The sequence below is a fragment of the Paramisgurnus dabryanus genome, chromosome 10 (genome assembly GCF_030506205.2).
Source record: "Paramisgurnus dabryanus chromosome 10, PD_genome_1.1, whole genome shotgun sequence".
In the NCBI taxonomy this organism is placed as follows: domain Eukaryota; kingdom Metazoa; phylum Chordata; class Actinopteri; order Cypriniformes; family Cobitidae; genus Paramisgurnus; species Paramisgurnus dabryanus.
In genome coordinates this window covers 5,537,669-5,675,911 of record NC_133346.1, presented here as the reverse complement: position 1 = coordinate 5,675,911, position 138,243 = coordinate 5,537,669, and the positions used below count along the sequence as shown (strand labels likewise).

Here is a 138,243-nt window from a genome sequence, read left to right as displayed (position 1 = left end):
TGTCAGTAGTGTACATCCGTGCAGTCGTAGTATGCTTTTGTACAGGTTGGTGGAATATGTACACATATGTGGTTTTATAGATTAGTTATTTGAGAATGGCCTTCTTGTACGAAGAATTTTTGCCATACCATAGCCTAGGTTTTCATGAAACGCCACCACTGATTAGTAGAGATTTCTAGATTCATCTTCTTGGCACAACGCCAAAGTTCGCAAGAGTTCACGGGTGCGCGGAATCACACATGTTCACATATAAGGTCAAATTTAATGCAAAAATCCGTTCCTCTAATAATTGTATCTGAACATATTTTTTTAAATCATTATTGAACATTAAAATCAATCACGTGGCTATAGCTTATTGCATACATTATTTCATAGGATAATGCAGTTGTGCAAAATGCATTAATGACAGAATTAAACAAGTCGTTAAACAAAACGTAAATAGAACACATGCCGTTTCAGATGTAAATATGATGCCAATATGTCATTAATCCGATTGAATAGTATTTGAAATGAAAGTTAGTCAACACTTTTATTTTGGAGGTTTTTGCACTATGGCAGGGGCGTTTAGAATGTTAGAAATGTAAGTGCCATGGAAAAGACTGAAAGCTCTATAATATAATTCGTTTGATGTATGTGTATGCGCAAATTTCTGTGAGCTTTGTACACTGTGCCCCCTTAAAAAAAATTGGTGCATGACGCCCCTGCTCTAAATGATCTAACTGAGAGGTAAGACTTGAACCATAGTAGTGCCGTACTAGAGAAATACAGGTCTGTAGTTTTCTGATGTTGCAGGGTAAGTGTGGGTTTCTTCAGCAGCTGAGTTTTTCGGGCATGCAGTGGAAAGAGATGAGTTGATAATGAGGCTGAGGCCAGGGATAACCAATGGAGAGATGGCCTAAAGGAGATGGGTTGGGATGGGATTTAACAGGCAGGTAGTCAGGTGGTTAGAAGCAAAGACTTTGCTGTGAACAATGAAATTCGCTTCAATGATTTCTCGATTGTTGTGCACGTCAAGCAGTGCTGCACACAGTTTCTCTCTGACGATCGGTAATAGTTGATAAATTAAACTTTTCCCAAAACCTGTCAGGAGTGGGGCAACAGCATTATCTCCATTCAAAATGTTTAACAAACACTCTTCTTGTTCGAGCTTAAGTTGGCAAGTGCCGGTTCTCCACAACAAAGTGAATAGCTTTCTGTGCCTCCATGTCCACAACCGTACATTCGGCACTGCCGCTTAGCGTCTACGTCATGGCTCTCAGCCCACCCTCTGTTCGTTGATTTAACAGCCGTCTCGATGCCAGAGGAAAAGGGTTTGAATGGGAGGTATCTCAGACTGAGTACAGTAGCGTAATGAAATTTAGCGGAAGTACGAAGTCTGACATAGTAAGGCTAGAAAGGGACAGCTTACATGGCACTTTCGTAGAATTCCCAATAAGCCTGACTAAAAGGAAACATCACAGTTATGTATGTAACCCTCCTTGCATAAAGGAACTGAATGGAGATGTTGGTTAATGTTGGCTGTACCCCTGCATTTGGATCCAATGCTTGGGTCTGCTTCTCTTCAACATTACAGATTATGGAATGTTTACATACATTGTTTGAAAGAGATCAGACCCCAATCTCCTTTTGTGATCAAAAAAGCAAGAAAAAGTTGTATACGTTATAGAATTTTAACATCGACACCTTTATAGGTTGATTTTTTCAGCTGTATAAGTCATCTGTTTCTCCTTTTTAGAAAAAAAACATTTATACCCCATAAAACAAAATTGCATTAATTTTATTCTTTGCATTGCGAAATAGCATTTATTTCTGAAATTAAACCCAAAATAACAAACCTTAATCACCTATGCAGTTTATAAATGAGAGCTCGGTAGGATGTAATGTAGGCTTTGAATTGAGATGCAACCAAATGATTTTCTTATACCATCATAGATCTAGAAGTGGTTACAATCAAACGTGACTTATCGATTCCAAAATACACTTAAAATATGAATTTTATTAATTCTCCCCAACTTTTTGTTTGCTTCAGAAGACATATATGAATCTAGGAGTCTTTTGACAAACAGACAACCACTATTTTTGCCATTACAAAGCTAGGAAGAGCCAGGATATTATTTAATAAATCTCTAAATGTGTAACACAAGAAACTCAATTCCATACAGGTAGGTGTATTTGTCTAAGTTGAGCAAATTAATGACTCATTTTAATTTTGGGGTGAACTATTCCTTTAACTACATGTTTCATTTGAAAGGAAACATACTGTAACACAAACCAGATTCTTAAATTTTTTTTAAAGATATTTAAATTAATACATCAAAAAATATCCAAAGATTATATCGTTATGCAGCATCAGAGTAGGTGGTAAAGGGGTTGAGTCAGTCTGATTCAGATTCTGTATAAATGACAGAACAGAACGGAGATCAAATCAAACTCCTATCAGGAGGAGACTTTACTCATGTCCTATGAGACAGAAGATCATGAGACTCAATACTGCTTTCCTGCCATTAACTCATCATGCATCAAGACAAAACGCTCCACACATGAATACAATATCATGTATGTGTTTTTTTCAGCGCTGTCAGTATGGACTGTGTTTATGAATCTGCTGGTGATCATCTCCATCTGTCACTTCAAGAAGCTTCACACTCCAACCAACATGCTCATTCTCTCTCTGGCTGTGGCCGACCTGCTCGTAGGACTTATTGTCATGCCCTTGGAGGCAATTAAGTTGATTGAAACATGTTGGTACTATGGAGACACTATCTGTAGACTGTTTTTAATAATATTGGGATTGCTGCTTTCTACATCTCTGAGTAATTTAGTTTTAATAGCTGTTGACCGTTATGTGGCTGTGTGTCACCCTCTGCTGTACCCACAGAAAATAACAACGGCTAGAACAATAATTATTATCTGTGTTTGGTGGTTTTTGTCTTCTGTTTATAACATTGCAATTATAAGTATCTCACATAGAAATAACACATGTTATGGGGAATGTATAGCTATGCTTACATTTGTCTGGTCAATTGCTGATTTATTCCTGTCTTTCCTGTTTCCTTGTACCGTCATTATAACTTTATATCTGAGAATCTTTTATGTTGCACATCAGCAAGTGCAAGTTATAAACTCTCTGATGAGGAGTGGAAAACATCTAACAGAAGGTTCAATGAGGAGGAAATCTGAGAGAAAAGCCGCTCTGACATTAGGAATCATTGTGACGGTTTATCTGTTTTGCTGGATCCCCTTTTTTATTTTATCTCTAACACCAAACACAAGCATGACTTCTGCTGTAGCCTATTTTATGTTATGGATGTTGTATATTAATTCAGGTCTGAATCCTCTCATCTATGCTATATTTTACCCCTGGTTTAGGAAGTCAGTTAAACACATCCTAAATCTATCCATTATATTTAAACCAGTATAACTTCTTGTTCATTATAATAATATTTACGGTTCTGGGTTTACTGGAATTATTCTCTCATGAACCGGTCAGTGGTGTTCAACACAATGTATTATATCAAAACCTGAAAAAAAGTTTTTAAAAAGGCAAAATTTGGCAATTGAGTGTTTGTTATAAAACTAATAAACCAACCAGGATGCCTAGAAGGTTTATGAAAACTGCAGGCCAAACATATAAATTATAGGTGACATATGTAAAAGAGTATACTGTTTATTATTCACTAATTTCTTTGTTACAGTTAATTAAACTCATAAAAACAAGTACTCAGGTTTAAGTCTTAAATGCATCAGATTATGCAGTACAGAACAAACAAGCAAATAAAAACATGCACAGAGTTGTAATTAGTACTTGATTAGTTTTTCGGGACAGATGTTCCAAAAAGAACTGATTTTAATGTAAAATATGAATTATTTTACAGTATGTATATAAATTACTGTTGGGTTACTGAACATGTTTCACATGAGCACACAAGAACTGCATCATCAAGAGCAACTATTGCATCAGTCTGTTAATCTACTTGCATATGAGTTTGTTTTTCACTTTTAATGATGCTTTGATGGATCATCTGTGGATGCAGCATATAGGTGTTAACATGATCCATCCTGAAGACCTTGCACACATTTTGAAAAGCAAAATATTGTCATTGACAAATCAACACATATTACCTAATATGTAAATGCACAAAAGAGTAAATTCACAATATTTGCATATATTAATCAATGCTGTGGTTGCCAATGCTGACACTACAAGCTAATATCTATTATTTGCTCTTTTACAGCATCAATCTCGCCCATTTGAAAAGCATTGGAGACATTTTAAAATAGATTGTATGCAGACAATTACAGTATTAATATTTTAAAACCTATTTGTTTTACACAAAGCAGAAAGTTAAGGCCAGTTTCATCGGACGCACATGCGTTGCAGCAGTGAAGCACCTGAACCTTAGTTAACTATCAGCCTGGTGCTGGCAAGCCGTCCAAGACTCCTGGAGGTCCTGTCATAGTTTATTATGTCTCTTTTTCAGTTGCATTTGTTTCTTTTGCAAACCTTTTTTTCTCTCTGGCTGTGTCAAAAGGCAGGGTAGTATGTAATTCCCTTCCCATTAGCATCTCAGCTGGAGATAAACCATTTTTCAGTGGTGAAGCACTGTAATTTAACAATGCTAGATACGGGTCAGACTTGTTGCTTTCTTCAGTAGCATTTTAACTATATGTTACCCCTTCTCCGCTTTCCCGTTAGATTGTGGATATAACGGGCTTGATGTCACATGTTTGAAATCATACTCCACTGCAAATTTCTGAAATTATTTGCTACTATTACACGGTCCATAGTCACTGCAGACCACTTGATGGACCCCATGCCTTGCAAAGATTGATTTCATGTGTGTGATTACACTGGCAGTAGATGTATTCGGAAGCAGAGCCATCTCTGTATAGTTAGACAGGTAGTCCAAAACTAGTAGATAGTTTTTTCCATCTAAGACAAACAATATTTGATCAATATTTGATGACACTTGACCATGCGTCAATATGTTGACGCGGAGGGTATACCTTTCGCGTCATTTTTTGACGAACTGGGGACTTCAATACTATTACGTCCGTTGCATTCTCTTTCCTATTTTCTTACCATTTTCGCGTCGGTTTAGGGTTAGATTACGCAAAATTAAACAGTGTACGCGAAATTAAACAGTTGTCACCTGGCGTTGGGGTTAGAGTTAGGTACGCGAAATTAAACAGTTGTCACCTGGCGTTGGGGTTAGAGTTAGGTTTGGGTAGGGATGTCATTATGTAAATCTAACCCTAAACCGATGCGAAAATGGTAAGAAAATAGGAAAGAGAATGCAACGGACTTAATAGTATTGAAGTCCCCAGTTCGTCAAAAAATGACGCGAAAGGTATACCCTCCGCGTCAACATATTGACGCATGGTCAAGTGTCGTCAAATATTGACGCCATGGGGTGAGACTGGGTTGAATATTCTGTCACGGCTCACTAGGAATGCCAGTGATGATCATCGGTTCTTTTTGCAGTTTTGCTTGATGCCTTAAGCAGGTATCACAGGTTGACACCATTCTGTCAATGTCAGCGTTTATTCCTGGTCAATATATGGCTGTCCTGGATCTCCTTTTGCATTTTTCTGCTCCCAGATGTCCCTCATGCAATCTTTTCAAAAGTTCCTTTCTCAGTGATTGAGGTATTACTATTCTGTCTCAGAAGTCGTCATTTTACCACACTCAACTATGTCCTTATATTGTAGTACTGTGAACAGGCTTCCTTTTATCCAGTCTTCATTCAGAAGTTTGTTGACAATCTGTAGCTCTCTGTCTTTTGCTGTTTCAGCTGCAATCTGTTTTGACTTTGCATAGGTCACTGGAAGAGCATTGGCTATTATATTCACATGAAGAGTCACTTCAGCTTCTGTAGAACTCTTGTGATGTGTCTTACTGTCTGAGGTAGCTCTGGACAGGGCATCTGCCAGCACTATGTACTTTCCAGCCATATACACTCACCTTAAGAATTATTAGGAACACCTGTTCAATTTCTCAGTAATGCAATGTAGCAAATGGCTCGGAGTCAGATTGGGGCCATTTGGCATCTGGATTTCAACAGCCCTAAAATTGTGATAATTAGATAACCCTGTCTCCTCTATCACCTATCAAGGCTGTAAAGTGGGCGACAATTAAAACAAATGCCGTCTTCAAAGGAAGTTCAAAGGAATTCCACCAGAGTCCACAGTCGCCAGAGACACAGCAGGGGGGGCACGGACTATATGTCTCTGATGAAACCACATTTAAAGATCACAATGAGCTGTTTAAATGTGTATATATTTTATATCCCTTTACTGCATGATCGTGTATGTGTGATGTAACTGTGTGTTAACACTCTAGTTAGATTTTGTTCACTGTAGCATGGTTCATATCTTAGGTATGAAATTATTATTCAATGTGATCTTAAACCCATGTCTTGTCTAGTATCAAATTAATCCACTCTTTATTTCCTAATCATTTCTATGTATCATATTACCATAAGCCGCATCAATGTCATTTAATATCGATTTGAAGAGTTATGGAAACAAACTTTTATCATTTGGCATTTACGCAAATGTGATGTCTGAAAGAACAAAGGCTTGTTTCCCGCGCGATCGAACACTTCGCACATTGGTCATTTCACCTAAAATGGGCTGGGCGCGTGAAAGGTCAAAACGGCCTATCGTCCAAGCCATCGTTGCTCAGTTGCTCAGTTGCTCAGCGCTCAATCGCTCAATTCGCCAGCGCAGTTTGGAAACTCGCTGAGACTCACCCAGAGTCCCTCGGATTCATCATCTTTTCTCTGAGCCCTGTCCTACTCTTCGGGACAGTAATTTCCTGGCTTGCACTTTGCACTTCGAGTTCGGACAATTTACGCGGAACACTCCGCCATACGGAACAACCAAACGGACTTACGAGCACACCTGGATTATCTCTCTCTCTCTCTCTCTCTGCTCGCACCCGCGCGCACAAGAAACTTCGTATTACATCACAAAGAGCCAAATGCAAGTATTAACCTTGTTCTACTCGCTGATGTTTAAGCTTTACCCCTTATGAAAATTAAGGCGATCCTTAGAGATTTTCCGATGGTTTGTGCAGATGTTAAGCAATAGTGTTTTTGCCAATCTTTTACTCTCTCTCTAGCTTTTCAGTCTTTTCTTTCTCATCTATGTTTTATGTTATTGTATATGTGTATGTTTAGTTAGTCATTGTGTGTACTTCGTTTTGTAGTTAATAAACCGGTTTTGCATTTTCACAATTGAACTGTTTCTGTGTTCAATGCTCACGAAATTAAAGTCACTATTTCTGCCTTTTGATCCAGCTACACGCTGCGAGTAGCACTGTATATCAGTAAGAAGGTTAATTTTAAAGGCCATGAAATTAACATTTCTTAGACGTTAATATACGATTATGGATATATGTCTTCGGTGGACGAACATATTAATTAATTGTTATTATTAATTCTGCTACGCCAGGTAAAACCTGATAAACTTGTATAATTAATTACAGTTAGTTATACATAATATTCCCTTTTGAGCTAAAATCTAAGATTCCCTTGGGAATCCCCGTAGTATTACAGTCGGAGGTTTATATTGTTTCAAATAACTTTATTCCCCTCCTCCCGCTGAATCGCTACATATTAATGGTGGAGAACGCGCGGGCAGATTTAAACATTATTTTCTGAGCAAACCAGTTACAAGTCAAATGTGTTTTGCATTGTGTGAATGAAAAAGAACTATCAGCTATAACTGATTTCGTTCTTTATTTGTATGAATGAAAATGTATTTTCCTGTATCATTTTCAGGACGTAACAGACTCGCGCCCCTGTTATGTATAGCTAACTGCAGTCTTTAAGGTAACCGTATTAAAAACACTTTGATACGCTGCATTACTGTCTGATTCCGCCTAATAAAGAGTAGAATTCCTTTATGTAGAGCGAAGCGGTGGTCGAGTGAGTACTCCCATCTGATAAGGTCTTTTTGTTTAATCTCCAGGAAATGATTTGCAATTAGAGAAGCTGTCTATTGTATTTTTCCATTTTATTCACGTACGTGGATTTTTTAAATTGAAAGCACCGAGGGTAAGACTTCAATTTTTTTAAGGAGATGAAAACTTGATCAAGTATTTATAGTCACAACGTACGGTAAAGCACGTTGGACTCTTTGTTTATTGCGTGTCCCGGTAACTAAGCCAAAATTAAAATAGGCAGCGCAAACATGAGCAAATTACATCCGTCGTCTTAGCAACGGAGCGGCCGCCGATGTAATTGTTGAATAGAAGCGAATCTTTGTCAGTTTAAAGCGTACTACCTAGTTCTAACACTAGATGTCAGTCTTGAGTGTCTAACACTTCTCCTTCTTCTCTACTTTACGCCTGACTTCCGCTTTCTTTGTTTGTTGGGCGAAATATCGCCATCTGGTGGGGAAAGTTCGTTTGGCCCTCTCATAAACTCTTTTGGGAAGTGTATGACAGGAGTCAAACTTGGAATTTTGGCCTTACTTCAATAACTGGGTTATTCTACTACTTTGTAGTTTTATTTCCTACGTATTGAATGTTATGGTCTTAAATTTATAAATAATAATTAATATTGCTGTGGCTTTATTAATTTATTGTTTCTTTATTTAATTTTTATTTTTTTTTTTTTTTTTTTTTTTATTTCATTTTTGCTGTTCTCTCTCGCTCCTTACTTTCCTGTTCTCTTTTCTATTGTAGAGATTGTATTTTAATTAAGTTTAAATTTAAATTTAATGCAGTTTGATTTATTTTAAATTTTAATTGAATCAATTCTTTACTGTGAATAGAATTCAGCCCCATAAGTCCCATTCTCAGTGAATTCATTTATGTTTTAACTGGTGCAATAGGATAAGCCCCTGTGCATCTCTTTAAAGCTAACACTTGATAGATGAATCAGGACTTCGCCAGCGGTGAGTTCTACAAGAGACCGGTCCCGCGGAACTGACTCGAGTGTGTACAGTCAGGGTGCTGCGGTAGCTCCCTCCTTTAGCACCTTAGGCAGCAAGACACAGTGCGACCTCTGCCACCGGGCACTCCAATCGCTAACCGTGCCAGCTGACACACAAAGCCCTAGCGGCAGTGCCAGTTGGTGGGTGACACCTTTGAGTGCGGCCTGGCGGTGTGAAGGGCGTGACTGTTGAGCGGTCGAGGTGGGGAGGGCAGAAGGCCCGGCATTCTTGGCTGCGTGCTCAGGGAAGCGCCTTGTCTCTGTGTTCCACCCTGGGTTGTCTTAAATAGTCAACAGGTGTTAGTGTAAAAGAGATGCATTTTTCTCCCCTCTGTAGCCACTAGAGGCACCAGATCCCTCTCACATTGGGTCTAGCCCAGCCACTCTAGCTAAGCCACTCCCCTAGCTCGCATGACTCCATAGTGCCCTCTCCCTGTAAGGCCCTGTCATCAAATCTAGGGTAGAGAACCTGCTAAGCTGAAACAGGAAACCCCTTTTCCACCTCCTATCCTCTTCATTTTCCCAGCCTTAGGACTTAGTCTGTTGGCTGTCTCATTTCCCATTTTCAGATTATTTTTTATTTTTATTATTATTATTTTATTTGTTTTTTTTTTATTATTTATTTGTTTATTTTTCCTCTCTACTCCGTTCCTATTTCATTTCCAGCAACCTACCCTCTCCTCATTCTTTATTTTATTTTGTTTTAGTTTATTTCTATCATTATAATTAATTAATTTTAATTATTTTGATTCACTTTATTTTGGGCTGAAAGAGCAAAACTGCACAAACCATTAGGAGAATTCATTAGTAATACGCTCGATTAACCAAATGTCCAAGGCGACCTATAGGTTTTAACAAAGTGACAAATTACTAGAATTTTTCCCTTATTTCCCCACACTGATTATCTGTGCCGCTGGAGAAAGGCACTGATAATAAGCTCATAGCCCACATATATATATATATATATATTTTATTGCCGTAGCTCACTGAACTGTGCGGACTCGCATTTGGCTCTTTGTGTTTTCTCTTCTATCAGTGTATCAACATGTCCAGATCACCAAGCCCTGTCAACCACTGGGACCAGCTAGAGGCCTGGCTCAGCGCTGTGACATCTGAACTCCTGCCCAACCTCGCCAATGAACTGCAACACTTGGAAAGAGAGCAACTCGACGGCACCCTGAACAAGTTCATAGCCCTCGACCCAACGAGGAGCTACAGTCACAAGGATATAGCCAAGATCACAGGTGCCATCGCTCACAACCTCATCATCCAGCGTAAACTGGGCGAAAGGAACATCGCCCAACTGGAACAGGATGCAGCAGCTCTACAGCTCCAAGCGGCAGAGGCACGGAGGAATCAGGAGGAGGCGCAGAATCGTCTAGATCAGCTGACACAGGGATTAGAGGATCAACACCCATCGACGGAGGAGGAACACTGGAGGCTAAAGGACGAGATTGGACAACTCCAAGAGGCCTTGTCAAAACTCCGCACAGACACAGAGCACAAGGAGCAACAGGAAAAGACAGCCAGAGAAGAGCTGTCTGGAAAGCTTCAGCAGGCTGAACATCTTCTGGTGAGAGCAAAGGCAGAACTGAAGGAACGTGATGCCAAGCTGAAGGCCTGTGAGAATCACCTGCGAGCGTCTCGAGATGAAGGTCGAGCTCTGGCTCAGCAACGAGACCAGGCGAGGGACGACCTTGACTCCGCCCAAAGAGAACTCATTTATGCATATAAACTGCAAGCTGAACAAGTAAGGGAAAAAGCAACCTTTCCCTTTCATTCAACCAGTGAGCCTGCACCCCCCCACCAAAGCTTTTCTGTTGAAAAGGGGGGCGGGAGCCCACTGTTAAAGACATCAGAAGGCATCCCAGAACCTCTCACTACCACAGAGGGGTGGGAACAAACAAATTTCCCGAGGTCACCTGCAGACATGCCCGGCGTGGCACCCAAAGACCTCGACAAGCTTGCTAGAAATATCCCAACATTTACCCCAGAGCCTGCAGGTGGCCATGATATCCACTCTTACCTGCAGGACATTGACTTTTATGTGCAAACACTGCCAAATGTAACCACAAGAGACAAACTGTATCTGCTACGGGTTACTTCCAGTCGTGAGGTGAGGAGTTTCCTTGACCGGCAGCCAGAAAACGTCAAGATGGATTACAAGCAGCTGCAAAAGGCTTTAATAGAAGAGTTTTCGGATCCAGAGTCAGAACATGGACTAGTTACAGCAATGGACCTCAAACAGAGCAGAAACGAAACTCCACGGGCCTACTACAACAGATTCAGGCGAGCTTACTTTGGCTCACGGAATGAGCCAGGAATGGAGGAGGACTTTAACTTCAGGACCCTTTTTCTGCGAAATCTTCATTTCACAGTAAGCCAACACTTAGGGGTTATGGCCTGCCCTCGCACGATGACAACCAGGCAGCTGCGGGACTTGGCCCATAAAGCTTATGGTAAACAAAGAGCGGCCTCTGAAAAGACTGTTAAAAACCCTGTCATTCTCCCTGTCTCTGAACTGTACCCTGAACTACCACTGGAGGGCGCACGACCGCGCCACAGTGAAAGACCTTTCAACAGAGGGTCAAGAGACTTTACAGCCAGCCAGGAATGGTACGGCCATGAAGGGGCTCGTCCCAAGCACCAAATGGGACGCGCCGAGAGGTCATGGAGCCGGCCAAACTCATCAGACAACCAGAAGGGTGGCGGCTCGTGGGAACCTGGCCGACGACCTAGAGGTAACCGTCCTGCACCTGGCAGATCAAAACCTGGTAACAGTCAACATAGATACACACAGAGCAAGGTTAAGCCTGGACTACCCCAGAAACAGAGTGACACAGACACGTCTGAATCAGCAGAGATTCTGAGAATATTGAAGGAGTTAATCCGAAAGAGGCCCCACAAGCAGGACCACGAAGACAAACCCGACTCCTTATTCATTTCACAAACCAAAGACTTTGGCGTACAAACAATATCTCAGACACCAACCAACCAAAGCCTGCAAGTACCAGAGAGTGCTGTGTTAACTGTCTCCTTCCCTACAGAGTCACAGGAAACCAGCCTTAACTGCCTGCCTATTAATACAACAGCCCCAGTACCAAGCCTCCTGGGAAACCTGATCGAAAGAGGAGAAGCCAAAAAGCTATATCTATCCATCACCTTGGAAAATGAGGTCGAACTAGAAGCCCTCGTCGACACCGGAGCTGACCTAACGCTGATGTCATCCCAGCTTTTCACCAGACTCCAGAACAGAGCTAAGGCCCAAAATTTGACCCTTAAACCCCAAAGGTGTATGCTGAATGTGCAGTCTTACAGCCAAACTGAAGTTCAACTGCAACAGGTGATTCCCATCCACCTGACAATCGGTCCTATGAGCATCATACACCCTGTGTACATCTCACCAATGGACTCATATCCTCTCCTCATTGGCAAAGACCTGCTAGACCGCTTTGAACCCTTAATGGACTTTAAACAGTTAAAAATTTGGGCTCAAGTGCGAGAACCTTTACCCTTTCAATCAGCCAGATCATCTGAGGTAAACTGCCAGGTCACACAGGTCATGGACGACCCCCCAGCCAGCCGCGGGAACTTCGTCTCAGACCTAAACTCCAAAAGTTCACCGCTCTGCACTCTGCACCCAGCCAAAGACTCAGAGCCATACCCAGGACTTGACGCACAAATTCAACAAAATGTAAAAGATGCAGATGCCATGCAGGATGATGCAGATCATCAGAAACTACAAGCCTTTAACATCGCTACCCAAGCTATGTTAAACCACCTCTCAGACCCCTCCACCTACCCTATCACAAACTCTGACATGTCTGCTGCTCCAACCCCCAAACGTCTCAACGATGTCAGGCACCTGCTGTGCATACAACACAACATCCTCTGGTATGTCCCTGATGACCGCACTACACCTGCGCTTGTGGTTCCTCAGGCCCATAGGGGGGTCCTACTGATGCATGCGCATGACACAGCATGTGCTGGACACCATCGCACAAAAGCCACGTATGAAACACTGAAACAGGTGGCATACTGGCCTGAAATGCAGCAGGATGTAGCACAATACATCAAGGGATGTCTGGTTTGCTGCCAGTTCCATCCGGCTAACCCAAACCAATGGGCACCACTGCAAAAAAGAGGTGTCAACTTCCCATTGTCAGACCTCCAGATAGACCGGGTTGGACCATTACCCAGGTCAACGAGGGGCAACGAACACTTTCTCACGGTCATCTGCCAATTCATAAAGTTGGTAGAATGCTTTCCAGCACCCAATGACACCACCCAGACCACAGCATACACCACTCACCAGTATCTGGATGAACTTCATCTGGGAACGACCTTCGCTTTTCAAACAACCAAGATCTGGTACTACAGTTTCGCCCCGCCAATTCAGACAGCTCACCAGCAGCTGTCAAAGAAATTTCTGCCACACTGGGCAGGACCTCATGAGATTGTGGACAAACTCTCTCCCGTCGCATACCGAATCAAGATGGGCAGGAGTCAGAAGGAACCAATTTTCAGAGGGGTCCACCGGAACCAAGTCAAGAGACACTCAACATTGTGGCATGACAGTAAAGGGGGGACTAGCACTAACCAGGCCAAACTCCCACCACACTGCCTCATCACTAAAACTCTGCCACCTAGGGAACAGCCGCTAATGAAAAGAAAGAGAGCTGTCCTGACCAAACAAGGACCTGTAGCGCTCACCTATTGTTCTTTCTCTCTCTCTCTCTCTGTCACCAGGATGCTGCTGTGGATCACTGTCCTGTACATCAGCCTACAAGGGGGGTGGTCACAACCTGAAATCGTGTCGCCGGGTCCAGCCTCAGGCATCGTCCTAAAAGAGCAACCTGGACTCCTGATCACAAACTGCAGAACACATAGCCAAAAGGTCTATGTCCGACTCAACCCCCGTGATGTCTACAGAGCACACTACACAGCATCAGCACCAGAAACCAGTTGGGCAGGAGAACGATGGGCGCAGAACGCTATGTTTCACGCAGAGGCCGACATCACACACATGCTGTACCAACTTCAGAAGATGACTGTCACACAAGCAGATCTCAGCGGACAAACCAAGCGTCCCAAGCGGTTCCTGGGAGCCCTACTCGGAGCCGCCGCAGCAGTCGGAACTTTGTTCAACATTGGAGTCACCAGTGTCAATGCAGTCAGCATAGCCACGGTGAGACGACATGTGAATGAGATCCAGGAGGAAATACCTCAACTGAGAGAACAACTGACAGCTCAAAGCAAATCACTGCAAACCATGGGAAAATCCTTAAAAGATACTGTCGTAATTCTTAACACACACAGTGTCGCACTGAAACAAACAGTGAACTCTTTGAAACAGATTTTCTCAGTACTGCAGGTGGATCATGCCTATTCTCAACTGGTCACAGCTCTGATGTCAGACATGCTGCGCGAGGTGAGCTCCTCTGTGGACAGTCTAGCCATGGGTAGAATTCCACCCTACCTGGTACCCCTAAGCCTGGTACAGACCATTTTATCCTCTGCCACTGCAGGGCCAACAAACACTCTGCAGGCGCATCTGGCCTACTCCCTAGGTAGCGCAATTCCCTTAAGCATAGCCCCTGAACAAGGCGAACTTGCTTTTCTGATAAACCTGCCAATCATTGAGTCACACAACATCTACAGACTCAAAGACATTGTCAATGTTGGCTTTTGGCAGGGAAACACCCACATCAGAATAAGCACCCCCGACGTTGTGGCTTACCATGACAGCAATGAACAGCTGTACCTTGCACCAAACCTGCGCATGTGCAGCCTCACGAAAGACATTCATTATCTCTGCCCCAGCAAACCTTTCCTTCGGGACAACACTGACGGCATCTGTGGGCTGCGGCCCATGAAGATTGACTCTCGTTGTCCTGCCTCAGCTAAACCACGAGCCGAGGTCACTAACACCCAAGCAGAAATCGTAGGTGACCGATGGCTGGTCAACACCCCAGCCAGCACAGCCATTTTGACCTACGACCAACACGACACAGCCACCCGCATCAGTCTACCAAACCAGACGATGTGGATTCAAGTTCCAAAGGATGCGATTCTTCACATCGACGAACTCGCACTCTATCACCTTCCCAGTGAGGAGTACCACACCGAACTGGAAATTTCAACTTTCTTCAGGGACCACAACTTCACTTTAGACCCTGAACTGGAGATGAGGATTGCAGAAGGGGGGACCCAACTAATTGATGTCACGCCCATCGACACTGCCCTCCAGGCACTTGCTCGGATGCCAGCTATGCACAGCCTCCCTGTTGTCCGAGCCTGGACCGCCGCTGACACGGTACTGTGCCTCTCCACAGGAGTAGGATATGCCCTTACTCTTGGCCTCGCTTTCATCCTGTACCGAAGAGTCAGCGGGATGCAGGAAACAGTGAACAAGTGCACAGCTGCCCTCCCTCGAGCCTTCAAGCGGAACCGTGGGAAGCAAGACACACAAGCCGAGCAAGAGCCCAACCTCATCGAAATCACCCCTCTGCAGGCATGCAGAAGCGCTGCAGAAAATTAAGATACACCTGCCATCCAGACCAAATGACCTGTCCAACCATCGCCTATTGAACCATCGCCCACCAAAGTCTCTCAAGACCCTGGTGGCCATGAAGGGGGGATATGTAGCAAATGGCTCGGAGTCAGATTGGGGCCATTTGGCATCTGGATTTCAACAGCCCTAAAATTGTGATAATTAGATAACCCTGTCTCCTCTATCACCTATCAAGGCTGTAAAGTGGGCGACAATTAAAACAAATGCCGTCTTCAAAGGAAGTTCAAAGGAATTCCACCAGAGTCCACAGTCGCCAGAGACACAGCAGGGGGGGCACGGACTATATGTCTCTGATGAAACCACATTTAAAGATCACAATGAGCTGTTTAAATGTGTATATATTTTATATCCCTTTACTGCATGATCGTGTATGTGTGATGTAACTGTGTGTTAACACTCTAGTTAGATTTTGTTCACTGTAGCATGGTTCATATCTTAGGTATGAAATTATTATTCAATGTGATCTTAAACCCATGTCTTGTCTAGTATCAAATTAATCCACTCTTTATTTCCTAATCATTTCTATGTATCATATTACCATAAGCCGCATCAATGTCATTTAATATCGATTTGAAGAGTTATGGAAACAAACTTTTATCATTTGGCATTTACGCAAATGTGATGTCTGAAAGAACAAAGGCTTGTTTCCCGCGCGATCGAACACTTCGCACATTGGTCATTTCACCTAAAATGGGCTGGGCGCGTGAAAGGTCAAAACGGCCTATCGTCCAAGCCATCGTTGCTCAGTTGCTCAGTTGCTCAGCGCTCAATCGCTCAATTCGCCAGCGCAGTTTGGAAACTCGCTGAGACTCACCCAGAGTCCCTCGGATTCATCATCTTTTCTCTGAGCCCTGTCCTACTCTTCGGGACAGTAATTTCCTGGCTTGCACTTTGCACTTCGAGTTCGGACAATTTACGCGGAACACTCCGCCATACGGAACAACCAAACGGACTTACGAGCACACCTGGATTATCTCTCTCTCTCTCTCTCTCTGCTCGCACCCGCGCGCACAAGAAACTTCGTATTACATCACAAAGAGCCAAATGCAAGTATTAACCTTGTTCTACTCGCTGATGTTTAAGCTTTACCCCTTATGAAAATTAAGGCGATCCTTAGAGATTTTCCGATGGTTTGTGCAGATGTTAAGCAATAGTGTTTTTGCCAATCTTTTACTCTCTCTCTAGCTTTTCAGTCTTTTCTTTCTCATCTATGTTTTATGTTATTGTATATGTGTATGTTTAGTTAGTCATTGTGTGTACTTCGTTTTGTAGTTAATAAACCGGTTTTGCATTTTCACAATTGAACTGTTTCTGTGTTCAATGCTCACGAAATTAAAGTCACTATTTCTGCCTTTTGATCCAGCTACACGCTGCGAGTAGCACTGTATATCAGTAAGAAGGTTAATTTTAAAGGCCATGAAATTAACATTTCTTAGACGTTAATATACGATTATGGATATATGTCTTCGGTGGACGAACATATTAATTAATTGTTATTATTAATTCTGCTACGCCAGGTAAAACCTGATAAACTTGTATAATTAATTACAGTTAGTTATACATAATATTCCCTTTTGAGCTAAAATCTAAGATTCCCTTGGGAATCCCCGTAGTATTACAGTCGGAGGTTTATATTGTTTCAAATAACTTTATTCCCCTCCTCCCGCTGAATCGCTACAGCAATTATGTAATCAACCAATCACATGTCAGTTGCTTCAATGCATTTAGGGATGTGATCCTGATCAAGACAATCTCCTGAACTCCAAACTGAATTTCAGAATGGGAAAGAAAGGTGATTTAAGCGATTTTGAGCGTGGCATGGTTGTTGGCGCCAGATGGGCCGGTCTGAGTATTTCACAATCTGCTCAGTTACTGGGATTTTCACGAACAACCATTTCTAGGGTTTACAAAGAATGTTGTGAAAAGGGAAAAACATCTAGTATGCGGCAGTCCTGTGAGCGAAAATGCCTTGTTGATGCTAGAGGTCAGAGCAGAATGGGTCGACTGATTCAAGCTCTGATAGAAGAGCAACTTTGACTGAAATAACCACTCGTTACAACCGAGGTATGCAGCAAAGCATTTGTGAAGCCACAACACGCACAACCTTGAGGCGGATGGGCTACAAAAACAGAAGACCCCACAGGGTACCACCCATCTCCACGACAAAATGGAAAAAGAGGCTACAATTTGCACGAGCTCACCAAAATTGAACAGGGGAAGACTGGAAAATTATTGCTGGTCTGATGAGTCTCGATTTCTGTTGAGACATTCAGATGGTAGAGTCAGAATTTGACATAAACAAAATGTGAACATGGATCCATCATGCCTTGTTACCACTGTGCAGGCTAGTGGTGGTGGTGTAATGGTATGGGGGATGTTTTCTTGGCACACTTTAGGCCCCTTAGTGCCAATTGGGCTTGTTTAAATGCCACGGCCTAACTGAGCATTGTTTATGACCATGTCCTTCCCTTTATGACCACCATGTACCCATCCTCTGATGGCTACTTCAAGCAGGATAATGCACCATGTCACAAAGCTTGAATCATTTCAAATTGGCTTTTTTGACATGACAGTGAGTTCACTGTACTAAAATGGCCCCCACAGTCACCAGATCTCAACCTAATAGAGCATCTTTGGGATGTGGTGGAACGGGAGCTTTGTGCTATCCTAACAAAATGTGCCAACATTTCTAAAGAATGCTTTCAGCACCTTGTTGAATAAATGCCACGAAGAATTAAAGCAGTTCTGAAGGCGAAAGGGGGTCTAACACATTTTTTTTTGATGATGGCAATTAGTGGCTTGTGTTCTGTCTCCGCCACAAATTTTGGAAGTCTGTGAAACAGACATAATTGTGAAATCTCTGCACTCCATACACCAGTCCAAGGCACTCTTTCTTGATCTGGGTATAATGACGCTTAGGTCAGTTCAAGCTACTTCCCGACTTCTACAATATTCGACCCAGCCATTTTCGCAAATATCGGACTTATATCGATACAGAATATCGGATCGGCCCACCTCTAAGTAAAATATGAATTTTATTAATTCTCCCCAACCTTTTGTTTGCTTGGAGTCTTATGGATTCCTTTTGACAAACAGACAGCCACTATTTTTGCCATTACAAAGCTAGGAAGAGCCAGGATATTATTTAATAAAACTCTAAATGTATAACAAAAGAAACTCAGACATAAACACCTATGGAATTAAGTTTAGCAAATTACTGGCTCATTTTAATTTTGGTGTGAACTATTTTTTAATAACATGTTTCATTTGAGAAACAAGTCACTTATATAAAAATGAAGAGTTTGGTTCCATAACGCAATAAATCCATTTTGACTAATTTCGGTAAAAACATGTTTTCTATACCAACCAAGTGACAAGATGAAAGCCACTATTTTCTGTTACAAATTATTGTAACAAAAAAATAAACATTAATGGCATTAACCAAAACACTTACTTTGTCATATAGTATTTGCTGCGGTTATACTTGGGGCGTTGCCTAACATTTTTCACAGCGATCAGCTGTAAAATGTTTAAGTCCTGATCAATTTTTGTTGACATTGAGTAAAATTTTGGAAAGTTTTTTATAAGATCCCCTGGGGTCAATGTGTTAGCATGACAGAAGCTTGATGCTGTCGGGAGAACAAGCAACTGGCTCCCGAGTGCCTCCCGTGTAAATTATTAGATGTTGATGGTGTACGTTTCTTTCCCATCACAGAAACCACAACAGGGTTATTATTAATGCCATTAAAGTATTATTTTGTTTTGTTTGTTTGTTGATCACGAAGTACAAAGTAGATGAGGAAAACTAGGATTCCATGTACTCAACACGCCGCCATTGTTTGTTTACATTGCGTGGAATGGTGCGCTGTAATTTGTGGAGTGGATTAATTGCATTCTGTAGAAAAGGAGGACTGGCGTTTATCGCGTTTTGGGAAAAAAGGGAGAAAAGATGACAAAAAAACACAGTGGATATTGGATTTTGCGTAAAAATTAAGAATTTACTTTTAAAAACTGACCTGATATAATACTGATTTTGGCAGTAACTCATTTTTTTTAAATGCCGTTTATCGCGTTTTGGAACCAAACTCTTCAAATTTACTTTTTAACAACTGTTTTCAGGAAAGGAAACATACCGTACCACAAACCAAATTTGTAAATTTTTAAAAAAATATTTAAAAGAATAAATTACAAAAATATCAAAAGATTATATCATTATGCAGCATCAGAGTGGGTGGTGAATGGGTTGAGTCACTCTGATTCAGATACTTTATAAATGAAAGAACAGTAAGGAGATCAGATCAAACTCTTAACAGGAGGAGACTTTACTCATGGCCTATGAGACAGAAGATCCTGAGACTCAATACTGCTTTCCTGCCATTAACTCATCATGCATCAAAACAAAACGCTCCACACATGAATACAATATCATGTATGTGTTTTTTTCATTGCTGTCAGTATGGACTGTGTTTATGAATCTGCTGGTGATCATCTCCATCTCTCACTTCAAGAAGCTTCACACTCCAACCAACATGCTCATTCTGTCTCTGGCTGTGGCCGACCTGCTCGTAGGACTTATTGTGATACCCTTGGAGGCGATTAAGTTGATTGAAACATGTTGGTACTTTGGAGAGATTATCTGTAGACTGTTTTTAATAACCATGGGATTGCTCCTCTCTGCATCTCTGAGTAATTTATTTTTAATAGCTGTTGACCGCTATGTGGCTGTGTGTCACCCTCTGCTGTACCCACAGAAAATAACAATGACTAGAACAATAATTATTATCTGTGTTTGCTGGTTTTTCTCTTCTGTTTATAACATTTCAATTATAAGTATCTCACATAGAAAAAACACGTTATGGAGAATGTATAGCAATGCTTACGTTTGTCTGGTCAATTGTTGATTTGTTGCTGACTTTCCTGTTTCCTTGTACCATCATTATAAGTTTATATTTGAGAATCTTCTATGTCGCACATCAGCAAGTGAAAGTTATAAACTCTCTGATGAGGAGTGGAAAACATCTAACAGAAGGTTCAGTGAGGAGGAAATCTGAGAGCAAAGCCGCTCTGACATTAGAAAAACATTGTGACGGTTTATCTGTTTTGCTGGATTCCCTTTTTTATTTTAACTCTAATACCAAACACAAGCATGACTTCTGTTATAGCTTATATTATGTTATGGATGGTGTATTTTAATTCAGGTCTGAATCCTCTCATCTATGCTATATTTTACCCCTGGTTTAGAACGTCAGTTAAAAACATCCTAAATCTATCCAAAATATTTAAGTCAGCATAACTTCTACTGGTCTTGTGCCTTATAATAATAATTTTGGTTCTGGATTTACTGGCAGTGTTCTCTCAAGAACTTGACAACACAAGATATTATATTAAAAACTAAGAATATGTTAAAATAAACCTTTAGTTTGGCAGAGCTTAATAGAGTGGTGTGCCATAAATCACATCAGGGTACCCAAGCGGGTTTATGGAAACTGCAGGCCAAAAATATAAATTATACAGATAGGCTACATGTGTAAATGTGTATAATGTTTAATTCACTCTTTTCTTTGTTACAAATTAAACTAATAAAAAAGTAATCCGGCTTTTAGTCTTAAATACATCAGAATCTGCAGCACAGAACAAACAAGCAAAATAAAACATGCATACAGTAATACTTAGGCACAACAACACTATTTGTATAAAAAAATATTTAGCTTGATTAGTTTTTCAGGACAGATGTCCCAATAAGAGAAAACTGATTTTAATGTTGAATTTAATGAACACTATGAATTATTTTATGTGCATAAATTAATGTTGGGTAACTGAACAAGTTTGACATGAGCACACAATACACTGACCTGCATCATCAAGAGCAACTATTGCATCAGTCTGTCAATCTACTTTCATGTGAGTTTGTTTCCATCTTTTAACAATGCTATGGTCGATAATCTTTGTATGCAACATACAGGTGTTAACATAACCCACCCTGTAGACCCTGCACAAATAAAGTATAAAGTTGTTCTTTTTTCTGTCGCTGGGGTGGTACCTTAAAAGGTAACTTTTGTACCTTTATGGTTATACAACACATTAAAATGTTGTACCTTATGGGGTACAATATTATACCCTAAGGACAAATTGTGTAAGGAACAATTTTGTACCAGTTAAATTTTAGGGGTACAAAACAGTTAACTGTACCTTTAAAGGTACAAAATAGATCCTTAAGGAACAGTAATGCACCCCAAAAGGTACAACATTGTATTATGTTTATATACCTGTAAAGGTGCAAAATGGTACCTTGGGGTACCGCCACAGCGACAAAAAAGGTACAGTTTTGTACCTTTTTTTTCTGACAGTGTGTAAGACAATAAGAATTAAACATAAAGATTAAATATACAAAATTAATCATTATTTTCTAAAATGGGTCACAGAAAAGTTTGCAAGTCTAAAGCAGGGGCAAATAAAAGCAATGTCAATCTGGTGCCAGTAAAATGCTTTTTTATTCTTGCTGTATGAAATGATCCAAAATAATCTGTTTGTTAAGGCACTTAAGGATCATGCATTCATGTGCAGAACATGGACTGGACCTGTATTTACACTGGCCTAAAGTAAATACATAAAGAAACGTATACAAAAGAGTAAATTCACAATGTCTGCATAAATTAATCAATGCTGTAGTGGCCAAAGCTGACACTACAGGCTAATTTCTATTATTTGTTCTTCTGCTTCACCTCACACTTTTGAAAGCATTGGAGTCATTTTAAAATATAGACAGAACATTTAAAGTAATTTAATTTGTAGAATTTTTTTTGTTTTACACAAAGCAGAAAATGAATCATGGTGGGACAAAATCTGAACACACTGATATAGACAGTTTCTGGCTAGAGGCAAAACTTATCCCAGAAACAAATGCCTTGTCAATTTTTTATTTACTAAAGATGAGAAAAGATGCCAGGCATGGATCAACACTTTGTGGAGAAGTTTGGCAGCCAGGCAAGAATTAGCTAATATTGCATGCATTCATTTTGCACAATAATAATTCAGTCAGTCACTACGACGTCACGTTGTGACCGTCGAATTGGGAGACCAATCTACTTCGAGAAACTATTAAAACGCTATTGAACTTGGTATGCAGGTATTTGCATTTGTCGGCGCCGTGCAAGTATTTAACATTTGAGTGTGTGCGTTGCACTTTCCTGTGTGCTTCATCAATCCAGCGCAGCATGGATTTCTTTCTAAAGATGAAATTTTGTCTGTGCAGTTCTGGATGTGGGAAATGTATGGGTCCGCAGGATGGCCATGGTAGTCTCTCGTGGCTAAGAGTGCACACTGAGGTTGCGTTCTTGGAGGGTTAATACTCCTAATGAGAGCGTGAGCCTCTTGGATTTGCAGAGATGGTTTTGTACCTCCGGGAATGTCACCCCCTTCCTGTTGCTAAGCCCCGTTAAAAGTGCAGCAGCAAAGCTCTGGAAGGTCGGTCTCTGTATAACAGTGCTGAATCAGTCGGCTCTCACTGTAGCTCTTAGCACCCTGATCCACAGCCGGAGGTTCCAATAGAGACGAGGTAGTGCATGTTCTACGCTGCGCTTGAGATTTGTCTGTCCGGACGAGGATTCTATGTCTGTCGCAACATCTGAGAGGGGGCTGTCTATTTTGGACGCCGAGTCTGACCCTCTCCCTACTTCAGGTGGGGTTGCAGAGCCCGTGTTCAACCCCAAGATTGCGACCATGTTCGCTCTGGCTGCGGAAATGGTTGGATGGAGTGCAGAGCTCCCGCCCCACCACAATGATTGGTACTACGGGGCTGCAAGAACAGCACAGTCCGAACCACCTGTACTTTTCTTTCCCTGAGGTTCATGATGGTCAGCTCTTTTGATGGAGCCACTAAAGGGTTATGCTGGCATCCCAACAACTAGCCACCTTTCACTCATTAGCCCACTGGGCTTGTAGTGAGGCAGCCTCTGCCGTGCACACCATGGCGTTGCTGCAGGTCGACCAGGCTAAAGCACTGAGGAATCTGCAAGGGGAGGTCACCATCCGGCAGCCTTCAAAGAACACTGTGGAGCCACTGACCTGGTGTTAAGAATGACCATGTTCATTGGAGCTGATAGTGTAGTGGACGGAGCTCCGACACATGGTGCAGACGCACTTCTGGCGACCTGAGTTCGAATCCCGGCTCGATGTCCACTCTGGTCGTCCAGGAATGCCATCTCTGTCTGTGTGACATGATGGAGGTAGAAAAGAATCATCTCCCGAATGCTCCGGTTTCCCAGACCAGCCATTTCGGTGGCGCGGCCAAGAGCTTTATCCAACAGTTCTCGGCAACCCCAAGAGCAAACTGAGGCAATCGCGCCACATCTGAGACTAGCTGCCCTCTGCTGCATCAGTGTCTCGGCCTGCTCCTCACCGTGGGCATCCTGCTACGGCCTTTTCATTCCTCCATCTTGGCAGCACTGAGGAACCTGCCATAAGCAGTTCGCCCTGTCCGCTCAGACTGCTAAAAGAAGTGGAAAACGCAAATCTAAGCGGCTCTGAGTCACGGGACCAAGATATGGAGGGGATTGCTCTTCGGAGATGGTCAAGGCACCTCTCCCCCCTGGAAGTGAGTCGGGCAGGGATCCTTTATTTTCATTAATCTCTGTCCTGCCAGTTTCTCAGCCAGCACCCACGAAAAGCACACAAAGAGTGTAATTCCACCTCTGTCTCCAGGTCTCCAGAGAAACACAGGAGCTACAGACGGGTGCAAAACCAAACGTCCTTCCTTTCTCTATCACCAGCGGGTGTGTCACAGCAACCAGGACTCTTACAATGGACTTTCTCCAGCTTAGCCACCCATCAGTGGAGTCAAGTGAGTGTTAGTTTACACAAGACTACTGTTGGTGTACTCACACAGAGCGCATCAACAACCATCATCACTCTGAATGCCGCGAGTACACCAATCATGCCTTAATCCATCTCGTTCAGTGTCTGGGAGCTTGGAAAGAGCTCACATTGGATCTTACCCACGGTTCTGGGTCTGGGTTTTACAGCCCTTACTTCTTTGTACCCAAGAAAAGCAGCAGGTTGCGACCGATCCTGGACCTGCGTTTGCTGAATCAAGCACTTCACAAGTTGCCATTCACAAAGCTGACGCACAAAAGCATATTTCATTGCATTCGTCCACATGATTGGTTCGCAGCCATTGACCTGAAGGATGCGTACTTTCATGTCTTGATTCTCCAACAACACAAGCCGTTTCTCCGCTTTGGGGATATGAGTACAAGTCTTACCGTTTAGGCTTTCTCTCTCTCTTCGTGTCTTCACCAAAGTTGTCGAAGGGGCATATAAACCCCTGAGAGAGGGAGCGGTGTGGGCATTCTGGCATATCTCGACAATTGGATCATAATAGTGCAGTCTCGTCAGATGCTTTGCGAACACACAGAGCATGTACTCAAAACCTTGCCCTTCTAGATCTTCAGGTCAACTGGGTAAAGAGCAAACTTTGCCCTAGGCAGAGGATCTCTTTTCTCGATATGGAACTGGACTCGTCGATTGAACCACGAGTCTAACAGAAGTGCATGTACAGTCAATCCTGACTTGCCTGAAGACATTCAAAGGCAAGAGCGTGGTCTCACTTAAACAATTTCAGAAGCTTCCTGGGGAATATGGCTGCAGCAGCGGTTGTGACACCACTCCATAGTTAGCCCAGATGGACGGCAGTCCTGATGTTCCAAAGTCAGATTTGTCTTCTCAGTTTGTCATGTCTTCATTTCCCATGGTGATGATATGACAGCATCATTGCTAGTTTGTGTTATTTGCATTTAAGGAACGAATGTTTGAAACATTGCAGGCTAAAACACCAATCAAGATAACGTCACCTGTGTTTTTAATTTGCACATGGAAATATTTTGCCTGAGATTAGATAAGAGATAGCAAAGTTAATTCATGATTATCAAGCTTATTAAGATTGTTAGGCGATTTAATAGTGAAAGTCGAATGTGTATCGGCATATCACAGGCAATAATATAGGTGTCCGTAATAAATAAATGAAAAGGAGCAGGAAATCATTCACAATAAGGTATAGTGTGGAGCCTCCCGAAGAAATTTAAGTCCTCCCCCAAGTTATGCCAACCTGGCGCCAGGCCTGCTTGAGCCCCACGTACATTTATCAAATTTGATGTAACTGTGTTTGACCATCTGAAACAGAGTGGCATCCGCAAATTAAGTTTCCTCAACGATTGACTTGTTATAGCATAGTCAAAAGAGGACCTGGAGAATTTGGGGTTCAACATCAACCTCAAAAAGAGCTTGCTTACCCCGACACAACGGATTGCAATTTTAAGCATGGAACTTGACCCCAACAGGGCTCGAGCCTGGCTCACACCAGACCGCATGCTTACGGTCAGGCACGCATCGATTTTGTTCAAGCAGATTCACTTGTTCCCCTTAAACTATTTCAAAGGATAGTAAAATAAACACTATAGAATGATTATAATATTATATGACTCATGTTAGCAAGACAAGTAAACTGTAGTTGTCTTTTGGCTTATTAGCTGTAAAGCTGAGGCACTGGTAGTTTAGTCATTTGATCTCCACTCACCTCCACACAGCTGGAATACGACCTGTGTGAGGAGCTCCTGCCTACCTGGCAATTTGTGCCAACACCTGCCGCACATAGTATTCAGAGGGATGAATGTCATCAGAATTCAACAAAATTTCCACGGCAGTCTGTGTCCACGCAGCTTCCAAAGCATATGTCACGGAGTGACTTTGTAAGGGCGGAACTAAAAGTGATGAAGATTGGTTCCGCCCGGACCGAAATCCTCAAACACCGGTTACTTCCGGGAACTTAGGGCTTCATTGATTGCAGGTGTGTCGACGAGCGTGGCGATCGCGGGTTGGACGATGTGGAGAGGAGGAGGAGTATAAAGAGAACCTCAGAAACATCAGATGGTGGAGTTTATTCTAGCCGATACGGCGTGTGAGTTGGAGTGTTCGGGCGAGTGCAGTGGACAGAAGGCGAAGGATATTGTTGGCTGGGCGAAGAAGGATTAAGTGTTTGGCAGGAACAGAGATCGGGATGAGTATATTTAGATAAATGCCTATGGGTGAAACGATCTATGGAAATGTGTAACCAACTCTGAGTGATTGCAAACAGGAAGACTCACCGGAAAGTACTGCTGAAAGAGGCCGTTCAGAGACAGTGATACGGCAGCAGGGCAATTATCCAGTAGCTGGAAAAGAAGAGGAAAAGAGACCTCGTGTTACCAACAGTGTGAGTACCCCAAATTACTGTTCAGCAGCATAATCCTCAAGAGTAATTACCTGTGAGCCTTTTGTGAGTGGTAGCATAGCATGTAGTGGCCTCACCGTGGAGAAGAATTGTGGGTGAGCCGGGAAACAGTGAGCTAAGAGAGACGCTGGGGTGTAGCGGCGGTGACGTTTTCATCTGATTACTCGCTGTATCAGTGTCTCGACGATTTCCAGGACGAGTCCCCAGTCAGACGTGGTTTTGACCCTAATTCACCAAGAGTGTGTGGAGTGCAGTGGGTGAGTCTTTGTCCTTTGCTGTGAGTGTATACACTTGAAAATTGCAGTGCTGTGCTGTGTCTGTGTCGTCAACAACCACCTTTCAGACCAGACGAAATCCTGTGAAGGAAGTGAGCGTTGAGGCTGGCGAAGTAACCATCTCCATTTATATGCCGTTGGTGACATCCTGACTCTTGTTCCCCCACGTGTCGGTGGTGCGACAATAACCTCAAGTAAGAATAGTGTGGATACATTGGGAGATGTTAACGGTGAGAAGTTGGCTGCTGTAGGAGAAAATCAGCTGTGTGTGTGTATAATTACCTGTTGTGGAGCATCTTCAAAGGTTCGCCCCTGTCTAGATCTCTTGTCCTGTCGGTTGGAGGAGAGGAGAGGGAAGCGTTCGATCCACCCAGTGTAGCCCACCCTTGGTGAGACATCTTACCTGAACTTATCTGTGTGGTGATACCAGCGGAGGCCGTGTTCAGCCCAACGCAGCAGCAGTTTTCGAACCGCATCGCTACCAGCCTTTGTTGAAGCCTTAGAAAAGGTTAAATCCTGACGTCCATCTCCTCAAAGGTCTGTGAGTTACATCCACTTTCTGTTTTCCCCGTATATTCACTGTAAGCCACCGCCAAAGCTAAAGCCAGCATACTGTGTTGTACACCCGCCTGTAAGCCCAAGTGAAGCCCCACTTACCTTTGAAGTACTTACATTGTGTCCAAAGCTAGAGCCAGCAAGTACACCCGCCTGTATGCCACAGTGAAGCCCCAGTTACCTTTGATGTACTTACCTTATGCCCAAAGCTAAAGCCAACATACTGTGTTGTACACCCGCCTGTAAGCCCAAGTGAAGCCCCAGTTTCCTTTGATGTACTTACCTTATGCCCAAAGCTAAAGCCAGCATACTGTGTTGTACACCCGCCTGTAAGCCCAAGTGAAGCCCCAGTTACCTTTGATGTACTTACCTGATGCCCAAAGCTAAAGCCAGCATACTGTGTTGTACACCTACCTATAGGCCCAAAGGATCCCCCGTTGCCCTTTCGATATACTAACTGTGTTGCATACTTACCTGTGACCCAAGGGAAGATCCAGTGGCCTCTCTGTCTACCATTAGTACACGGTCTTGTTATATTTACCTGTCTGCTCCAGTTTAGATCTAGCGGATTCTTCCTGAAGCGCCTACCTGTACCTCTACCTGTTGGCCAGCGACACATCAACAGCGGAAACCCTCCATACACTTACAGGACGGTTCGAGTTAGATCCCGGCAGCCGACGTACAGCCCCACCTGTATCTGAACGGTCAGGAGTGCAACCCGCTGGACCGTCTCGGAGCTCGCCACGTGTGGCCACAGGTACCCATCTTACATTCAAACCCTCAATACTTACCATCTGTATCCCTTGCGTCCAGGAAAGGAGAGGGCCCCAAACAGTCTCCCTGCAAGCCAGAACAAAGGGGCACTTTGTGAATAAGCTGATTATGTCGCATAGCTAGAAGTCAAGAATAGGAAGGACCCACCTGAGATTTCCCATGACGGAGTCTAAGAGACTCTCCAACCAGAGAGTTGGATTTTAGCCTTCCTTTCCCCTTCCCCACACTTTTTTTAAGTAATTTAATAAAGTTTGTTTTAATTATACTTACGCGCTCTGTGTGTCTGGTCATTGGGGTGCTCTTGGGACCTCCTCGAGGTGGAAACTAGGGAGGGGCGAGACTCATGACATCTGTGGTCCGCTCCGACCTGTGACACATACTCAACCACGGACAAGGGCGGATGGTTGTGTTCAACACATATACAGTACAAATGATTTCTTGAAAAAATGATTACTCTACGTCTCTCACTGATTCCCGTAATTTACAGGACATTTACAAATTCAGGATAGATGAAGAAAAGTAGTGGACATCTAATAAGCTGATTTTCTTACTTGTTTTAAACTATGACTACCACTGTCACCCATAGTTCATTGATTTAGTGCTGGGATATTTGCTCTTGAACATTTACACAATTGTGTTTTACACAACATGGATGGAACTTTCTTGGCAATGAGGATTGTGCATAGGTAAAATATTTGTAACAGCTTAATTAAGTAGCTTAATATTTGCCGGTCAGGTCTGTGTCTTCCCGAACGGGTTCGGGTCCAGCTTTTAAATAATAGACGGGCTCGGGTCGGTTCACTGTAGCACATTTACGGGTCTCTTTGGGTTCAGATAGGAATTTTTGGACGCCTGTAGACCTCTAATGTCTATAAATTAAAGCATCTAAAACATGCATTTTATTCTGGGATAAGCCCTGTCTGGGAAACTGCCCCATAGTGTATTTAAATTATTACATTACAGAGCAACATCACAAGATGATATCATTATGCAGCATCAGAGTGGGTGGTGAATGGGTTGAGTCAGTCTGATCTAGACATAATATAATGACAGAACAGTAAGGAGATCAGATCAAACTCCTATCAGGATGAGACTTCACTCATGGCCTATGAGACAGAAGATCATGAGACTCAATACTGCTTTCCTGCCATTAACTCATCATGCATCAAGACAAAACGCTCCACACATGAATACAATATCACGTATGTGTTTTTTTCATTGCTGTCAGTATGGACTGTGTTTCTGAATCTGCTGGTGATCATCTCCATCTCTCACTTCAAGAAGCTTCACACTCCTACCAACATGCTCATTCTCTCTCTGGCTGTGGCCGACCTGCTCGTAGGACTTATTACCATGCCCTTGGAGGCAATTAAGTTGATTGAAACATGTTGGTACTTTGGAGACACTTTCTGTATACTGTTTATAATAATGACAGGGCTGCTTTTCTCTGCATCTCTGAGTAATTTAGTTTTAATAGCTGTTGACCGTTATGTGGCCGTTTGTCACCCTCTGCTGTACCCACAGAAAATAACAATGATAACAACAATAATTATTATCTGTGTTTGCTGGTTTTTCTCTTCAGCTTATAGCATTGCAATTGGTATGAGTATCTCACATAGAAAATACACATGTTATGGAGAATGTGTAATTATCATTACTTTTGCCTGGACAATCGCTGACCTGTTCCTGTCTTTCGTGCTTCCTTGTACCATCATTATAACTTTATATTTGAGAATCTTTTATGTCGCACATCAGCAAGTGAAAGTTATAAACTCTCTGATGAGGAGTGGAAAACATCTAACAGAAGGTTCAGTGAGGAGGAAATCTGAGAGTAAAGCCGCTCTGACATTAGGAATCATTGTGACGGTTTATCTGTTTTGCTGGATTCCCTATTATAGTTGATCTCTAACACCAAACACAAGAATGACTTCTGTTACAGCCTATATTATGTTATGGATGTTGTATATTAATTCAGGTCTGAATCCTCTCATCTATGCTATATTTTACCCCTGGTTTAGAGCGTCAGTTAAACACATCCTAAATCTATCCAAAATATTTAAGGCAGCATAACTTCTATTGTTCTTGTTATAATAATAATTATGATTCTGAATTTACTGACATTGTTCTCTCATAAACTGATTAATGGGTTTCAACACAAGATATTACATAAAAAACTGAGAATATGTTGTGTTTTTTTTTTTTTTTTTAAAAAGGCTTATTTTGCAGAGATTAATAAAGTGGTTTGTCATACAACTGATAAATCCATCAGGGTGCCAAGCTGGTTTATGAAAACTGCACGCCAAACATATAAATTATAGTTGCATATGTTAAGGAGTATACAGTTTAAAGTACTAATTTATTTGTTACAATTAATTAAACAAATAAAAAATAAAAAAGTAATAACGTTTTTAGCCTTAAATACATCCGAATATGCAGTACCGACAAGCAAAAAAAAACATGCACACGGTAGTGCTTAGGCACAAATTTGAAAATGTTTTTCAGGACAGATGTCTCCAAAAGACAAAACTCTCATTTAAAATATGATTTATTTTATATGCATAAACGAGTACACAAGACACTAACCTGCATCATCAAGAGCAACTATTGCATCAGTCTGTCAATCGACTTGCATGTGATTTTGTTTCCCACTTGTAACAATGCTTTGGTGGATCATTTTTGGATGCAGCATACAGGTGTTAACATGACCCACCATGAAGACCCTGCACACATTTTGAATAACAAAATATTGTTATTGACAAATCAGCCCATGATACCTTTGTTTCTGAGAGGCCAATGCTGTTGAAAAGCCTCTTTTATATCATATATTATTGCTTGCTGGTAAAGACTTCATCAGCAAACAGAAGAGTTAGTACCGTCAGGGAAGTAATGAGATCAAAATCCTTCTGCATTGCTCTCATAAAACTAAGAAAATCATTTAACACCAGATTTATTTTACACATTTATTTTACATTTTGATCAGTTCTTAATTTTCTGTTGGTTGTATTTTGCTCTAATATTAATTAATATTAATATTTTGTTCAGTATTAAAAAAAACTGAATCAGGAAGTGCCTCTGGACCAGTGTTGTTTACAGTCTTTATAGTCTATGGCTTCCTTTCACTGATGACGGGCTTCAACCACACAACCACTATTTAGTGCCATTACAAAGAGAAGCTAGGATATTTAGTAAAACTCTAAATGCAGGCAATGGTCAAAACAAAACACAAGACAAAGTGGCAGGGTGTGTTGATAAATCCGAGACGGACCTGGACCGTGGAGAACAGACGGTCCTGGGTAGTGAGGTTCAAATGGGCCAGGGACGTGAGGACAGCATAGGACCATGATCACGGGGCAGCAGTAAACCTGGATCGTGAAGCAGACATGGACCTGGATTGTGGGGCAGACGTGGACCAGGATCGTGCGGCAGACGTGGACCAGGATCGTGGGGCAGACGTGGACCAGGATCGTGGGGCAGACGTGGACCAGGATCGTGGGGCAGACGTGGACCAGGATCGTGGGGCAGACGTGGACCAGGATCGTGGGGCAGACGTGGACCAGGATCGTGGGGCAGATATGGACCAGGATCGTGGGGCAGACGTGGAAGATTAGTCACCTCGGCTTCGCACTCAGTGTCATCTTCCATGCGCCCGGGTACTACCCCCCCCCCCCAAAAAAAAAACTAAGGGGAGCTTCAGCCATCATGGGAACAGGCACAGAAGACATTGGAAACCAGGGTGGCGCTGGTGGTGCTCTGGACCTGACGACAGAGATAGCAGAGAGAGAGGCTGGCATAGCAAAGATATTTGACAAAATGGATATAAATACAATTAATTCCATTAGTACATAAATGTCTATCTTGGGCCAGGCAAAGAGCTCATAGAGTTCATGATCGGACATTTTAGAAAGTGCAAAGAGTTCAGAGTCTGCCATCTTTGGCAGGGCAAAAAGTTCAGAGTCAGCCATCTTAGGTAGGGCAAAGAGTCCATGGAGCTTAGGAGTGACCATTTTAGCTGACATACAGGACACAGGGAACTCAGAAGTAACCAGGGAAACTCAGGGAACTTAGAAACAGGCCTTATGGTCATGACAGGAAATTCAGGAAACTTAGGCTCAGCAGACATGGTCGAGACAAGAAGCTCAGGGGACTTAGATTCAAACTTTTCAGCCATAAAAGAAAGTGCAGTGGACTTGGATGAATCAGATGAACCAGGTGAAACAGGCGACTCAGGTGAACCAGGCGATTCAGGTAAGCCAGGCGATTCAGGTAAGCAAGGCGATTCATGTAAGCCAGGCGATTCAGGTAAGCCAGGCAATTCAGGTAAGCCAGGCGATTCATGTAAGCCAGGCGATTTAGGTAAGCCAGGCAATTCAGGTAAGCCAGGCGATTCATGTAAGCCAGGCGATTTAGGTAAGCCAGGCAATTCAGGTAAGCCAGGACATGTTTGAGGCTCATGTTCGGACCTTCTAGTTGTGGTAGCAAGTGCAGGAGACACAGATTCGAACCTTCTAGCCGTGATAGGAGGTGTATCAGATGATTCAGATTCATGGGCTTGAGAATCTTCACATGAAACAGAAGGGCAGAAAACAGACCACGTACACCACAGAGCCATGACAAATACAGAAAGCACGGAATTCAAAGGACATACCTCCGTCGTCATAGGGACCATAGAACTGGACATAACAGGACTTAAGAATCTTAGTCACCCATTCCGACATCTTCTGTGTATCTAGCAGACTTGACATCAATCGCCTGATCTTGGCATAAACTGGAGAGGTTGGTGAGGCAGCCACTTTGTGAAGTGGCTTGGGTTTAGGCACGGCGGCCTTCTTGATAGCAAGTGCAGGGATGATAGTGGCCTTCTGGAACACAGGTGTGGTCGTGGTGACGGCTCTTTGGACAACAGGTGCAGGTATGGTGGTAGCCATGTTAAAAACAGGTGCAGGCATGGCGACAGCCACCTTGGGCACAGACACAGGAATTCACAAACCTCTGCTGGATTCTGGTAAGGCGAAGTATTCTGTAACAACGGGCGCTGCTTACACAACACGAGAGAGAGAGCAAGAGAATCCAAATGCAGAAAATTGATTAAAATCCACGTAGGCAGGCAAACACATCCAAAGGGTAATCCACAAACATAATCCAAAAATGCAGGCAAGGGTCAAAACCATGAACATGAAAACAGAAAACCATGAAACAAGACAAGAACACTCGGTATTACAGCTGGTAATACTTTGCAGGGTGTGATGGTGAATGAACAGGCTTTATACAATACAAACAGGAAGTGAATGGTGAACTGAGAAATGGCATGATATCAAATTAAAAGACCAGAAACAAGACTTCAAAATAAAAGTCCCAAACAAAAAAACACAAGATATACATCATGTTACCATAACTGGTATCAAACTCGTTTAATATTAATCCAAATTATTATTGAAACAAAATCTCGGCATTAAACAAACTATGCAGATTAAGTCTGTCAAGAACAAAGAGTTCTTCTCACATTGGTTATCTCAACTTTAATGGGTTGGACTTATCGAAAGTCGAAAAGGTCCTCCCCCAGCTCATCATCCTTCATAGTTAGACATGCAGACGCGGAAGTCGCTGGATGAATGCATTAACGAATTAATTGTTATTATTAATTCTGCTAAATCAGGTAAAACCTTATGAATTTGTATAGTTAATTACAGTTAATTATACTTATTATCCCATTTGAGCTAAAATCTGGGATTCCTTTAGTGTATTTCGGTATGAGGTTCAATAGTTACAACATCAATATACAGCATCAGAGTGGGTGGTGAATGGGTTGAGTCAGTCTGACCCTGACAGTGTATAAATGACAGAACAGAGATCAGATCAAACTCTTAACAGGATGAGACTTTACTCATGGCCTATGAGACGGAAGATCATGAGACTCAATACTGCTTTCCTGGCACTAACTCATCATGCATCAAGACAAAACGCTCCACACATGAATACAATATCATGTATGTGTTTTTTTCTTTGCTGTCAGTATGGACTGTGTTTCTGAATCTGCTGGTGATCATCTCCATCTCTCACTTCAAGAAGCTTAACACTCCAACCAACATGCTCATTCTCTCTCTGGCTGTAACTGACCTGCTCATAGGACTTATTACCATGCCCCTGGAGGCGATTAAGTTGATTGAAACATGTTGGTACTTTGGAGACACTTTCTGTACAGTGGTTTTAACAACCACAGGCCTGCTTTTCTCTACATCTCTGAGTAATTTAGTTTTAATAGCTATTGACCGTTATGTGGCTGTGTGTCACCCTCTGCTGTACCCACAGAAAATAACAACGACTAGAACAATATTTATTATCTGTCTTTTCTGGTTTTTCTCTTCAGCTTATACCATTGCAATTGGTATAAATATTTCACATAGAAAATACACATGTTATGGAGAATGTGTAATTATCATTACTTTTGCCTGGACAATTACTGACCTGTTTCTGTCTTTCCTGTTTCCTTGTACCATCATTATAACTTTATATTTGAGAATCTTCTATGTGGCACATCAGCAAGTGAAAGTTATAAACTCTCTGATGAGGAGTGGAAAACATCTAACAGAAGGTTCAGTGAGGAGGAAATCTGAGAGCAAAGCCGCTCTGACATTAGGAATCATTGTGATGGTTTATCTGTTTTGCTGGATTCCCTATTATAGTTTATCTCTAACACCAAACACAAAAATGACTTCTGTTTCAGCCTATTTTATGTTATGGATGTTGTATATTAATTCAGGTCTGAATCCTCTCATCTATGCCATATTTTACCCCTGGTTTAGGAAGTCAGTTAAACACATTCTAAATCTATCCAAAATATTTAAACCAGCATAACTTCTTGTTCATAATAATAATAATTACGATTCTGGATTTACTGGCATTGTTCACATGTTATTGGAGTTCAACACACGATATTACATCAACAATTGAGAATATGTTTTTAAAAATACTAAATTTTATAGAGATTAATAAAGTGGTCTGCCATTAAACTAATAAACCCATTAGGGTGCGGAGCGGGTTTATGGAATCTGTAGGCCAAAAATATAAATTAGAGGTGACATATGTAAAGAAGTACAGTTTATTACCAATTTCTTTGTTACAGTTAATTAAACTGATAAAAAATATAAGTTTTTAGTCTTAATACATCAGAATCTGCAGTACTGAACAAATAAGCAAATAAAAACATGCATACAGTAGCATTCAATGTTACTATTCTATAAAAATGTTTTTCAGGACAGATGTCCCAATAAAATAAAACTTATTTTAATATTGAATTTAATAAAAAATATGAAGATTTTGTGTGGATAAACTACTGTTGGGTAACTGAATAACTTGCATCAGTATGTTAATCTATTTGTTTCCCACTTTTAATGATGCTTTGATGAATCATCTTTGAATGCAGGATATAGGTGTTAACAGGACTCATTGATATAACACCAGACTGTATACGACAATAAGAATTAAACATGAAAATTAGAAATACAAAATTAATCATTATGTTCTAGAATGGGACACAGAAAAGTTTACAAGCCTAAACCAGAGGCAAATGAAAGCAATGTCATAATGCTGTCAGTAAATTAAAGTCAGCTCTTTTATCCCTGCTGTATGAAATGATCCAAAATAATCTATTGTTGAGGCACTCAAGGATTATGCATTCATGTGCAGAACATGGATTGGACTTGTATTAACGCTGGCCTAAAGTAAATACCTGTACGAAAAGAAATGTAAACAAAAGAGTAAATTCACAATATTTGTATATATTAAGCAATGCTTTAGTGGCCAAAGCTGACACTACAGGCTAATGTCGATTATTTGCTCTTCTACAGCATCGACCTCACCAATCTGAAAGGCATTGGAGACATTTTACTATTTACAGAACCTATCAGCCTGTGTTTACCTATCGGTCTGGCTAGTGGCTAAACTGATCTCGGAAACAAATACCTTTATTGAAAATAAAATGTTTTGGTTTGCTTAAGACAAGGGGAGATGCCAAGCATGGATCATCACTTTGAGAAGAAGTTTGGCAGCCAGGCAAGAATTCTGAACGAAGGTAATTTACTTTTCATATACTTGCCATTTTTTACTTGTTATAAGAAATAAACTACTCTAATCGACTCTGTTGTTTATTGATTTTAGTTGCATTTGGTCTACAAAAGCGGTTTATGTTGTTGCTGCTGAACCGTCTAAACCTACTTAAGTTACAAGCAAATAATCTTCTTATGCACGTTTTCCACTTTCATTGTGTAAAAAGATAAGAAAAAATAGCTTCTACCAAATGTATTAAATTATGCATGGATTAAACATACTAAAATAAAAAAGTACACTGAAGATATTTTATTTAAAATGTTCTATATATTTATATAGTGCTTTTCAAAATTGTTTAATTGTTTCAAAGCAGCTTTACATTGATAAATACATGAGAAAACACAGAAAAATCGTAAACATAAGCAGCAGAATACAGCGGTTGAGATCAACCGTACTAGCGAGCAAAGTTATAATGTTAAGTATATAAGAGGGTGCTAAGTTAAGCCAATGTCAGCAGACGCCACAGGGGCTGAAGAAACATCCTAGGAGGGAAAAATAACATTTGGAGAGAGCAAGACATAGCTGATTCTATAGAGGATATATTAAATAATATATATATATATATATATGTATGTATGTATGTATGTATGTATGTATGTATGTATTTTTCACTCTGTCACTTCGACGACCAACGTATTGGAAACTCGCTTAGAGGGATCAATCAACTTTAAGTGTTTTTAAAAGAGCTTCTAAATGTTAAATTAAGTGGAGACAACACATCCTGTCACCATGGATGGCTGTATCACTGCTGAGACGGCTGAGTCTCATAGGCTCGGCTCCTCAGCAAAAAAGCTAATAGTGCATTTCACCTGCTGCCTATTTATACCCACACGGCACGGCGGTGTCAGTAGATGTAAATACTGCATGACAACATTTATTGCTGTTACACTCGAAGTTGATTGGCCCCAATAAGTGAGTGAGTTCCCAATACGTCAGTCTTTAATGTGATGTCTCTGTTCCCTTCCTTCAGAGAACGAGGGTTACTGTCAGGAATCATGAGGCATACAGTAGAACCCAATTGCAGACGTTTCAGACACAAAACTTTATGGACAATAAGATAAAAGCCAACGAGGGGGCAAAATAACAAACAAACTCAGGAAAGATGACAACAAGACAGGCCATGGAAGCAAAACAAACCAGCACAAGACAGCAAAAACAAGGTCACTAAATAGGAGAGCATATAATGAGGGTACAGGTGACATGAATGAAACAATAATATGATAATAGAGGGTATGTATTGACATCACTTTTCCACGTGACCACGCCGGAACTCGCCCTGTCGAGTGGCAAACCTTCAACAAAATGGCTGGCTTTCATAGCAGCTGTAGTGCAAATTCTAGTAAAACTGACTATTATCAGCTTAAATTGGATTTAGTTGGACTTGATAGCAGAGATGGACAATACTTAGTTACATTAGTTACATTTTCAAAGCATCTGTACTTTAGTAAGATGTTTGTATTGGGAAAAATTTTACTTCTAAAGCATAGAATCATACTGTGTATTCTTTAATATTGCATATTAAAATTTATTTAATACCTAATTACATTAAAATTGTGTACATTTACTTGAGTAAAAGTACGTTAATGTAAATTACTTAAATATTAAATGTAAAACAAACACGTGTATTTATGTAATAGAATAAAAATTATGATAATATGCTTTGCTTTGGAATGTATGTTTTCCAAAGAAAAACATGGATAAAATACAAATACTTGAAAAAAACTTTTAAGTAGAAAGTAAAACCCTAGCAACTTCAGCCCACCTGTGGTCTCTGGACGTTGGAATGAACGATCAATTTTCTTCTCCTTTCTGTGTTACGATAGCTCAGAATTCTTGTTAACTCTTTCACCGCCAGCGTTTTTAAAAAAAGTTGCCATCCAGCGCCAGAGTTTTTCATGATTTTCACCAAAGTTTAATGCCTTCCAGAAAATGTTCTTCTTTAAATATATAAACATACAATATACCAAATAAAAGAACAGACCCTCTGCTTTCAAAAAAAAAAAAAAACGTTTCATCCTACCTTAAGTGGTTCTTTTGCAATCAGCTTTTGAATATGGGTAGGTTTTTGCAAAAACACCACATTTTGAGCAAAAAGCAGAAATAATTCAATTTTTGTGACGGACTTTTCATAGAGATCCCATTCAGAGCGATCTTTAAAACAGACATGCAGCAGCTTGCCATAGGGCAATACTTCCGGGTTTAAAAAGTTGCGGAAAGACGGAAAATCTTGTCATTGGCGGGGAAGCGTTTTCTCTTAATTGACGAGATATCTCGTCAATGGCGGGGAAAGAGTTAATCTGTTAGTACAGTCTATGCACAACAGCTTTTTCCCATTTTGACGCGTTTTCACTGTTTTTTAGCCAATGTCATGCTGTACTCAAATGCTGCACTCTGTCTTTTGGCCACTCAGTGAGCGTAACCGCAGTCCCTCTCGCTGACGGTGACGTCATATACATACCATCTACTAACAAGGAGACGTGGGGGCGGGGCGGGAGACGAGACAAGGAAGCACACAGCACAAAGAAAGGCCATGTGCTACCACACAAAACACGTGGGTCATTATCCTGCCACAAAGAGCAAAATATATGATAAGAAGGCATCCCACACACAACCTACAAGACAAAATGACATATCAAGGACACAATACATTTAACAAATCAGGGGCAAGGATAATTCTTCTTCTTCTTCTTCCTTTATTTCTTAACGCCATTCCAGCATCTACGGCTATATTCATGGCGAGAACCAGGTAATCCATACAGAAGTTAATTCAGACAAGTTGATTTATACACAAATTGGGGAAGGCAAAATTTGGTATCTCCAATTTGCCTAACTTGCGTGTTTTACGAACCGGGAACCTTCTTGCTGTGAGGCAACAGTGCTACCCACTGAGCCACTGTGCCGGCCCCGCAAGGATAATTTCAACATACTGGGCCCTATTTTAACGAACTGAAATGCAAGTGCGAAGCGCAAAGCTCAAGTGAGTTTGTGGGCGGATCTTGGGCACTGTTGCTATTTTCCTGGCGTGAGAAATAACTCTTGCGCCGGGCGCAAATCAATAAGGGGTTGGTCTAAAGTAGGTTCATTATTCATAGGTGTGGTTTGGGCGTAAAGTCAAATAAACCAATCAGAACGGTATCCAACATTCCCTTTAAATGCAAGTTCCATGGCGGGTTGCTATTATTATGCGGTTTACAGCCAAGGAGACCCACTTTCTTGTAAGAGCAGTCAAAGTCAGAGAAGTTGTTTTGTATGGGGATAGGAGAAACCCGCCCAAATCAGCGTAGGTTAAACAGGCGTGAGAGGAAATAGCCACAGTCTCATCAGCTGGCATCCCCATCGTTGCGCCAATCGCTATAATGATGTCAGGAGACGGGGGAATCCCAAGCTTGCCAGCAGAAATCAGGCACGCCATGTAACAGGAGGTGGATCTGCCTCTACACATGACCTGACGCCAGCAGAGGACATCACTGCATCCACCCTCCATGTGAAAGGGTTTGGGGGCTTTGAAATCGGACCCAAGAAACGCAAGCAAGGTCCAACCCCAAAGTACTCTTACAAATCAAGTTCATATACATTAAAGAGGCCCTTCCACATAAAACCGTTTTTACTTGTATATTTTGATATGTGTTAGGTCCATATGTGTTTGTGTTGTGTCGTGAATGTGAAAATTAACTTCCACCTCCTCTGTCAGCTCTAGCCACTGAAAAGAAATAAGCGGAGAAATTAGGTCAGTTTAAAAAGCTTATCAGTGTGACGTGGAACTGATCGAGGTCATTAATATTCATGAGCTCTTCAACTTGAGACCGCGCCCACATATTACGTGTAGTTGAGTTAGTTTTCATAACAAGTTACTGCAAGGATGGCTAAACGTTAACCGTACCATATTCGGGCCATTGTTTTTCGTCAAGAGACATCATTCCTATTAAACGAGGTAATCATAACAGTTGCTACATGTTTGGATGTTCAGAAGAAAGCTGGATTTGAAGAGAGACTGCGATTAAAAAGCAATGCTCCTCTATCAATATTGGATCCGGACGTAATGGTGGCGCAGCTTATGTGAGTAAAACGCTTTAGTACTATGTGTCACTGTGGCGGCCGGTGTTTTCTCTTCCGAGGGACGCGAATTCATGCTGCACACTCTTTGAAAGGGTTTATGATAAAAGTCACGCGTGTTTGTGGGAGTAAAACACTTTAGTACTATGTGTCACTGTGGCGGCCGGTGTTTTCTCTTCCGAGGGACGCGAATTCATGCTGCACACTCTTTGAAAGGGTTTATGATAAAAGACACGCGTGTTTGTGGGAGTAAAACACTTTAGTACTATGTGTCACTGTGGTGGCCGGTGTTTTCTCTTCCGAGGGACGCGAATTCATGCTGCACACTCTTTGAAAGGGTTTATGATAAAAGACAGTCGTGTTTGTGTGAGTTATTAAATGTGATAAAAAAACACATGTGTGTGTTTGTGCATTCGTTACACACGCGTCGAAGGGTTTATGTAAAAGGGTGTGTGTGTGTGTGTGTGTGTGTGTGTGTGTGTGTGTGTGTGTGTGTGTGCTGCTACACGCACAACGAAAGGGTTTACGATAAAAGACACGTGTACGTTTGTGTTTGTGTGTGTGTGTTTTTGTGCGTGGGTTTACGATAAAAGACAGGCGTGTGTGTGTCAAAAGGGTTTATGATAAAATATGCGCGTGTAAGAAAGACACTGTGTCTTAAGACACTCACTTAACATTAAACTGATTACACATGAGATTAAAATGAAAGTGAGTTTGAACGAAAAACTGTTATCCAATCATAGCAGTGGGCGTTTACTTCCAAGTCGTCAATGCAGCCCGCCCATTAAAACGGATCACTTCTCTAACCAGCCTCAAAATCAGGGTACAAAATAGCCTATTACTTATTGCTTTTGATGTTTTTGGATGTAAAAACCATGCAAACGTCATGAGTAGACCTCAGACAACAGTCTAAAACAATAAAAACGCCAGAGGAAGGGCACCTTTAAGGTTTCTTATGAAAACATTTTAATTATTATTTACATAAAATAAACGTAATACAGCCACACAACAAACTTATGAAAATATTTTAATCGTTATTTGCATGAGAATTTTTTAACGCAGCCACACAATAAATAAAAACTATCACCACAATGCTCACCACTATGATTTCCCTTATCTCATGTGTTAATATTTTTTAGTGTAACAATTTATGATTTGCAAAAATAACTGTTGCATCTGTGTAGATTAGATAAGCAAAGTGTATGCGCATTGTGCACGCTATACATTATGGTCAAGCATGCGCCCTTAAAATAGCATAATGAACAACGCGCAACGCGCCACTGACTTTAAGGGGTTGTGTACACCAAAACTTTTACGCCCACGGCCGGCACATGTTTTCAATTGTTTCCAATGGAAGCTCGGCGTTTTTCAAATAAGCCAGCAGCTAGCGGGTTTTTTCCGCGCTGAAAACCGGCACTCTGCGGTTTTTCCGCGCTCGGTGCTGAGCGTCGAGAGTTGAAAGAGATTCAACTTTGGGAGAAAAGCTCCGCTCGTCAATGTCAGTTCTCACACGGCCGCCCAATCACAGTGGAGGAGGGGCGGGACATTACCACAGCAACCAACCGGCTCGCAGCTGAAGTATCACAGCTACCAAAGCGCTCAGCTGAAGAAAGCTGGCACTCAGCTGAAAAACAGCTGGCATTCGGCGTCCTCAAGGCGTTTTCAGCCGCGTTTAAAAGTTTTGGTGTCTCCAGCCCCTAAACTATTTTTGTTCTGGTCAGTGGCGCAATTATTTTTTTAAACTGCAAAATAGCATCAGGGATGGTTTGCGCCAGAACACGCCTCTTTTTTTGCGCTGAACAGCCCAGGGAGCGCAAGTTAATTCCCTAGTTTGCCGACGTGCGTCTGTGGAGGGAAAAACCCGCTGTGGGCCGGTGCAAAATACGAATGATACATGCGTCACTGACAAAGTCAATTGTGCTGGGTGCAAGATAGGGCCCAATGAGTCAGGGGCAACAATAAAGACAACAAACATGAATGTATAGTTCAAGAGGGACGAGCAAGGTAGGGAAGGAGTCCTTGATCAGGGGATAAAATAAATGCTCATCTACAAGAAAATATGTCAGATGCACTTACAGGGTTTTGCATCTGGGCTCAATATTTACAAACATCTAAAAATGAAAATGTTAAAAAAATAACATCCACTGAAAACAATGTTGCATCAGAGTGGGCGGTGAATGGGTTGAGTCAGTCTGATCTAGACATACTATAAATTAAAGAACAGTAAGGAGATCAGATCAAACTCTTAACAGGAGGACACTTTACTCATGGCTTATAAGACAGAAGATCATGAGACTCAATACTGCTTTCCTGCCATTAACTCATCGTGCATCAAGACAAAACGCCCCACACATGAATACAATATCATGTATTTGTTTTTTTCAGTGCTGTCAGTATGGACTGTGATTCTGAATCTGCTGGTGATCATCTCCATCTCTCACTTCAAGAAGCTTCACACTCCAACCAACATGCTCATTCTCTCTCTGGCTTTGGCAGATCTGCTCGTAGGACTTACTGTCATGCCCCTGGAGGGGATTAGGTTGATTGAAACATGTTGGTACTTTGGAGAGACTATCTGTAGAGCGTTTTCAGTAATCATGGGGCTGCTTTTCTCTACATCTCTAAGTAATTTAGTTTTAATAGCTGTTGACCGTTACGTGGCTGTGTGTCACCCTCTGCTGTACCCACAGAAAATAACAATGCCTAGAACAATAATTATTATCTGTGTTTCCTGGTTCTGCTCTTCAGCTTATAACATTTTAGCTGATATAAGTTCCTCACATAGAAACTACAGATGTTATGGAGAATGTACATTTATCATTTCTTTCGCCTGGACAATCATTGACCTGTTTCTGTCTTTCCTGCTTCCTTGTATCATCATTATAACTTTATATTTGAGAATCTTCTATGTTGCACATCATCAAGTAAAAGTTATAAACTCTCTGATGAGGAGTGGAAAACATCTAACAGAAGGTTCAGTGAGGAGGAAATCTGAGAGCAAAGCCGCTCTGACATTAGGAATCATTGTGATGGTTTATCTGTTTTGTTGGATTCCCTTTTACAGCTTATCTCTAACACCAAACACAAGAATGACTTCTGCAATAGCCTGTTTTATTTTATGGATGGTGTATATTAGTTCAGCTGTGAATCCTCTCATCTATGCTATATTTTACCCCTGGTTTAGAACGTCAGTTAAATATATCCTAAATCTATCCAAACTATTTAAGCCATCTTAACTTCTACTGGTATTGTTCTTTATAATAACAACTACGGTTCTGGATTTAAACAGTTTTTTTAAGAACTGGTGAATGGGGTTCAACACAAGATTACACCAAAAACTGAGAATATGTTTTTAAAAAAGGCCACATTTTGCAGATTTTAATAGAGTGGTTTGCCATAAAATAAAAAAACCCATCAGGGTGCCCAGTGAAGTGGCGTGCACAGACCTTCTTAGGGACAGGGGCGGACGGACTAAAAAGGGCCTAAAATAAATATTACATCAAATAACAATCAAATGTATTTTTTACAGAATGTAAATGCAATTATTTATTAAATAAATCATCTGTATTTAAAGCAGTTCCCGTCTGTCTGTTATGTTTAAAAAAAAAGAAATGGGAATAAAAATGGAATAAATTTTACTCCTCTCTTAAGAAATTTGAAGTAACCCTAAAATCAATTAATATTTTTCCAAACATGCACACTTTTTAACCAAAAGCCGAGAGGAATGTTGTTTTGTGATGTGCTTTCATGATGACCATGCATGAAATTTTTCTCAATGACTGCAACTGAGGGTCATATTTAATTTATTATGGTTTGGACATTACTGTCACTAAAAGGTAAAATACAAACACTTGTCTAAAGACCTCTCTTATGATGTGTTTTTTGTTAAGTTCAATCTTTTACATTAAATTAGTAATCAACAAGAATCAGATCTTTGAGGTTTCTAAGGTTGAGAGGCTTTTAACTATGTAAATGATACACATAACTGCACTCATACAGCATTTATTAGTTCATATTAATTTCAAACCTTCATGTAAAGCATTACCGTGAAACCAAACATATAAATTCTTACAATTTAGAGTTGGATGTGGTCTTAGATTTCAATTCATTAGATACATTTCCCAAACTAATAACACCCCCCACCCATGGACCCCTCACACATTTTGAATAGCAAAACACTGTTATTGACAAATGAGCCAATTTTACATTTGTTTCTGAAAGGTAAATGCTGTTCAAAGGCTCTTTTTATATGGTATGTAATTACTTGATGGTAAAGACTTCACCAGCTAACAGAAAAGTTCTAAGTTTACCCTCAGGGAATTACTGAAATCAAAATCCTGCTTCATTACAATCACAAAAGAAATAAATTTAACACCAGATTTAATACATCTACTGTATAAGACATTGTAGAATGGGAGACAGAAAAGTTTGCAAGCCTAAATCAGGGGCAAATGAAAGCAATGTCATACTGCTGTCAACAAAATAAATTGTCTTAAAGTCTGCTGTTTTTATTCCTGCTGTATGAAATGATCCAAATGAATATGTTGTAAACGGGACTTAAAGGTACAATTTGTAAGATATATTAGCAGTAAAATATCCAAATTTTATGGCTCGAAGGGCGGACCGCGCAGCGCTTTCAGGACCGTGGATGGATCCCAGGACGGGGCCGCGTGGCGGGTTCGGTCTGCGTGCGCCTCTGAGGAATTTAATGACAAGATCATGTTTCCCAACAAAGAGAGACCGGCTATAGGAGCGTGTTTCGCTGCAATCGCTGCAACGTAAACTTTAAGCGTTGAGGATGCTCGACCGCCGTACATCTCCTGCAGGAAGGAGAGAATATATTCCACGTTACAAATCTCTGGGTTTAAGCTTTTCGCTTTGCACCAGTCAGAGAAAATAGACCATTTTTGATCGTAAAGGTGGCTAGTAGATGGGGCCCTAGCTTCCGTCAATGTGTCTAACACTCGTTCTGAAAGGCGTTGAGGTTGCCGTTCAGATACCATACGTGGAGGTTCCATAACTCCGGCTGCGGATGCCAAATCGTCCCTCTCGCTTGAGAGAGGGGGTGTTTCCTCAGCGGTATCGGCCATGGAGCTGAAGTATTCAGCCGCCAAAGGTCAGGGAGCCACGATTCATTGTGCCAGAGCGGTGCAACAAGAATTACTGTGCGCTTTTCCTCTCTGATCCTCTGAAGGACCTGTAGTAACAATGCCACCGAAGGAAAAGCATACAGGAGATGTGATGGCCATGTTAGAGACAGGGCATCGTGGTGTTTTGAGAAGAACGTCGGCCACTGCTCGTGCTCGTCTGAGGCAAATAAATTGATTTCCGCTCGGCTGAAGACAGTCCAAATTCTCCCGACCAGCAGCTCGTTTTGGCACAAAATAACGCATGGCTTGCGACGATTTCTGTGCTTCTGTGAAGCGCTGAGTGAAGCCTTCCACTGCAGAGCCAAAAGCCTTCCATCTACCCGACGGTGACACAGGAGAGTCAAGGAGGGCAACTCGATCCGTGTCCTTGATGTCAGTCAGCGTGAGCCACAGATGTCTCGCCAAAACGACCTGGCTGGCCATGGCTCATCCTACAGCCTGGGTAGCGACCTTGGTGGCGCGAAGGGCCAGGTCAGTCGCGCTGCGCAGGTCCTTGAAGGATGCCGGGTCCAGACCCGCCTCGCCCATGTCTCGAAGGAGCTTTGCCTGTTAGACCTGCAGCACTTCCATCATGTGGAGAGCAGATGCGGCCTGGCCATCAGCGGTGGGTGTAAGACTTCAACGCCAGTGAAGACGTCAGGCGGCAAAGCTTGAACAGGTGGTTAAGTTTCGATCTCCAACCGCCGGCCGAGGACGACAGAGGTGGAAAGCAACAGACTCTTCGAGTGGCAGCAGCTTGGAATATCCGTTTTCATCAGCCCGTCCATGACTGAAATGACCTATGTGACGGCGCTCTGAGCTCGAGTGGAGTGAGGGGCAAGCCAAGATTTTGTGAGGTCCTGGTGTACCTCCGGGAAAACAGGGAGTTTGCTGTTGGTGAGCTGGTTGATGGCGCTCAGGTTAAAGATACCATTCACCCGAAGCCGCCTATTCCTCCAACTCGTCAGAGGATGACATCATCTCGACCGTGTCACCGGACCCAAAGGAAACCATGCTGCTAGCACTCGGTAGGGGGCATTTCTTCCTTTGGACAAAGTCATGGGTTGACGGCAAGGAGATAGCATCGCTGATGCTTAAGCGGGGGAGCACGGGCAGCTTTCCTCTTGAAAGCGGAGAGGCGAGTGTGCAGCACCGTGAGGGGAAGAAGCTATCAGTGGGCGCATCTCGCCTCGTTGAGCCCGGCTTCAGCGTGGGCGGGACCCAGGCAGAGGACGCACTCATCGTGGAGATCCTCCAGGGGCAGAGGGGCTCAGCATATGAGCCACAGTGCTGAAGCGACATTATCTCAACGCCCTTCTGCTCTTTTAGATAAATTTGGAGTCTCAACCAGAAAGCGGCAGGGGAATACGCCAGGCGTTGAATCCACTGCAAGGTTTGTGTCGACGGCGAGTAAGGCTTCTTCTTCTTCGGAGCAGCAAGAGATTTGCGCTGAAGGAGAATGCAAGAGAGCTCATGGCGCTCTCTCCCAGACTATAAAGGGCGTAACCGTATTGAAAGGGAACTTAAAGTTAAAGACAACAAATCCCATAATTCCACGCTGCTTTAGAGCATCATTAATCTACGTCTTTGTTATTATTTTCATTGTAAGCCCTCTAGCGGCGGATTGTATAAATTGTATCTTTGAGGAACATGCATTCATTTGCAGAGCATGGACTGGACCTGTATTGATAAAATGAATCACAATGGAAAAAATCATGCCCTGACAAAGACGGTTTTATTGCCATTGCAGTGTTGTTTCGGGGAAACCAAAGTTAACTTCCGGCCTGTTTAATTATAATGGATGTTTTACAGAAAAATGATATACACCCTCCCCTTGATCAAAGGATAAAATAAATACTTATTAAAAGAAAATATGTCAGATGCACTAACAGGGTTTTGCATCTGGGCTCAATATTTACAAACATCTAAAAATGAAAATGTTAAAAAAATAACATCCACTGAAAATAATGTTGCATCAGAGTGGGCGGTGAATGGGTTGAGTCAGTCTGATCTAGACATAATATAAATGAAAGAACAGTAAGGAGATCAGATCAAACTGTTAACAGGAGGAGACTTTACTCATGGCCTATAAGACAGAAGATCATAAGACTCAATACTGCTTTCCTGCTATTAACTCATCATGCATCAAGACAAAACGCTCCACACATGTATACAATATCATGTATGTGTTTTTTTCATTGCTGTCAATATGGACTGTGTTTCTGAATCTGCTGGTTATCATCTCCATCTCTCACTTCAAGAAGCTTCACACTCCAACCAACATGCTCATTCTCTCTCTGGCTTTGGCAGACCTGCTCATAGGACTTATTGTCATGCCCTTGGAGGCGATTAGGTTAATTGAAACATGTTGGTACTTTGGAGAGACAATCTGTAGAGTGTTTTCAGTAATCATGGGGCTGCTTTTCTCAGCATCTCTAAGTAATTTAGTTTTAATAGCTGTTGACCGTTATGTGGCTGTGTGTCACCCTCTGCTGTACCCACAGAAAATTACAGTGACTAGAATAATAACTATTATCTGTGTTTCCTGGTTCTGCTATTCAGCTTATAACATTTCAGCTTTAACTACCTCACAAACAAATTCCACATGTAAAGGAGAATGTATATTTATGCTTACTTTTGACTGGAAAATCACTGACCTGTTTGTGTCTTTTCTGTTTCCTTGTACCATTATTATAACTTTATATCTGAGAATTTTCTATGTCGCACATCATCAAGTGAAAGTTATAAACTCTCTGATGAGGAGTGGAAAACATCTAACAGAAGGTTCAGTAAGGAGGAAATCTGAGAGCAAAGCCGCTCTGACATTAGGAATCATTGTGATGGTTTATCTGTTTTGCTGGATTCCCTTTTACAGCTTATCTCTAACACCAAACACAAGAATGACTTCTGTTATAGCCTGTTTTACTTTATGGATGGTGTACATTAGTTCAGCTCTGAATCCTCTCATCTATGCTATATTTTACCCCTGGTTTAGAACGTCAGTTAAATATATCTTAAATTTATCCAAACTATTTAAGCCATCTTAACTTCTACTGGTCTTGTTCATTATAATAATAACTACGGTTCTGGATTTAAATAGTTTTTTAAGAACTGGTCAATGGGGTTCAACAAAAGATTACATCAAAAACTGAGAATATTTTTTTAAAAAGGCCACATTTAGCAGATTTTAATAGAGTAGACGGACTAAAAAGGGCATAAAAATAAATATTACACCAAATAACAATCAAATGTATTTTTTACAGAATGTAAATGCAATTATTTATTAAATAAATAATCTGTATTTAAAGCAGTTCCCGTCTGTCTGTTGTGTTTTTAAAAAATGGGAATAAAAATGGAATACATTTTACTCCTGTCTTTGAAGTAAATTTGAAGTAAACCTAAAATCAATTAATATTTTCCAAACATGCACAATTTTTAACCAAAAGCCGAGAGGAATGTTGTTTTGTGATGTGCTTTCATGATGACCATGCATGATATTTTTCTCAATGACTGCAACTGAGGGTCATATTTAATTTTACAGGTACATTACTGTCACTAAAAGGTCAAAATTTAAAACACTTCTCTAAAGACCTCTCTTATGATGTGTATTTTGTTAAGTTCAATCTTTTACATTAAATTAGGGGTAAAATAACAAGAATCAGATCTTTGAGGTTTCTAAGGTTAAGAGGTTTTTAACTATGTAAATGATACACATAACTACATACATTATGTTAACAGGAACCTAATACTAAACTGCACTCATACAGCATTTATGTCACGGTGGAATCCGTGTCATGTTTTGTGTCTGTTCCGATTGTCTATTGTCGTCACCTGGACTCTTGTTAATTAATTACCTGCCTCATCACACCTGTGTATCGTTAGTCTGTTTGTATATACCCCTGCCTGTTGTATGTGCACTTGCCGGATGATTGTCACTGATGTCATGTTTGTTTCCAGTGTTTCAGTCATTGTTCTTACCTGCCCGTGTTGTTCCTCCTGTTTGATTTAATGTTATTTATATTAAATGTTACCCTTTCGAGTGAACCCTGCGTTTGTGTCCTTACTCGTGTTCCCGATCGTGACAATTTATTAGTTCATATTAATTTCAAACCTTCATGTAAAGCATTACCGTGAAACCAAACATATTAATTCTTACAATTTAGAGTTGGATGTGGTCTTAGATTTCAATTCATTAGATAAATTTCCCAAACTAATACCCCCCCCCATGGACCCCTCACACATTTTAAATAGCAAAACACTGTTATTGACAAATGAGCCAATTTTACATTTGTTTCTGAAAGGTAAATGCTGTTCAAAAGCTCATTTTATATGATATGTAATTACTTGATGGTAAAGACTTTACCAACTAACAGAAAAGTTTTAAGTTTACCCTCAGGGAATTACTGAAATCAAAATCCTGCTTCATTACAAGCACAAATGAAATTCATTTAGCACCAGATTGAATACATCTACTCTATAAGACAATAAGAATTAAACATGAAAGTTTAGAAGAAAGAAGTACAAAATGAATCACTATGTTGTAGAATGGAAGACAGAAAAGTTTGCAAGCCTAAATCAGGGGCAAATGAAAGCAATGTCATACTGCTGTCAATAAAATAAATTATCTTAAATTCAGCTGTTTTTATTCCTGCTGTATGAAATGATCCAAATGCATATGTTGTAAAGGCACTTAAAGGCACAATTTGTAAGATATATTCGCAGTAAAATATCCAAAAACCACTAGGCCAGTGTTATATATTTTGTTAAGCTGGTTATTATCAATATCTGTAATGTTTTCAACTAATTGTAAATTGTGAGAAAATTGCCATTCTAAACAGAGGCCCAGGGCAGTGCAGTCACCTGTCAATGACGTTAATATCCACGTTACCTTTTGTTACCGCCTTTACTGATGTAGAAACCACATGACAACAGTGTCATGGACAATTGCGGAAGTATGCTTTATTGTATAGCATCTGTCGGGCTACTGGCTTGTTTAATTCTGTGCTGTGTTAACACACCATCGAATTGGACTAATACTGCAACATCTATGACTAACAATTTAGTTTTTAACATAACATGAAACATTGCATAATAAAATAATACGATGTCATCAAACGCAACATTTATAAAAGGATAAGGTTACTCACGTAACCCTGGTTCCCTGAAATAATGGGAACGAGCATTGCATCAGATGCTGACGCTATGGGGGAAACTCCTGTTTACTCCGCGATTGAAGCCTATTACAGACCTATGGCGATCAAGCCCGCGAAAGGGGCAGGGCTACGCCCTTCATAGTCCGGGAGAGAGCGCCATGAGCTCACTTTCATTAGACTGAAGCGCATAGCCAAATAAAGCTTGCTGCGTAGGCGTTTGTAGCACAACCAGCTACGCAATGCTTGTTCCCGTTATTTCAGGGAACCAGGGTTACATGAGTAACCTTATCGTTCCCTTTCAATACGGTTAACTTCGCATTGCGTCAGTTACTGACGCTATGGGGGAAAGTAATCCCATCACGCCGTGCATACACAACGGACTGAAGTGCCTTACCGTAGAGACACTGCATGTGGCCCTATATCCAGCATATGGTAAAACGATAGAATCACGCACATCCAAGTTAAATGTGGGGGCAGGATCAAATCAATGAATAAGTAACAAAAAAGAGAAGGATCCGAACACCAAACAGCTCCCTTTCATAAATTTATTAGGAGTGACGTTTCGGGTCTCTACAACCCTTCCTCAGACTCAGAGTCTGAGGAAGGGTTGTAGAGACCCGAAACGTCACTCCTAATAAATTTATGAAAGGGAGCTGTTTGGTGTGCGGATCCTTCTCTTTTTTGTTACTATATCCAGCATATTCATCATTTAATAAGCAAAAGTGAAAGCACCATATAGAATGGGGTTTTTAAACGCACTGGGAAGCACATAACATAGCACAGGACGGCGAGATCACAGAGCAGGCCGCGGGTGTGCGAGAATTAAGTAAGTTCAGAGTCACGTTGGTGAGCTCGCTGAGCGCACCGCGATGTACACATAAAACGCATGAGCGTGCATGAATAAGCCAAGAGAACCTGCGCTTGAAGGGCAGGGACGTCTAAGCTGTAAAATCTGACAAACGTAGACCGTGAAGAACAGCCGGCCATGTTGCAAATATCAAGAATAGATACCCCTGTAGACCAAGCCCATGATGAAGCCATACCTCGCGTAGAGTGGGCTCTAACACCAACAGGACATTGCTCATTGAGGGAGGCCGTAGTTTGGTGACCGGCATACCTACCTGTAATGAATGATCCGCAAAGCTCACAAACAGCTGATCTGACTTGCGATTTGTGGCGGAGTGGGTTGTATAAATTCGCAATGCTCTGACGGGGCAGAGCACGTTCGGGGGTCGTTTGCCGTCCGCCGATGGGAGAGCGAGTAAAGAAACCACCTGAACTCTGAATGGTGTGGATAAAACTTTAGGAATGTATCCCGAACATGCATTCATTTGCAGAGCATGGACTGGACCTGTATTGATAAAATGAATCACGATGGAAAAAATCTGAATGCCCTGACAAAGACGGTTTTATTGCCATTGCAGCGGTGATGTTTCCGGGAAACCAAAGTTAACTTCCGGCCTGTTTAATTATAATGGGTGTTTTACAGAAAAATGATATACACCCTCCCCTTGATCAGGGGATAAAATAAATACTTATTAAAAGAAAATATGTCAGATGCACTTACAGGGTTTTGCATCTGGGCTCAATATTTACAAACATCTAAAAATGAAAATGTTAAAAAAAATAACATCCACTGAAAATAATGTTGCATCAGAGTGGGTGGTGAATGGGTTGAGTCAGTCTGATCTAGACATAATATAAATGAAAGAACAGTAAGGAGATCAGATCAAACTCTTAACAGGAGGAGACTTTACTCATGGCCTATAAGACAGAAGATCATAAGACTCAATACTGCTTTCCTGCTATTAACTCATCATGCATCAAGACAAAACGCTCCACATATGAATACAATGTCATGTATGTGTTATTTTCATTGCTGTCAATATGGACTGTGTTTCTGAATCTGCTGGTTATCATCTCCATCTCTCACTTCAAGAAGCTTCACACTCCAACCAACATGCTCATTCTCTCTCTGGCTTTGGCAGATCTGCTCATAGGACTTATTGTCATGCCCCTGGAAGGGATTCGGTTGATTGAAACATGTTGGTACTTTGGAAAGACAATCTGTAGAGTGTTTTCAGTAATCATGGGGCTGCTTTTCTCAGCATCTCTGAGTAATTTAGTTTTAATAGCTGTTGACCGTTATGTGGCTGTGTGTCACCCTCTGCTGTACCCACAGAAAATTACAATGACTAGAACAATAACTATTATCTGTGTTTCCTGGTTCTGCTCTTCAGTTTGTAACATTTTAGGTGATATAAGTTCCTCACATAGAGACTACACATGTTATGGAGAATGTAGATTTATTATTACTTTTGCCTGGACAATCATTGACCTGTTTCTGTCTTTTCTGCTTCCTTGTATCATCATTATTACTTTATATATGAGAATCTTCTATGTCGCACATCATCAAGTGAAAGTTATAAACTCTCTGCTGAGGAGTGGAAAACATCTAACAGAAGGTTCAGTGAGGAGCAAATCTGAGAGCAAAGCCGCTCTGACATTAGGAATCATTGTGATGGTTTATCTGTTTTGTTGGATTCCCTTTTACAGCTTATCACTAACACCAATTACAAGAATGACTTCTGTTATAGCCTATTTTACTTTATGGATGGTGTATATTAGTTCAGCTCTGAATCCTCTCATCTATGCTATATTTTACCCCTGGTTTAGAACGTCAGTTAAACACATCCTAAATTTATCCAAACTATTTAAGCCATCTTAACTTCTACTGGTATTGTTCTTTATAATAACAACTACGGATCTGGATTTAAACAGTTTTTTAAGAACTGGTCAATGGGGTTCAACTCAAGATTACATCAAAAACTGAGAATATGTTTTTAAGAAAGGCCACATTTTGCAGATTTTAATAGAGTGGTTTGTCATAAAACTAAAAAAAAAACATCAGGGTGCCCAGTGAAGTAGCGTGCACAGACCTTCTTAGGGACAGGGGCGGACAGACTAAAAAGGGCATAAAAACAAATATTACATCAAATAACAATCAAATGTATTTTTTACAGAATGTAAATGCAATTATTTATTAAATAAATCATCTGTATTTAAAGCAGTTCCCATCTGTCTGTTGTGTTTTTAAAAAATGGGAATAAAAATTGAATAAATTGCACACTTTTTAACCAAAAGCCGAGAGGAATGATGTGTGATGTGCTTTCATGATGACCATGCATGAGACTTTTCTCAATGACTACAACTGAGGGTCATATTTAATTTATTATGGTTTGGACATTACTGTCACTAAAAGGTCAAATACAAACACTTGTCTAAAGACCTCTCTTATGATGTGTATTTTGTACAATCTTTTACATTAAATTAGTAAACAACAAGAATCAGATCTTTCAGGTTTCTAAGGTTAAGAGTTTTTTTTACTATGTAAATGATACACATAACTACGTACATTATGTTAACAGGAACCTAATACTATATAAACTGCACTCATACAGCATTTATTAGTTATTATTAATTTCAAACCTTCATGTAAAGCATTACCGTGAAACAAAACATATAAATTCTTACAATTTAGAGTTGGATGTGGTCTTAGATTTCAATTCATTAGATACATTTCCCAAACTAATAACCCCCCCCCCCCCATGGACCCCTCACACATTTTGAATAGCAAACACTGTTATTGACAAATGAGCCAATTTTACATTTGTTTCTGAAAGGTAAATGCTGTTCAAAAGCTCATTTTATATGGTATGTAATTACTTGATGGTAAAGACTTCACCAGCTAACATAACAATTCTAAGTTTACCCTAGAACACTAGATTTAATACATCTACTGTATAAGACAATAAGAATTAAACATGAAAATTAGAAGTACAAAATGAATCATTATGATGTAGAATGAGAGACAGAAAAGTTTGCAAGCTTAAATCAGGGGCAAATGAAAGCAATGTCATACTGCTGTCAATTAAATAAATTGTCTTAAAGTCAGCTGTTTTTATTCCTGCTATATGAAATGATCCAAATTAATATGTTGTAATGGCACTTAAAGGTATAATTTGTAAGATTTTTTTGCAGTAAAATATCCAAAAACCACTAGGCCAGTGTTATATATTTTGTTAAGCTGATTATTATCAATATCTGTAATGTTTTTAACTTCTTGTAAATTATGAGAAAATTGCCATTCTAAACAGAGACACAGGGAGTGCAGTCACCTGTCATTGTCAATGATGTTAATATCCACGTTACCATTTGTTACCGCCTTTACTGATGTAGAAACCACATGACAACAGTGTCATGGACCATTGCGGAGGTATGCTTTATTGTATAGCATCTGTCGGGCTACTGGTTTGTTTATGGTACACTTAATTCTGTGCAGAATTGGAATAATACTGCAACATCTATTACTAACAATTTAGTTTTGAACATAACATGAAACCTTACATAATGAAATAAAATGATGTCATCAAACGCAACATTTATAAAACTTAAAGTTAAAGACAACAAATCCCATAATTCCATGCTGCTTCAGAGCATCATTAATCTACTTCATTGTTATTATTTTAATGGTGCGCCCTCAAGATGGTCTGCCGCCATGCCTGAAGCCACAGCCAACATAGCCATGCTTGAAGCCACAGCCAAGATGGCCGTCGCAATGCCTGGAGTCAGAGCCGAGATGGCCCTCCGTGCTCCACAACCCAGGCCCACCGCTGCTCCACAGCCCGGACCCGCCACTGCTCCACAGTCGAGACCCAGCCCACCCCTTCATGTTATGTACTATTTTTTTGGGTTCAGGAACACTGGGAGGTGTTCTTAGAGAGGAGGGTACTGTAATGAATTGGTGTGTACCATTTCTCCTACCACCAGGTGGCACCCTCTCCCCCATCTGGACTATGGACACACACACTCTACTTCTACATTCACTTACTTTTCTGTGTATATTTAAACCATGCCATTTCCTTTTTCATATTGCAAAGTATTGTCAGTTTATCCGCACATCAAGTGTATTCATTGATCATTGCCATTGTTCCATGTCCATGTTTCATGTTACGACCTTTGTGCTTTAAAGTAGGGTAGAGTGGGGCACAACCTTGTGCTTTTTGGTTTGGTATCTTTGAATAAATCTCTCATCTGCAGCTTCACAAAAAGGCCAAAGATCGAGGGAAACAATGGCTGTTTTCAATCCGAAGGCTGCAGCCTCCGGAGGCCGCATTTGTAGGCTGCAAATGTCATCAAAACTATCCGTCTTATTTCAGAAAATAAAAAATTATAAAGTTGACTATTATTCTAGGTTAATCGTAAATTGTTGTGATATGCTTTTGACTTGATTAAAAAAAAAGGAGGCATGATGACGTATTTAACCTGCATATGTGACGTCCGGAGGCTGCAGCCTTCAGTTTGAGAAACGGACAAAATAATTAAGTATTACAAGTTGTTTTTTTGTCCTTGTAATAAGTTTTCCTGGTCCTGTACTTTTATTTTGAAATATGTTTCTGTCCCTTCCCCAATGTGTTGGTACGTTGTCATGGTGGGGAGGCTTGTGTGCGTCTGTGATCCTGAGGGCTATACCGACAGGGGCAAGGCCCCTGGCAGGTTCAACTAAGCTGGTCAGGACTCATGGTAGAGGACAGACAAAGAGCAACACCTTGTCCGACAGGTTGGGGGTTGGGCGTGGGGCCAACAACCCCACCCCAGAAAAGAACAAGGTTACAGATTCGCAAACAAGAAATTCAAAAGTAACTAAGGCCCTGGGGGAGGATGGACCCACAACTGGAAAAAGTATGACACCTAGTAGGGAAAGCCTTTTAGAAGCTACTAGGCCGACAACCATCAACTATACCAGGACCACCACTAACATTGGAACATGGAATGTCAAAACAATGTTTGAAACCGGCAAAACAGCTCAAGTGGCAACCAAGATAAGTGAGTCTAGGTGGACAGGTGCCGGTCAAAAAAAGCTAGCCACAGGGGAGCTGCTGCTGTTCTCGGGCCACAAGGAAGCAAACACACCCCACAGCCAGGGAGTGGCCCTGATGTTGATAAAGATGGCGCAGAGAGCTCTCATTGGATGGGAGGCACATAGCCCACGGATCCTTACTGCTTGCTTCCACACAACAAACAGGAGGATTGACATGGATATCATCCAATGCTATGCCCCAACCAATGAAAGCGAAGATGTCAAAGAGGATTTCTATAACAGGCTACTGACCATCATCCAGGCATGCTCAAGACGAAACATCATCATCACAATGGGTGACTACAACGCCAAGATCGGCAGTAACAACCAGGGGTACGAGGAAATGATGGGAGATGAATGAGAATGGGGAGAGATTTGCCAACCTATGTGCCACAACCAAACTAGTCTAGGAGCTTCTTCCAACACAAAAGAATACATAAGGCTACCTGGGTGTCACCAGACCTTATGACGGAAAACCAGATCAACCATGTCTGCATCAGGAAAAGTTCAGAAGATCTCTTGAAGATGTACGGGTCAGAAGGGGAGCAGATGTTGCATCTGGGCGCCTGCATGAAGCTCAAGCTAAGGTGGGACTGGACAGGGCAATCCAGTCAACGCCAGAGGTACAACATCAGTGCTTTGAAAGAAACAGACAGGCTAAAAGTGTTTCGAAGCACACTCTCTAAAAAGGCCCAGATCCTACAACAGCAGATTGAGAGAGAGACCATGGATGAAAAATGGCAGAGCATTAAAGAGGCAATAAAATCAACATGTCAGGAAGTGCTAACAAGAAGCAGGGGCAAAAAGAATGGATCTCAGTGGGGACCTTAGAAAAGATCCAGGAGAGGAAAAGGAAGAAGGCAGAAATAAACAGCATTCGCCCATGTACTACACAAGCCAAGACCCAAGAGCGTTATTCAGAAGTAAATAGAATAGTTAGTGGAGTATAAGGGCAGACAAGAGAAATTACATGGAGGCACTGGCAGCAGAGGCAGATAAGGCAGCTCAAAATGGTAACATGAGAGAGCTATATATCAACATCAAGAAGCTCTCAGGTCAATTCAGCCAACCAGAGAGGCCAAGTTAGGGACAGAAAAGGAAACAGGAATAGAACAGCAAAAGCATAGATAGGCAGAGCATTTCAATGATCTCTTGAGCAGACCTTCTCTATCGAACCCAGTAAATATCCAGCTAGCTTATCGTTTGTGACGTTCCATTGAAGAAAGAAATGTATAAAGCCATTAAGCAACTGAGAAATGGGAAGTCAGCCAGGCCAGACACCATTCCTGCAGAAATTTTTAAAGTAGATAAAGTGACCACTGTGGAAATGCTCTATTCTCTATTCCAAAACATCTGGGAGGAGGAAGACATCCCAATATAGTGGAAGGAGGGCTATCTAATCAAGCTCCCAAAGAAGGGTGTCCTTAGCTCCTGCTAAAACTACAGGGGGATAACACTGCTGTCAACCCCAGGCAAGATATTCAATAGAGTCCTCCTAAACAGGATAAAGGATGCGGTTAACCCACATCTCCTAGACCAACAAGCTGGCTTTAGGAGATCTTGCACTGACCAGATAACAACCCTGAGGATTATCCTGGAACAGTCCTTGGAGTGGAACTCACCTCTCTATGTCAATTTTATTGACTATGAGAAGACATTTGACAGTGTGGATGGGCAGACCACCTGGAGTCTGTTGAGACACTATAGGATACCAGCAAAGATCACTAACATCAGCAGGAACTCATATGAGGGAATGACCTATAGAGTGGTACGTGGCCAGCAGCTTACAGAGTCTTCAGAGTGCGAACAGGGGTGAGACAAGGATGTCTGCTGTCACCCTTTTCCTGTTGGGAATAGATTGGGTAATGAAGACATCAACTGCCCAGAGGAGTGGCATCCAATGGACACCTTGAACAAAATTGGATGACCTTGACTTTGATGACCTGGCACTTCTTTCCAACACCCAGCAAAAATGCAGGAGAAGACCAATATTGCAACTCATTGAGCAAGCCTTGGACTCATTATACACAAAGGGAATAGCAAGATCCTCAAAGTCAACAACATCACGGCCCCCATCAGGCTAGAAGGAGAAGCACTAGAGGAAGTGGAAAAATTTACCAATCTTGGCAGTGTAGTCGACAAGCTGGGAGGGACAGTTGTGGATGTGAAGGTGCGGATTGGAAAGGTAGGGCAGCGTTTCACCAGCTGAAGAAAGTCTGGGGATCCTCTGAGCTGCATAGGAACACCAAGATCAGGATCTTTAACTCCGTGATAAAGCCTGTTCTACTGTACGGTCCAGAGACCTGGAGAACAAGAGTCACTATTGTGAAGAAAATCCAGTCATTTATTAACACCTGTCTCAGACGAATCCTAAGGGTACGAACATAATCAGTAACCTGGAGCTGTGGCAGTGAACAGGACAGCAGCCTGTTGAGGAAGAGATACTTCAAAGACACTGGAGATGGGTTGGCCATACTCTTCACAAGCCTGCATCCAATACAGCAAGACACACCCTCTTTTGGAACCAACAAGGGAAAAGGAAGAAATGCAGGCCAAGGAACAGCTGCCGCCTAGACCTGGATGCAGATGTGAAGAGGTCTGGCCATACATGGGGACAGTTAGAGAAGTTGTCCCAGGACCATACATAGTTCATGGCCTATGCCCAAAGTTGGGCGGTAGGCGTAAGTAAAGATAGTAAGTATGTCTCTGTCTGCCACATTCAAAGTTCTTTGTAATTCTATTAGTGGTCCTGGTGTTGATTGTTTCCCATGTGTGTCCAGTTCTGTCAGTGTCTCTCTGTCTCTCTCTGGTCCTTTTTCGGTTATTGCTGGTGTTATGGTTTGGTTCCCATCTTCTGTTGTGTATATAGTTCATAGATTATCTTGTTTTCTGTTTTGCCTTCCTTGTTATGTGTTTTTTTACACCTGTCTCTGCCTTTATCTCTCCAACATTACAGATTTTATACTTTTTTACTTGCACTGTATGAAAAAGATCTGATCTCCTTTAGTGTTCAAAAAAGCAAGAATTTTTTTATACATTATGTAATGAATAACTGCCGATGGGCCATTGAATTATAAGAAAAGAATGCACACCCAAGGTAACACAGTCTCACCCCATGTCGTCAATATTTGACGACACTTGACCATTCGTCAATATGTGACGCGGAGGGTATACCTTTCGCGTCATTTTTTGACGAACTGGGGACTTCAATACTATTACGTCCGTTGCATTCTCTTCTCCTATTTTCTTACCAATTTCGCATCGGTTTAGGGTTAGATTACGCAAAATTAAACAGTGTACGCGAAATTAAACAGTGTACGCGAAATTAAACAGTTGTCACCTGGCGTTGGGGTTAGAAACAGTTGTCACCTGGCGTTGGGGTTAGAGTTAGGTTTGGGTAGGGATATCATTATGTTAATCTAACCCTAAACCGACGCGAAATTGGTAAGAAAATAGGAAAGAGAATGCAACGGACGTAATAGTATTGAAGTCCCCAGTTCGTCAAAAAATGACGCGAAAGGTATACCCTCCGCGTCACATATTGACGAATGGTCAAGTGTCGTCAAATATTGACGACATGGGGTGAGACTGGGTTGCCCAAGGTGGTAATGTGGCATGACACAAAGCAAAAAACCAATCAATTATTTCAATTATAAGTTATAGTCAACTATTTTGCTTATACCACAGTTACTACAGACATTGCTCTGATGGTTATTTTAAGAAATTTGGTGGGTTAGGTGTGTGTTTTACCGAAAAATGATTTACACCCGTGGATCATTTATCAATCAGAATAAAGCATTCAACTGGCCTGTGGTATAAAGAATTTTAATATTGACACCTTTAAAGGTCACATTTTTCGGCTGCATACATCATCAATGTTTCTCATTCTAGAAAAATACAAGTTGTATTCTTTGCATTCCAACGGTTGCTTTTCTGAAATAAAATCTAAAATTAAAAGCCTTAGTTAGATATGCGGTTAACATATGACAGCTCAGAACACACAACCACTATTTAGTGCCTTTACAAAGCTAGGAAGAGCCATGAAATTATTAAATAAAACTCTATTTAAATTTAGGCTCAATAAAAAAGCAAGAAAAAGCCAATACATATACACTTACCTGTAGTATGGCATTTTAATTTTGGTGGCAAACATAGTCCTTTATCTACGTTTCATATGAACAAGTCACGTTACATTAAAGAAACATGACATGATATCCTTATGCAGCAGAGTGGGTGGTAAATGGGTTGGACTGTCTGATCTAGACATAATATAAATGAAAGAAAAGTAAGGAGATCAGATCAAACTCCTATCAGGAGGAGACTTTACTCATGGACTATGAGACAGAAGATCGTGAGACTCAATACTGCTTTCCTGCCATTAACTCATCATGCATCAAGACAAAACGCTCCACACATGAATACAATATCATGTATGTGTTTTTTTCAGTGCTGTCAGTATGGACTGTGTTTCTGAATCTGCTGGTGATCATCTCCATCTCTCACTACAAGAAGCTTCACACTCCAACCAACATGCTCATTCTCTCTCTGGCTGTGGCCGACCTGCTCGTAGGACTTATTGTCATGCCCTTGGAGGCAATTAAGTTGATTGAAACATGTTGGTACTTTGGAGACACTTTCTGTAGACTGTTTATAATAATGACAGGGCTGCTTTTCTCTACATCTCTGAGTAATTTAGTTTTAATAGCTGTTGACCGTTGTGTGGCTGTGTGTCAACCTTTACTGTACCCACAGAAAATAACAATGACTAGAACAATAATTATTATCTGTGTTTGCTGGTTTTCCTCTTCAGCGTATAACATTGCAATTGGTATGAGTATTTCACAAAGAAGATACACATGTTATGGAGAATGTACGATTATCATTACTTTTGCCTGGTCAATAGCTGACCTATTGCTGTCTTTCCTGTTTCCTTGTACCATCATTATGACTTTATATCTGAGAATCTTCTATGTCGTACATCATCAAGTGAAAGTTATAAACTCTCTGATGAGGAGTGGAAAACATCTAACAGAAGGTTCAGTGAGGAGGAAATCTGAGAGCAAAGCCGCTCTGACATTAGGAATCATTGTGACGGTTTATCTGTTTTCCTGGATTCCTTATTATATCTTAACTCTAACACAAAACACAAGCATGACTTCTGCTACAGCCTATTTTATGTTATGGATGATGTATATTAATTCAGGTCTGAATCCTCTAATCTATGCTATATTTTACCCATGGTTTAGAACATCAGTTAAACACATCCTAAATATATACAAAATATTTAAGGCAGCATAACTTCAACTGGTCTTGTTTATTATAATAATAATTAAGATTCTGAATTTACTGATATTGTTCTCTCAATAACTGCTCAATGGGGTTCAACACAAGATATTACATCAAAACCTGAGAATATGTTTAAAAATATCTAAATTTGGCAGAGCTTAATAAATCCATCAGGGTGCCCAGCAGGTCTATGAAAACTGCAGGCCAAACATATAAATTATAGGTGACATATGTAAAGGAGTATACTGTTTACAATGTAACTTTGTTACAATTAATAAAACTAATAAAAAAACAAGTACTCAGGCTTTTAGTCTTAAATATTAAACTATTCTATAAAAATGTTTTTCAGATGTTACAAAAAGACAAAACTGATTTAATTGTAAAATTTAATTTAAAATATAAATTATTTTATGTGCATAAATTACTGTTGGGTAACTGAACATGTTTGACATGAGTACACAAGACACTGACCTGCATCATCAAGAGCAACTATTGCATCAGTCTGTCAATCTACTTTCATGTGAGTTTGTTTCCCACTTCTAACAATTTGGTTGATCATTGTTGTATGCAGCGTACAAGTGTTAACATGACCCACCCTGAAGACCCTGCACACATTTTGAATAACAAATATTATTATTGACAAATCAGCCCATTATACCTTTGTTTCTGAGAGCTCAATGCTGTTTTAAAAGGCCATTTTATATCATATTTGCTTCACCAGCTTACAGAAGAGTTCTAAGTAACATCAGAGAAGTAATGAGGTCAAAATCCTGCTTCATTACCCTCACTAAGTACAGTAACTCATTTCACACCATATTGAATACATCTACTGTATAAGACAACAAGAATTAAACATGAAAAGCAGAAGTACAAAATGAATCATTATGTTATAGAATGGGACACAGAAAAGTTTGCAAGCCTAAAGCAGAGCAAATAAAAGCAATGACATACTGCTGTCAGTAAAATAAATTATCTTAAAGTCAGCAATTGTTATTATCCAAAAGAATCTATTGTTAAGGCACTTAAGGATCATGCATTCATGTACAGAACATGGACTGAACCTGTATTTACACTGGGTTAAAGTAAAACGTAAATGCACAAAAGAGTAAATTCACAATATCTGTATATATTAATTTACCCTTTAGGCGCCAGAGTTTTTTCCTAAAACGTTTAATTTTGACATGTTACTTTCAAAAGGCTATATCTTAAACGTGATAAGAGATAGAGACTTTATGTAAATTAGAGAAATATTAAGGATGACACACTTTATGGAGGGGAATAAAATGTCCCATTAAATTTGCATATTATGACGTCATATGTGGCAGCCATCTTGAATTTTAATGAAAAGTCACATGTTTGAATGATAAAATGCAGCACTTCTATCCCCCCAAAATGTCCCTAGCCTTCTGTATGCTATATTGCACAATACTGAATGCTCAGGTAAATAGTAAGTAGTAAACAAACTGATCTGCGTGTCGATAGACTAACGTAATGCATAATGGCTCCTCTGCCCCGTGTAACACCGCCTCTGCTCCTGCTACGAGCCGCATGGCCAGATCTGCCTCGCATGCGCCCCGAGTGGAGAGAATTTGCACAGCTGGGACTATTGCCTTTACTGTCGCCGTGATTGTGATGAGGTGCACGGGACGGAGCACTGGAAGTCGGCCGCTCGCCCGACAGACTCCCAGGGCCCGCTCGGGAAGACGCAGCTCGCTCTACATTGCTTGCACGGTAAAAAGACTGGACGCGCATATTACCTCCAGCCTCATTCCCCACACCTGTAACACGCTTGCTAACCCGATGAATTCCCCGACCCCTTGTAACATTCCCACCACTGACATTGGGCGAAGGATTCATCATGTGCTTGGTGTATAGCTACACTTTCACTTTGCCAGCTGCACGATTGCAAAGCAGGGGCGCGTCTGAATCGTGGTCACTAAATGAATCACCAGCATCTTCTGAAGGCAGATATTCCCCTTCAGAATCATTGTCAGCGAATATAAGACCCAACACTTCATTGCAGGTAAGCTTTTTTGATGCCATTATATGATCATGTATTGAAAAAACTCGCTGAGGTTATCGCTCTGATAAAATGACTCACTTGCACACTAGCTATGCTGTTGCGCACTTCATTGGGCACTTGCTCTAAGAGTTTGTATAGAAGCATGATGTTTTTCTGAGGTATAAAGTATGACATGTCTGCCATCTAGTGGAGGGGGCGGATGAACGAAATTTGACACCCTATGTGAAAAAATCGGCAGTTACATTCAGTGACGCATCTTGTCGACAAAAGTCGACCGTGGCGCCTAGAGGGTTAATGCTTTGAGTTTACTCGCTTCATTCGTGCGAGAAAGCCATGCATGAAATTCTAGTCATCAAGACATTCACACCGAAAATCACATCATGGGAGGGGCTTCTGCGACTCTGCTTGCTTTCTGTTATCACGTCACTATTAGAGCAAGCTCTTGATTGGTTAACGTGGCCCTTTGTTCGCCAAAGTTCAAATTTTTCAACTCGCATGTTTCCTGTGGCAGCGCGAACTAGACGTGCAAATGAGGCAGAATCGCGTCTTCCGCCTTGCGCTTAACGCCTCATTCGCGCTGCGATACCTCCAGGCGCGCGTCAACGCATCTTCACATTGACTTAACATTAAAGATCACATAACACACACCATTTTTGCCAATCTAATGTTAATCTTGGTTACCTATTTCATCCTTCATATCTCCAAAGAGTTTTTCGTGTTGGCAGATTATTAAAAGACAGAGCGGCCATTCCGTTTTTTGCCAGAAAAAGATGAACACTTGAAGGCGTACGGTGGGCAGAGCTTAAGAGTTACGAGTATGCACAGCATTTGGATACTAACAGTTGTGACATAGATGGACATCAAACTTCAATAAAACCTTTTTTTAAATAACTATGGCTTACAGTCAGATACAGCCTTACACATATGATCCAGAATCGGATACTGAGTGAGTAATTGATCAACAGGAACAACTGCAGCAACTATTACAGCAGGACGTCTCTATCTGGTAATTAATCCTTGTTTGTTTATATGCTATTTTCATTTTAAAAAACAACGTAAATCTTGATGTGTTTTTTTTTGCATTTTCCTGTTTAAAATGTGTAAATGTCGTAAGTGCAGTACAGTGCCAACTGAGGCGGAAAATGTTTGCTGTTGTTCGTGTTGTTTACCTTACATGCACGTATGCGCCGGATGCAAACAAAACATGTGAGATTATGATTTACTTACACCTGCGGTTGCGACTTCTAAACAGAATTTTTTAAAGTTGGGACCGTTCCATCAGTTGTAAACAAGTGGTAAATCCGGCATCAAACTGAGCCTTGTTTTAAAGCAATCGTCTCCGAAACTCAGCCAGGGAACAAACATAAACCCATCCGCAATTACGTTGCTGTCCAGGAAAAACAAACCTAGATAAGGTTTTCTTTTCCTTATGTCACAGGCCGGAGCGGACCACAGGCTTGGTGTGTCACGCTCCTCCCTAAGTTCCACCTCGAGGAGGTCCCAAGAACACCCCAATGACCAAACAAATGAGAGATAAGTATAATAAAATGTAAACTTTATTTAAATTATTTAAAATATAAAGGGAAGGGGGGATAGGGAAGGGAAATCTAAAATGTGGGCTCTTCTCTCCCTCAGGGGGAGCTGGGGGGTTAGAGGATGATGGAAAGGGGGTTCAACTGGCAATGATGGGGGACGACAGGGAAAGGCCGGACGGAGCTCCTTCGTCCACGGCCCACCTCCTGTGTTGCGGTTATCCTGTGGCGCGCCTCCGTCCTCCTGAGGGCAAATCAAACACACTGTAAGTATCAGGGGAGGGCGAGACCAACTACCTGCTCCAATCCTCCGTATGTCCGTATGGCCGGGCTCCCGTGCCCATGATTTTCGTGGGGCCAATTTGACTGCAGCTTGGTACCAGGTAAGTGTTTCTCTCCTACAGGTGGTTTCTCTGAGCCTGCGTATCCGAAAAAGGTAAGTTTAGCTATCGCTTAATTCAAGGTAAGTATCTCTCTCCTATAGGTTCTACTCTGGGTCGACGAAGCGGGATAGAGCAGCTTTAGCTTCAACTCGTTACAGGGTGAGTATTTCTTCCTACAGGTTTTTCTCTGGGTCTACAAGTTGGCGTAAGGCAGCTTTAGCTTCAACTCGTTACAGGGTGAGTATATCTTCCTACAGGCTTTGCTCTGGGTCTACGAGTCGGCGTAGAGTGGAGTTAGCTTTAGCTCGTTCAGGGTGAGTATTTCTTTCTACAGGCTTTTCTCTGGGTCTACGAGTCGGCGCAGAATGGGGTTAGCTTTAGCTCGTTCAGGGTGAGTATTTCTTTCTGCAGGCTTTGCTCTGGGTCTACGAGTCGGCGTAGAATGGGGTTAGCTTTAGCTCGTTCAGGGTGAGTATTTCTTTCTGCAGGCTTGGCTCTGGGTTTGAGTCGGCGTAGAGTAGGGTTAGCTTTAGCTCGTTCATGGTGAGTATTTCTTTCTACAGGCTTTTCTCTGGGTCGACGGGTCTTCGTGAGGTAAATTTAACATTAACTGGGTACCGGGGTTCAACAAGAACAAGAACCATACGTCACCTCCAGTGTCTACCACGGGCAGAGAGACGGGGGCTTTTACTGGCGTCCAACTGTGACCGATGAGACAACGTCCCGTCGGGGGTGGAATCCAGAGTGGCACAATGAGCACACGTCCGTCTTCCCGAACCAACACGTCCTCTTCCCTTCCTCCTGCGGATTGGCGAAGATCTAGACGATAAGGTAAGTATTCAACATGCACCACCACACACACAGCGTATATACAGCCGCCAAGTACTTCTAATGCTCCCAAGACCTCTTCTGACGTTACGTGTTCGAGTCTGGCTACAATGTTCCCCACAGTACCTCACTCAAATGCATCCATAGGACTCCCGCTGGATATAGTCGTGTCGCGTAGTTATTTGATTGGACGCCCTCCATCTCGGCGGCTCCCGGTGATCTCCACAGAGGCCTGATCCTTTCTGGGGAAAGTACAAACAACAAGGACACGGCACAACACTGCAAAAGCTTCAGGTGTACTTACATCAGATAAATCACTCACACGCTGCACTGCACACACTCCAGTGAATATTTAGGGTCCGTACTCCTCTCCTGGCTAGACCGGCTCTGGGGGGGATCAAAATCGCTACGCCACGCGATGTTCGAACCTGTTTGTAGTAGCTTCGCCACACAGCGTCAGCACAGTACACGGCTCGCCCACCCGTCACGTACACCTGGTGGGGCCGCTATGAACAGACAACACTCTTCTTTAGTTATTTAAGTATGTATCACACACTTGTGGTTAAATGCTACTCACAACTTGTATATCATTAATCACTCTATCTTCTGTTTCCTCCTCTTCCAGGAAATGGATTCATTGGATTTTTTGATACACTCGAAGTGGATTGGTCCCTCTAAGCGAGTTCACAATATGTCAGGGGCAACAATAAAGACAACAAACATGAATGTACAAGAAAGTTCAAGAGGGATGGGAAAGGCAGGGAAGGAGTCCTTAATCAGGGGATAAAATAAATGCTAATTTACAACAAAATATGTCAGATGCACATCATAAAAAAAAATGGCGAAATAAAATCCACCGAAAACATTGCATCAGAGTGGGTGGTGAATGGGTTGGTCAGTCTGATCTAGACATAATATAAATGAGAGAACAGTAAGGAGATCAGATCAAACTCTTAACAGGAGGAGACTTTACTCATGGCCTATGAGACAGAAGATCATGAGACTCAATACTGCTTTCCTGCCATTAACTCATCATGCATCAAGACAAAACGCTCCACACATGAATACAATATCATGTATGTGTTTTTTTCAGTGCTGTCAGTATGGACTGTGTTTATGAATCTGCTGGTGATCATCTCCATCTCTCACTTCAAGAAGCTTCACACCCCAACCAACATGTTCATTCTCTCTCTGGCTGTGTCTGACCTGCTCATAGGACTTATTGTCATGCCCTTGGAGGCGATTAAGTTGATTGAAAAATGTTGGTACTTTGGAGACATTTTCTGTAGACTGTTTTTAACAATCCTGGGGATACTTTTCACTGCATCTCTGAGTATTTTAGTTTTAATAGCTGTTGACCGTTATGTGGCTGTGTGTCACCCTCTGCTGTACCCACAGAAAATAACAACAACGAAAACATTAATTATTATCTGTGTTTGCTGGTTTACCTCTTTAGCTTATATCTTTTCAATTACTATAAGTCTCTCACATAGAAAATACACATGCTATGGAGAATGTACATTTATAATTACTTTTCCCTGGATAATCACTGACCTGTTCCTGTGTTTCCTGTTTCCTTGTATCATTATTATAAGTTTATATTTGAGAATCTTCTATGTCGCATATCAACAAGTGAAAGTTATAAACTCTCTGATGAGGAGTGGAAAACATCTAACAGAAGGTTCAGTGAGGAGGAAATCTGAGAGCAAAGCCGCTCTGACATTAGGAATCATTGTGACGGTTTATCTGTTTTGCTGGATTCCCTATTATATTTTATCTCTAACACCAAACACAAGCTTTACTTCTGCTACAGCCTATGTTATGTTATGGATGTTGTATTTTAATTCAGCTCTGAATCCTCTCATTTATGCTATATTTTACCCCTGGTTTAGAACATCAGTTAAACACATCCTAAATCTATCGAAAATATTTAAACCAGCATGACTTCTGCTGGTCTTTTTTATTATAATAATAGTTACGGTTCTGGATTTACTGGCATTGTTCTCACAATAACTCGTCAATGTGCAGTACAGAACAAGCAAATAAAAACATTCACACAGTAACACTTAGGCACAAGATACCATTCTATAAAAATTTTTAATTCAGCTTGATTAGATGTCCCAATAAAAGAAAACTGATTTAATATTAAATTTAATGAACATAATAAATTATTTTATCTGGAAAATTACTGTTGGGTAACTGAACATGTTTGTCATGAGTACACAAGACACTGACCTGCATCATCAAGAGCAACTATTGCATCAGTCTGTCAATCTACTTTCATGTGAGTTTGTTTCCCACTTTTAACAATGCTTTGATGGATCATCTTTGGATGCAGTAAACGGGTGTTAACATGACCCACCCTGTAGACCCTGCACAACTTTTAAATATCAATTTTATTGACGAATCATCCCATGTTTCCTTTGTTCTGAGAGGCCAATCCTGTTAAAAAGCCCCTTTTATATCATATATTATTGCTTGATGGTAAAGAACAGAAGAGTTCTGGGAAGTAATGAGATCAAAATCCTGCTTCATTAGCCTCACTAAACTAAGAAAGTAATTTAACACCAGATTGAATACATCTACTGTAAAAGACAATAATAATTAAACATGAAAAGCAGAAGTACAAAATGAATCATTATGTTATAGAATGGGACACAGAAAAGTTTGCAAGCCTAAAGCAGAGGTAAATGAAAGCAATGACATACTGCTGTCAGTAAAATAAATCATCTGAAAGTCAGCTGTTTTATTGTATGAAATGATCCAAAATAATCTATTGCCAAGGCACTTAAGGATCATGCATTCATGTGGAGAACATGGACTGGATCTGTATTTACACTGGCTTAAAATAAATACATAAGAACCGTACACAAAAGAGTACAGTCACAATATCTGCATAAATTAATCAATACTGTAGTGGCCAAAGCTGAATTTCTATTATATGTTTTTCTACAGCACCTCGCCCATTTTAAAGCATTGGAGACATTTTAAAATATTGGCAGAGAATGTAAAGTATGTGGATAATTTTTTTTTACACAAAGCAGAAAATGAATCACAGTGGAAAAAAATCTGAACATGCTGATATAGGTGCTTTCATTGTGCCAAATTAAAGAGCACCTATTTCATTGTTAAAAAACAATGCTATTTGGTGTATTTGGTATAAAATAATGTGTTTGCATGGTTTATGGTTAAAAAACACATTATTTTTCACATACCGTACATTTTTGTAGCTCCAGATTTCACTCTCTTCCTGAAATGCACGGATCTGAACAGCTCTGTGTCCCTGATTGGCCAGCTAATCTGTACATTGTGATTGGCCTGAATAAGATAAGCCTGTAAGATAAAAGACGTTTGTTTATGTTGTTGCTGCTAAAACCATCTATACAGTCCTCCAGAAAAACGCAATTATGCGATCATATGATTCCATGCATAATCAGCCAAAGTTCGCACATTTATGCGGGGGCCGCATTTTTTCATATATGCCACATTTTTGCCGCATACAGTAAATTGCAGATTTTCATGAGCAAAATATGCGGGACTTCATGAGCATTTTCGTAGCACATATACCTTGGCAGAAAGTTGAAAAATTTTGCATTTACTTCACACAAGAGCAACCATGTCCCTGTTGCCATGGGAACATTATGAAGTGACATAATTACGCGACAAGGAAAGGAAGCGGCAGCATTGCTGATACTTTTTAGCTAAAAACAGACAAAATTGGCAGAAATGACATGCATTGTGAACGTCAGACTTATAATAATTTTCGTCCTGTCTCGTCTTGTCAACGAAAAGAGACATTTAAAGAGCACCAATTATGCTAATAAATTGGCACGTTAGCACGTTATTGCAATATCCCATAGTACATACATGTTATTAAAAATTGAACTAATGCATTGTGAGTCTTATAAATTGCTTACATACCTCACCGATTTCCCACTGTCTGGAAAACGCTCAGTTAAGTTCCTGTCTCCGCCTCCCAAAATGTCTAGTGTAATCGGATTGGTCAGATGACTACTCAACTGTTATTGGTCAGCTGGGTTCGGCGTGTGTTTGAAGGGTTACGCCCCTGACTACGCGTGGGTTGACACAGATTCTGACTGAGAGTCACAGCCTCAGAGGCAACGTAAACAAGCGCTATATTTCTCTATAAACGATGGTGTCTGTACTGCCTTACCACTTCGAGCTCGATCCAGAGAGTTCAGACGGCCGTTACGATATAAACGATCTCCGTCAATGAATGCGATTGGATTTAACTTTTTTAGGTGTCCTTAGCTCTGCCAGAATGCTAAACGAAGACGAAAATGTGACCAGTCACGGAAAGTAGGGACACAAGTCGGATCTGGGCATTTTGAGTTATTCACAGATTCTGAAAGTGCAGTTTCTAAGCTTTCCAACGATGTGTAACACATGGAAATCTGATAAGATTTGGAGAAGTTGTGGCCATTTGAATATAGGAACTCAGAAATACTCAAACCGAGAAAATCGAGACGAAAGGGACTCTTCTTTTCAGCTGGGGGAGACAATAGGGCTCATTTACATCTCATTTAGCTAAGCCATGCCCCCTGTAAAACCCTTTTTGAGATGTTCTAGCATCATATGTAGTATTTTATGACCAAATGACAACCCGCAAAAATAAACATGACTCTTTTACCTTTGTGGGGATCACAAGTCGAATCCAGTCTGTTTCAGATTATCCAATTACCATATTTGTCCACAAATGCGTATAATCCGTGAAATATAGATTGTTTACATCAGATTTCGCATGAATGTCTGGTAATACAATATAATATATAATCTGAAGACTATTTAAATCGTAACATGTAAGGGTATATGAGCTTACACTACGTTAAACACATGAACCCGCCTTCAAAGTTTGTATTTAAAATAGGGAAGTAGTATAATAGATCATCCAAACAGCGCCGTCGAAAACGTGACATCCTTTAGAGAGGTTACCAATGGCTCGCTCGTTCCTCCATCAGCCAATGACTTCATGGAAAATATTGATAGACAAAACATGTAGCCAATTAAATGAAGAATACAACTATATCTGTGTAACTTCTGTGTGTTTGGACTCATGCTGCGCTGCAAGAACTGACATACAGATGACGTCAAAGTACCGCGAGAGCGAGTCGAAATTAAACTACTCCGTAAGATTTCTTGAAGAGCTCTCGCGGTACTTTGACGTCATCCGACTGCGGCGCCGCATAAAGTCAGTGACGCGGCTGACGTACTGACTGTTATTTGTTCCGCCCCAGCTTCTTTTATTTTTCTTTTGTTTTGTGCGCCCGAGCTTTACAGTCTGGGGAGACGCAGGCTATAAGTTTGAAAAAAAAAAAACTTAGCAAACATATCTGAGGAACAGGGCAGCGCGTCACTACAGTCACGTGACTTCACGCTCGAGCCGGAAGAGAAGACAATGCTGAATAAAGTCGTAATTCTGCTATTTTTGGACCAAACTGTATTTTCGATGCATCAACACAATCTTACTGACCCACTGATGTCACATGGACTACTTTGATGATGTTTTTATTAACTTTCTGGACATGGAAACCATACATAGATTTTCAATGAAGGGGAAAGCTAGCTCTCGGACTAAATCTAACGATAAAACATCTTAAACTGTGTTCCGAAGATGAACGGAGGTCTTCCGAGTTTAGAACGCCATAAGGGTGAGTCATTAATTACATTCTTTTCATTTTTGGGCGAACTATCCTTATTTTATAGTCACGCTGTTCCCTTTGGGGGCGGAGGCGAAAACACAAGCTTATACAGTATGTAAATATACACACAGACAATGACGCCCCCCGCTGCACGCTAGAATCTCCGGAAAAACAAGCCTATGCGCAAAATGTACACTTTTAAATATACAAAAACTGCTATCTCAAACATGGAGAGGCTTCTTCGTGATCTCAACTAACAGATTCTGCAATAAAACGAAAATCACAAATTTCGAAAAAAAAACTTTGTTTCTCATTTTCTCGAAACTTGTGCTGCCGACTTGAGTCCCTGGTTTCCGTGACGGGTCACAAATGTGTTGCAAAGACATCCAAAAGGTAATTATAACGTACTACATAACTATATTGAAACACCAAATGTAGCACATAGAAAGTATTTGTTGAAATGATTATAAAACGATTTCACTTGGTAATTTCTACATTATTTTACTCTAGTAAAATTTATTATAAAAGACTGCTTACATACTCTATTACTGTGCAAACTATATGGAAACACCAAATGTAGCACATATAAAGTATTTGTTGAAATGATTATAAAACGATTTCACTTGGTCATTTCTACATTATTTTACTCTAGTAAACTTAATTATAAAATACTGCTTACATACTATTTTACTGTGCAAACTATATGGAAACACCAAATGTAGCACAAAGAAAGTATTAATTGAAATGAATGTTCTACATTATTTTACTATGGTAAACTTTATTATGAAAGACTGTGCTATGTTTTTACTTACTAGGTTTTAAAGAGAATGCAACAGGTTCCAGGGCCTCTTACCTGCGTGATTCATCATCCAGGTTTTGCACAAATTGTCTAAATCCCTACACACAGAACATTTATTGTACCGACTATAAGCCTTTGAGGTGCAGGACTAGAGTAAGTTTTGTTACATTTTTAAACCAATAACACTAAAGTATTATTATAGTAACAAAGTACCCAAAAGAACAAAAGATGTAACTTTAAAGAAAATATAGTAGTCAGTCAAAAGTTTATTTATTACAAATATATATTTAAATGTTAAACAATATACAAATAAACATACTTAAGTAACCATATTGTGCTCTTCTTTCAAAAATTGTTCAATTCACTTCTTACAGCTATCTATTCAGATAAATGGCATATCAAAGCTTTGTCAGCTGATGCTATCTAAGATGACACTTTAGGGTTATCATCCTGTCGTGTGTTGTTCTCCAGATATGCTTGGAGCTTCCTGATCGGAATGTTGGCTTCCGACGACCCCTGCACTGAAGATGGCATGCAATCACGTCCTCCTTTGAAGGTCTCTCAAACTGTGATGCCAGGTCCATTGGAATTGGGGTTTCCTTCAGCTTATCTTCAAATACCTCATCAAACACAAGCCTGATCACATCATCCACATAACTGTAGAAATATTGCAGTCAATAAATATTTTGTCTTGATCATTTATTTCCCTGCTTCATACATTAAGTTTTTAATTATGAATGTATTTGAAATAAAACATTACTGCTTACGGTATGTCACTTGTGTGTTTTGGGAACATAGCCTTGTACTTTCCCTCTCCTGCTTTTGTTACGGCTTGGTGACATTGTAATGGATGGCTGCAAGGTACAACCTGTAAAAATATAAATAAGCAATACATTTATTTTAAAAGTAAATACTACCGTACTTTATTTAACACAGTTACTAAAATACTTAAATACCTGCACAGCATTCCAATAAATGGGAAAGTCACATTTTTTGCTGCAAATCTGAAATCTCAGGGTACGGACGGCAAAGGCATCCACTGATGATGGTGATGGAAACATTGTGAAACGATGCTACTGCCTGGGTTCCTATGATTATGCAGAGAAAAAAACTTTGTCATCATCAGTTATACATTTAAGACTGGTAGTGGTTTCACTAGCTAAAAACATCATATGTGTTACACACCTTTGCTCCTCATATGCCAGTCTAACTCCTTGTACTGTGTGTAATGATGTTGCATGTTTGCATACAGTGTAGAAGGATGTGTCCAGCTGCGAATCTAGGATATAGACAAATAAAACAAACATGTATTCAGTCAAAAAGATATATTATAACAATAGAGTACAACGACTATAAATCGTTAGACTATTCATTAAAACGTAAATGTATTACATATTACATGGCCCCACATTAACAACACACATTACGTGTTTACTTCGTTTCAAAATCTAAGAAAGCTTCAAGTAAATACAACAGTAAAATACATATAACGTTAAACAAATCATCTGTACTTAGAGTTTCTTGACTTGAGTTTGATCATGAGAACAAACTTTACCGGTAACAGTTTAGCTGGAACAGCTTAGCAAGTTTGTAAACACGTCTAAATAAACATCGATAAAAACGATAGTCTGCATAATTCAACATACACGTGTGTAAATATGGTACGTTGTTTATGAAATACAGTATTACAACACAACACAATTAGCTTGCAAGCTTAGCTCTACACATAGATATATATCTGAGCTCTACACATAATGTTAAGCTCCGGTTACCGGTAATGTAACTTACAGTAAAGGCAAATAATAAACATGAATACTTACAGCCTGTGATCCAGAAGTGCACAGTAATCCAACTTTCAGGAGGAGACGTCGCGCAGCTTCGGTTCATGAGAAGCAGTTATTGTGAAAACTCCGTGAACAACTTCTGACTGGATTTTTCCGGAATCGTATTAAACATGATGTCCTCTGTGTAAGTCCATAAAGTGCTATTTTGCCCTCGCATCTAAAGAGACAGCGTCTACTCGAGAGATTTAATCGCTTAAACGATGAAACAAGAGTTTGCAAACAGGGTCAAAGCAGGGACTCCCAACCTCCGCCATTTTAGCTCTCTTCTGACTCAGGGCTCTCCACCCCCGTCTTTGAGGGCGTACCCAAGCAAAGCAGAGAGGGCTGAACTATGATAATGTTGGTCTTCTCTACGTCACCAATCCCAGGAAGTAAACTGTTGCCTACAATCCGAGTGTTTTTTGTAGTCCTCGAACGTTAGAGACGATAACTTGCGTCATCGTTTTCTTTGAGGTATGTACTTTTTGAATATCGTTAGCATGTACTAATACAAACTTACACACAAAAGGATGTTTAAAAACGTGTATCTCATAATAGGTGCTCTTTAAAGACATTTTTAGCTAGTCATCGTCGTGTTAGCGTCGTAAAAAATTGGTGCGTCAACAAAATAATTTCGTTATCGTCATCGTTGGCGAAAACAACACTGCTAGTTTTATCCACTTTTTCGCACATCCGCTATACTAGCTCACAGTCTGTTCTCACAAAACTTGAAATTTAACACACAAAAAATATGCTTGACAGTTATGCACTTTTCTCACTTTCATTATGTTAAAAAGATCAGACTGCAATCCCCTTTTTGTTTAAAAAAAACCCTTGGTCTTGTTTTTTTTAAAGACAAAATTACAGACAAATGAGACAGCCAAAAGCGGGAGGGCCCAAGCCCTATATAAGTCTGGGTCGAATGCCATAGAGCGGCCATTCCCAAACTGTGGTCCGCGGACCACTAGTGGTCCGTGAGGGTACTGCAGGTGGTCCGTGTAAAGGCAAAATAAGAATATGTATATTTTGAGAATATTCTGTGTTGTGCTTGAACGAGTTCATTGAACAAAAGTTGAACGTGATCTGAACGTACTGTATTACTGCCTGATGAATGTTACTCTAAACTCGTTGATTCTAGTGCCTGTGAACAGCACGCTTTCTGTTTAACGTCGTTCAATAGGGTGCCAGATTTCTATATTCTTCCAGGCGAAAACCCAACTAAAACACACTGTAAACAGGCCTTAATGTGAAGCGGAAAAAACACCCAATCTGGCAACACCGCCACCAGTGTTCACCAGTCACGCTGCATGCGTAATCAAAACAACACAGACGCTGCTGATATTCCTGCCGCGCCACTCATAGTTTAACATTAAATAACATCATATTTGTCTTAAATTGTTAACGATTAACATAGGCTGCTAACACATATTCTGGATCTTGAAATAGACTCTGACTAAGCTCACGCTATTTAACGTGCACGTGCGGTGTGCGATACCTGCGAGTTGTCATACACGCTTCTCGCCCGGGTTGCGACCCCCACCCGGCTAGCCTTTCAAGGTATGTGCAAGCAAATACAAAAATTAAAAGACAGTCAATGCTTATGTAAACCTTGGTTGGATAAGGATTTAAAGTTGGATATTAAGATTAAATCTGACGCATTTAGCTTCAGTGTTAAAACTGATGAAATAATTGCTGTCTGTGGTTCTATATGGGCTAATGGCAATCTTTTTTTTTATAATATGGGAAAAAAGAACTATAAATTAGTTCATTTTTGGAACTGTGAACTAGTTCAAAATTTTGAAATATGAACTGAACTAGTTCATTTTAAAATTTGTAAACTGTGAACTGAAGTAGTTCATGTAGAAAGTGAACTTTCCCAACACTGAGAATATGTATATAAATAATGTTGATATAAGAATATTGATATACATTTTTAATTAAATTGTCAAGTTATTGTGTGATTACTAAAATAGGCCAGTGGTGCTCGGCCGTGACATTCAAGTTCAGTGCCATACAAAATGGATTGCTGTATGAATATGTGGCAGCTGTTATGTGCAGTAAACTTTCTTTTAAGAAACCTGTTGTACTGATGTGATGACCAGTTATAGTTTTAGTGCTAGTAAGACTATTTAGATGTGCAGATTAATTCAGGACTTTGTGTAGACATATTTTATAATGAGTATTATGAGGTGGTCCGCGAAAATTCTTGATTACAAATAGTGGTCCACACACACAAAAAGTTTGAAAACCCCTGCCATAGAGTACCTTTTTTCCCTTAAATGCGATAACCTCGCTGCTCTAAAAGGTGAAGCCAAACTAAAATCTTATACTTTTGCCTTATCTAAAGTTTAGAAAACTGTAGTTTTGTAGATTCTGCTAACTGTAGTTGTCTTTTGACTAGGGATGTAGCGATTTGTCCCATTAAAAATGCCTGTCTGAAATCGATTCTGAATCGCAAGGCTGCGATTCTTTGTTTAATGCACAGCTTGTGCGTATACTACGGCATTTGGTCAGTAGGAAGTCCTTATCAATCTAAAATCAAAATGAGTCGGAGTCGTTTATAACGTGCATTTAAAAAAGCAACACCCGTTAAACCAAATCATTTAAAATATTCTTTATTATCATGAAAATACATGAAACAATTTGAAGAACAGTGATATAAATATTCCTGTAGACATTTCCTTGAATAGCATTCGTAATGCTACTTCTTCTGTTGTACAAAGGGAGTTTCTGCACAAGAGCGCCCCCTGGCGTTCGGATGTGCCTGGATTTCACCGTAATTCATTCAAATTAATTCATTGAGAAAATGCGCATTTGCACGGTTAATCGTTACACCCCTACTTTGACTAATTAGCTGTAAAGCTGAGGCACTGGTAGTTTAGTTATTTGATCTCCACACACAAGTAAAAAAGCTGCAGTCTGTGTCTGTGCAGCCTCTTAAGTAAGGGGTGTCAAACAAGCATGATGATTTATACAGTTTTATTAAATATTAAATTCATATTTTAAAAATCCTTTCAGGCGGGTGTCTTGTTTGTTTTTAATATAAGAGACTTGCGGAAAGCAGCAAAACGCAGAACATTGACTAAACACGGTGCCCAAAAATCTTGGCGTTTTATGGTTACCTCTCCGTTAAAGATCCATTGATTCCAGTAATCCACTTTGTGTTTTCCCGCCCGCTCCGCAGCATGTCTGTGTCCACTCTCTGCCTCGCTGCATTAAAAGGTAGATTCATTACATTATATCAGTTGTTAAACCTCAGAATTTGTAATTTGAAAGTTTGTTTATGTATTTCTTCTGGTATGTATTGCATCTTGAGACAAAACAATGACATGGTTAGTTATGTTTAAAGTAAAGCAGCTCAAACAAGCATTTTAGTCTGGGACTAGGATAAGCCCTTTATGTGAAACTGCCCTATAGTGTATTTAAACTATTACATTACAGAAACATCACAAGATGATATCATCATTATGCAGAATCAGAGTGGGTGGTGAATGGGTTGAGTCAGTCTGATCTAGACATTATATAAATGAAAGAACAGTAAGGAGATCAGATCAAACTACTATCAGGATGAGACTTTACTCATGGCCTATGAGAGAGAAGATCATGAGACTCAATACTGCTTTCCTGACATTAACTCATCATGCATCAAGATAAAACGCTCCACACATGAATACAATATCATGTATGTGTTTTTTTCATTGCTGTCAGTATGGACTGTGTTTCTGAATCTGCTGGTGATCATCTCCATCTCTCACTTCAAGAAGCTTCATACTCCAACCAACATGCTAATTCTCTCTCTGGCTGTGTCTGACCTGTTCATAGGACTTATTGTCATGCCCTTGGAAGCGATTAAGTTGATTGAAACATGTTGGTACTTTGGAGACACTTTCTGTAGACTGTTTATAATAACGACAGGGCTGCTTTTCTCTGCATCTTTAAGTAATTTAGTTTTTATAGCTGTTGACCGTTATGTGGCTGTGTGTCAACCTTTACTGCCCAGGTAAAAAAGTAGTATACTTTAGTGTATTAGAAATATGATTGAAGTACATGTAGTATAAAACAAGTATGCTTCTACTTGTTGTACTTAATTTAAAGAGTATTTAATATGTACTTTTTAAAAGTATACTTCCAAAAAGATATAATTAAGTTCAACTTAACAGTCCAAAAAATAAGTATACTAATTTACCAGTAATTCAATTATCTTTTAAATGTACTTTTTGAAAGTATACTTCAAAAAATATGTAATTAAGTTCAACTTAAGAGTCCAAAAAATAAGTATACTAATTTACCAGTAATTCAATTATCTTTTAAATGTACTTTTTGAAAGTATACTTCAAAAAATATGTAATTAAGTTCAACTTAAGAGTCCAAAAAATAAGTATAATGAATTTACCAGTAATTCAATTATCTTTTAAATGTACTTTTTGAAAGTATACTTAAAAAAAGATGTAATTAAGTTCAACTTAAGAGTCCAAAAAATAAGTATACTAATTTACCAGTAATTAAAATATTTTTTAAATGTACTTTTTGAAAGTGTACTTTGTTGTCAATGTATTTTAAATTGTATAGAAGTTTATTTTTTTTAAGTGTATTAAATTTGACATACTTAGAGTGACAATTCAATATACTTATGGGAAGTATATTTTTTGGAAATTAATTGTTAATTTACTTTTTTAGCATACTAGGATCTCACTTCATTAGAAGTGTGACTTCTGTACACTTTATACAGTACACTATAAAATAAGTGTATTTTTAGTTGCATATCAGAGTACTTTCATAAAATACGTTAGAATAATAAAATGTAGGCTATACACTGCATGAAAAGAGCTGTATCCAGACAAATACGGATGGGAAATCCCTGCTAAACTTTAGGTTTGCCAGATAAATGAGGCAGAGTGCTTGGAAACGTAATACTCAGAAGTAAACTCGTGAAACATCCAGAAACCTTGTGTATATGGATGTATACTGGTGGAAGTTTCTAGGAATCCTCACAGCTGGTTGTAAGGAGTGCTGGTTGTGAGGTGTGAAGGGTTAATGACAGAGTTGCTGTCTCTGTTTTCAAAGCTGGGTGGGGGGTTCAAGGCAGCACATAACATAAAAACATTATATATCTACAAGTGTGTTTACTAAATACATGTATTATTATGCTAATGTAATTTAATTGATAAAGGTTTTTTTTATTTAAGAAAATCTGAGCATCACTCAAAATAACTGTCAACATGTTTGTCAACTAAACATGTTTTGTAAACGTTATACATTTTATAAAAATATTTAATATTTTTATTATTGATAAAGTATAAAGAACAAATCAGTGTGAAAACGCAGATTATAAAAAGTACATAAAGTGCCAGCAGAGGATCCAAAATAATGAAAAAAAAAAACATCCAATGCAACTTGGAAATTGTAGTCAAAATACATCTACAGCAGCATGCTAAAGCAGTACCAACGCCAGGGCAAAAGACTCAAATTCCCAGAATGCACCTGCACCCACCCATTCATTCCCACCAATCAGGATCAACGGCATTTTTCAAACCGCTACTGACTCGTTTTCATGCTAAACAGTACGGCTGAGGTAAGTTTGACTTTCATTCCTTTACATCGCGCAGATCTGTTCCATATTTGTTCCTATTTTGTTCTTCACTGTGATTATTTTTGTCTTTATGCGAGAAGTGTTTTAATTTAAAGCACACACAGGAAACATTAAGAGTAAGTTATACACACTGTACACAGTAACGTTAGGAACTTGAACATGCGGTTTTTCAGTGAGCAAAGTAACATGCAAAATGCCTGATAAACGAATCAATTCGATGTTTAAAACTTTAAAAATAAAACGGCAAGATTACTTGTGTTGGAGATGTTCAGCTAACTGTAGCAAATGGCTCTTTCTGCTATTTTAAACGATAACCTTAGACGATTTCTGTTGTTTAAAAGCTCATTGCTGTAGGTAAGTTCTGATAGATGCTGCTTATTTTGCAAGCCTGTTTTAATAGCTTTATTCTGTTTAGTAACCAAGCCAGCTTCACTTTAAGTTTAAGATAAACTAACGTTAGATGTTGTTGTAAAGAAGCTTGGAGTCAAAATATATTTTAAAGTTGTATGATTGTCTTCTTTTTTAATATTATGTCTATCCATGTTTGTGTTTACAGAGGTCATGTACCATGTGGTCGACCTTGCTGACGCTGAAGAGGTTTCTGTGTAAAAATGATGTAAGTTAAGTTTAATCTTTTAATTTAATATTGTTTTAATTCATGCCCATGTCATGCTGGCTACCAGTCAAATATCGCATACAATTAAAAATACTATTAATCACCAATAAAACCTTAAAAGGCCCAGCACCTTCGTATCTTAGAGAATTAATATCAGAATACAATCCAACACGTACACTGCGGTCGCAAAATTCTGGTCTCTTAATTTTCCCTAGAATATCAAAAGTGTCTAAGCTCTGAAATGATTTGCCAACTGGTATCTGTGAATCAGACACAGTCAATCACTTTAAATCTAAAGGGACACTTCACCCATTTGTATTACAGTTTTTTTCGATTGCTAAACGCCAGTGGGCACAACTGGAGTCACATGTGCAAAACTCTAACTACAGTCTGCACAGCAGCAGTTCATGTGGACCAAACTCTAGTTCGTTTTTCATTGCTTGAACACAGTTTTCAAAACTTTACACACTTATTCCATGACTTTAACCACAACCTGCACAACACTGTGGATTTACAGCACTTTGTTCAAATGCTAACACACTGCTGTCAAAACTGTGAATCACACATTCAAAACACAATTGATTTCAGCCTTGTGCCTTTCAAACACTGCTGATTGCAATTTCCTATAAATATAAATTCCAATGTCATATATATATTTCATTTATATATAATATTACCTTTCATGTACTTTAAGTTTCTACCTTTTTTCTCATTACTGTAATTCCGTAAATTACTACAGACAACTGAAGCAAACTGCTAATTTTCATTTACCCTAAAAAATTATGATGTTCTAAAAAAAATATTGTGATGAATCAATAAATAAATCATTCTTTAAAGAAAACATTACTTGGTGTGACATCACTGAAATTGTTAAAACTGTAAAGATATAAAGTTAGTATTTTGTGTATTGGTGTTTGATGTTAGTGTTTTTCCTCTCAGTGTGTTGTGAGTGACAGTGTGTGTTATCTCAGTGAGGGTTGTGTTTAGTGTTTGGCTGCACGGAGCTGTTTTGAGCCATATGTTAAGAGTTGTGCTCAGGTGACTTTTGGTAGTGCAGACTGTAGTTAGAGTTTTGCACATGTAGCTCCAGTTGTGCCCACTGGCGTTTAGCAATCGAAAAAAACTGTAAGCTTTGTATCTTTAGAACCCCAGTCATGTTTTTGAATGGTCATGCATCATTTCCTGAGACAGGAGAAATACAGATTTCAGTGTTGCACTTCCTTCTTTCAATGATGTAAAAAACTATAATTTTGCATCATTGAAAGAAGGAAGTCCAATATCTTTGTTGAGGTGGTGAGACTACAAACACCCCTTTTTTAGTCAAATAGGCACCAAATTCGAAATGTATGTTACATTTCCACTACAAATATGAGACACTTTCAATAAAGATTAATGTTTCTACAGGTGAAATGCTCCATTAAAGGATAATTCTGGTATTTAACACTTTGAGTCTTATTTCTGGTTTGTTTTGGATGAATTACAGTGATGGACACTGTAATTTTGACAATGGGTCGTGTCTTTTTTTGACTCGTTTAGAAGCGTCTCTTCACTGCTTCAGAGTGGAAGTCAAGGGTCATGCACAAACATGTCATTAAAACAACACTTAACCTTCATTTTCAAAACTGTCCCTTACGAATATTAACCATGGTTTTATTGTGGTAAAAGTGTAGTAACCATGTTTTTTTTGGTCAATTGATTACTATGAGCAAAACCATGGTTTTACTACACTAACCATGGTTTAACTATGGTTTTTGAAAACCATGGTTGTCAAAACCATTGTTATTTTGTGGTAGCTTTGGTTTTACTACAGTAACCATGGTTTTTTTGGTCTTAACTGTAGTAAAACCATGGTTAATTTTCGTAAGGGGTGCTACTCACCGAGTGGTTCTTGGTGTTCGTTGATGATTAAAAACAAGTAGTGTAGCGAAATACAGTTTCTGTGGTGTTTTATTTGGCATTTTGTAAAATTCCATTGACTTCTCTTGGAAGACTCATTGCTCGCTGATATATCACTCTGCCGCCGGAAATGGAAAAGGGTCTGTTTACATCTGGTTGTAGTTTTTTCGCTCGGTTTCTCTCAAAAGGCTAGCATGAGCAGAGCAACTGTGCCCTCGGAGTAGGGCACAAATTTTTCCCATATTTGATGGCTCAGTGACCAGCCTTAGGTTTGAATTTGAGCTCGATTGTGACTGTCTATACGCTAGACACCAAGTTCCGTTCAGCATCCTTGTTAGGCAAAGTGGTTGTCGCCATCAAGTGGTCAAGAGTGTGCTAACGCTTCAGACTCAAATATAGAGCGGAAGTATATACGTGGTTGTGAGGTGTCTGAAAAAATAGATCCACTATAGCAAATAACACGGATTGAAATCATACATTGCTCTGATATATTTGTTTTTAATCATCAACGAACACCACAAACCACTCTGTGAGTAGCACAGTTTTGAAAATGAACGTTAAGTGTTGTTTTAATGACATGTTTGTGCATGGCCCTTGACTTCCATTCTGAAGCAGTCAAGAGACGCTTCTAAACAAGTTAAAAAGTCAAGACACGACCCATTGTCAAAATTTCAGTGACCATCACTGTAGTTCATCCAAAACAAACCAGAAATGAGACTCAAAGTGTTTAATACCGGAATTATTCTTTAAGACTTTTTTTCTTTAACAAAGCATTCACATAATTTGTCTAGTAAATTATACTTATCTTGCAAAAGTTAGCTTGTACGGAACAAAGCATTCACATAACTCGTCTGGGTAATTTACTAATGCCGCAATAGCTAGCCTGTCTGGAACCGAGCAGATATTAAAACACAACACTGTGTGACACTGCATTACATGTGAATGGCCCCTACGCTAATAGGATTTTGTTTCTCTCTCCCTGTCTCGTCCTCAAACCCGAGGACATTGAGACAAACAGACCAGTTCTGGCTGCCGTGGAGGTCAACACACCACTGATCTACTGGCTGCCCTTCAACGTGATGCCCAGCCGATGCCTGACCACCGACGGAACTAGGGCTGCACGATAAGTCGCATGTGTTTGTCAGGCGCATCTCCTCAGTAATGCCGGTTCCTTGATTAGTATTAAATCGCCATCAGCTGTTTTCAGATGTAGCAGCTTTAACTACACAGAGCCGTAGTTCACTGACAATCGGGGCAATTTCGCATTAATTATCGCGGACGTATCGGCTGCGATATGTATGCGATATGGCCCAGCTTGTCAGGGAACTACGGCTCTGTAGTTAAAGCTGCTCCATCTGAAAACAGCTGATGGCGATTTAATACTAATCAAGGAACCGGCATTACTGAGGAGATGCGCCTGACAAACACATGCGATTTATCGTGCAGCCCTAGACGGAACCCGTTAAATCTCCTTATCCGTTTACATCCCATATATATATATGTGTATATCTTTTCCTCCTAGGACTTTTTGTTCCTCCCTGAGGTTTTTCTCCTAGGGTTTTTTTAACCCCGGGGAGTCAAGCAACATTGGCTTAACTTAGCACCCTCTTGTATACGAGACATTATTAATTTGCTCACTTGTAAAGTTTATTCATAGCCGCTGTATTTTGCTACTTATATTGTCTGTCGATTTTTCTGTTTCCCCTGCTTCTTTTAATGTAAAGCTGCTTTGAAACAACTACAAATTGTGAAAAGCGCTATATAAATAAAATTGAAATTGAAATGTCTCTTTCCTGTTTTACAGATGCAGTGAGGGAGTGATTCCCCAACATCGAGGTGGCAGAGATCCGGGACCTTCCACGGAGGAAGTGCAACAATGCCAGTTACAAGGCCTCCAGTAGTTCAAATCAGAGCTAGATGTCCATATAGTACAAGTTGTTCGCAATTGTTCTCTTCCCGGCATTTCAAAGAAAGTCGACTGTTTAAGGTTCCCCATTTTGCCAATATCTGTTTTGTGTGTTACTTTTGTGTCATTAATAAAGATCCTTTTTTGAAATGCAGTTTGTAATCTGTTTGTGTGCATTTGAACTGAATTGTTATATTATACACTTGTAGTGTAACAGCAATATTCATGCTTAAGTATAACAAAATGGGGATAAAAGTACAAATTAAATATACTTAAAATATAAAAAATACACTATAATAATATTGCACTGAAAGTACGTGTCTATGATGTTTAGGTTATAATTGAAATTCACTTTAAAAACATTATTATTGTCATAGTGGGACACTTTAAAAGCACTAAAAATAGTTAGGAAGTGCATTTGTAGAGCACTTGAAATATTACAGAGGCATACTAAATTAACATAGTTTATACTAATTATAAGTATGATAGCAGTATGCACAAAATGTACTTAAACACAACTATAATTTGTGCTGCAATGGCTTTTTAAGTGTATTTCCATTAAAATTGCAATACAATGCAATTGTACTGTAAGTGTGCTTAATTACTCATAAATCTTGATTTTCAGGAGTGTATTTTAGTGCACTTGAAGTTTAAAAAAAGTTGTTCCATTTTAGCATACTATTTACACTTGAAGTGTAATCAAATAGGTGTTAAGTTGAAGTTAATACATAATTGAGTACACTTAACTATACTTGGATTTGACGAAAATAGTACAAAATCTAGAAAATATACTTAGTACACTTTTTTAAAGTATATTTTTAATAGAATTTTTTTTCACCTGGGTGTACCCACAGAAAATTACAATGACTAGAACAATAATTATTATCTGTATTTCCTGGTTATACTCTTCAGTGTATAACATTGCAATTGGTATGAGTATCTCACATAGAAAATACACATGTTATGGAGAATGTGTAATTATCATTACTTTTGCCTGGACAACCGCTGACATGTTCCTGTCTTTACTGTTTCCTTGTACCTTCATTATAACTTTATATTTGAGAATCTTCTATGTCGCACATCAGCAAGTGAAAGTTATAAACTCTCTGATGAGGAGTGGAAAACATCTAACAGAAGGTTCAGTGAGAAGGAAATCTGAGAGCAAAGCCGCTCTGACATTAGGAATCATTGTGACGGTTTATCTGTTTTCCTGGATTCCCTATTACAGCTTAACCCTAACACCAAACACAAGCATGACTTCTGCTACAGCCTATATTTTGTTATGGATGTTGTATATTAATTCAGGTCTGAATCCTCTCATCTATGCTATATTTTACCCCTGGTTTAGAATGTCAGTTAAACACATCCTAAATCTATCCAAAATATTTAAGACAGCATAATTTTTATTGGTCTTGTCTTTATAATAGTTACGGTTTTGGATTTACTGACATTGTTCTCTCATGAACTGGTTAATGGGTTACAACACAAGATATTATATCAAAAACTAAGAATATGTTTAAAAAAAAGCTAAGTGTTTTTACATAAAATCTGTGTTATATGTTTTTTCATGTGGTACATGTGGTCTAAGTTGTTCTTACATTTTTGCATACATTTAAAATAAATTGTATTATGAAAGTTTTAGATGATTCATGATTTGTTAGGTAAAACACCCGTAGCACATTTCACAAACAAATTTGAATACAAGACAATAAGCCTAAAGCAGGGGCAAGTGAAAGCAATGTCATACTGCTGTCAGTAAAATAAATTATCTTAAAGGGGAAGTCCAATCTAGACATTTTAGCCTGTTTATCACGGGTAATTTATGTCCACTTTGCATTATACATGAGGAAAAATAAATAAATTTGCACGATTTCGATTATTAGATTGATAGTGTGTTGAAGCGGAATTTTCGTAACGGTCTTTAATGGACACAATTAACCAGAATGCACTGCGCGAAACTGATTCATTAGCTCCACCCACTAACCACTGTTCGATGCAGTCGTCAGGTTTGTTTGACTTCATGCGGCGCCGCAGGAACCGACAGCTGGATGATGTCAAGCTTCCGCGAAAGGGATTTAAAAGCAAACTCCTCCGTATGATTTCGCGAATCGCTCTCGCGGTACTTTGACGTCATCCCGCTGTCGATTCTTGCAACGCCACATGAAGTTGAACAAGCCTAATAACTTCTTTTACCGCTCAACTAGCTCTCAAATCAATTCAAGTCAACTTGAAGTTAGCCGGCAGACGAGCCCATCCAAAGAGTAACTCCGCTTTAACCGTCTCTGAGGGGGAAATCACCAAAGCCCTCGATAAAAGATGACTAGAACCTGTGCAGTATGTGGATGTAAGGACAACAAATTCAGGCCACCGGGAGTTTTTATTGTTGACATCAACGCGACCCTCAGCTGACCCACCACTACACTACTTTGAATATGCAGCCAGCACTTTCGTCAGGAAGATTTTGAGTACTGTTTTCAGCCCAGTTTTTCCGCGGACTCAGGTAATGTAAAATTGTTAAAATATCTAAAACATCATTTGGCTTAGTTGTTGCTTGTTTTGTGTAACTACGGTAAACATACTACGTAGAAAGATATTATCATGTTGTTGTTATTATAAACACGAGCAAAGCAAGCTAACGTTAGCTCCTGTGCAGCTGTCAATCAAAAACGTTATCATCTACTGTCAATCATCTCGCCTCAAGACCCGCCTCCATTTAGAACATTCAGAATTAATGTAGTCGTGCATTTTTCTTCCGGTGATTTGATGACGCGTCAACTCACCGTTACTGTAGCAGTTAAAAGCTTTAATTTTTTATATGGAGTTAGTACATTTGATGGCAGCACAATCAACTACATATATGGCATGAAATATAGTGTTGGAGCATAATGTTGTTTTAGGGTGGACTTCCGCTTTAAAGTAATCTTTTTTATTCCTGCTGTATGAAATGATCCAGAAACAATCTATTTTTAAAGGGGTCATAGCATGAAAATCTGACTTTTTCCATGTTTAAGTGCTATAATTGAGTTCCCAGTGCTTCCATCAACCTAGAAAACGTCAAAAAAGATCAACCCAGTAACTTAGTTTTGGAAAACCATTCTCAGCAAGCATGTGAAAAAATAGGTCATTGAAATCTGGCTCCTATCTAGATCATTTAAAAAGCACTGGAGACATTTTAAAATATATGCAGAAAACTTACAGTATTTAGATTTAAAAAATGTTTTTGTTTTACACAAAGCAGAACACGAACCACATTTTCATTAGACGCATGCATGTTGACAAGCCTGTAACCATAGTTAACTATCAGCCTGTGCTTACTTACAGTATCAGTTTGGCTACCGGCTAAACTTATCTCGGAAACAAATACTTTGCTGAAAATGAAATGTTTTACTTTGCTAAAGACTAGGGGAGATGCCAAGCATGGATCCCTGCTTTGTGGAGAAGTCTGGCAGCCACCCTGCTGAAAAAACCAGCATCAAACCAGCATGGACCAGCATGGGTATTATGCTGGTCTATGCTGGTTTAGCTGGTGGTCACTAGCACACCAGCACCAAAACACAACATATGCTGGTCTTGCTGGTATGCTGTTTTTTTCAGCAGGGCAGGCAAAGACTTAGCTTAAATTGTATGCATTTATTTTACACAATAAAATTAGTTCAGTATAGTAGTTCATAGTAATTTACTATTAAATGTGATAAATGTATCCCCAAACTGAAAGTAAACTTCTACCTCAGATGCACACACATGCACGCGCACACACAACCACAAACAAACACATGCGCGCACACAGGCATATATGCAAACCTATCGATCGCAAAATACACTGAAAATATGAATCGCTTTCCCTCACTAACCTACTGTTTTGCTTTAGAAGATATATATGAACCTATAGAACATTTTCAAGATGTAAACAACACTGGCCCAGAAGCACTTCCTGTTGTTTTTACATTTTTTAGTTCACATTTATTTTACATTTTGATCAGTTTTAAATATTCTTTTGGTTGTATTTTGTTCTAATATTAATATTAATATTTATCTAATATTAATATTTTGTTCAGTGTTAAAAAACTGAAACCTGAAGTGCTTCTGGACCAGCGTTGTTTACATCTTGCAAAAATAGACTATTGGAGTCTATGGCTTCCTTTCACTGATGATGGGCTTTAAACAGACAACCACCACTTAGTGCCTTTACAAAGAGAAGCCAGAATATTCAGTAAAATGCTACATATGTAAGGCATAAGAAACTCAGACATATATACATAGAATGGCAAAGCTAAGCAAAGTATAGGCTAATTTTAATTTTTGGATAAACTATTCTTTTAACTACATGTTTCATATGAACAACAAGTCACTTACTTACTCTAAGCCTCAAAAATATACTTTTAACCTTGTTTCAGGAAAGGAAACGCATTACAAAAAATATCAAAAGATTAAATCATTATGCAGCATCAGAGTGGGTGGTGAATGGGTTGAGTCAGTCTGATTCAGATAATTTATAAATGAAAGAACAAGTAAGGAGATCAGATCAAACTGTAAACAGGAGGAGACTTTACTCATGGCCTATGAGACAGAAGATCATGAGACTCAATACTGCTTTCCTGCCATTAACTCATCATGCATCAAGACAAAACGCTCCACACATGAATACAATATCATGTATGTGTTTTTTTCAGTGCTGTCAGTATGGACTGTGTTTCTGAATCTGCTGGTGATCATCTCCATCTCTCACTTCAAGAAGCTTCACACTCCAACCAACATGCTCATTCTCTCTCTGGCTGTGGCCGACCTGCTCGTAGGACTTATTATCATGCCCTTGGAGGGGATTAGGTTGATTGAAACATGTTGGTTCTTTGGAGACACTATCTGTAGACTGTTTATAATAATCATGGGATTGCTCCTCTCAGCATCTCTAAGTAATTTAGTTTTAATAGCTGTTGACCGTTATGTTGCTGTGTGTCAACCTCTGCTGTACCCACAGAAAATAACAATGACTAGAACAATAACTATTATCTGTGTTTCCTGGTTCTGCTCTTCAGCTTATAGCATTTCAGTTATTATAACTACCTCACAAAGAAAATACACATGTTATGGAGAATGTACATTTATCATTACTTTTGTCTGGAAAATCACTGACCTGTTCCTGTCTTTCCTGTTTCCTTGTACCATCATTATAACTTTATATTTGAGAATCTTCTATGTCGCACATCAGCAAGTGAAAGTTATAAACTCTCTGATGAGGAGTGGAAAACATCTAACAGAAGGTTCAGTGAGGAGGAAATCTGAGAGCAAAGCCGCTCTGACATTAGGAATCATTGTGACGGTTTATCTGTTTTGCTGGATTCCCTTTTACAGCTTATCTCTAACACCAAACACAAGAATGACTTCTGTTATAGCTTATTTTATTTCATGGATGGTGTATATTAATTCAGCTCTGAATCCTCTCATCTATGCTATATTTTACCCCTGGTTTAAAACATCAGTTAAATATATCCTAAACCTACCCAAACTATTTAAGCCATCTTAACTTCTACTGGTATTGGTCATTATAATAATAACTACGGTTCTGGATTTAAACAGTTTTTTTTAAAGAACTGGTCAACTGGGTTCAACACAAGATATTACATCAAAATCCTGAGATATGTTTTTAAAAAAGGCTATATTTTGCAGATTTTAGAGTGGTTTTCCATAAATCTAAAAAAACCCATCAGGGTGCACAGGTCTCCTCGCGGACAAACTAAAAAGGGCATACAACAAAAACATCAAATAACAATCAAATGTATTTTTTACAGAATGTAAATGCAATTATTTATTTAAAAAATCATCTATATTTAAAGCATTACCAGTGTGTCTGTTGTATTTTTAAAAATTTGGAAAATTTGGAAAAATTTAATAAATATTACTCCAAAATATTTTTCCAAACATGCACACCTTTGAACCAAAAGCCAAGAGGTATGTTGTTTTGTGATGTGCTTTTATGACGACCATGCATGATTTTTTTCTTAATGACTGCAACTGATGGTCATATTTAATTAAACACTACTGTCACTATAAGTTTTACTGAATACAAAAAAAAGGTCAAATACAAACACTTCTCTGATGACCTCTCTAACGACATTTGTTTTGTGAAGTACAATGGTTTCCTCTAATTAGTAAACAACAAGAATCAGGCTGCACTTGCGAGATCTTTGAGGTTTTTAAGGTTGAGGTTTTTAGCTAAATTATACACATAACTACTTACATTATGTTAAAACCTAATACTGAACTGCACTCATACAGCATTTATTCGTTATTATTACTTTCAAACCTTCATGTAAAGCATTGCCATGAAACCAAACATATAAATTCTTACAATTAAGAGTTGGACATGGTCTTATATTTCAAATCACTAGATGAATTTCTCCAAACTAATATTTGAACTAGAATCCCCCCCATGGATGCAGCATATAGGTGTTAACATGACCCACCCTAAAGCCCTGCACACATTTTGAATAGAAAAAAAACACTGTTATTAACAACTGAGCCTACTTTACCTTTGTTTCTGAAAGGCAAATGCTGTTCAAAAGCTAATTTTATATGGTATATAATTTCTTGATGGTAAAGACTTTACCCTAAGGGAAGTTACTCAAATCGAAATCCTGCTTCATTACCCTCATGAAAGAACGCCTTGTAAAGAGTGATTTTGTAAGGATAAAATCATATTTTCTTTCATCTCGAGATATTTTGCTTGCTCTTTAGTACCTCAACAATACATATTAGTATCTCAAAGGTACATATTGGTACTAAATGTTTACATATCTGTACCTAATGGTTCATACAATTACCTTTTTAAAGGGTGCTGCCCCCTGACAGCTAGGGTACATATTTTGACTTTTTTTCTAACAATGTAGGTGTCAGGAAAAACTTCGGAGTCAAATGCAAGTTTAACAGAGTTTATTTAGAAAAATAGAGAATAAGAGAGTTGGAGTGCAAAGTCACTGGTAATATCCACACACGGCATACACCATCGACTCACTCTAGATGAAATCACTACTGTTGGCATGAAGCACGTCCAACAGTAGGAGAGAGTGAGTCGGCGCTACAAGATAGTCCAATACTGATCTGAAGAGAGAGAGAGCCACCCACGCTCTCCGTCGAGAACACCAACACTGTCACCACACGCGACAGAGGGATGATGCACGCCGCCCTGAAGGCGGATGACGGCCGGAGATGGAAGGTGGAAAATCCAATGCTCTCAGACGGAGTAATCCACTGTGGAATCCTGATGTAGATGACGCCACCCGGAAGTAACTGGTATACCGCCTAATAACGAAGCGAACCAGCTGTTCCGAGAGACAACAGTCAATAGAGTCAATGTAATCCACAATGGTGAAATAGTGTAATCCACTCACAAGTGATGATACGAGCCGATGGAAAGCAGAGACAGCTGGTGTACCACCTAATAACGAAGCGAACCAGCTGTTCCGAGAGATAAACAAAGTCAATGAGTTCCAGTAATCCACAAGCGAGCGGTTTGGGCGAAAACGAGCCTCCGGATGCCGTAATCCAAACCTGGGGTAACTAGAGAAGGAAAACAAAGAAGCGTCCGACAAGACAAGGCAGAACAGCAAGACTGTGATAAAACAAATGAGCGCGCAACGAGAGACAGGACTACGTGCAATATAAAGGAAAAGATAAACGAGGCACCACCGGTGAACAATTATCGAAACAAGAGGGCGGAGTTAGTGAACACACGAGGAACCGGCACCACAGGTAAACAACACACACACACATACCCCACACACAGCCATCGATCACCCAGCAGTCATGACAGTAGGTCCTTAAGGTATGGTAATCTACCCAAAATCATATTCTGTTTTGTATTCCTGTAAAGGTATCAAACGGAAACTTAGGGTACAGAAAGGTACAGTTTTGTACCTTTATTTCTGACAGTGTGGTTTGACAACCATGGTTATCAAAAACCATAGTTAAACCATGGTTAGTGTAGTAAACCATAGTTTGGCTTATAGTAATCAATACATCAAAAAACAAAAAAAACATTTTCCATGTTATGACCTTTGTGCCTGCTTTATTGGATTACTCTTTTGGATTACCCTTTTGTGTTGTTTGCCTAGCCGTTATTAATAAACTTCTGCATTTGGATTCTATTCTACGTCTTGCTCTTTACAGAATACTTCCGCACAAACTGGAATCCAGCTGAAATTTGATGCATCAGGAGCATGGATCCAGGAGTTTTATTACTACAGTTACTCCAAGGTAATTATCATGCCTGGTCAGCCAGAGTCTCCACATGTTGTGACTGCTCAGCCAGAGTCTCCACATGTTGTGACTGCTCAGCCAGAGTCTCCACATGTCCTGACTGGTCAGCCGGAGTCTCCACATGTCCTGACTGCTCAGCCAGAGTCTCCACATGTCCTGACTGCTCAGCCAGAGTCTCCACATGTCCTGACTGCTCAGCCAGAGTCTCCACATGTCCGACTGCTCAGCCAGAGTCTCCACATGTCCTGACTGCTCAGCCAGAGTCTCCACATGTCCTGACTGCTCAGCCAGAGTCTCCACATGTTGTGACTGCTCAGCCATAGTCTCCACATGTCCTAACTGCTCAGACAGAGTCTCCTCATGTCATACATTGTGATTGATCAGCCAGAGTCAGAAATCTGTCTCCTGTGTGCAGTGCTACTGGTGATGGCTACAGATTTGTGATGTGTTTGGGCCACACACTGCACTACAGTTCTTACCGAGTTCACTGCAGCCCATGAACCTGAGTCTCCTGAGTCACCCGCCACATCTAAACTTGTTCTCAAGATGGCTGTCACCACGCCTGAACCAGTTCTCAAGATGGCCGCTGCCATGCCTGAAGCCACAGCCAAAATGGCCACCACAATGCCTAAAGACAGAGCCAAGATGACCGCCGGCATGCCTGAAACCACAGCCGAGATGCCCCCCCAAGCTTAGGTGGGCTGCCTGAACTGAAATGTGCTACGGGAAACCCTGGGCTGCTTGTGTAGCTTCTATGTTTTCTCTAATAACCATAATTTGTAAGTGAAGAACTTCTAGAAGTCATTACTATGTTATCACCATCATCACTCCTTTACGTTAAACTTTGCTTATATTTAGCATGAGGGTTACAACTAATCAACTGTGTTATTAAGTCAGAATGCATGAAATAGCATTACCCCCCAGTTCAATGATGCAGTTCACCTGCTGCCTATTTATACCCATTTATTTTTTTTACCTATTTATGTTATGGCAGGGCGGCATGACTGCATGACAACATTCATTGGCTTTTTTGATACACTCGAAGTGGATTGGTCCCTCTAACCGAGTTCCCAATACGTCAGTCGTTAATGGGACGTCTCCGTTCCCTTCCTTCAGAAAACGAGGGTTACTGTCAGGAATCATGAGGCATAGAACCCAATTGTAGACATTTCACACACAAAACTTTATTGACAATAACATAAAAGCCAACGAGGGGGCAAAATAACAAACAAACTCAGGAAACATTACAACACGACAGGCCATAGAAGCCAAACAAACTAGCACAGGACAGCAAACACAAGGTCACTATATAGTAGGGGGTCACGATTCTCCAAATCCTCGATTCGATTACATTTTCGATTCTAAGGTCACGATTCGATCCGATTCTCGATTTTTACTTTTTTTTTTTTTTGAAGACAAAAATGATATGCCATTATTTATTATTATTATTATTATTATTATAGTTTAACATTAACATGCACATTGCACAACTCGCATGGGGGTTTGTGGGCTTCACTTAACGCGAGAGCTTGTAGAGAGAGGATTCCTTCTTGCACCCACATGGACTTAATGCACATGGACTTAATGCGCGTGTCTTGGACTCATAGCATCTGAAATAAATCCAGCATCATAAGCAGCTGCGCATCTCTCTGTCTCACATGCACGTGCACGCGCTCTCGCATCTGTCCGAAGTCTAAACATAAACTAAAGTAGTAATCCTTATGTATTTGTTCAGTTTAATGCGTTTCATGCGAGCTGAGGCAAACTATCCCTTTTCTTTAAAATATAACCCACTGCATCTTTGCGCCTCCCTCACTCTCGCGCACGTGCAGAGAGCTGCGCTCTGTCCAAAGTCAGATCACTAGGTAGTAATCCTGTTTATGATATGCATTTCAAGGAGTTGTAGCATCCCTCGTGTTTAAAATATGATCGCTTTCCGCTGGACAGATGTTTTTAAAGGCATCTCTGAGAGTTTTTTTCCCTCGCTTGACAAGCCGACCGGACGTGACATGGGGGCGTGGCAGCATCGACAATACCATTTTTTAATTTGAAGTTCGAAGCTGTGACTTAATTTCGATCGATTTCGATTTAAAATCGAAATCGTGACACCCTTACTAAATAGGGGAGCAAATAATGAGGAATGAATGAAACAGTAATATGATAATTTACAAAGAGACGTGGGGACAGATTCAAGAGACGAGACGAGGAAGCACACAGCACAAACAAAGGCCATGTGCTACCACATAAAACACATGGGGCTGTCATGATCCTGCCACAAAGAGCAAAAACTATGATAAGAAGGCATCCCACACACAACCTACAAGACAAGACAAAATGAAAGATCAAGGACACAATGCATTTAACAAATCAGGGGCAAGGATAATTACAACACAATGAGTCAGGGGCAACAATAAAGACAACAAATATGAATGTACAGGAAAGTTCAAGAGGGAAGGGCAAGGCAGGGAAGGAGTCCTTGATCAGGGGATAAAATAAATGCTAATTTACAAGAAAATATGTCAGATGCACTTAAAGGGTTTTGCATCTGGGCTCCATATTTACAAACATCAAAAAATATAATTGTAAAAAACATGGCAAAATTACATCCACTGAAAACAATGTTGCATCAGAGTGGGCGGTTAATGGGTTGAGTCAATCTGATCTAGACATAATATAAATGAAAGAACAAGTAAGGAGATCAGATCAAACTGTTAACAGGATGAGACTTTACTCATGGCCTATGAGACAGAAGATCATAAGACTCAATACTGCTTTCCTGCCATTAACTCATCATGCATCAAGACAAAACGCTCCACACATGAATACAATATCATGTATGTGTTTTTTTCAGTGCTGTCAGTATGGACTGTGTTTCTGAATCTGCTGGTGATCATCTCCATCTCTCACTTCAAGAAGCTTCACACTCCAACCAACATGCTCATTCTCTCTCTGGCTTTGGCAGACCTGCTCATAGGACTTATTGGCATGCCATTGGAGGGGATTAAGTTGATTGAAACATGTTGGTACTTTGGAGACACTATCTGTAGAGTGTTTTCAGTAATCATGGGGCTGCTTTTCTCTACATCTCTGAGTAATTTGGTATTAATAGCTGTTGACCGTTATGTGGCTGTGTGTCAACCTTTACTGTATCCACAAAAAATAACAATGACAAGAACAATAACTATTATCTGTGTTTCCTGGTTCTGCTCTTCAGCTTATAACATTTTAGCTGGTATAAGTGTCTCACATAGAAAATACACATGTTATGGAGAATGTGTAATTATCATTACTTTTGCCTGGACAATCATTGACCTGTTCGTATCTTTCCTGTTTCCTTGTACCATCATCATAACTTTATATTTGAGAATCTTCTATGTCGCACATCATCAAGTGAAAGTTATAAACTCTCTGATGAGGAGTGGAAAACATCTAACAGAAGGTTCAGTGAGGAGGAAATCTGAGAGCAAAGCCGCTCTGACATTAGGAATCATTGTGATGGTTTATCTGTTTTGCTGGATTCCCTTTTATATCTTAACTCTAACACTTAACACAAGAATGACATATATTATAGCCTATTTTATATTATGGATGGTGTATATTAATTCAGCTCTGAATCCTCTCATCTATGCTATATTTTACCCCTGGTTTAGAACATCAGTTAAATCTATCCTAAATCTATCCAAACTATTTAAGCCATCTTAACTTCTACTGGTATTGTTCATTATAATAATAACTTTTTTTAAAAAGCAGGGTGCCAAGTACAGTGGCATGCACAGACCTTGTCAGGGGCAGGGGCGGATTGACTAAAAAGGGCATACAAAAGAAATATTACATCAAATAACAATCAATTTATTTTTTTACAGAATGTAAATGCAATGATTTATTTAAAAAAAAATCACCTGTATGTAAAGCAGTACCCGTCTGTCTGTTGTGTTTTTAAAAAAATGAAATAAATATTACTCTTCTCTTAAAAAATTTGAAGTAAACATATAAAATCAATCAATATTTTTCCAAACATGCACACCGTTGAACCAAAAGCTGAGAGGTATGTTGTTTTGTGATGTGCTTTCATGACGACCATGCATGAGATTTTTCTCAATGACTGCTACTGATGGTCATATTTAATTTAACATTACTGTCACTATAAGTTTTTCTGAAAACAAAAAAAGGTCAAACACTTCTCTACCTCTCTAATGATGTTTGTTTTGTTAAGTACAATAGTTTACATTAAATTAGTAAACAACAAGAATCAGGCTCTTTGAGGTCTTTAAGGTTGAGGTTTTTAACTAAATTATACACATAACTACTTACATTATGTTAACAGGAACCTAATACTGAACTGCACTCATACAGCATTTATTAGTTAATATTAATTTCAAACCTTCATGTAAAGCATTGACATGAATCCAAACTTATAAATTATTACAATTTAGAGTTGGACATGGTCTTAGAGTTCAATTTACTAGGTGAATTTCTAATATACCAAAATATGGTATATAATTACTTGATGGTAAAGACTTTACCCTAAGGAAAGTTACTCAAATCAAAATCCTGCTTCATTACCCTCATGAAAGAACGCCTTGTAAAGAGTGATTTTGTAAGGATAAAATCATATTTTCTTTCATCTCGAGATATTTTGCTTGCTTCGACTGATCAGTACTGTAACTATCAGTTAAATGACAATCAAAAAGTCTCTACATGTCGTGACTGCTCAGCCAGAGTCTCCACATGTCCTGACTGCTCAGCCAGAGTCTCTACATGTCGTGACTGCTCAGCCAGAGTCTCCACATGTCCTGACTGCTCAGCCAGAGTCTCTACATGTCCCGACTGCTCAGCCAGAGTCTCCACATGTCCCGACTGCTCAGCCAGAGTCTCCACATGTCCTGACTTCTCAGCCAGAGTCTCCACATGTCGTGACTACTCAGCCAGAGTCTCCATATGTCATAACTGCTCAGCCAGAGTCTCTATATGTCGTGACTGCTCAGCCAGAGTCTCCATACATTGTGATTGATCAGCCAGAGTCAGAAATCTGTCTCCTGTCTGCAGTGCTACTTGTGATGGCTACAGCTTTGTGATGTGTTTGGGCCACACACTGCACTACAGTTCTTACCGAGTTCACTGCAGCCCATGAACCTGAGTCTCCTGAGCCACCCGCCACATCTGAACCTGTTCTCAAGATGGCTGTCACCACGCCTGAACCAGTTTTCAAGATATGTGATCACGTGAATGTGCTTATCTGCATTGAAGGCCGATACACAGGACGATCTTTGAAGGAGAGTGCGCACAGTTTGCCGACTTCTTGGGAGAGATCACCATAACAGAATTGTGAGTACAATTGCCACATGTATTACGCTGAAAACTTGAAGCTACGGACAGTGATTGCCGTGTGAAGAGTGTGTTGTTACGTAGTGGCCCTACCGTGGACACCGAAGCCGGTGGGTGAGCCAGTGGATTGGAGGATACCCAGAGCGTGGTGCGGGGACCCGTGTAATCCGTCCAGAGCGCCTGCGGCCGCAAGTGTAAACATCAGTTCCCCAGTGAAGTGTAATGACCCAGTGTGGAGGTGTGAGCCTTAATTTTCACTATTAGAAGTGTGAAGTGCCGTGTGTGAGAGTGCATTATTGACGTGTTTGCACCTGAAGCATTTGCAGTGCTGTGCCGTGTCCCTGTTGCTCATACCGCTCCTAGGGAATGCCAGGTTTGCTGTGAGACATACTGTGGAGCCACTGGGTTGTGACTATCATCGTGGACGTACTTGTTATTCTCCCCTGCCTGCGTGTCTTGAGCCTGTATGCTGTGGGAAGGATCATAGTGGAAAATACAGGAAGTAGAAGCATTGTGTAGATAACTACTGTCTGTGGTGTGCAATTGTGTGCGGAGAGAGGAAGTCCAGCCGCCTGTCTCACCAGTGTAGGCCTTGGGTGTTGACCCCGAGGGAGAGCAAGAGCGCCAGGTCCGTTACAGAAGTCACTTTCCCATCCTACCTGTTTCTCGACGTGGACCAAGGCCAGGTGATGTACATTCTTCCATGCACCTATGCTGTAATACTGCTGTGTTGTGTCTAAAGTGAGAGAGGAAAGAGTAAAGCTAAGAGTCATACTTACCTGAAGAACCTGTGGAATTAGAACTTAAAGTAAAAGTATACGTACCTGTATGGTCCCGCTGACACCGATCAACACGCCATTGAGCGACTGAGTCTGAGCTAAGAGCTATATTTCCCTGAACCGTCTTGTCATTGCAGAGCTGCACGCCATCGAGTCACAGAGCCACCTTAGAGTCCATGCCAAGAGCCACACGCATCCAGAGGGTCCTGAAATTACAAGAGATGTATGTCAGTGAGGAATCGAGCTAAGAGCTATCTGTGTGTGAAACTGTCTTGTCGTTACAGCACTGTATGCCACTGGACCGCAGAGCCACTATAGAGCCCGAGCTAAGAGCTACCTAAACCCGGCCTGTCGTGTACTCACCGAAGGGTAGGCCATTGACTTGAAGAGCCACGCCAGAGTTCGAGCGGTGAGTTACCAGCACTTAAGTCGGCCATTCAGCCGTTGAGTCATCCCAGGGTGAGTAGGAGGAAAACTTACCTGAGGAATTGTATCCGTCCCATCAACTGCCAAAGCCATCCTAGAGTGAACTAAAGTTTACCTAACATGAGTATTCCGTAGGTCCAGTCTTGCACGCTGAGCAAAGTCTCCGTCCACCTGGCACATCCTCTGGCTCAGGCGAGTGACGCCCTCGAGGTAACCTACAGGGTACAAGTAGAGTGGTGGTCACTATAACAGCCTGCTCTCCAAACCCTTCAGGCCAACGAGAGGCCTTGTCACACAGTGAGTCTCTCTCTAACCTGTTTCTTATGTGCCTGTGACCTTAGTTGATTCCTGGTTCAGGAGGGGACTTCAGCTGGCTGAGGACGGAGAGAAGTGACCTCGGTGCCCTGTGGAAAAAGGAGCCGAAGAAAAAGGAGAGTCAGTTCACGGACACGGAGAAAGCCTTTAAACTTACCTGATCCCTTGACGGGAAGTCATTGGAGCAAGTCGTGAGACGACGGACGAAAGACCGAGCAGGTAGTTTTCACAAAACCCCGTAAAATCCTTTAAACCACGTTTTGATCTGCCTCCAGGAGCAAAGGAGCGCGCCACGGGTAGAAGGACCAAGGAGAGGAACTCCGGCCCCTCCCTTCCCTTGCTCAGTAGTGCTTGGCCCGGCACTTGGCCCCTATCCCCGAAGAATCTGTGGAGGACAGAAGGAGAGACCCTTTTTAATATATTCCCCTTGCGCTTTTCCCCCTGCTCAGAAGCATTTTAAATAATTTAAATAAAATTTGTTTTAACTTTACTTACCTGTGTTCGTCTTATTGGTCATTGGGGTGCTTTTGGGGACCTCCTCGAGATGGAAAGTGCCGGAGGGGCATTTAGTAGCCCGCTCCGGCTGGTAACATTGGGGCAATGGTTTGGTTCCCTTTTACTTTGTCACTTCGACGACCGATTTATTGGAAACTCTTTTAGGGGGACCAACCGATATTAAATTAAGTGGAGACATCACATCCTGTTCACCATGGTTGGCTGTACCACTGCTGAGATGGAGTCTAATAGGCTCGGCATCGCAGCAAAAAAGCTAATGATGCCGTTCACCTCCTGCCTATTTATACCCATTTATATTTTTTTACCTATTTATGTTATGGCAGGGCGGCATGACAACATTTATTGGCTTTTTGATACACTCGAAGTGGATTGGTCACTCTAACCGAGTTCCCAATACGTCAGACATTAATGTGATGTCTTCGTTCCCTTCCTTCAGAAAACGAGGGTTACTGTCAGGAATCATGAGGCATAGAACCCAATTGCAGACATTTCAGACACAAAACTTTATTGACAATAACATAAAAGCCAACGAGGGGGCAAAATAACAAACAAACTCAGGAAACATGACAACACGACAGGCTTAGAAGCCAAACAAACCAGCACAGGACAGCAAACACAAGGTCACTAAATAGGGGAGCAAATAATGAGGAATGAATGAAACAGTAATATGATAATTTACAAAGAGACGTGGGGACGAGTTCAAGAGACGAGATGAGGAAGCACACAGCACAAACAAAGGCCATGTGCTACCACATAAAACACATGGGGCTGTCATGATCCTGCCACAAAGAGCAAAAACTATGATAAGAAGGCATCCCACACACAACCTACAAGACAAGATAAAATGAAAGATCAAGGACACAATGCATTTAACAAATCAGGGGCAAGGATAATTACAACACAATGAATCAGGGGCAACAATAAAGACAACAAACATGAATGTACAGGAAAGTTCAAGAAGGAGGGGCAAGCAGGGAAGGAGTCCTTGATCAGGGGATAAAATAAATGCTAATTTACAAGAAAATATGTCAGATGCACTTAAAGGGTTTTGCATCTGGACTCCATATTTACAAACATCTAAAAATATAATTGTAAAAAACATGGCAAAATTACATCCACTGAAAACAATGTTGCATCAGAGTGGGCGGTGAATGGGTTGAGTCAGTCTGATCTAGACATAATATAAATGAAAGAACAAGTAAGGAGATCAGATCAAACTCTTAACAGGAGGGGACTTTACTCATGGCCTATAGGACAGAAGATCATAAGACTCAATACTGCTTTCCTGCCATTAACTCATCATGCATCAAGACAAAACGCTCCACACATGAATACAATATCATGTATGTGTTTTTTTCAGTGCTGTCAGTATGGACTGTGTTTCTGAATCTGCTGGTGATCATCTCCATCTCTCACTTCAAGAAGCTTCACACTCCAACCAACATGCTCATTCTTTCTCTGGCTGTGGCTGACCTGCTCATAGGACTTATTGGCATGCCCTTGGAGGCGATTAAGTTGATTGAAACATGTTGGTACTTTGGAGACGCTATCTGTAGACTGTTTTTAATAATCATGGGATTGCTCGTCTCTACATCACTGAGTAATTTGGTATTAATAGCTGTTGACCGTTATGTGGCTGTGTGTCAACCTTTACTGTATCCACAGAAAATAACAATGACTAGAACAATATTTACTATCTGTGTTTCCTGGTTCTGCTCTTCAGTTTGTAACATTTTAGCTGGCATAAGTGTCTCACATAGAAAATACACATGTTATGGAGAATGTACAGTTATTATTACTTTTGCCTGGACAATCATTGACCTGTTCGTATCTTTCCTGTTTCCTTGTACCATCATCATAACTTTATATTTGAGAATCTTCTATGTCGCACATCAGCAAGTGAAAATTATAAACTCTGTGATGAGGAGTGGAAAACATCTAACAGAAGGTTCAGTGAGGAGGAAATCTGAGAGCAAAGCCGCTCTGACATTAGGAATCATTGTGATGGTTTATCTGTTTTGCTGGATTCCCTATTATATCTTAACTCTAACACTTAACACAAGAATGACATATATTATAGCCTATTTTATATTATGGATGTTGTATATTAATTCAGGTCTGAATCCTCTCATCTATGCTATATTTTACCCCTGGTTTAGAACATCAGTTAAATATATCCTAAATCTATCCAAACTATTTAAGCCATCTTAACTTCTACTGGTATTGTTCATTATAATAATAACTACAGTTCTGGATTTAAACTGTTTTTTAATAACTGGTCAATGGGGTTCAACACAAGATATTACATCAAAAACTGAGAATATGTTTTAAAAAAAGCAGGGTGCCAAGTACAGTGGCATGCACAGACCTTCTCAGGGGCAGGGGCGGATGGACTAAAAAGGGCATACAAAAGAAATATTACATTAAATAACAATCAAATGTATTTTTTTACAGAATGTAAATGCAATTATTTATAAAAAAAAAAATCACCTGTATGTAAAGCTGTACCCGTCTGTCTGTTGTGTTTTTAAAAAAATGAAATAAATATTACTCTTCTCTTAAAAAATTTGAAGTAAACATATAAAATCAATCAATATTTTTCCAAACATGCACACCGTTGAACCAAAAGCTGAGAGGTATGTTGTTTTGTGATGTGCTTTCATGACGACCATGCATGAGATTTTTCTCAATAGCCTCTTTCACACAGTAATACTGGTAAATTACCATGAATTTACCAGAATGAATTTACCAGTAAATACAAAAATGTGCTGTTCACACACGCAGTGACATTCCGTCTTTTTACCAGTAAGACATCATTCACACATCAGTATCAAAATACCGGTAAATTCGTTGAGAAAGCGGAAGTACCTGTGGCGCGCGGCGAGCTCAGTGTTGTATTTGTAAACAATCCACGTCGTTCATATCCACGGTCCGTATTTTGTTGTTTTCACGTCTGTGGTAAACTCTGACAGTCGCGAAGTTGCTCATGACCAAACAACATTTCATGAGGCGACGTCAAACCGATGGCGTTTTAAACAACAGTACTTTTTGCACAATAGGCTTCACATAGGGCGTGCTAAGGACGTCGGCAATTCGACAAGTAGGTGGTAAGATGTTTTAAACAACTTTGGTGAAGAAATGTGGACGTAAACTTCAGGTGTGCTCGACTTTCAAGCACCGCATGTGTGGAAACGTCCGTAAACAATCTGGGCGTAAACGCGTCATCTGTTTTAAATCATTATGATTGGCCCGAAGCTGTCAGCGCGGTCTGACGTCGTCCGTTCTAAATGCCGGTAATCCTATATTTTTCGTTCACACATAGCGCTTACCGGTAAATTACTGGTAATCTTACAACCTGTCTTACTGGTAAATTGGGAGCACTGATTTACCGGAAAGGTTCTGTTCACACATGATCTGTTAACTGCAATTTACCAGTAAATTACCAGTAAAGACTGTATGTGTGAAAGGGACTAATGACTGCTACTGATGGTCATATTTAATTTAACATTACTGTCACTATAAGTTTTTCTGAATACAAAAAAAGGTCAAACACTTCTCTATTTACCTCTCTAATGATGTCTGTTTTGTTAAGTACAATAGTTTACATTAAATTAGTAAACAACAAGAATCAGGCTCTTTGAGGTCTTTAAGGTTGAGGTTTTTAACTAAATTATACACATAACTACAGTACTTACATTATGTTAACAGGAACCTAATACTGAACTGCACTCATACAGCATTTATTAGTTAATATTAATTTCTTCATGTAAAGCATTGCCATGAAACCAAACTTATAAAATATTACAATCTAGATTTGGACATGGTCTTGTATTTCAAATCACTAGATGAATTTCTCCAAATGTATATCTGAACTAGAATCCCCCCCATGGATGCACAACAGCGTCTCTACTTCCTCCGCAAACTGAGGAGAGCCAGAGCCCCGGCCCCCATCATGTACACTTTCTACAGAGGCACCATCGAGAGCATCATGACGAGCTGCATCACTGTGTGGTATGGCACCTGCAACGCGTCCTGCCGAAAGACTCTGCAACGCATAGTGAGAGCAGCTGAGAAGATCATTGGTGTATCTCTCCCCTCCCTACATGACATTTATGAAACACGTCTCATCCGCAAAGCCCTCTGCATCACAGGTGATCCCACTCACCCATCACACAGCTTCTTCAGTCTGCTACCATCAGGGAGGAGACTGCGGAGTCTCCAGGCCAGGACCAGCAGACTGAAGGACAGCTTCATACACCAGGCTGTAAGGAAGCTGAACTCCCTCCCGTACTTGCCACCCCCTCCCCTCTTCTGCCCCAGGCACCACTGAACTACGAACTATGAACCCCTCCCCTACACAAATTATATGATGGCATGCACTAGTTCACTTTGTGCAGCATTGGTCTGCTCACTACCTTATTTCAGCATGGAACAGATGTCATTCCACTACCTCATCAGTCAGTTAAATAAAATAACTGCTCTGAGCCCTTGTCACTTTCAATCAGACTTAAGATATTTTTTAACGGATCTGTTTTGCACTAAATTTATTTTACCTGCACAGTTGTTCACTTCACTGATTTGCACTATATTTGTCATTTGCCTTGCACTGCTTTATTTAACTATATTTTTTATTTTATTATATGCCTTTGTTTTCTTCTTTTTTCATATTCCCTTATTGTATAGTTGTTTCTACAATTTATATTTGTGACCCGTCACGGAAACCAGGGACACAAGTCGGCAGCACAAGTTTCGAGAAAATGAGAATCAAAGTTTTTTTTTCAAAATTTGTGATTTTCATTTTATTGCAGAATCTGTTAGTTGAGATCACAAAGAAGCCTCTCCATGTTTGAGATAGCAGTTTATGTATATTTAAAAGTGTACATTTTGCGGTTGAAATAAGCTTGTTTTTCCAGAGATTCTAGCCTGCAGCGGGGGGCGTCATTGTCTGTGTGTATATTTACATACTGTATAAGCTTGTGTTTTCGCCTCCGCCCCCAAAGGGAACAGCGTGACTACTGAATAAGGACAGTTCGCCCAAAACTGAAAATAATGTCATTAATGACTCACCCTTATGTCGTTCTAAACTCGGAAGACCTCCGTTCATCTTCGGAACACAGTTTAAGATGTTTTAACTTTAGATTTAGTCCGAGAGCTTTCTGTTTCCTCCATTGAAAATCTATGTACGGTTTCCATGTCCAGAAAGGTAATAAAAACATCATCAAAGTAGTCCATGTGACATCAGTGGGTCAGTAAGATTGTGGTGAAGCATCGAAAATACAGTTTGGTCCAAAAATAGCAAGAATTACGACTTTATTCAGCATTGTCTTCTCTTCCGGCTCGAGCGTGAAGTCACGTGACTTGTAGTGACGCGGCTGCCCTGTTCCTCAGACATGTTTGCTTAGTTTAATTTATTTTTTTCAAACTTATAGCGTGCGTCTCCCCAGACTGTAAATGAAGCTCGGGCGCACAAAACAAAAGAAAGATAAAAGAAGCTGGGGCGGAACAAATAACAGTCAGCCGCATCGTACGTCAGCCGCGTCACTGACTTTATGGGGCGCCGCAGTCGGATGACGTCAAAGTACCGCGAGAGCTCTTCAAGAAATCTTACGGAGTAGTTTAATTTCAACTCGCTCTCGCGGTACTTTGACGTCTTGCAGCGCAGCATGAAGTCAAACTCATAAGTTACACAGAGACCCTATTTTAAATACAAAATTTGAAGGCAGGTTCATGTGTTTAACGGAACGCAAATACCGGACTGTAATCTGATATACCCTTACATGTTACGAGGTAAATAGTCCTCAGATTGTATATTATATTGTATTACCAGAAGTTCATGCGAAATCTGATGTAAACAATAGACTATATATCTATATTTCACGGATTATACGCATTTGTGGACAAAAATCATTGGATGATTCACACATCTGAAACAGACTGGATTCGACTTGTGATCCCCACAAAGGTCCCCACTTCATTACCCTCATGAAAGAACGCCTTGTAAAGAGGGATTTTGTAAGGATAAATCATATTTTCTTTCATCTCGAGATATTTTGCTTGCTTCGACTGATCAGTACTGTAACTATCAGTTAAATGACAATCAAAGAGTCTCCACATGTCGTGACTGCTCAGCCAGAGTCTCCACATGTCGTGACTGCTCAGCCAGGGTCTCTACATGTCCTGACTGCTCAGCCAGAGTCTCTACATGTACTGATGGCTCAGCCAGGGTCTCTACATGTCCTGACTGCTCAGCCAGAGTCTCAACATGTCCTGATGGCTCAGCCAGGGTCTCTACATGTCCTGACTGCTCAGCCAGAGTCTCTACATGTCGTGACTGCTCAGCCAGAGTCTCTACCTGTCGTGACTGCTCAGCCAGAGTCTCCACATGTCGTGACTGCTCAGCCAGAGTCTCCACATGTCCTGACTGCTCAGCCAGAGTCTCCACATGTCCTGACTGCTCAGCCAGAGTCTCCACATGTCCTGACTGCTCAGCCAGAGTCTCTACATGTCGTGACTGCTCAGCCAGAGTCTCCATACATTGTGATTGATCAGCCAGAGTCAGAAATCTGTCTCCGGTCTGCAGTGCTACTGGTGATGGCTACAGCTTTGTGATGTGTTTGGGCCACACACTGCACTACAGTTCTTACCAAGTTCACTGCAGCCCATGAACCTGAGTCTCCTGAGCCACCCGCCACATCTGAACCTGTTCTCAAGATGGCTGTTACCACGCCTGAACCAGTTTTCAAGATGGCCGCTACCATGCCTGAAGCCACAGCCACGATGGCCACCACAATGCCTAAAGACAGAGCCAAGATGACCGCCGGCATGCCTGAAACCACAGCCGAGATGGCCCCCCGTGCTCACCGACCCTCTCTGGGAGGTGCCCACCGCTGCTCTATGATTGAAACCTGCCACTGCCTCATGGTCCTGGCCCACCCAGCTCACCCCTTCTTGTTATGTATTATGTTTTTGGTTCAGGAACACTGGGAGTTGTTCCTAGAGAGAGGGTACTGTAATGAATAGGACTGTACCAACCCATTTAATTTGAACACATCCTAAATCTATCCAAATATTTAAACCAGCATAACTTCTATTGGTCTTGTTAATAATTACGGTTCTGGGTGTAATGGGTTTCAACACAAGATATTACATCAAAAACTAAGAACATGTTAACACAATAATTGCAGCATATTATAGGTGTTAACATGACCCTCCCTGAAGGCCCTGCATACATTTTGAATAGCAAAATATTGTTATTTATGAATCAGCTCATGTAACCTTTGTTTCTGAAAAGCATATTTGTTTCTTGAAAAGCATATTTTATATCGTACTGTATATCATTGCTTGATGGAAAAGACTTCACCTGCTAACAGAAGAGTTCTAAGTTTGCACTCAAGGAAGTTACTGAGATCAAAATCCGGCTTCATTACCCCCAAGAAACAAAGAAAATCAATTAAAACAGATTGAATACATTCACAAGGCAATGAGAATCACACATGAAAAATATGTTCAAGCCTAAAGCAGGGGTAAATGAAAGCAATGACATACTGTCAGTAAAAGAATAATAATTTGTTTAATTTATAAAGCACTTTTCTGCAGCACTCAAAGTCCCCCTGGATGCTGCGACGGCAGCCATATTGCGCCAGAACGCCCACCACACACCAGCTTATTAGTGGAGAGGAGAGAGAGTGATATCGCCAATGAATATATATGGGGATGATTAGTAGGCCAATGGGCAAGTTTGGCCAGGATGCCAGGGCACACCTATACTCCTTTTCGAATTACATCCTGGGATTTTTAACAAACACAGAGAGTCGGAACCTCCGTTTACCATCTCATCCGAAGGACGGTGCTTTTTGACAGTATTGTGTCCCCGTCACTATACTGGGGTATTAGGACCCCCTGCTGGTCTCACTAACACCTTAAAAATAAAGTCAGATTTTTTATCCCTGCTGTATAAAACTATACAAAAGGATTTAGACACTTAAAGCCCCCCATCCTAGAAAATGCACTTTTAAATGTGTTTTTAGCAGAAAATGAGTCACCAGTGTGTGTGCGGAAACATACTGTAATTATACAAATCCATCTATTCTTCTTTGTGTAATCACAACAGTCACACAAAACAGGTGTCAATGTGATTGGGAACTCAATAAGAGGGACCAATCCACTTCGAGTGTATATTAAAGAAACAATGCATGTTGGCATGCAGTATTGCATCTGCTGACGCCGCCCTGCTGTGTGGGTAAAAATAGGTAGCAGGTGAACTGCATCATTAGGTTTTTTGCTAAGGAGCCGAGCCTATGAGACCTGACCAACTTAGCAGTGGTACAGCAAGCCGTGGCTATGGGTCGTGATGTCTCCATTTCCTTCCTTCAGAGAATGAGTGGTACATACGTAACCAAGACTTTCTCTTTTAGTTGATTACTTTGATGTCACATTGTAACTCTGCTGAGGGAAAACACAGGCTTAGTTTTTACTCTGTGGACATTATACATGTTGGATCCCTTAGGGGTCGTTCATATGGACATCAACCTTAGCATAGGTTTTCAAGAATTCAGCTGTTGAAATGCCGGCATTGTACCAAATTCTACAATACAGGATTTTTGGCACTAATGTAGCCATCATTTTGGCACTAATGTAGCCATAATAGTGCTGCAAGCCGACACACAAGCCAGGGCTCTCCATGCTTCTACCGGTTTGAGGTGAGAACACGGGAGGCAACTGGCTCGACATAAACACTATAGAACATAGTAAACGTGTAAGGTGTCGCATTGCTTGCAGCTCTGCAAATGTCTGTTAGCAAGGCACCGCAAGCCAGTGCCCAAGAGGATGCTATTCTCTTGGTGGAGTGCCCCCGTAACCTGAGCAGGCACGGCATGCCTGCTTCTGATAAGCCAGAAAAATGGTGTCCACTATCCAGTGTGACATCCTCTGCTTGGAAAAAGCATTTCCCTTCTACTGTCCTCCGTAACAGACAAACAGCTGTTTTGAGGTCTTAAAGCTTTGTGTGTGGTCCACATACAGCCGCAAAACGCAAACGGGACAAAACAAAGCTAAAGCTGGGTCTGCCTTCTCTGGGGCCAGCGCTTGCAGACTCACCAATAGATCTTTGTATAGAGTGGTGGAAACCTTGGTCTCAGTGTTACACTGGAGTCAGCGGGCCCAAACTGTAAGCACAAATTGTTGACTTAAAATTACCTAAAATTACCGGAGTGTAATCTCATATACCCTTACATGTTACGATGTAAACTGTCCTCAGACTGTGCATTATATTCTATTACCAGACGTTCATGCGAAATCTGATGTAAACAATAGACTATATATCTATATTTCACGGATTATACGCATTTGTGGACAAAAATGGTCATTGGATGATTCACACATCTGAAACTGGATTCGACTTGTGATCAACACAAAGGTAAAAAGTCATGTTTATTTTTGCATGTTGTCATTCGGACTTCTGTCACAAAATACTACATATGATGCTAGAACATCTGTATCTCAAAACGGCTTTCTCAAAAATGCAGTTATTTTAGAAAAAAGTGCATTGCAGGCGGATTTAAGGTGTGCCCTAAATTTTCTGCTGGCACTCCTAAAATTTTGCTGGCACTCCTAAAATATAAAATAATGTAAAAAAATGGGGGGGGCACTTGAAATTTGGTTAATCCGGGCCTGAATGTAACACAATTATGTTCTTACATTTTTGAAAAGGTATTTAAATTATTACAATACAGAAACATCACAAGATGATATAATTATGCAGAGTGGGCGGTGAATGGGTTGGACCGTCTGGTCTAGACATAATATAAATGAAAGAACAGTAAGGAGATCAGATCAAACTCCTATCAGGAGGAGACTTTACTCATGGCCTATGAAACAGAAGATCATGAGACTCAATACTGCTTTCCTGCCATTAACTCATCATGCATCAATACAAAACGCTCCACACATGAATACAATATCATGTATGTGTTTTTTTCATTGCTGTCAGTATGGACTGTGTTTATGAATCTGCTGGTGATTATCTCCATCTCTCATTTCAAGAAGCTTCACACTCCAACCAACATGCTCATTCTTTCTCTGGCTGTGTCTGACCTGCTCGTAGGACTTATTATCATGCCCTTGGAGGCGGTTAGGTTGATTGAAACATGTTGGTACTTTGGAGAGACTATCTGTAGACTGTTTTCAATAATCATAGGATTGCTCCTCTCTACATCTCTGAGTAATTTAGTTTTAATAGCTGTTGACCGTTATGTGGCTGTGTGTCACCCTCTGCTGTACCCACAGAAAATAACAATGACTAGAACAATAATTATTATCTGTGTTTGCTGGTTCTGCTCTTCAGCTTATAACATTTCAATTGGTATAAGTGTCTTACATAAAAATTACACATGTTATGGAGAATGTATAGCTATGTTTACTTTTGCCTTGTCAATCGCTGACCTATTGCTGTCTTTCCTGCTTCCTTGTACCGTCATTATAACTTTATATTTGAGAATCTTCTATGTCGCACATCATCAAGTGAAAGTTATAAACTCTCTGCTGAGGAGTGGAAAACATCTAACAGAAGGTTCAGTGAGGAGGAAATCTGAGAGCAAAGCCGCTCTGACATTAGGAATCATTGTGACGGTTTATCTGTTTTGCTGGATTCCCTATTTTATTTTATCTCTAACACCAAATACAAGAATTACTTCTGCTATAGCCTATTTTATGTTATGGATTATGTATATTAATTCAGCTCTGAATCCTCTCATCTATGCTATATTTTACCCCTGGTTTAGAACGTCAGTTAAACACATCCTAAATCTATCTAAAATATTTAAACCAGCATAACTTCTGCTGGTCTTGTTCATTACAATAATAGTTACAGTCCTGGATTTACTGACATTGTTCTCTCAAGAACTGGTCAGTGGGGTTCAACACAAGATATTTTACCAAAACCTGAAAAATGTTTAAGAAAAGGTTAAATTTGTCAAAGCATAATAGAGTGGTTTGTAATAAAACTAATAAACCCATCAGGGTGCCCAGCTGGTTTGCAACTGGGGTGAAAAGTGGTGACAATTATAGGGGCCCCCACTGCCACAAAATCCTGAAATTATAATATACTGGCCCCCTTTCTTTTAGTAATATGTAGTATATATTAGTTAAATGGTTAAGATTTTTATGAAAACCACAAATAAAAGCAATTTTGTGAAAAAGTTTTCCAATTGATAAAACTATTGGAAAAACTGGAAAAGCTATGGCTGGTCACTAAAATGAAATTTACTATTATGTGACAATTTCTTATCTTTTGTTATCACTGTATTAGTCGCATGGTGATTTAAGCTTTTTTTTCTTAAGTTACAGGCTATGGCTCAATGGCACTGTTTTGATGTAATATTTATATAAATACTTAGTCTACATGCTAATTTCTTATACAGCATATAATATGGGTTGAGGGTGGTGGTGGGGCGGGCCCACATATATTTTTTTCAGGGTGCCTAGAATTCTCTAGCAATTCATAATGGTGCTGCAAGCCAACACGAGCCGAGGCTCTCTGTGCCTCTAACGGTTTGAGGTGAAAACACAGGAGGCAACCGGCTCGACATAAACACTATAGAACATAGTAAACGTGTAAGGCAGGGTTCCCCAAATCTTACCCTGGAGGGCCTGATCAAACGCACGTGAGCAAGCTAATCAAGGTCTTCATGATCACTAGAAAATCAAAGGTGGGTAAGTTTGATTAGGGTTGGACCTGAACTGTGTAGTGCTCCGGCCCTATCTGTAGACTGTACCCACAGAAAATAACAATGACTAGAACAATATTAAGTATCTGTGTTTGCTGGTTTTTCTCTTCAACTTATAACATTGCAATTATAAGTATCTCACAAAGAAATAACACATGTTATGGGGAATGTATAGCTATGCTTACTTTTGCCTTGTCAACGCTGACCTATTGCTGTCTTTCCTGTTTCCTTGTACCGTCATTATAACATTATATTTGAGAATCTTTTATGTCGCACATCAGCAAGTAAAAGTTATAAACTCTCTGCTGAGGAGTGGAAAACATCTAACAGAAGGTTCAGTGAGGAGGAAATCTGAGAGCAAAGCCGCTCTGACATTAGGAATCATTGTGACGGTTTATCTGTTTTGCTGGATTCCCTATTTTATTTGATCTCTAACACCAAATACAAAAATGACTTCTGCTACAGCCTATTTTATGCTATGGGTGTTGTATGTTAATTCAGGTCTGAATCCTCTCATCTATGCTATATTTTACCCCTGGTTTAGAACGTCAGTTAAACACATCCTAAATCTATCTAAAATATTTAAACCAGCATAACTTCTGCTGGTCTTGTTCATTAAAATAATAGTTACAGTTCTGGATTTACTGGCATTGTTCTCTCGAGAACTGTCAGTGGGGTTCAACACAAGATATAACACCATCAGGGTCCCACAGCTGGTTTATGAAAACTGCAGGCCAAACATATAAATTATAGGCTACATGTGTAAATGTGTATAATGTTTATGAATTCAATCATTTTGTTGTAACAATTAATTAAACTAATAAAAAACAAGTACTCAGGTTTTTAATCTTAAATACCTCAGAATCTGCAGTACAGAACAAACAAGCAAATAAAAACATGCACACAGTTGTACTTAGACCCAATGATACAATTCCATAAAAAATATTTATTTAGCTTGATTAGTTTGTCATGAAAGATGTCTCAATAATAGAAAACTGATTTTAATGTTGAATTTAATTTAAAATATGAATTATTTGATATGCATAAATTACTGTTGGGTAATTGAACATGTTTGACATGAGCACACAAGACACTGACCTGCATCATCAAGAGCAACTATTGCATCAGTCTGTCAATCGACTTGCATGTGATTTTGTTTCCCACTTCTAACAATGCTTTGGTGGATCATTGTTGGATGCAGCATAAAGGTGTTAACAAGACCCACCCTGAAGACCATGTACACATTTCGAATAGAAAAATATTGTTATTGATGAATCAACCCATGTTACCTTTGTTTCTAAGAGGTCAATGCTGTTGAAAAGCCCCTTTTATATCATATATTATTGCTTGATTATAAAGACTTCACCAGCTAACAGAAGAGTTCTAAGTATCATCAGGGAAGTTACTGAGATCAAAATATTGCTTCTTTACCCTCACAAAACTAAGAAAATAATTGAACACCAGACTGAATACACCTACAAGACAATGTTAAACATGAAAATTAAAAGTATAAAATGAATCATTATGTTCTAGAATGGGACAGAAAAATTTGCAGGCCTAAACCAGTGGCAAATGAAAGCAATGTCATACTGCTGTGATCATCACAGTGTTATTTCAGTAAAAACTTTTCTTAAAATCAGCTTTTTTATCCCTGCTATATGAAATGATCCAAAAGAATATTGTTAAGGCACTTAAGGATCATGCATTCATGTACAGAACATGGACTGGACCTTTATTTACACTGGCTTAAAGTAAATACGTAAATGCACAAAATAGTAAATTCACAATATCTGTATATATTAATCAATACTGTAGTGGCCAAAGCTGACCCTGCATACTAATTTCTATGATTTGCTCTTCTATAGCATGCCTTTGACCATTTTAAAAGAATTGGAGACATTTTAAAATATAGGCAGATAACTAACAATATTTAATATTTACAGTAGTATTATTTTAAAAAAAAAATAATGTTATGTTCCTAGAGAAGGGGACAATTCAAAAGGCTCTGTGAATTAACTGAACACTGTTTGTGATGTCAATGGACATTCATTTTTATTGATTAAACCATGCTTTGTATCCAATGTTGATAATACGCATGCAACTGCTGTTAAATGTGTATATGGGGATGTCAAGCAGTATCCTCAAGCTGAAATCACTCTGGGTATTAGTGGCCATTTTTTTTCTATTGAGTGTTGCAATAGTGGACAATTTACCTGCAGACATGATTCTTGGAAGAGACTTATCTGTTTTATACGATTTGTTATCACCTAAGGTCAATGAAAACTTTTCTGCCAATGACAATGTTGAAATGTCTTGTTCTGTAATAACCCAAGCCCAAGCTAAAGTTCGTCTACAACCGCTGCCAGACTAAGACCATAGTCTGTTGCAGGGTGGAACCAAACGCCCTAGGAAGCTGACAATGGCGGTTTGCAAAGTACCTGAGTACCCCAGTCACTGAGTCTTCTGTGAAAGGTCTCAATGTTAATGACTGGAGGATCCCAGGGAACATTTCTGAATTGCAACGGGGTGTTGGGACTTTGAAACATTTGTTTGGGGAAGCTGAATTTGTGGGAAATCCTAACCTGTGTGATGAGAGATAAATTGTGTCAGAAGGTATTCTGTATTTGCAGACAAAAGATGTGGCATATTTAATTGTCCCCACGTGTTGTCCCATGGTTTACATCTAGCAAACACTTGGCTGCCAGAAAACACATGTACACATAGCTTCACATTCCACTGGCCATCACTATACACTGATGTACATGCAAACCACAACACATGTGCCATATGCCAAAAGACCAATGCTGTATCCCAGCGTGGTCGAGCACCCCTGCAACCTCTTCCCATTATCTCTGCTCCATTCAGGTGCATTGCAATGGCTATTGTTGGGCCATTGGAGAAGACCAGCTTAGGTTTCCAGTACATCCTGATTGTTAGTGACTATGTGAAAAGATAGAAGCTTTCCTCTATGATCAATTACCACACCCAATATAATCCATGCTCTCTTTCAGTTGTTCTCAAGGGTTGGAGTACCAGATGAGATACTGACCAACCAAAGTACCAACTGTACATCGAGGCTAATGAGAAAGCTGAACTGGCAACTGGGCATCATAGCAACCTGCACGACCACCTATCATCCGCAAACTGGCGGCCTGGTGGAAAGATTCAATCAAACCCTAAAGAACATGTAGAAGAAGTTGGTGGCAGACACTTGCATGGACTTGGACAGGTGGTTGCGTTTGTCTTGTTTGCATACAAAGAGTTTCCCCAAGCATCTACCAGCTTTCCGCCATTCGAGCTGCTGTACGGCTGGCAAGTGCAAGGACCGTTAGACCTGCTGAGGAAGGAGTGGGAGGGAGTGCGTGCAGACCTGAGGAGAAGAGCATCGTCCAGTGTGTGCTAGAGGTGCAAGACCAGTTGAAGAGATGCAGAAAAAATTACAGGAAAACCTGCAAGACGCACAACATACACAGAAAGATGGCATGACCAGCACAAAAGGAGACAAAAAATTCATGCCTGGACAGAAGATATTGCTTTTATTACCTACCTCAGCAAACAAACTACTGGCAAAATGGCAAGGGCCATACAGCATGGTCCGGAAGATGGGACCTGTAATTAATGAGATTCCCCACCTAGACATGGGCAAGACCAAGCAGACCTATCACGTAAACCTCTTGAGATAATGGAATGAACCAACTGTTCCGACACTCAATCGACTCTGCTGGTGCAGAAGGTGGAAAGTGTGGAGGATGACATCACAGAGTCAAGAGTAGGGCAAAGAGTGTCTGTGGTGATTTTGAACCACCTAGAAAACCTCAAGCAAAGAAACCTGCAATACCTCCTGAACCAGTTACCAAGTTGCTCTGTCACAAGCCTCAACGAACAGAGCTGGCCCAGCACAATATACCTGACAAATACGACACCTTCAAGGCATCAACCGTACAGAGTACCGGAGGGGCTGGTTGGACCTCTGAAAGAGGAAATACAAATGATTAGGGAGATTGAAGTAATTGACTTTACACAGCATTCCGTATGCCACCTGGGCTATTTCAGTTCAATGTTTTGCCATTTGGTCTCCATGGGGTGCCAGTGACCTTCCAGCAGCTGATGGACTGGGTACTTCAGGGATGTGAAGAGTAGTCTGCCCCCTACCTTGATGATTTGTTCATACACAGTAACTGGGGGGAACATCTTCAACATATAAAAGAAACATTATCAAGAATCCAAGCAGCAGGATTAACCTTGAATGTTGATAAGTGTGTGTGGGCCAAAGAAAAAGCTCAATATCTAGGATACTAATAGGGAAATGGAGAGATACGGCCACAGGTGGACAAGGTAGAGGCAATTTGACAGAACCTGAGACCTACAACAAAGAAAGAGGTTAGGTCTTTCATAGGACTCGTAGGATGTTACCAAAGTTTTGTACCTGAGTTTGCTGCCGTTGCATTGCCATTAACCAACCGGCTGAGAAAGGAGGTCAAGTATTTGATACTGTGGTCCAAAGACAGTGATGCGGCCTTCAGTGCCCTCAAAGAAAATGTTTTTTTTTATTATGCATGGATGAAGCAAACTAGAATAAAAAATTACAATAAGACAAGAGCAAGAATGAATATGTCAGGACAAGAGCCTGGACTGAGACTTGAGCAGCATGCTCAGTGCTGTAAAGGATAAATCTACAGGACCGGGTGGTGCCGGAACACAAATACTGATAAAAATGTGTAGCTTGTAATGCACTGTAAGCTGATTTAGATAAAAGCATCTGCCAAATGTATAAATGTAAAGGATGTTTAATTTTCGAAAAAAATAAAAGTAACATTTATTATTCATGATACGTTATCACATTAGTTTTATTCTTTGCAGTGCAACGGTTGCTTTTCTGAAATAAAACCTAAAATAATAACATCAATGACATACATTAAGCTCAGTAGGATGTAGGCTTCGAAATGAGACGCAACCAAATGATTTTGTTGCATACTGCCATAGATTTATTAGTGGGTAAAATCTAATGTGATGTATCGATAAAAAAATACAGTCAAAACAATATTTGCCGTCTCTTACCAACCTATTGTTTTGCTTCAGAGTACATATTTTAACCTACTGGAGTATTAAGTATTCTGTTTGCTGGTGATGGGCTTCAAACACACAACACTATTTATTACCATCAAAAAGCTACAAGGGCCAGGATATTATTTAATATAACTCTATATTTGTTAGGCTCAAGAAAGCCAGACATACTTACACCTATAGGATGGCATTAAGTTGGGCAAATTGCTGAAAAAAACTCATGGCCACTTGTTCCACGTGATTGAACTGAATGAAAATCATTATGCAGCATCAGAGTGGGTGGTGAATGGGTTGGTCAGTCTGATCCTGACAATGTATAAATGAAAGAACAGTAAGGAGATCAGATCAAACTCTTATGAGGAGGAGACTTTACTCATGGCCTATGAGACAGAAGATCATGAGACTCAATACTGCTTTCCTGCCATTAACTCATCATGCATCAAGACAAAACGCTCCACACATGAATACAATATCATGTATGTGTTTTTTTCATTGCTGTCAGTATGGACTGTGTTTCTAAATCTGCTGGTGATCATCTCCATCTCTCACTTCAAGAAGCTTCACACTTCAACCAACATGCTCATTCTCTCTCTGGCTGTGGCCGACCTGCTCGTAGGACTTATTGTCATGCCCTTGGAGGCGATTAGGTTGATTGAAACATGTTGGTACTTTGGAGACATTTTCTGTAGACTGTTTTTAATAATCATGGGGCTGCTTTTCTCAGCATCTCTAAGTAATTTAGTTTTAATAGCTGTTGACCGTTATGTGGCTGTGTGTCAACCTTTACTGTACCCACAGAAAATAACAATGACTAGAACAATAATTATTATCTGTGTTTCCTGGTTTTTCTCTTCAGTGTATAACATTGCAATTGTTTTTAGTATCTCACATAGAAAATACACATGTTATGGAGAATGTACAATTATAACTACTTTCGCCTGGTCAATCGCTGATTTGTTCCTGTCTTTCCTGCTTCCTTGTACTGTCATCATAACTTTATATTTGAGAAACTTCTATGTCGCACATCAGCAAGTGAAAGTTATAAACTCTCTGCTGAGGAGTGGAAAACATCTAACAGAAGGTTCAATGAGGAAGAAATCTGAGAGCAAAGCCGCTCTGACATTAGGAATCATTGTGATGGTTTATCTGTTTTGCTGGATTCCTTTTTTTATTTTATCTCTAACACCAAACACTGGAATGACGTCTGCCACAGCTTATATCTTATTATGGATGTTGTATATTAATTCAGGTCTGAATCCTCTCATCTATGCTATATTTTACCCCTGGTTTAAAATCTCAGTTAAACACATCCTAAATCTATCCAAAATTTTTAAGGCAGCATAACTTTACAGTACTGGTACTGCCAGGGTTTAAAAGAGTCGTTTGCCATAAAACTAATAAACCCATCAGGGTGCCCAGTGGGTTTATAGATACTGCAGGACAACATATGGATTATAGGTTACATGTGTTAATGTGTGTACTGTTCATTAATTCACAAATTTATTTGGTACAATTAACAACCAGAGTTCACAGGTCTTAATTGCAGCAGAATCTCTAGTTAAAGTAAAAACAAGCAAATAAAACACGCACACAGTAGTACAGTAGTAAGACACACTGTTATAAAATAAAATAAAAATGTTTTATTTAGCTTAATTCGTTTTTTTTTTTCAGGACGGATGTCCTAATAAGATCAAACTGATTTTAAGGTTGGATCTAAATTTAAAACATAAATAATTTTTGTGTGAATATGTTATTGTTGGTTAACTGAACACGTTCCACATGAGCACACAAGGCACTGACCTGCATCATCAGAAGCAACTATTGCATCAGTCTGTCAATCTACTTTCATGGGAGTTTGTTTCACACTTTCTTAATGATGCTTTTGTGGATCATCTTTGGATACAGCATAGATGTTAACATAACCCATCCTGAAGCCTATGCACTGATGAATTAGCCTATGTTACATGATAGGCCAATGCTGTTGAAAAGCCTGTTAAAGATGATTCCTTTATGGAGCGACAAAAATGTGTAAAAAAATATAAAAAAAATAAAACAGTCCAAAATGACAAACTCTATTATATTAAACAAAGAAATAAAACTTTGAGAAATTGTTTTGTTAAGCGTTTTTTCCTCTGCCATGCTCTTGTAAGCATGCATCGAACATCTGTCTACAGTATGAGTAAAATTAACTATTGTTTGCAAGGCTGTGCACTTAACCGTGCACTTATGTTCGTGTACATGGGAAAAAAACTGACTATACTGAAGGCTTAAATGGTTTTGACACCCCTGGTCTAAAGATCATTTGACTGTACAGAACATTCATGGGGACTTTAAAGTTTAATTGAAAACTTGAACAGTGGCAGTATAGACCGTTTCATCGGGTGCACGTGCAGTGACGTGATAAGCGTCTGGTCCAAACTTTACTTCCGGTTTCTGTTTGTTTAATGGTCTGACTAGTTGCTGAAACGAAACTCTTAAACAAATACCTCGTCGAAAATAACAAATGCTTTGTGTTCCTATGCAATCTACGTGTTGTTTATTTTGCTTGTTATATAAATAAACTATTTTAAAAGGACTTTGTTGTTACTTATTCTTCGCAGAGTTTACCGGAAGTTACGTGATGACACCGAAAGCTGTGTGTTTATGTTGTTACTGCTGAAAGTGTCTATAACTTTGGGAAGCAAGATAAATGCTCTTGTTTAAATCACTGAGATCTTAGCTTAACCTGATCTTAACCTGATTTAAACACAATATATTAAACATTTGCATTTTTTATTATTATTATTTTTACTTTTCAACGTTTTTTTTATTGACAACATTTGACATCAACAATTATCTAAATACAGACTCTACGTTTGGATTTACTAATATCATTTAAAAAGTTAAAGTATCTAAGGAATTTTTAAAACGCCATTCTCAACAAAATTTAACGTAACGTGAGCTGTATTATTATTTGGGCAGTGTTCGACGTCATAACAGGCATCCAACTGATCAGTTTGTTCTGGCGCTAAAACTGTTCTGGCAATGAGTTCAATTTGATTTTATCTCAAATTTTATTTTACTGTTCAATATCTACAGGCTAGGCTTCTAGCTGACTAATGTTAATCTAAATAAATGACATGAGTGGTTGCTACAGTATGAATATTTTCAATACTAGCATGCTCTTTAGACTAAACTTTTGTATACAGTATAAATGTCATTTTAGAAGAAAGAGACACAGAAGTAGAAGAGAAAAGTAAAAAGAGAGGCAGAAAGGCAATGTTCAGTAAGCCTACATGGTTAAGTGCTGTGATAATTACACTAAATGTATAAAGGTATAAAAGTCATATTTAGTGAAAAAATATTCATTAATTCGTTTTTCTAGTTCCAACATACTGTAAACATTACGATTAGATTGTAAAGACAATGATATGTGTTTTTTAAAATATTTCCTAAATACTGAGTGCTCTGTCAAGTATCTCTTCCCCATAGTCTTCCTCCGTGTTTGAAGATGTCTCTAATTCTGAATAATTCAAGCAGATGTCACACCTGAAGCTAAAATCTTTGAGTGATTTCTAAAAGACATACAATAAATTGTCTTCTTTTATTTATTTAGAACTTGACCTTAACAGTAAGCAGGCCGGCATAACTGCAAAATGCAACTGCAATAATGCAGGCTCATGTGTTTTATACTACTCTCTCTGCACTCTTGCCCCTTTCTTGCCACTCCATGTGTAAAATCCTGGACATGCCACTATGTGGTAGAACAAAATAGGGGCTGCCATAGTCTCATCAATGAATGGGAGACTAGGTGTCGAGCTCATTACGGACAACCAACCCTGTGACATCACAGGGTGCAGTATTGCAAGATGGTGGCCCCTTGCATCAAAAACTGTAATAACTGTAAAAACCTTTTTTCCCAAAGTTACACGAGTTAAAAACAATATAGAAAATAACCAGACCTGTTTTATTTTAGTGCTTTTTGGTGGGGTCAGTAATAATTTGGCATGGTTAGTAATAATAATTAATTAATAATAATAATTAGTTACATTTATATAGCGCTTTTCCAGTGCTCAAAGCGCTTTACATATGAATGGGGGAATCTCCTCAACCACCACCAATGTGCAGCATCCACCTGGATGATGCGACGGCAGCCATATTGCGCCAGAACACCCACCACACACCAGCTTATTAGTGGAGAGGAGACCGAGTGATATAGCCAATTAGTATGAGGGATGATTAGTAGGCCAATGGGCAAGTTTGGCCAGGATGCCGGGGCACACCCCTACTCTTTTTCGAAGGACATCCTGGGATTTTTAATGACCACAGAGAGTCAGGACCTCGGTTTATCGTCTCATCCGAAGGACAGTGCTTTTTTGACAGTATAGTGTCCCCGTCACTATACTGGGGCATTAGGACCCACACAGACCACAGGGTGAGCACCCCCTGCTGGTCTCACTAACACCTCTACCAGCAGCAACCTGGTTTTCCCAGGTGGTCTCCCATCCAAGTACTAACCAGGCTCAGCCCTGCTTAGCTTCAGTGGGCAAGCTGTCTTGGGCTACAGGGTGATATGGCTGCTGGCGTAGTGGCTGCTACTGGTGTTAGTAAAAATCTAAAGCACCAGTAGAAAACATTATTAGCATTGAGCCCTGATACATTGCATACATACATGCATAAATGAATAGTGTTTGTTTCTATGTATGTGTCACTGGGTGACTGTGATGGAGCGGAACCAAAAACAGAGGAGAAGGGTTCCGCTTGAGTATGGTTTCCACCCGGACCTGATTTTTAATCATTTGTACTTCCTGGTTTCCCTAACAACACAATCGGGGCTTATTAGAAACAGGTGTGCAGGATTAATGTGGCGATCCACGATTGGAAGAGGAAATGAGGACGGGCAACATGAATAGAGCTGTAGCAACACACAGGGGACAGTTGTTTCGGGCACGAGCTCCTTCATTGCCTAGGGCAGACCGGATCACATGCTCCGTCCTTAGAGGAGCCGGAGGGCGCTGTTGATCCACGGAAGCGCTTATAGCGCAAGGAAAGAGTGCGGCAGCCAAGAAAGGCGAAAAGGACGGAACGGTGGAAGTTAAAGGAGCACTACACCGGAGTGTGCTTTTGGTGTACTTTGTGTGCGCTGTGTTGCTGCTGTGCAGACTCATTGTACCGACCTACATCGATCCCTTGGGGAAGAAAGAGGTAGAAGGCGACCGGGCGAAGAGATTATTGGGCGATTTCACTTGTGAGTGGGCTAATACAGAGTCATCGAGTGCATTGTTGCAGGATTATGCTGACAACGAAGAGTGAGTAACAGTGGATGTGTGTGTATGAAGTATTTATTAAGAAGAGCTGCTTGGTGTGCATTTCTAAGTGTGTTGAAGGTCCCTGGCCCCACTGAAGAGAGAAGTGTGGGCGAGCCGCGGATCAGCCGGAAACACGGGCAGGAAACTCAACTGGGGAACCGTTGCCGTTTGTCATCTGGCCCTGCGGATAAAAGAAGCATGGGTGAGCCGAAGAGGTAACGATAAACATACAGGGGCTGCATTGATTATAATTGTGTACCAACCCGTCTTCTCTGTGGCCAGAACAACGCTCAGCCAGCCTCACGAGGGGGTCGAGGCCAGGCGGTCAAGTCCGTAAATTCACGTAAAATGTGTGTGCAGAGTGCTGTGGGTGAGTTGTGATTATCATTGGTGTTTACACTAAGCTTGCTGTGTATGCTGTGCTTGTAGCGACCAAAACTGCCCTGGCCCCGGACGGGTCGTGAGAAGGAAAGAACACGCTGTGGCCCGAGCCCCATGAGAAGAGGAAACTAAACTCCCTTTGCTTATAGCAACGTCTTAAGGAGGAACGAACCGTGTTAACAGTGTGAATCACTTACCTGTGTCCCAGTGAACGCCCCGAAGTGAATGGAAAGCCCAAGTCTTGTGAGTAACTTACCGTTGTGATGTGTTACCTACCTTTGCTTACAGCAACGTCTTAAGGAGGAACGAACCGGGTCAATAGTGTGAACCACTTACCTGTGTCCCAGTGAACGCCCCGAAGTGAATGGAAAGCCCAAGTCTTGTGAGTAACTTACCTTTGTGATGTGTCGCCTACCTTTGCTTACAGCAACATCTTAAGGAGGAATGAACCGTGTCAATAGTGCGAACCACTTACCTGTGTCCCAGTGAGCGCCCCGAAGTGAATGGAAAGCCCAAGTCTTGTGAGTAACTTACCTTGGTGATGTGTCGCCTACCTTTGCTTACAGCAACGTCTTAAGGAGGAACAAACCGTGTCAACAGTGTGAATCACTTACCAGGAAGTCCCAGCTGAGGAAACCTAAGGGTGAACGAGAGACAGAAGGAATTAGGCAAGTAGTGACCAAGTACGGAAACGAGCCACTAATTGTGTTCTCCCTATGCTGCCTCCAGGAAGAAGCGGAGGGCGCCACAGATTGAAGGACAAAACTGGAAAGGAGTCCCAGCCCCCGTCTCATGGTCCAAACCGCCCTGGAGGCGAGAAGAAGAATTGTTTTAAACTGCCCTTTCCCCCTTTTGCTTTTAAATATTTAAATAAAGTTACATTTTAATTATAGTATACTTGTCTGTCCGGTCATTGGGGTGGTCTTGGGAAACTCCTCGAGGTGGCAACTAGAGAGGGGCGTGACCCTTTAGAGATCTAGGGTCCGCTCCGGCCTGTGACATATGTCTACCCCCAAAGCTGTAAACCTAGGGGAAACACTGACTGTATAAATGAAAGAACAGTAGAGAGACCAAATCAAGCTCCTATCAGGAGGAGACTTTACTCATGGCCTATGATACAGAAGATCATGAGACTCAATACTGCTTTCCTGCCATTAACTCATCATGCATCAAGACAAAACGCCCCACACATGAATACAATATCATGTATGTGTTTTTTTTCAGTGCTGTCAGTATGGACTGTGTTTCTGAATCTGCTGGTGATCATCTCCATCTCTCACTTCAAGAAGCTTCACACTCCAACCAACATGCTCATTCTCTCTCTGGCTGTGGCCGACCTGCTCGTAGGAATTATTGTCATGCCCTTGGAGGCGATTAGGTTGATTGAAACATGTTGGTACTTTAGAGACACTATCTGTAAACTGTTTTCAATAACAATGGGATTGCTTCTTAATACATCTCTGATTAATTTAGTTTTAATAGCTGTTGACCGTTATGTGGCTGTGTGTCACCCTCTGGTGTACCCACAGAAAATAACAATGACTAGAACAATAATGATTATCTGTGTTTCTTGGTTCTACTCTTCAGCTTATAACATTTCAGCTGTTATTACTACCTCACAAAGTAAATACACATGTTATGGAGAATGTATATTTATGGTTACTTTTGTCTGGAAAATCATTGACATATTCCTCTCTTTCCTGCTTCCTTGTACCATCATTATAACTTTATATTTGAGAATCTTCTATGTCGCATATCAACAAGTGAAAGTTATAAACTCTCTGCTGAGAAGTGGAAAACATCTAACAGAAGGTTCAGTGAGGAGGAAATCTGAGAGCAAAGCCGCTCTGACATTAGGAATCATTATGACGGTTTATCTGTTTTGCTGGATTCCCTTATTTAGTTTATCGCTAACACCAAACACAAACATGACTTCTTCTATAGCCTATTTTATGTTATGGATGGTGTACATTAATTCAGGTCTGAATCCTCTCATCTATGCTATATTTTACCCCTGGTTTAGAACGTCAGTTAAACACATCCTAAACCTGTACAAAATATTTAAACCAGCATAACTTCTACTGGTCTTGTTCATTATAATAATAATTAAGGTTTTGGATTTACAAGCATTGTTTGAATTGGTAAATGGAGTTCAACACAAAATATAACGCTTACATTTGGCAGGGCATGATAGAGTTGTTGGTCATATTACTAATAAACCTATTAGAGTGCTTGGTAGATTCCTGCATAGCTCAGCGGTAGAACTTTAGCAATGCTGTCATGGGTTTGAACCAAGGCAACACACATACTGATAATAATGTATAATGCACCTTGTACTTGTTGGATAAAAGCGTCTGCCAACTGTGTAAATGTTTATGGAAAAGGCAAACCAAATATATCAATTATAGGCTACATGTGTATAGAAGTATAAAAAACATAAATACTCAGATTTCTTGTCTTAAATCCTTTAAAATTAACATTGCAGTTATATATGAAACAAGCAAACATGCACACTCAATATTCACGCACAATGATAATTATTTAGCTCGATTAGTAACTAAGTTAATTAATTATTTTATGTGCATAATTGACTGTTGGCTAACTGAACATTTCTCACATGAACGTGCAAGACATGACACTGACCTGCATGAAGAGCAACTATTGCATCAATCTGTCAATTTACTTGCATGTGAGTTTGTTTCACACTTTTAATGGTGGTTTTGTGGATTAGATGCAGTAACATGACCCTGAAAACACTGCACATATTTTGAATAGAAAGGCATAACAAATATAAATGGGCCTTTAGAGTTTACTGTAATACATTTTTAGGGGTTCATTTCTGTCTTGATCCTGTCTTATAGACAAAAAGCATTAAAAATTAAGAATGGAATTAGAAAATTTGTCATTCATGTATATTCAAGACTGTACGCTTATAATGTTATATATAGAACAAGTTGTCAACCTTTGTTGTCAACTTTGTGTGAACAGCTATAACACATGTATTCATGTGCAGAAAATACTCTAAACCTGTATTTCCACTGGCCTAAGTAGACAAATATTCACGATATCTGCTTACAGTATATCTGTCAATGATGTAGATTAGTAACCCAGGCTGAAACTACATGCTGATTTATATTATTGCTCTTCTACAGCACATTGCTCTGCTGAAAAATATGGGAGAAATGTAAAAAAAATTGTGTAAACACAGTTATGTGTAAAGTAAACAAACAGTTTGGAAAAAGCAGTTTTAGATGTGCGGTTTAAGTGACAGCAACCTCAAAAACAAACAGCAGCCTACATGAACTTAAAGCACTAGCTACTGTACGTTTACATGGACACCTTTTTCCTCAATCGAAAGGAAATCAATCTGATTGATAAATCTATCATAGCGTTTACATGAACCCTTAATAATGTAATGGGATTGGTGTACGTGTTTATATAGCACACATTTTAAATCAGATTTGATAATTAGACATAGCACAAATATAGCTTCTCACTTGTTTCAAGATATGCATACAAGCCATCCTCCTAAAATCGCTGCGCATCGATTTCCGCTCATAATTAATAAACGACGAGCACACAGGGCTTTGCGTAACACTGATTATCAAGCAGCAGCAAAATCACCCATTCACATGTTCCTTAAAAATTGTGTTTGACTTCACGCGGTCCTGCAAAGACCGTTCACGAGAGCAAGTCCAAACTCATGCGTTTGTGTCTCAGAATATAAATCATGGACTGACCAGACATCGCTGTCTCGTGTCACTTTACAAAGGATTGATTGGGAACATTTAAGCAACAAGACTGTCACTACATTATTGCATATACACTCCAGTCCACTAGGTGGCGGAAATGCACCTTTAAGTGGGTCTGCCAATCGCCATAAAAGAAGATGATTGCACACGCACAGAGTGCCAAGTTTCAGTAATCAATCCGTTGAAGTGTTTATATGTCATTTTAAGCAGATGTCATTTTACCTTTTATTCAAAAGGTATAAACCACCCCTCTCAAACCGTTTAGATTTTTAATCGGTTAGGCTGGTTTTATTTCAATTGTGGTGTTTACATGGAGCTTTTTTATTTTCATTTTGAAACAGATTACAATTGTCCATGTAAACGCAGCTACTGTTTCTATCTTGATGTTGTATTTATTAGGGGTCTAGTCATGAAAAGACATAGTGTCTGTTAGTGTTCTTCTTATTATTATTAATGTTCTGCCATGGAAGTCAATGGTGGCAGCCTATAGAAGCTTACAACTTATAAACTTTGGCACACATATGGACGACTGTCTCATCAGTTACTATACTGTAGCAACAGTGGAGTCTATAACTCAAACCATTTAGTGCCACCAACAGTTCAAAATTCCACTTATGTTCATGCTCATTACATGACTCGTAAGCCCTAGAAACAATATTCTTTCATCATCGGGATCATTATGGATCCTTGGCTCATGAAGATTCGAATGAAAATATTTCTGCCTTTTTTCATTTCCCTAAAAAACTTTTGGTATGTAGCATCTAGAGACAGCCCGGTCTGTCATTTTGGGTGGTGGCCATTTGGAATTGTGTTATTAAAGAGCAACTATCGTCGAGTCATGTTTTTACATTTCCTTTTGTGTGTGTGTGTGTGTGTGTGTGTGTGTGTGTGTGTGTGTGTGTGTGTTTTAGCACATGTTAACGATATGCAAAAGGTACATATCCCAAAGTAAACGATGACGTATAGTGAGCGAATCTTTCAAACATGGTAAGGAGCGTCACATTTCTGGCTGAGGTCAGAAGTATTTGGGCGCTTTTCAGACCGATGAGTTTTGTACAAAGTCAGAGCGTTTGAGGAAGGCAGGATATCTGAAGCTACAAAAATGCACAATGGTAGTGACAGCAGTGGCAGTTACCCATCACTAAAGTGGCCACGACTTTAATTATGCAGAACTTTAAGGCTTAATATAATTTCAACGGATGAGTTACAAAAAAAATCACCCACCACACAAGTCACTTTTGGTACCGGTCATGCACAGTGAAACGGGTTAGATCCAAATGCAGGTTTTATTAAAGGAAGTCCACATACAGGCAAGGGTACACCAGACAATCGTACACAGCAAAGATAATCCTAATTAATATTCAAATCCAGGCAAAAGGTCGAGGCAGGCAGCAAACAATCATAAACAGTAAACAGGCACAGGTCAAAAACAAAGCAAGATACAAAACAGAATGAACAGGATTAATGAACATAGCTCGGTATGCAGACAGACTAACAATACTTCGCAACGGGAGAGTTATTACAAACAGGACACAGGTGAGATGGGACGGTTAATGCAAGGGGTTATGGGTATTGCAGTCCGGAGACATATATTAATGGCAAGCCTCTGATGGCCAGCAGAGGGAGCCATGGTGACAACTGTGACAGTACCAGACTGTAAAGATATTATTTTCTGCTGAAAAGTTGGGCTTTTTTACATGGGGGTCTAGGGAATTGGAGCCAGCCTCAAGCGGGCAGTCAATGAATTGCAGTTTAATTCACTTCCGTGTTGGCTTCATCAGAGGAGTTTGAAGGTTGCCCCTCGGTAAAGTAGCTGTGTTACAAATAACCCAGTTAGGTTGTGCCCATCTCACACCTAAATATTTTTGAAATGGATTTCAATAGGTTGAAATCATTATGCAGCATCAGAGTGGGTGGTGAATGGGTTGGTCAGTCTGATCCTGACAATGTATAAATTAAAGAAGAGTAAGGAGATCAGATCAAACTCTTAACAAAAGGAGACTTCACTCATGGCCTATGAGACAGAAGATCATGAGACTCAATACTGCTTTCCTGCCATTAACTCATCATGCATCAAGACAAAACGCTCCACACATGAATACAATATCATGTATGTGTTTTTTTCATTGCTGTCAGTATGGACTGTGTTTCTGAATCTGCTGGTGATCATCTCCATCTCTCACTTCAAGAAGCTTCACACTCCAACCAACATGCTCATTCTCTCTCTGGCTGTGGCCGACCTGTTCATAGGACTTATTGTCATGCCCTTGGAGGCGATTCGGTTGATTGAAACATGTTGGTACTTTGGAGAAACTATCTGTAGACTGTTTTTAATAATCATGGGATTGCTCGTCTCTACATCTCTGAGTAATTTAGTTTATATAGCTGTTGACCGTTATGTGGCTGTGTGTCAACCTTTACTGTACCCACAGAAAATAACAACGACTAGAACAATATTTATGATCTGTGTTTCCTGGTTCTGCTCTTCAGCTTATAACATTTCAACTATTATAACTACCTCACAAAGTAAATACACATGTTATGGAGAATGTACATTTATCATTACTTTTGACTGGAAAATCACTGACATGTTCCTGTCTTTCCTGCTTCCTTGTACCATCATTATAACTTTATATTTGAGAATTTTCTATGTCGCACATCAGCAAGTGAAAATTATAAACTCTCTGATGAGGAGTGGAAAACATCTAACAGAAGGTTCAGTGAGGAGGAAATCTGAGAGTAAAGCTGCTCTGACATTAGGAATCATTGTGATGGTTTATCTGTTTTCCTGGATTCCCTATTTTAGTTTATCTCTAACACAAAACACAAATATGACTTTTATTATAGCCTATTTTATATTATGGATGGTGTATATTAATTCAGGTCTGAATCCTCTCATCTATGCTATATTTTACCCCTGGTTTAGAACATCAGTCAGACACATCCTAAATCTATCCAAAATATGTAAACCAGCATAACTTCTATTGGTCTTGTGCATTATAATAATGATTAAGCTTCTTAATTTACTAGTATTGTTAGAATCAGTCAATGTGGTTCAACACAAGATATTACGCTTACATTTGGCAGGGCTTAAAAGAGTGGTTTGCCATATTACTAATAAACCCTTCAGGGTGCTCAGTAGGCTCCTGTGTAGCTCAGTGGTAGAGCATTGATTTAGCAAAGCATAAGGTCATGGGATTGAACTGAGGCGACACATACTGATAATAATTTCTAATGTACCTTGTACTGCACTGTAAGTTGCTTTGGATAAAAGCTTCTGCCAACTGTGGAAATGTTTATGAAAACTGCAGGCCAAATATAAAAATTATAGGCTACATGGGTAAATGTGTATACTAATAAAAACAACATTAGTCTTAAATCCATCAGAATCAACATTGCAGTTAAATACACAAAACAAACAAGCACTTGCTACTGGGGCACAATGATCCATTCTATAAAAGTGTCTTATTTAATTTGATTAGTAACTGAATTTGTCAGGACAGATGTCTCAATAGAAAAAAATGATTTTAATGCTAAATTTAATAGAAAATATGAGTTATTTTTATGTGCATAATGTGACCTGACACTGACCTGCATGAAGAGCGATTACAGTATTGCATCAGTCTGTCAATCTACTTACATGTGAGTTTGTTTCACACTTTTAATGAAGCTTTGGTGTATTAGATGCAGCATATAGGTGTTAACAGGACCCTCAAGACCCTGCACACATTTTGAATATCAAAGCATAACAAATATAATTGGCCTTCAGAGTTTACTGTAATTGATTTCTCAGATGGTTCATTTCTGTCTTGATCCTGTCAGTATCCAAGAGGTCACATGAGCAAATATATTGTTACTGGGGCTATGATGAATAAGCCCCCTTTACCTTTCTTTCTAGGATGAAAATATTTATTATTGATATCAAAATCCAACCTTGTTGTGCTCATGAAATTAAGAATTTCTTTTGATATCCGATTGACTACATGTATAAAATAATAAGCATTAAACATTAATAAAAAGGAGAAAATTAGTCATTACTGTATGTTCCAGACTGCATATTGTCTGTAGATCAACAAATAGCTTGTCCCCCTCATGAGAAGATCCAAAAAAAATTTAGTTTCTGTGTAAATGTTATATTTAAAACGAGTTGTCAACCTTTCTGTGAACACCTATGACACATGCGTGCAGAAAATACACTGAATCTTTATTTCCACTGGCCTAAAGCAGACAACATTCACAATATCTGAATTATAAAGGCACACATATAGAGGACTGTCTCAGTAGTTACTATACTGTAGCAACAGTGGAGTCTCTAACTCAAACCCTTTAGCACCACCAACAGTTAAAAATTTTACTTATGTTCATGCTCATAACTGCTGACTGAGTCATGGAAAGGAAATTATGTAATTATCTTTTAATGCAGCGTTCTGCAGAAACCGTGGGATCATCAGGGTGGAACGACAAGTGGAGTTGAGTGTCGTCTGCATAGCAGTGGTAGGAAAAGCCATGTTTTCGAATGACAGAGCCCAGGAATGTCATGTATATCGAAAAGAGCAGCGGTCCAAGCACAGAGCCTTGAGGCACCCCGGTATCAAGTCGTTGACGTTCAGAGACGTCTCCTCTCCAGGATACCCGAAATTACCTATCTGAGAGGTACGACTTGAACCATAGAAGTGCTGTGTCAGAGACACCCATAGACATGAGGGTAGCCAGGAGGATGTGGTGATTGACCGTGTCAAAAGCTGCAGATAGATCCAGTAAGATCAGCACAGATGATTTGGAGGCTGCCCTTGCCTGCCTTAGGGCTTCAATGACTGAGAGTAGCGCAGTCTCAGTGGAGTGACCACTTTTGAAACCGGACTGATTGCTATCCAGGAAGTTATTTTGTGTGAAGAAAGAGGAGAGCTGGTTGAAAACAACGCGTTCAAGAGTCTTGGCAATGAAGGGAAGAAGAGAAACGGGTCTGTAGTTCTCTAGCATAGCAGGATTGAGTGTGGGTTTCTTCAGCAGCGGGGTTATCCGAGCCTCTTTAAATGCTACGGGGAAGGTGCCAGTGGAGAGGGATGAATTGATAATGTGAGTGAGAGCAGGGATAACTGACGGAGAGATGGCCTGAAGGAGATGGGTGGGTATGGGATCTAGCGGGCAGGTAGTCGGATGGCTAGAGGTGAAGACCTTGGAAACATCTGCTTCAGTTTGGAGGGAGCATGTCTCAGGGGTTTGAGCATGTGCAAGAAGCGGTGGCTCGGAGAACTGACTGCTGATAATTTTCGTTTTCTTCACAAAGAAGGAAACAAAATCATCAGCCGTTAGATCGGATGAAGGTGGAGGGGCAGGGGGACAAAGAAGGGTAGAGAAGGTTTTGAAGAGAGTGTGAGAGTCAGGTGAGTTGTTAATCTTTGAATGGTAGTATAAGGTCTTAGCAGAGGAGACATCCTTGGAGAAGGAGGCAAGAAGAGACTGATAGAGACAGAGGTCAGAAGGGTCATTCGATCTGCGCCACTTCCTCTCTGCAGCACTGAGTGTGGAGCGATGCTCACGGAGAACCTCAGTTAGCCAAGAAGCAGGTAGTGTGACCCGGGCCGGTCCAGATGTCAGAGGGCATAATGTGTAGGGTGTAAGAATGGTACAAAGTGTGTCAGTGGCGCTGTCAGTATCTAACAGAGAGAGTTGGCTGGGAGTGGGGAGCGTGGGAGCGATCGCAGAGGATAAGCGGGAGGGAGAGAGCGTGCGCAGGTTGCCCCGGAACGTGGCCAGTGGGGGATCGTATGGAGTGACAGGGGGAGTTAGGTTGAGCTCGAGGGTAATGAGGAAGTGATCAGATGTGTGTAGTGGGGTGACCTGGGTGTGGTAAGTGGAAAGGCAGAGTGTGTGGATAAGATCTAAAAGGTTACCAAATCTGTGTGTTGGTGAAGTAGGGACTCGCTTGAGGTCAAACGACGCAGTCAGGGTGTTGAAGTCAGCTGCCTGTGGTTTCTCCAGGTGGATGTTGAAGTCACCGAGTACTACTAAAGGAGTACCATCCTCTGGGAATGAAGACAGAAGTACATCCAACTCCTCCAAGAAGTGTCCAAGTTGACCTGGGGGGCGATAGATAACTACAAAATGGATTTTAGTAGGGTGGATGATAGTAACAACGTGCGACTCGAAAGAGGTGCTGTCACATGAGGGGGTCTGCTGTTGGAATTTCCACATGAGCAGACCAGTTCCTCCACCCCTTCCTGTTGTGCGAGGACTGTGTGAGAAAGTGTAGTTGTTGGAGAGGGCAGCCGGAGTGGCAGTGTCCTCAGGTTTAATCCATGTCTCAGTAAGTGCTAAAACAGAGAGGCCAGAGTGTGAAGCAATGGCAGTAATGAAAGCGGCTTTGTTGACAGCAGATTGGAAGTTCCATAAGCCAATGGGAAAGTGAGGTAATAGTGTAAGGAGGGAGAGTGTGGAGGTTGTTAATATTTCGCCCGGGGCAACGTGATACAACAGATTTATGAGTAGTAATGAGAGTAGAGATGTGAAAACACATAGTGAAGATATTAAAGTAGTAAATTTAAAGAGAGAAAGAAAAGAGTGCTAAGTAGATATACATATATATATAAAAGGTAGTACAAGGAAGTGCAATACTCAAGTGCCCTGTCTGTGTCTCTGCTCAGTGGAGTCGCGCAGGTAGAGTCAATGGTTTTTACACTCTTTGCTTTTCACACGACGAGGGCTGCACGTGACCGCTGCCGAGGTGGACTGACTGCTTTTATAAGTGCTTCAAATGTGGGCTGACGTTTTAGAATTTGGTGCCTATTTGACCGAGAAAAGGAGTGTTTGTAGTCTCACCCCCTCTACAAAGATATAGGACTTCCTTCTTTCAATGATGCAAAATGATGATTTTTACATCATTGAAAGAAGGAAGTTCAACACTGAAATCCATATTTCTCCCGTCTCAGGGGAAACAGAGGGAATGATGCATGTTTCTAACTATACAAAGCTTAATGCAAATAGGTGAAGTGTCCCTTTAACCACACTGACCCTCTTGCTTATTTGTAGTAATACTGTGGCTGTACAAATGTTAACTTTATTAGTCCAACGAAACAAACATGGTTACTACACTTTTACTCTAGTAATAGCATGGCTCATGTTCATCTGGGTATTTTTGAGTTACATAAATATAAAATTAAGTATAAAATATGTTAAACAATAGTTATACTAAAAACTTTAAATATTTTGACCATCAAATAAGTAGCTTCAGTTACACACATTGCACATGAACGTCAGAACCAGCCGCCTCACAAACGACCTGCGTTTGGTTCTACGATGACGCTCTGCTTCACTCCTCAACTTGGTAGAACACAATGTAAAATGTATTGTGAAAAGAAACAATGAGTAAAAAAGATGGGAATATTAAATAAAATTATATTGGACATAAGTTATAAGAATTAATGAAATATTGTTAACAGTCGTGGTGTGCGTAACTAGGCAACCACGTTTTTGTTCAAGTTGCATGACGTCATCGAAGTATGTCCCAGAACGTGCATACTCTTTTGCTAAACACTCAAAAGTATGTACGTTTTCCTCACAAAAACAGTACAGTACATACTTTTAGGTGGTAGTATAAGTAGGCGAATTGGGACTCAGCAATTGTGTCAGATGAGAGAGACATACAAAATGTGCAGAGCAGTGGGCCTCCAGGAATGGAGTTGAGAACCACTGCACTACAGTAGGCTACAAAATTTTCTTCTGACAGTAAGAGAAAAAGACCAAAAGCACAGATCACTGGGCCCTATGTAAAGTAGCTGTGTTACAAATAACCATATCACCTCTTAGTTTGTGCCCAGCTTACACCTAAATATTTTTTTTAAAAGTTGAACTCATTATGCAGCATCAGAGAGGGTGGTGAATGGGTTGAGTCAGTCTGATTCAGATACTTTATAAATGAAAGAACAGTAAGGAGATCAGATCAAACTCCTATCAGAATGAGACTTTACTCATGGCCTATAAGACAGAAGATCATGAGACTCAATACTGCTTTCCTGCCATTAACTCATCGTGCATCAAGACAAAACGCTCCAGACATGAATACAATATCATGTATGTGTTTTTTTCTTTGCTGTCAGTATGGACTGTGTTTCTGAATCTGCTGGTGATCATCTCCATCTCTCACTTCAAGAAGCTTCACACTCCAACCAACATGCTCATTCTCTCTCTGGCTGTGACCGACCTGCTCGTAGGACTTATTGTCATGCCCTTGGAGGCAATTAGGTTAATTGATACATGTTGGTACTTTGGAGACATTTTCTGTAAACTGTTTTTAATAATCATGGGATTGCTCCTCTCTGCATCTCTAAGTAATTTAGTTTTAATAGCTGTTGACCGTTATGTGGCTGTGTGTCACCCTCTGCTGTACCCACATAAAATAACAACGACTAGAACAATAATTATGATCTGTGTTTCCTGGTTCTGCACTTCAGCTTATAACATTTCAGCTGTTATTACTACCTCACAAAGTAAATACAAATGTTATGGAGAATGCACATTTATGTATACTTTTGTCTGGAAAATTATTGACATGTTCCTGTTTTTCCTGCTTCCTTGTACCATCATTATAACTTTATATTTGAGAATCTTCTATGTCGCACATCATCAAGTGAAAGTTATAAACTCTCTGATGAGGAGTGGAAAACATCTAACAGAAGGTTCAGTGAGGAGGAAATCTGAGAGCAAAGCCGCTCTGACATTAGGAATCATTATGACAGTTTATCTGTTTTGCTGGATTCCCTTTTATAGTTTATCTCTAACACCAATCACAAGCAAGACTTCTGTTATAGCCTATTTTATGTTATGGATGTTGTATATTAATTCAGGTCTGAATCCTCTCATCTATGCTATATTTTACCCCTGGTTTAGAACGTCAGTTAAACACATATTAAATCTATCCAAAATATTTAAGCCAACATAACTTCTGCTGGTCTTGTTCATTATAATAACAATTAAGGCTCTGGATTTACTAGCATTGTTTAAATCGGTCAATGGGGTTCAACACAAGATATTACGCTTACATTTGGCAGGGATTAAAAGAGTGGTTTTCCATAATACAAATAAAGCCATCAGGGTGCTCTGTAAGCTCCTGTATAGCTCAGTGGTAGAACATTGCTTTAGCAATGCATAAGGTCATGGGTTTGAACCAAGAGAACACACATACTGATAATAATGTATAATGTACTCTGTAATGCTCTGTAAGTTACTTTGGATAAAAGCGTCTGCCAACTGTTGAAATGTTTATGGAAACTGCAGGCCAAATAAATTATAGGCTACATGTGTTAATGTGTATATACTAATAAAAACAACATAAGTACTCAGATTTTTAGTCTTAAATCCACCAGAACCAACATTACAGTTGGATGTATACATGAAACAAACAAACAAACAAACATGTACACTTGCTACTTAGGCACAACAATACCATTCTATAAAAATGTCTTATGTCTCGTCTTGAGTAGTAACTGAATTTGTCAGGACAGATGTCTCAATAGGAGAAAGCTGATTTTAATGTTACATTTAATTGGAAATGTGAGTTATTTTATGTGCAAAATGGGCCATAACACTGACCGGCATGAAGAGCACCTATTGCATCAGTCTGTCAATCTACTTACATGCGAGTTTGTTTCACACTTTTAATGATGCTTTGGTGGAGGACCCTCAAGACCCTGCACACATTTTGAAAAGCAAAGCATAACAAATATAATTGGCCTTCAGAGTTTACTGTAATTGATTTCTCAGATGGTTCATTTCTGTATTGATCCTGTCAGTATCCAAGGGGTCAAATGAGCAAAGATATTGTTACTTTGTCTTTGATGAATCAGCCCCCTTTACCTTTCTTTCTAAGATGACAATTTTTATTATTGAGATCAAAATCCAGCCTTATTGCGTTCATAAAAATTAAGAATTTCATTTGATATCCGATTGACTATATGTATAAAATAATAAGCATTAAACATTAATAATAAAGTAGAAAATGAGTCATTACTCTATGTTCCAGAATTAACATTGTATGTAGGTCAACAAATTGCTTATCCCTGGCATGAAAAGATAAAAAAGTGTGTAATTTCTGTGTTAATGTTATATTTAATGTTGTCAACCTTTCTGTGAACACCTGACGACACATGCTTGCAGAAAATACACTGAATCTGTATTTCCACTGGCCTAAAGTAGACAACATTCACAATACCTGAATTATAAAGTTATGAAATTTGGCACACATATAGAGGACTTTCTCAGCAGTTACTATACTGTAGCAACAGTGGAGTCTCTAACCCAAACCCTTTAGCGCCACCAACAGTTGTTCATGTTCATGCTCATAACTGCTGACTCGGAAGTACTAGAAACAAATTTAGAACAATTTCATATACTGGATCCTTGGCTCATGGCAATTCTAATGAATCTTTCAGCCATTTTGAAATTTCCTAACAACATAGTTTTTCAAACTCTTTCTAGAGTGTTTTTCCAATTTGCATGACCTTTGGTATGTGCTGTACAGGGTAAAAATACAATAAGTATACATACAATAATACAGTAGTAAAACATAGAAACATCGTGACTGGTCGCTGCTCTTGTGGCAGACCTCGCTACCCTCCGTGTACTACGCTCAATGTTTTTGTTATTTTTAGATGCTACACGCAAAATTAGACGCATAGTTTGCTACTTCTAAACGCTACAATGGACATCAATAAGTGCTTATTGTTGCTGTTCTGCATATACCTACTGCAGTCTTTGGACTACTGTGAGTGCTCGGCTCTGAGAGTTTGTTACTCAGTTGCGGTGCTAAGAGAGATTGGAGTTTCCCTGGAACAACGAAGGAGTACGACGAGTAACTTGGCAGAGTTACAGGAAATCCCGAAAGAGATAAGAAGGCGCAGAAGAGGTAAATCTGGGGGAGTTTTAAAGAGACTTAAATCACGGAAATGCCGGCCGTATATTCCATCTTTGATTATGGGCAATGTACAGTCGATCGGGAAGAAAATGGAGGAATTGAGAGCAAATGTCGTGTTTCTGCACGAATTCAGATCCATAAGTTTGATGGCATTTACGGAAACATGGCTTGCGAGTCACCACACTGATGAATTAGTTGAGGTCAATGGATTTAAAGGGGACAGAACAGCGGATTCGGGAAAGCAATGTGGGGTGGACTTATGGTTTATGTGAATGAGGATTACTGCCACCCAAACAACATGTCTATCAGATCACACACGTGCTCTACAAACGCCGAAATATTGACTGTTAACATACGCCCATATTACATTCCCCGTGAATTTTCACAAGTGATTCTGGTAGCGGTGTATGTGCCGCACAAGAATGC

At 40.1% G+C, this 138,243-nt stretch overlaps 12 protein-coding genes, 1 long non-coding RNA gene and 5 pseudogenes across 13 annotated transcripts in view; 16 read left to right on the top strand and 2 right to left on the bottom strand.

Annotated features, from left to right (window-relative positions):
- The first annotated feature begins 2,455 nt into the window (after positions 1-2,455).
- LOC135746742 (trace amine-associated receptor 13c-like) lies at positions 2,456-3,421 on the top strand. The gene has a single exon (XM_065265419.1). It carries the CDS (start codon positions 2,456-2,458, stop codon positions 3,419-3,421), a length of 966 nt encoding a protein of 321 aa, XP_065121491.1.
- Positions 3,422-19,847: 16,426 nt separating this feature from the next.
- Positions 19,848-22,830, top strand: LOC135746748 (trace amine-associated receptor 13c-like; annotated as a pseudogene).
- A 6,602-nt stretch (positions 22,831-29,432) lies between these two features.
- Positions 29,433-30,456, top strand: LOC135738954 (trace amine-associated receptor 13c-like; annotated as a pseudogene).
- Positions 30,457-34,269: 3,813 nt separating this feature from the next.
- Positions 34,270-35,238, top strand: LOC135738960 (trace amine-associated receptor 13c-like). Its single transcript, XM_065257182.2, has one exon. It carries the CDS (start codon positions 34,270-34,272, stop codon positions 35,236-35,238), a length of 969 nt encoding a protein of 322 aa, XP_065113254.1.
- A 1,161-nt stretch (positions 35,239-36,399) lies between these two features.
- On the top strand, positions 36,400-43,778 carry LOC135746756 (trace amine-associated receptor 13c-like). The gene is made up of 2 exons (XM_065265437.1): positions 36,400-36,435; positions 42,795-43,778. The coding sequence occupies exons 1-2, from the start codon at positions 36,400-36,402 to the stop codon at positions 43,776-43,778; spliced, it is 1,020 nt and encodes a 339-aa protein (XP_065121509.1).
- Positions 43,779-46,192: 2,414 nt separating this feature from the next.
- Positions 46,193-48,718, top strand: LOC135746763 (trace amine-associated receptor 13c-like). The gene is made up of 4 exons (XM_065265451.1): positions 46,193-46,296; positions 46,599-46,896; positions 47,001-47,081; positions 47,738-48,718. Exons 1-4 carry the CDS (start codon positions 46,193-46,195, stop codon positions 48,716-48,718), a joined length of 1,464 nt encoding a protein of 487 aa, XP_065121523.1.
- Positions 48,719-56,274: 7,556 nt separating this feature from the next.
- Positions 56,275-59,392, top strand: LOC141282894 (uncharacterized; annotated as a pseudogene).
- A 1,681-nt stretch (positions 59,393-61,073) lies between these two features.
- Positions 61,074-62,042, top strand: LOC135746774 (trace amine-associated receptor 13c-like). Its single transcript, XM_073815979.1, has one exon. The coding sequence runs from the start codon at positions 61,074-61,076 to the stop codon at positions 62,040-62,042; it is 969 nt and encodes a 322-aa protein (XP_073672080.1).
- Positions 62,043-67,771: 5,729 nt separating this feature from the next.
- LOC135738966 (trace amine-associated receptor 13c-like) lies at positions 67,772-68,740 on the top strand. The gene has a single exon (XM_065257196.2). The coding sequence runs from the start codon at positions 67,772-67,774 to the stop codon at positions 68,738-68,740; it is 969 nt and encodes a 322-aa protein (XP_065113268.1).
- Positions 68,741-73,564: 4,824 nt separating this feature from the next.
- LOC135738972 (uncharacterized) lies at positions 73,565-75,392 on the bottom strand. Its single transcript, XR_010528812.2, has 5 exons — positions 75,076-75,392; positions 74,441-74,534; positions 74,212-74,343; positions 74,023-74,123; positions 73,565-73,912 (listed from the first exon to the last, which is right to left on the bottom strand). It is a non-coding gene; the product is annotated as an uncharacterized lncRNA (long non-coding RNA).
- A 3,212-nt stretch (positions 75,393-78,604) lies between these two features.
- On the top strand, positions 78,605-86,486 carry LOC135743608 (trace amine-associated receptor 13c-like; annotated as a pseudogene).
- A 3,118-nt stretch (positions 86,487-89,604) lies between these two features.
- Positions 89,605-90,607, top strand: LOC135738979 (trace amine-associated receptor 13c-like). The gene has a single exon (XM_065257211.1). The coding sequence runs from the start codon at positions 89,639-89,641 to the stop codon at positions 90,605-90,607; it is 969 nt and encodes a 322-aa protein (XP_065113283.1). The 5' UTR covers positions 89,605-89,638.
- A 5,465-nt stretch (positions 90,608-96,072) lies between these two features.
- Positions 96,073-97,041, top strand: LOC135738984 (trace amine-associated receptor 13c-like). Its single transcript, XM_065257221.1, has one exon. The coding sequence runs from the start codon at positions 96,073-96,075 to the stop codon at positions 97,039-97,041; it is 969 nt and encodes a 322-aa protein (XP_065113293.1).
- Positions 97,042-101,942: 4,901 nt separating this feature from the next.
- LOC135738992 (trace amine-associated receptor 13c-like) lies at positions 101,943-102,911 on the top strand. The gene has a single exon (XM_065257234.2). The coding sequence runs from the start codon at positions 101,943-101,945 to the stop codon at positions 102,909-102,911; it is 969 nt and encodes a 322-aa protein (XP_065113306.1).
- A 7,650-nt stretch (positions 102,912-110,561) lies between these two features.
- Positions 110,562-111,530, top strand: LOC135739000 (trace amine-associated receptor 13c-like). The gene has a single exon (XM_065257247.1). The coding sequence runs from the start codon at positions 110,562-110,564 to the stop codon at positions 111,528-111,530; it is 969 nt and encodes a 322-aa protein (XP_065113319.1).
- A 6,310-nt stretch (positions 111,531-117,840) lies between these two features.
- LOC135746782 (trace amine-associated receptor 13c-like) lies at positions 117,841-118,831 on the top strand. The gene has a single exon (XM_073815978.1). The coding sequence runs from the start codon at positions 117,863-117,865 to the stop codon at positions 118,829-118,831; it is 969 nt and encodes a 322-aa protein (XP_073672079.1). The 5' UTR covers positions 117,841-117,862.
- A 3,103-nt stretch (positions 118,832-121,934) lies between these two features.
- Positions 121,935-122,051, bottom strand: LOC135747006 (5S ribosomal RNA; annotated as a pseudogene).
- Positions 122,052-134,877: 12,826 nt separating this feature from the next.
- LOC135746787 (trace amine-associated receptor 13c-like) overlaps positions 134,878-138,243 on the top strand; it is a 9,099-nt gene continuing 5,733 nt past the window's right edge. Inside the window, exon 1 of the mRNA XM_073815977.1 lies at positions 134,878-135,817. Coding sequence (XP_073672078.1) covers positions 134,878-135,817 — 940 coding nt within the window. The remainder of the gene's footprint in view (positions 135,818-138,243) is intronic.

What these genes read in the sequence shown, in the direction of transcription:
- LOC135746742 (XM_065265419.1), top strand. Translation starts at nt 2,456, where the DNA reads ATGTCCTATGAGACAGAAGATCATGAGACTCAATACTGCTTTCCTGCC.
- LOC135738960 (XM_065257182.2), top strand. Translation starts at nt 34,270, where the DNA reads ATGGCCTATGAGACGGAAGATCATGAGACTCAATACTGCTTTCCTGGC.
- LOC135746756 (XM_065265437.1), top strand. Translation starts at nt 36,400, where the DNA reads ATGGATCATCACTTTGAGAAGAAGTTTGGCAGCCAG. An exon ending in AGAAGAAGTTTGGCAGCCAG is followed by an intron (nt 36,436 to 42,794) that starts GCAAGAATTCTG and finishes AACTCTTAACAG; the next exon opens with GAGGACACTTTACTCATGGC.
- LOC135746763 (XM_065265451.1), top strand. Translation starts at nt 46,193, where the DNA reads ATGCCGGGTCCAGACCCGCCTCGCCCATGTCTCGAAGGAGCTTTGCCT. An exon ending in ATGCGGCCTGGCCATCAGCG is followed by an intron (nt 46,297 to 46,598) that starts GTGGGTGTAAGA and finishes CTCAGGTTAAAG; the next exon opens with ATACCATTCACCCGAAGCCG. An exon ending in AAGGTTTGTGTCGACGGCGA is followed by an intron (nt 47,082 to 47,737) that starts GTAAGGCTTCTT and finishes AACTGTTAACAG; the next exon opens with GAGGAGACTTTACTCATGGC.
- LOC135746774 (XM_073815979.1), top strand. Translation starts at nt 61,074, where the DNA reads ATGGACTATGAGACAGAAGATCGTGAGACTCAATACTGCTTTCCTGCC.
- LOC135738966 (XM_065257196.2), top strand. Translation starts at nt 67,772, where the DNA reads ATGGCCTATGAGACAGAAGATCATGAGACTCAATACTGCTTTCCTGCC.
- LOC135738979 (XM_065257211.1), top strand. Translation starts at nt 89,639, where the DNA reads ATGGCCTATGAGACAGAAGATCATGAGACTCAATACTGCTTTCCTGCC.
- LOC135738984 (XM_065257221.1), top strand. Translation starts at nt 96,073, where the DNA reads ATGGCCTATGAGACAGAAGATCATAAGACTCAATACTGCTTTCCTGCC.
- LOC135738992 (XM_065257234.2), top strand. Translation starts at nt 101,943, where the DNA reads ATGGCCTATAGGACAGAAGATCATAAGACTCAATACTGCTTTCCTGCC.
- LOC135739000 (XM_065257247.1), top strand. Translation starts at nt 110,562, where the DNA reads ATGGCCTATGAAACAGAAGATCATGAGACTCAATACTGCTTTCCTGCC.
- LOC135746782 (XM_073815978.1), top strand. Translation starts at nt 117,863, where the DNA reads ATGGCCTATGAGACAGAAGATCATGAGACTCAATACTGCTTTCCTGCC.